This window comes from Leucoraja erinacea, chromosome 5 (assembly GCF_028641065.1).
Source record: "Leucoraja erinacea ecotype New England chromosome 5, Leri_hhj_1, whole genome shotgun sequence".
In the NCBI taxonomy this organism is placed as follows: domain Eukaryota; kingdom Metazoa; phylum Chordata; class Chondrichthyes; order Rajiformes; family Rajidae; genus Leucoraja; species Leucoraja erinaceus.
Window position 1 is genome coordinate 29695891 of NC_073381.1, and position 144179 is coordinate 29840069.

At 43.6% G+C, this 144179-nt stretch overlaps 2 protein-coding genes across 3 annotated transcripts; one reads left to right on the plus strand and one right to left on the minus strand.

The window, feature by feature from the left end:
- Positions 1-252: 252 nt before the first annotated feature.
- Positions 253-39394, minus strand: LOC129697089 (protein disulfide-isomerase A6-like). Of its 2 annotated transcripts, XM_055635309.1 has the most exons (13): positions 39220-39394; positions 24567-24705; positions 24430-24487; positions 24208-24334; positions 24016-24122; positions 17400-17524; positions 11673-11787; positions 7998-8135; positions 7443-7530; positions 7271-7343; positions 5400-5558; positions 4123-4213; positions 253-705 (listed from the first exon to the last, which is right to left on the minus strand). In XM_055635309.1, exons 1-13 carry the CDS (start codon positions 39236-39238, stop codon positions 640-642), a joined length of 1305 nt encoding a protein of 434 aa, XP_055491284.1. In that variant the 5' UTR covers positions 39239-39394; the 3' UTR covers positions 253-639. The 2 variants fall into 2 exon arrangements, with proteins under 2 accessions (XP_055491284.1, XP_055491285.1); XM_055635310.1 differs by lacking the exons at positions 24016-24122; positions 24208-24334.
- Positions 39395-41821: 2427 nt separating this feature from the next.
- Positions 41822-50782, plus strand: kcnf1b (potassium voltage-gated channel, subfamily F, member 1b). Its single transcript, XM_055635311.1, has one exon. The coding sequence runs from the start codon at positions 46669-46671 to the stop codon at positions 48112-48114; it is 1446 nt and encodes a 481-aa protein (XP_055491286.1). The 5' UTR covers positions 41822-46668; the 3' UTR covers positions 48115-50782.
- The last annotated feature ends 93397 nt before the right edge of the window (positions 50783-144179 follow it).

Consider the following 144179-nt stretch of genomic DNA (forward strand, 5'->3'; position numbering starts at 1 on the left):
ACCTAGATCTGACTGAGGCATTGACCAGTGCTCTATTTTTAAGCCTTCCATCCCACATTCCAAGCCCTCAGAGATATCCAATGTATCAGTTTAAGTATGGATGCCCAACAGCATAATGGAATTTCTGGAACCATGAAATTCCACCATTGATTACAAAAGCAGTTCATATGCTGGTCAGAAGTTGTATTCCACCAAGTATTTTGGATTTATAGGATCCATAATTCAATTTTTTCAATGAGTAGTTCAAAAATGTATGTTATCAAAAATATTTTTATTCTGTAACTGAAGTACAAGTATTTCCAAAGCATACAGAAAATGAAAAACATTTATTTTGTACACAGTGGAGAGCAATTTTGGATCTGAACAAGCTGACAAAGAATTTCTACTCTACTGAGATGTGCTTAACACACTACAAGTATTGTAAAAAAATAAGCAGGTTGAAGAATTTGAACTGATAGATGATATTAAGCTGTATACAAATATGATTGTTGGAAAACCTGCTGGGTGATATATATTGCTTAATTAAATAAAGGAAATATATTCCAGGCTCTAAAAGCACTTAAGGTAATGAAAGTACTTAAGCAATACAGCATTAATTTCCTCTGGAAATTGGAAGCCTTGAAGGAGTTAAGTGTTGACTCACAACTCATCATTTTCTAACTCTTGAATTGTTGGGCCACTTAGGATAATAGGATCTTCAGGAAACTTTAAAACAGAAATATGCATATATTAATTTCAAATATTTGAGTATAATGTATTAACATAGAAAATGGTAATCTGGATACCAAGTTTTAACCACTATGGCTGTCTCTATCTCTAGCAGTAACATAGGAAAGTAAGTTCAAGAGAAATTTTACCAATCTCTCACCAAAATTATAGTGGAAGATGTTACTCTTGTGAGCTCTAAATAAATAACGTAGATCCTAGGCTTATAATATGGAACAATTTGATTACATTTGTAACAGTGAATTTGGAAAAGTGAAAGGATAATGATCCAAAAAATACAAGATCCTAATGTACTAGGTAGGATATTGGATATAGGTAGGTAGGATCCTTGATGTATGATAGTTCCTCTGGAACTAGGGGTCACTGGGTCATAAGGGTCACTCATTTAAAACAGATGAGATAAACCTTTGCTCTCAGAATTGTAGGTTTTGGAACTTTACTGGGTTGAGGAAGCAGTCTTTGAATATTTTTAAGATAGAGGTGGATAGATTTGATATGCAAGGACATTAACCTTTTATACTGGTATGTGGGGTTGTGGAGTAGAAGTTACCATCAGATTAGCTATGTTTAAGAAAGAACTGCAGATGCTGGAAAAATCGAAGGTAGACAAAAATGCCGGGGAAACTCTGCAGGCAGCATCTGTCGTGGCCATTTGGCTTGTTTTGTGCATCATTAATGTTGGCATGTGTCTTTAAATTTTAGACTGCCCGTTATATTGTGGGTGGGATTTATGGTGTATTTTAGGGCGTGTTTGGAGCTGTTTCTTGCACAGAAGCTTAGTTTTCAGTTTAGTTTTGGACGAGCATGGGGAAGGTTTACCCTTTGACCATGCGAAGTGTAATGGAGACAAGAGGAGTTTTCTAACGTTTAATGCAATAAGCTGGAGTTCGATGAAGATTATAGTGTACGAGTTGGAGGAAGTTTGAATGTACCTTATAGTTTTTCATCAACAATAAAGAATTTATTAATCAAAACACTGTATTTTGAAGATTTATTTGTGAAGAAGCTCTGAAGGTCCCCGACGGAGAGCTTGCATGCGTACAAAGACATTCCCCTTAACTATGTAGCCCATTTAGCGGCTAGAGGGAGTAATCTCTTGAACGATATAAAAATCTGCCGCTACAGCATCTATGGAGGCTGAAGCAGGGTCTCGACCCGAAATGTCACCTATTCCTTCACCTGCTGAGTTTCTCCAGCATTTTTGTCTACATCAGATTATCTATGATCCTATTAAAGAGTGAAACGGGGTCAAGGCACCAACTAATTTACTTGTGCTTCTGATTCTTCAGTTCATGTCTTCACATGTTCATTAAACACATGTTCATATCGCACAACTTTCTCTAAGCTAAGGTTCCCATAAATATTTAAGTCCAAAGTGCAGAAAAAAAGTTGAGATCAAAATGTAATATAAACATACTACATAACTGGAGATCTCTCAGCTCTGCAAAGTTATTTACACTAAGTATTTATTTCCATTATCTAAGAAATCTGATATTTTTTAACATGGTGTAATACTGGTGTTTTCTTGCATCAACATTATAAAGGCCTTTTTGATACACTATGCGAGCCAGTTCCAAGTAATAGCACCTAGCGAAATTCATACCAAATCCTATCAATATAACCACAAAGAATTCCATTCTCTTTGTTTTTTGTGTAATGGTACTACATAGTGGTGTGAAATAAATTGCTAAATTAAACTTCACATAGTGCTAATTGAAACTTTGGGTTGCACATTTGTGTGTATAATGCACAAGCATAAATTATGCTGGGCATGCAGTGGTAATACATTGCAGATCTGACTCTACTTTTGCCTCACTGGACTCAATACTTACAGAAAATAAATTGTTTGGCACATACACAGGAAAGCATCTACGAGCAGAAGGTGCCACACCTGGTTGTGTGCTACTTAAAGGAGTACTTACAAAATTCTTAAGGGGTTGGACAGGCTAGATGCAGCAAGATTGTTCCCGATGTTGCGGAAGTCCAGAACAAGGGGTCACAGTTTAAGGATAAGGGGGAAATCTTAGATGAGGGAGTTAGATGTGGCCCTTGTGGCTAAAGGGATCAGGGGGTATGGAGAGAAGGCAGGTACGGGATACTGAGTTGGATGATCAGCCATGATCATATTGAATGGTGGTGCAGGTTCGAAGGGCCGAATGGCCTACTCCTGCACCTATTTTCTATGTTTCTATGTTTTTCTGACAATTTGTTACAGTAGATAAAGGAATCAGCTGAATTGCAATGATGGGTTGCATTTCAATTTGTTATTTAGTGAGGTCTTATATATTTTGTTGTCCGCCTGAGTGCTCCAATTCTTTTCTCTGGTGCCTAGCTCTGCCCCAATGATCCCCAAATCATTATTAGAGAAAGCAGCATGTTTGCTGCCATGTCCATCTCAGCATTCTTTCTAAACCATTGCACAATTTCCAATAGCAATTGCAGTTGAACACAGGTGCTTTAAAACCTACAGTCGAAACAACATTAGTGCAAGATCAGGCGCATAATTACATGCAATTAATGTACACAGCACACTGAACATCTAAACCATACTGCTTCCATGAACTAAGTCGTATGTAGTGTGTATTGGTGAAAATTGGTCGCTTGTGGCACCAGAGTAAACTGGCCCACGTCTTATGAGTAGCACCTTGTATAATTTCTTGCAAGTAAGAACTTTTATGGCATTAGTCATAAAGGTTTTTAGGACAGTGTCAAATACAGAGCTAATGGTCAGGACAGTTAATGAAGTGGTGTGTGTAAGGGGAAAATGGTAAAATCACATCCGAGGTGAGCAGTGATAGCAACCACAAGGCAATTTGCCTTTCTGTAAGTGTGTGCAACTCCATAAAGGAGATGTGGATTAGCAGGAGCAAGATTCACAGGCAGCCATAATTCAGAATTCGTACAATCAGTGCTTTGAACATTAATGTGTGACATCAAGTTATAACACATGACCAACTTCTTCAGGTGTGATTAGTATCAAGTAAATAGTGTATTGATATCAATCTGTAAAATGCAAGTACCAGTTTCTAATGTTATTGGTGATTGTCAAGAATTTGCAAGTATTTGTCCTCCGAGTATATCAATTTATACAGTTTTCTTTATAAATGTAATAAATGCCAATTTTTGAATAGATTGCATTGATTGTATTAAAATGTAATAAAAATGAACTGCAGATACTAGTTTGTACCAACGATAGTCACAAAATGCTGGAGCAACTCAGCAGGTCAGGCATCTCTGGATAAAATAGATAGGTGATGTATTGGGTCAGGACCCTTGTATTTTGGGGAATATAACTGAGATGTAATTTATAATTGTTTAAAAAAATTAATTATTTGTCATTTTTAAGTACAGTAATTTATCTTCTCATCAAGGGTTAATTAAATGCAAGAAACTTACTTCTTCTTTGCTATCCCAACGTTTCACAGTTTGGACTTCAGGAAAATTAGCGCTCAGTGGTATTCTGGCTACATGTCCCAAAGATAGTTTTCTATGATTAGCAATAATTAAAAAAACAAAAAGTTACTTCAGTAAATTACCGAGGAAACCTTTAACACAATGAGATTTACATCTTTATTTCATCATTCAAGTATGTGAATAGCTCACAACAATTTTACTGTTAAATCATTAGAAAATATTTAAGGTAAGGGACCTTGGCTGAACTAATTCTTGCATTTAACAAACTCTTTCAATTCCATTTATTTTCTCCAAGTCAGAGGCATAGCTATAGGACCTTGTATGGGCCCCAAGCTATGCCTGACTTTTCGTTTAATTCATGGAATAGTTCTTGATCCAGCTCTATTCAGAATCCCTCATTACACAGATGACTACATTGGTGTTACTTTTTACACATCTGTATAACCCACAAATGGTGTTATCTTTAGCTACCAATTTCCACTCTGCTCTCACTTTCACATTGTCCATCGCTGACTGTTCCCTTCAATGTTATTGGTTTTTTCCATATCAGGGGATTGATTAGGTACCGATACATTAAAAACCCACAGTCTTCCACAGCTATCTTGACTACACCTCATCCTACCCTAATTCCTAAACAGATTCCATTCAAATTTTCCAGTTTATCAAAAAAAAATGTGGGAACTCAGGAGAGACAGCATCTGTGGAGGGAATAAACAGACACTGCTTGGGGTTGGGACCCTTCTTCATACCTGCTGGTGTCTTAAGAAGGGTCCAAACCCCATACACCATCTGCCCATTCTCCACACAGTTGTTGCCTTGCCTACCGAGTTCCTCCAGCACTTTGATTTTTGCTCAAGATTCCAGCATCTGCAGTTATCTATTTTCAGTTTATCTCTGTACACTGACATGACGCTCCACCTTTAAGATCCTATTATTTTCCTTAATCTGTGGATTTGATTCCAATAGAATTGACAGGACCCTCAACCACACCACCTCTATTTCCCACACCTGTTTTCAACCCCCCTGTCCTTCCAGCCAGAACACCGATAGTTCCACGGCAGCAACCCCCATATTCAGCAGATCATCCTCCATATATTATTACTTCCAACAGGATTCCATCACCAGACATGTCTTCTCCTCTCCTTTCAAAGCATTCCAAAGTGATTCACTTTCTCATTCCAGTCATCTCAATAAACACATTCAAAGAAGGCACTCAAACTGTGATGAAAACAATTCAAAAACCTACTTGATATTATTACCTAAAGTATTCAATTATTATGCGTTCACTAAATGACCCCTTCAAGAGCATATATTTTTTCCTTCTTGCATCAATAGATATTATGTTAGGATATGCAAGGCCTCTAATACCCAATGTACATTCCAACTTTGGCTGAGCCCCGGATTCTGTCCACAGCCAGCTAAAATGAGAACAATAACATTGTCACATTAGAAACACATGGCAAAAATATATTGTTTTATCTTCATAAACAGTCACATGAACTTAGCTTCAAATTTAATTGAAAATTATAAAAGGTTTACAACACAAAAACTTAAGAATGCAAACAAATACAAGATTAGACCATTTTGTCTTTCAAGTCTGCTCTGCAATTCAGTTAAAATGGAGAAGTAGATTATTTGGCTTTTCATGCTTGTTTCACCATTTAAGATCATGGTTGATCTTTTACCTCACTGGCATTTTCCAGCACTCTCCCTGTATTTCTTGATTTCTTTAATATCCATTTCCCTGATCTACATTCTTATCCCTATCAATTTAATCAATTAATATACTCATTATCTGATCATCTGGGTCACTTTTAATAAAAGGTTGATCATAAATTAGATAATGATGGTACAGAAGACATTTGCTGGATCAAAGAACTGCCAATTGTACGAAGCCGTGCCACTATCATATTTACCTGTTTTTGCGCTGTTAGAAATGACCCTAAAATAGCTCATGTTTCACAAATAGTCAAAAAAATAGAACATAACCTTGAAATAAGATCAGTCACAGTTGGTGATATTTTCAAATTCCACCTCCCACAAATTGAACTACTAGTTTCACAAAGTGCTCAATGCACAATATCCCCATGACTCAACTATCAATGACATGGAAGATTTAAATCTACAGTGTCACTGACTTTAAGTTCCTGGGAATATACATCTTCCAGGACCTCAAATGGACAATGAACATCGTCACTCTCGTGAAGAAGTCACAGCAGCGGCTGTATTTCCTGAGGTCTCTGCGGAGAGCAAACGTTTCACAGCCGCTGCTGCTGTCCTTCTACCGGTGCGTCGTGGAAAGTATCCTCTCCTATGGCATCCTGGTGTGGTTTGCTAGCTGCACTGTGGCTGAGAGGAGGGTGCTGCAGAGAGTTATTAAAACTGCACAGAGCATCACAAACGCTCAACTGCCCTCCCTGGATTACATATACAGGGCCCGATGCTTGTGCCGGGCCACAAACATCAAGCAGGACACATCCCACCCTGCCAACCACCTTTTCACCCTGCTACCCTCTGGGAGGCGATACAGGTCTCTGAAGGCTAGACTAAAAAATAGTTTCTACCCATGTGCGAGAAAAGAACTTAACTCTAACAGAGAACACTGGGGGAAGCACAATATAATTCGGGGTGCAAGATAATGCGCAATATTCTTTTAAAATATTTTTAATACCTATTTATTATTTTCTTTACCGATCTTGTGTATATGTAAGTCAATGGCTGTTGTGTTTTGTTCTTTTTTAATTTTTTTATCCTGTGTCTTTTATGTACACACCGAAGGAGTTGCAATGGAATTTCATTGACAATAAACGTATTCTATTCTATTCTAAATCACCATGAATTTTTGATAACCATTGGTAAGGTCTATGATACCACTGACTTTAGTGTCATTGACAATCTTACTAGTCATACCTTATACCTCTCATCCAAATCATTGATATAAACTGCAAGCACCAATGGGTCCAGCACTGATCGCTGAGGCAGGCCACTAGTCACAGGCCTCCAGTCCGAAACAAAACCTTCCACCACCACACTCTGCTTCCTTCCACATCAATTATGTATCCATTTAGCTAGCATTATGATCCAATGAGAATTGAATTGTTGATTCAACAAAAAAGTGGAAATCACTTACCCCCATTTTTTCTTCTTGTACCTGTGTGCTATTTTCATCAGTAAGTTCAGATAATCACTTCTGCCACTGGTTCCTGGTAAAAGAGAAAGTTCATTTAAAAAAAAAGACAATTAAAAATGAATATAGGAAATCTTCAAAACACAATTGTGCATCATTCAATAGAATAAGATACCTGTGTCAGAAATGTGTGGCACCACAGCAATAATACATAATTCCCGGAGACCACAGACTGATTTTAAGATCTCTTCACTGACCATTTGCTGGAACATATTAAAAATATAAAGTATTGTTAGGTTATGATGTTATGACATCATTTTCAGAAGTCTGACAACAAAGCATATTACACTGCAAGTAAAATATCAGTGAGTGATAATGGTTGCGCTAATCAAATTATGTTGTTTAAAACAAAAGTCAGGCAAATATCAATAGTTTGGAACTTTTCTTGCTACAGGTGCACAACCTTTTATCCGACAGCCTTGGGACCAGACACTTTTCGTAATTCAGAATTTGTCGGTCTTCGGAATGGAAATTTTTTAGCGTAGAGTTTAATGGCTGGCTCAGTGGTAGAGTGCTCGGCTCATATCCGCAAGGTCGCGAGTTTGCGCCTTGATCCCGGCAGTTACTCGGTCGCGAGTTTGAGTCTTCAATGTCGTTTTTTCTGTCACAATTTGCATATTTACCCCAATCTTTTGTCATCCATATAACTCTTTCCAAGCCCAGTTCTTACCTCAAATGGCTTATATAGTGGCATCTTAGAATACAGCTCAAGTCCTGTGGCAATAAGGCTAGGTGCAGATATCTCACCACTATAGTCAATGACTTCTTTGTTTGTTTGAAATATCTTAATCATTGGCGCTTTTTGTATCTAGGAAGTAACAACAATTCCTGCAGGCTTAAGATGACATGATTAAATAATATGTTCTTCGTCACTAAAATTCCTAAGGATAAATACCAAAAACATGGTAAAAACTAGGATCAAAACAGACATTTCACTGTTCATCAATTGAATGAACCCAAAACAAGTACATTATCTCAGCAAAATTCTTATAATGAGACTGAATGTTCCAAGTTAAGTGATTACAAAAGGTCAGCTGAGAGCAAGGGAAGGACAAAATAAATGGATTATAGCCTTAAGCGGAATGAGTGGATACATCCATCCATTCATATTCATCCATATCTTATATACTTAAAACTCTGATCTTGTATGTGTCTGTGTGTGTGTGTGTGTGTGTGTGTGTAATCACATCTTCTCGAAAAAACGTAAAGGTTTCACACATTCCGATAGATTTATTCCCTGGAGTCCAAAATCACCTTATCTGAAAATGTTGTGCTTTATTTCTCAAGTTATTTATGAAAATTTGAAATAACTTTGAAAATACATCGGTTCTTTCACTGATGACGTCACAATGGTTCTGCTCGCTGCCGTCTTGCTCTCTCTGTGAGTGACGTCACCCCCCCACGTTATTCAAAAGACGCTCGGGCATTGTTGTCTCTCAGGGCTTTCTCTCGGCTCCTCAGTCACCTCCTCTCTCCCCCCGGGCTCTCCCCGCCCTGGGCTTTCTCCCCCCGGCTTTCTCTTCCCCCAAGGCTCTCTCTCCCTGGGCGCTCTTCCCCCCCGGGCACTCTCCCCCAGGGCTCTCTTCCCACCCAGGCAATCCCCCGGCCTCTCTTCCACCACCACTCTTCCCCCACCTATCCCCCCCCCCCTTCCTCCTCTCTCCCCCAGCCTCTCTCTTCCTCCCCCCTCCCTTCCCCCCACCTCTTTCCCCTGCATCTCTCTCCCCCCGTCTCCCCCCACTCTCCCCCTCCCTCCCTCCCCCCACTCTCTCTCTCTCTCCCCCCTCTCTCTCCACCCTCTCCGCCGCCCCCTTCTCCACACCTCTCTCTGCCCTCTCTCTTTCCACCCCTCTGCCCCCTCTCTCTCTCTGCCCTTGCTCTCTCTCTAACCCCCTACCTCTCCCTCTCTAGACGTGCCTGCGAGTTGGGAGCTACGTGTGAGTGGATAGGGCGGGGATGGGGGTAAAAGGAGCGAATGAATAATATTAATATAATATCAAGGGATGGTTAGTGTGTGGGGGTGGGTTTAGTATGTGTGTGATGCCCGCAGCCCCCCCCACCCCACCCCAATGCACATTGGTCCCGCTTGCTCCAGATAGAGATTTATCCTGTTGTCCAAAATCACCTTATCTCAAAATTTCCTGCATTATTTCACGAGTTATTAATCAAAATGGTCAAAAACCTCAAAAAACGTGGAAAAAAATAACTGCTTATTCCCTGTGCTTACAGCTGTGACGTCACAATGGGATTGTAGCCCTGCGCGCAACATTGTTGCTATCCAAGTACACTGAGACCTGCTAGCCCTAGCAAGTGCAAATGCATTTTTTTAAGTCACAGCACACTGACCTCTGCTAGCTAGCAAGTGCAATTGCATTTTTTTAAAGTTTAAAAATGAAGGAGGGTAAATAGGGCGAAATGAGCAGCCCCTGCGCAGTTGTCAGCTATAGGTGAGTGGTAGAATATTGCATTGGGGAACGGGTTGCGTTGGGGGACCAGGCCTCCCGTGGGGGCTATGGGTGAGTGGTGGAATATTGCACTGGGGAATAGGTTGCGTTGGGGGACCAGCCCTCCCATGTGACAGGGACCCAACGGGTCCCACTTGGTCTAGTACAACTATAAAACTCTGATCTTGGATGTGTGTAGGTGTGTGTAATCACATCTTCTCGAAAAAAACGACGTGCTAATGGTAAAATGTTGACATATTCCGATAGAGATTTATCCCGTGGAGTCCAAAATCATCTTATCTAAAATACTCATGCATTATTTCTCGAGTTATTAAACATGTTCAAAAATCTGAAGAAACTTTGAAAATAAAACTGGCTGGCTTTGGTTGATGACATCACAATGGGTATGTGTGTTGGGTTTCACGCGCTGTGAGTGACGTTGCCCAGCCGATCACTGCCCGCCCCGCTAGCTGCCCAGCCACTCGCTGCCCGCCCCTCACGCTGCGCGCCCTGCTCGCTGCCCGGCCGCTCGCTGCCCGCCACACTCCCCACCTCTCTCCCCCTCCTCTCTCTCTCCCCTTCTCTCTGCCCCTCTCTCTCTCTGTCTCTGCCCCTCTCTCTCTGTCTTTGCCACCTCTCTCTCTGCCTCTGCCCCCTCTCTCTGCCCTCTCTCTACCCCCCTCCCTCTCCCTCTCTAGATGTGCCTGCGAGTTGGGGGTTATGTGTGAGTGGATAGCGCAGGGATGGGGTAAAAGGAGCGAATGAATAATATTAATATATCAAGGGGGGCGGTTAGTGTGTGTGTGTGGGGGAGGTGGTTAGTGTAAGTGTGATGCCGCAGGCCGCACCCCCCCGTCCCCCGTCCCCTCCCCGCAACCTCACATTGAGGGGACGAGACCCAACGAGTCCCACTTGGTCTAGTTTTAAATAAACGTTGTCACACCAGCTATCTGCAAGCATTTTCTCTTCTGTTTGCATCACTTGGCATTTACAAATATAACGTTCATGCTTGAATTGACTGCATGTTATATTGAGAGGATTTAAATACACTGATGAAAGGCAAATCAAGCACACAAGATTATGGAATGCAAATTATAGAAACATATAAAATTCTTAAAGGATTGGACAGGCTAGATGCAGGAAAAATGTTCTTGATGTTGGAGGAGATCAGAACCAGGGGTCACAGTTTATGAATAAGGGGTAGGCCTTTTAGGACTAGGATGAGGAAAAACTTATTTACCCAGAGAGTTGCGAATCTGTGAAATTCTCTGCCACAGAAGGCAGTGGAGGCCAATTCACTCGATGTTTTCAAGAGAGAGTTAGATTTAGCTTAGGGCTAAAGGAATCAACGGATATGGGGAGAAAGCAGGAACGGGGTACTGATTTTGAATTAGCCATGATCATATTGAATGGCGGTGCTGGTTCGAAGGGCCGTATGGCCCACTCCTGGACCTAATTTACTATGTTTCTAAAGACAACTGAATGAATTGAGGTACAAGAAATGTATCCAGATAGTTAGTAAAACTGAGCCAGAGTTATAGAATGCTGCACTAACAGGAAAATTACCATAGGCATGCATTAGAGGAAGGGGATAGAGAAGTACAATGCTAAATATGGATTATGTAGCAAACTTCTTGAGGGTTGAAGTGTTCTGAAAGGGACCCACAGATAGTCATGATACAATAAAGATGAGAGAGATTAAGAAAAATTGAATCTTAAATAAATGTTGTCAAGGAATTTGAAGTGCAATAATATTTTGAGAGTGGCATGACTGGTTTGTTAGACTTCAATGAGTATGGTTGCATACTTTTAGATTCAAGTGATATTACCCATTTTGAGTTGTAAACAATAATAAATAAATCAAATAACCAAACAAACTAATAATAAATCCACACACTCACTTTAAATCGAGTGGCTAACATCACATTTATTGTAGAATCCACAGCTGCAAGATGGATCTTTCCCTTGGTCCGTTTTGCAAGTTCAACTACTGCATTAGTCCATTCAGGTTCTTGACTAAAAGACAATTGTGTTCTTAAAATATTAAATTATAAAATCATAGGAACAAAAATCATACATCAGTAGAATCTTGATACAAAAGTAATAACCAAAGACAAAAACAATTACTTTATTACATTGTAAACATGTCAACTTTTTGTTTTTTTGTCAATTTAACATGCATTTTCAATGTCTACTTTCAGTATTTATCCTTTCATTATAGCGCACAAAAACATTTAAAAGATTGAAAAGCCAAAAAATGCAGATTCTGGAAACCTGGAATAAAAAACGAAAATTATCGAAACAGTCAGCGGATCAAGCAGAATTTGTCAAGTACCCCACATCAGTACTGGGAGAGAAAACAAGTTAGGTTAAAGTTGAAGGGAGGATCTGCCCGCAGCGACTTACTTTCTGAGGATCCTCAGCGGCTGGTGTCCTTCTACCACTGCTCACATCGATAAGTGGGCGGCGTACTGTATAACCCCATGGTATGGCTGCTCTGCCAGGACAGTAAGGCCAATGGTCATCAACACTATACAAAAAATCAAGCTTGCCCTCCCCCTGTCGCTGCACAGGCAGCCAGCATTAAGGACACGTCCCCTGGGGACACCACAATTATGGTGGTCGTGCGACTCTGAGGAGTGGTTGGAAGGACAAAGTGCATATTTCTGATAGGACTGGCTAGGTTAATTGTGGTAACATAGAAACATAGAAAATAGGTGCAGGAGTATGCCATTAGGCCCTTCGAGCCTGCAGCGCCATTCAATATGATCATGGCTGATCATCCAACTCAAATAGATAGATTAATGGAACCATGAGAGAGAAAACAAACAAAAGCCAAAAGGCAGTTCAGAGCTGTTGGCACTCTCTAGCAGATCAGGTAGTATTGGGGGAGAAAAAATGAATAAATATTACAGGTAGATAACCAGCAGCATAACTAGCCACAACTGTTAGAGCAAGCAGGATACCTGAAATCACTGAATTCAAAGTCTGTGCATGTGCATTCACATCGCTGATATATAGGCCACATCAAGATCACCAAATGTATGAAGAGGTTGGAAGAAGTGCATGTAAACCTGTGTCTCACATGGAAGGGTAATATAGTCACAGAGGCCGATGACAGAGGATCCTTCAAGCACCTGGACCTGATGGTGCCCAGTCGAGTTCTCAAAACCTGTGCAGACCAATTGGCTGGAGTTTTTGCAGCCATTTTCAACCTCTCATTACTGAGGTCTGAGGCTCCCACCTGCTTTAAGATGCATCAATAATACCGGTGCCCTAGAAGAGCAAGGTGACGTGCCTCAATGACTATCAACCAGTGGCATTAATGTCCAAGGTGATGCAGTGCTTTGAGAGGTTGGTTATGGCGCATATCAACTACCTCAACAAGAACCTCGACCCCATTAAAGTTTGCCTACCCCCATAACAGGCCAATGGAGGATGCAATCTCACTGGTTCACCACTCTGCACTAGACCACTTGGACAATAAAAACACACACGTCTGGCTGTTGTTTATAGACTACAGCTCGGTGTTCAATATCATCATCCCCCCCAAGCTGGTTACCAATCATCATCTTCGGACACCCTGTGCGTAGGAGAGGATGTCCTGGTTGGCGTGCTCCTGGGCCTGGCCAAGCTGGCCACCCGCGAGTCATCGCACCAGGTGGAAGATAGCTTCCTGCATCTTTTCCGGGGTTACGTCCCTGCCCGGGTGGTGTTAGAGAGGGACTGCGCGCTGTCCACGGGCGCTCTGGGGGATTTCCAGGACAGCTGGACACCGCGGAAGGTTGAATGCACCCTTGACAAGGAGTGTAAGATAGTTGTATACTAGTTTATCATTTGTGGTGTATTATGGTGGTGGTTCTGTTTTGTTTTTTACTGTACTGTACATATTATTTTAATATTTGAATAAATATTTTTGATTTAAAAAAAAGTTGGTTATCGAGCTCACGGAACTAGGTCTCTGCACATCTCATAGAATCATAGAGTGATACAGTGTGGAAACAGGCCCTACGGCCCAACTTGCCCATTCCGGCCAACAATGTCCCAGCTACATTCGTCCCACTTGGCTGCGCTTGGTCCATATCCCTCCAAACCTGTCCTATCCATGTACCTGTCTGTTTCTTAAATGATGGGATAGTCCCAGCCTCAACTACCTCCTCCGCAGCTCGTTCCTTACACCCACCATCCTTTGTGTGAAAAAGTTATCCCTCGGATTCCCATTAAATCTTTTCCCCTTCAAATTGTACCTATGTCCTCTGGTCCTCGATTCCCCTACTCTGGGCAAGAACTCTGTGCATCTACCCCATCTATTCCTCTCATAATTTTGTACACCTCTATAAGATCACCCCTCATCCTCCTGCGTTCCAAGAAATAGAAACCCAGTAGACTCAACCTCTCCCTATAACTCACGCACTCTTGTCCTAGCAATATACTCGTAAATCTTTTCTGAACTATTTCAAGCTTGACAATATCTTTCCTATAATATGGTGCCCAGAACTGTACACAATATTCTAAATGCAGTCTCACCAACGTCTTATACAACTGCAACTTGATCTTTATTTTGAACTTGAACTTCTATACTCAATACTCTGACGGATGAAGGCCAATGTGCCAAAAGCCTTTTTGACCACCTTATCTACCTGCGACTCGACCTACAAGGAACCATACACCTGCACTCACAATCACAATAATACTTTATTAGCCAAGTATGTTTACCCTTCTATGCTCTCCCGTGGTCGGGGGCCTCGAGCCCTCCGTTGACGGGATGATCTTGACTCCCATGGCCGGCGGCTTTTGGGCCCTCCACATCGGGGCAATCAGCTCCAGTATCGGAGGGATGTCAGCTCCCCCGCGTCGACGATCGGACCCCGCGTCGGGGCTGGTCGAATTTCTGTGTTGTTGGAGCTTCCGTCTAGCCTCTCCGGAGACTGTGAGCACTTGATGGTAAGTCCGCAGGCCGTGGTTGGAGCAAACCTAGGGATCGGTTCCGATGTTGTCCACACCCCGCGGTGGGGCTCAAAGTCAGTCCGAGGAGGCCTCCAGCTCCATTGATGGTAGGCTGCAGATCGTCCGGAGATGCAACCCGAATACAATTGCATCTTCAGCAAGGTAAGAAACTGAAAATAAGTTTCCCCCTAGTCCCACATAAAACAAACCGGAGAACATTTACACAGCCTTTTAACACACTAAAAATAATAAAAGGACGAAAAAACAGAAGACTGTTGGCGGGGCTGCCAATCGTGCAGTGCCCCCTCCTCGATCCCTCTGCTCTACAACACTCCCCAGAGGCTTATCATTTACTGTGCAGGTCCTACTCTTGTTAGAGGTCCCAAAATGCACCACCTCACACTTCTCTGTATTAAATTCCATCAACCATATCTCAGCCCACCTGGCCAATCGATCCAGATTCTGCTGCAATCTTTCACAACCATCTTCACTATCTGCAAAACCACTCACTTTTGTATCATCAGCAAACTTGCTAATCTTGCCCTGTATATTTTCATCCAAATCAATGATGTAGATCACAAACAGTAACGGGCCCAGCACCAAACCACTAGTCACAGGCCTCCAGTTCGAGAAGCAACCTTCCACCATCATCCTCTGCTTCCTTCCATGGAGCTAATTTGCTATCCATTCAGCTATCTCTCCTTGGATCCTATGCGATCTAACCTTCCAAAGCAGCCTACCATGCGGAACCTTGTCATAACTGGACTCTCTGTAACTGGATCCTCAACTTCCTCATCAACAGACCACAGTCCGTTTGAATTGGCAAAAACACTTCTTCCTCAATGACAATCAGTACGGGTGCACTTCAAGGCTGTGTGCTCAGCCCCTGTTCTACACTCGATATTCATGACTGTAGATGGACAGTCCGAACTACATCCTCAAGTTCGCCGATGACACCACCGTGTTGGACGAATTACAGATAGTGATGAGTGAGAGTATAGAAGTGAGATCAATAGACTGACCAAATGGTGCCAGCACAACAACCTGACTCTCAATGTCAGTAACACCAAGGAACTGATTGTGGACTTTGGAAGAAGGATGAAGACCCATAAACCTGTCTATACCAACAGGAAGAAGATGGAGAAAGTCAAAAGCTTCAAATTCCAGGGCAGCATATTTCTGAAGATCTTTCCTGGATCCAGCACACTGATGCAATTATAAAGAATGCACATCAACACCTCTACTTATTGAGAAGATGACAGAGATTCGTTATGTCAGAGAGGATTATCTTAAACTTCTACAAGTGCACAGTAGAGAGCAAATTGACTGGTTACATCATGGCCTGGTCCGACAATTTGAATACCCAGGAGCAAAGAAGACTGCAAAAAGTTGTGAACACTGCCCAGTCTATCACAGGTTCTGGCCTCCCTACCATCAAAGGGATTTACCCAAGTTGCTGCCTCAAAAATGCAGCCAGCATCATCAGAGACCCACACCACCCTGGCCACACACTCATTTCACCCCTGCCATTGGGAAGAAGGTACAGGAGCCTAAAAAATGTAATGTCCAGGTTCAGGAACAGCTTCTTCCCTACAGCCATTAGGCTATTAAACACTGCAAACTCAAATAAGCTCTGAACTACATTGACTATCATTGTTATTATTGCACTATTATTGTTTGATTGTTTTTTATGTGTACGTATGCATGCGTGTATACACACAATGAACTTTTTTTCTCATTCATTATATTGTTTACAGTGTACTATGTTTACATATTCTGTTGTGCTGCTGCAGTAAGAATTTCATTGTTCAATCTGGGACATGGCAATAAAACACTCTTAACCCTTGACTCTTGAAGGGTTGCTGGACTCCCTGGCTGGAAGAGAGAAGTACAGGGACAGATGATACATATAGTTGCAGGGAAAAGCCCGGGAGAGGGGACGTATTAAGTGGGAAAGGCTGAGTGAATCAAGGAGTTGTGGAGAAAGTGGTCTCTATGAAAAGTGGAAAAGGGTGGGAATGGGAAGATGTGGCTGGTGGTGGGATTGTGTTGAAGATGGCAAAATGTTGGAAAATTATGCGTTGGATTGGAGGATGGCGGAGTGAAAGGCGATGATCTGGGGAGCTATCCTTGTTTGGTCTGCAGAGAGGGGGAGTGAGGGCAGAACTGCGGGAGTGGGTGGAGAAATGGGTGAGGGCTCTATCCACAACAACTGGGTAAAACCATGTTCACTGAAGAAAGGAGATCTGATATCTTGGGGTGAAAAGCCTCATCTTGGGAGCAGGTACAGCACAGAGAAATTAAGGATGGCTTCTTTGCAACAGGCAGGATGGGAGGAGAGGGTGCAGTCAAAGTAGCTGTGGGAATCGGTGGGCTGCAGTAGATTCCAGTCGATAATCTGTTGCTTGTGGTGGATTCAGAGAGAATGAGATGGGTGCTAGTATTAAAGTTGATGAAATCAACATATTGTGATTGGGTGCAGAAAGCAGTCACGTTGCAGTCATTAAAGCAGTGGAGAATGCATTGGGCAAATTATTCTGATTTGGAACATGGAGTGGTCAATATAACAAACAAAAAAACACGAGTATACTCTTAAGTAAAACACTGCATCATGAATGGAGCTTCTAACCTACCTCAAAGGCAAATCGGCATGAAAAATTGCAAGGAATTTTATAACCCACCTTAAACAGTGCTCACACCAAGGTGCATAAAACTCCACGATCCATATTTCATCATCTCCAGCCACTTGATTGTCAAAATTACTATCGGTCAGTTCAAAAGCATCTTTATCTGTTATGCGGTGACACTATATCAAAGAAAAGAAAAATGCTGCTGATATAGTTTTAGAAATAATTTCATAAATTAATGGGTGTCTGACACTTAAAATTTGTTTTCACTTATATTTAGCATTGAATTATTCAGAACATAGCATAAACATAAACCATGTTTAAATTCTCTTGGGCTTTTTAAATGAATTACAAGCAGTCCTCATTATCTGCTAATTTGCTATCAGCGGATCCCCACACTGGCAGTCATTCCTCAGCCTTGTTTCAATTGTTTTCAAATGTATCTAAATGCATGTACACACCGATAATCCTTATCTGTATGAATGCAGTTTTTTTACTAATAATATTAAGTGGATCCCTGCTGTGCACCATTTTAATAGAGTGGCTCTTGTTTGTGCAACTATACCTTGTGATTTCAAAACAAATCATTTCAAGTTTCAGTAGTAGTTTGTTGATTTATTAACATTTCCATTTTGATATTTAACATTTTTAATGTGCTTATTAATGTATGTTAATGCTTTGAGAACATTATAGGGATACTAGACGAAGGGCGAAGGGTTGGCTCCCCCAACGCAGCAGTCGTCTACCTGTAGCCCCCACGGGGAGCTTGGGGGCCAGAGAAGGAGCGGGAGGTGGGCAGAGAGGGAGCGGGGGGCAGAGAGGGAGAGGGTTAGAGTTTGAGGGGTGGGGGCGCGTCATCACAGTGGAGGCTGTGACGACGCTCGCGGCTTACGCCTGCCGGCTGGCGGCTCCCGGCTGGCGGCTCCCCTCAACGCACCCGTTCCCTACCCGTAGCCCCCAGGGGAGGCTGGCTCCAGGCTCCAGGGCCTGAGTACAGGGGGGTGTGGTCGTGGACTTGTGGTCGCAAGAGGGGTATGGGGGTGGTACAGGGAGGTGTGGTCGCAAGAAGACAGCGGGTTTTTTGTCAAAGTCTTTTCAGATTCTTGAACATTTTCATTAACAACTGGAGAAATAAAGCATACATTTTTCAGATAAGGCGATTTCGGACTCCAGGGGGAAAATCTCTAGCGGAATATGTAAAATTGGTAACGTTAGTGCGTCGTTTTTTCGAGAAGATGGGATCACACACACACACACAAGATCAGAGTTTTAATAGTTACTAGACTAAGTGGAACCCATTGTGTCCCAGGTTCACACGGGAGGGCTGGTCCCCCACCGCAATATTCCACCTCTCCACCAATTCCAATATTGGTGGCCAGTGGGGGAGGGGGGGGGGGGGGTTCCGGAGTGCTAGCATGGGTGTTGTGGGTCAAGTCAAGTCAAGTCAAGCACAGTGCGCGCAGGTTCAACAATCCATTTCAATCCATTTCATGTTAAGTCAATCCATTTCAAGTCAAGACAAGTCAATCTCAGGGCAGAAGGGACCAGCCAACAATACAATCCATTTGCTTTCATTTCAGGTGAGGTCAAGCAAAGCAAAGGCAAAACAAAAGCAAAAGCACAGGGCAAGCTAAACAACCAATTTCATTTCATTTCCATTTAGAAACATAGAAACATAGAAATTAGGTGCAGGAGTAGGTCATTCGGCCCTTCGAGCCTGCACCGCCATTCAATATGATCATGGCTGATCATGCAACTCAGTATCCCGTACCTGCCTTCTCTCCATACCCTCTGATCCCTTTAGCCACAAGGGCCACATCTAACTCCCTCTTAAATATAGCCAATGACCTGGCCTCAACTACCCTCTGTGGCAGAGAGTTCCAGAGATTCACCACTCTCTGTGTGAAAAAAGTTTTTCTCATCTCGGTTTTAAAGGATTTCCCCCTTATCCTTAAGCTGTGACCCCTTGTCTTGGACTTCCCCAACATCGGGAACAATCTTCCTGCATCTAGCCTGTCCAACCCCTTAAGAATTTTGTAAGTTTCTATAAGATCCCCTCTCAATCTCCTAAATTCTAGAGAGTAGATTCAGATTCAGATTCAACTTTAATTGTCATTGTCAGTGTACAATACAGAGACAATGAAATGCATTTAGCATCTTCCTGGAAGAGCGACATAGCATATGATTTGAATAAATATTTACATTAGCATATATACAGACAAAGTGTTTTTCCTGTGGGAGGAGTGTCCCGGGAGGGGGGGGGGGGGGGGGGGGGGGGGGGGGGGGGGGGGGGTGGGGGGGATTGGCAGTAACCGAGGTACGTTGTTGAGTAGAGTGACAGCCGCCGGGAAGAAGCTGTTCCTGGACCTGCTGGTCCGGCAACGGAGAGACCTGTAGCGCCTCCCGGATGGTAGGAGGGTAAACAGTCCATGGTTGGGGTGAGAGCAGTCCTTGGCGATGCTGAGCGCCCTCTGCAGACAGCGCTTGCTTTGGACCGACTCAATGGAGGGGAGCGAGTAACCGGTGATGCGTTGGGCAATTTTCACCTCCCTCTGCAAGGCCTTCCGGTCGGAGACAGAGCAGTTGCCATACCATACTGTGATACAGTTGGTAAGGATGCTCTCGATGGTGCAGCGGTAGAAGTTCACCAGGATCTGAGGAGACAGATGGACCTTCTTCAGTCTCCTCAGGAGGAAGAGACGCTGGTGAGCCTTCTTGATCAGAGTTGAGGTATTGTGGGTCCAAGAGAGGTCATCGGAGATGTTAACACCCAGGAACCTGAAGCTAGAAACACGTTCCACCTCCGTCCCGTTAATGTGGATGGGGGTGTGCGTGCCGCCCCTGGACTTCCTGAAGTCTACAATGAGCTCCTTGGTCTTCTTGGAGTTAAGGGCCAGGTTGTTGTCAGCGCACCATGCTGCTAAGTGCTGGACCTCCTCCCTGTAGGCCGACTCATCGTTGTTGCTGATGAGGCCAATCACCGTTGTATCATCTGCATACTTGATGATGATGTTAGTACCATGTACAGGTGTGCCGTCATAGTTGAAGAGGGAGTAGAGGAGGGGGCTCAGCACACAGCCCTGTGGAACGCCGGTGTTCAGGGTGAGGGTTGAAGAGATGTGCTTGTCTAACCTAACTACTGTGGTCTGTTGGTTTGAAAGTCCAGTATCCAGTTGCAGAGGGAGGGATCGATGCCCAGGTTACCGAGTTTGGTGATCAGTTTAGATGGTATAATGGTGTTGAATGCTGAGCTGTAATTGATGAACAGCATTCTTACGTAAGTGTCTCTGTTGTCGAGGTGGGAGAGGGCGGAGTGAAGTGCCGTTGAGATGGCATCCTCCGTACTCCTGTTCTTGCGGTAGGCAAACTGATAGGGATCCAGTGTGGGGGGTAGGCAGCTTTTGAGGTGTGCCAGGACCAGCCTCTCGAAGCACTTGGTGATGATGAGTATAAACCAAGTCTATCCAGTCTTTCTTCATAAGTCAGTCCTGACATCCCAGGAATCAGTCTGGTGAACCTTCTCTGCACTCCCTCTATGGCAATAATGTCCTTCCTCAGATTTGGAGACCAAAACTGTACGCAATACTCCAGCTGTGGTCTCACCAAGACCCTGTACAACTGCAGTAGAACCTCTCTGCTCCTATACTCAAATCCTTTTGCTATGAAAGCTAACATACCATTAGCTTTCTTCACTGCCTGCTGCACCTGCATGCCTACTTTCAATGACTGGTGTACCATGACACCCAGGTCTCGCTGCATCTCCCCTTTTCCTAATCGGCCACCATTTAGATAATAGTCTGCTTTCCTGTTTTTTTGCCACCAAAAAGGATAACCTCACATTTATCCACATTATACTGCATCTGCCAAACATTTGCCCACATTTCCATTTCAATTTTAAGCACAGGGCAGACCAAACAACTAATTTCATTTCATTAAGGGCTAACAAATCATTTATCGCAAGCACATTAAGGATTAACAAATCATCATTCATTGCAAGCACCTTGCTGGCTAACAAATCATTTACTGCAAGCCCTTTTAAGAGTTAACAGTTGATCATTCATTTCAAACACATTACTGGCTAACAAATCATTTATTGCAAGCACATTAAGGGTTAACAATTCATCATTCATTGCTGGCTAACAAATCATTTATTGCAAGCACATGAAGGACTAACCACATAAAAGCACATAACCACATAAACCATATAAAGCGCATAAAGGGTAGACTGACAGTTCAGTAGTCTCACAGTTCAGTAGACTCATAGCACAATCAGAATTGTGGCCTTTCCCTCGCGATCTTCCAGAGTGACTGACTCACATCCAGGCATCCGAGGTTTTATAGTCCTCCTCCCCCCCCCCCCCCCCCCCCCCCCCCCCCCCCCCCCGGAAGAGGCGTTATCTTCATCATGGTCATTGACAGGCGAGGGGACCAATTAGCTGATCTCAAATTTTTAAATTTTTTTTTATTTTTCATTGATGGGAAAAATCCTCGGGGCTGCCTCAGCGGAGGAGGACTGTGAGTAAGATGGCCAAAAATCATAGCGATATATGGTAGCATTTTTTTCTAAAATTAATATACAGCGCAGACAGGAAGTGGTCAAGATGACACTTTTAGTTATATAGAAATTGATTTTCTAGAGGCACCAACGTCATGAATAAACAGTTTCTTTATTCGGGATTTATAGGTTAGATATACATACACGTTTAGTCCTCTAACACAAAAGTAATTATTGCTGCTGTGAGGCTGCTGCCCCGTGGGCTCGAGCTGAACTTTTGCTGAGGTGGCAGGACACTCACGCGAAGAGAGAAGAGGAAGAGAGAGAGGTTTGACCTGGAATTCATTATATACTAGGACACACCCCTATACTCCGTGACAACTCCTCCCCGCCATTACCCAGTCACGTGACCCAACCCTCGAGGGTTCGCTTAACAAGTGGCCTAACCACCGGGTGCCGGTACAGGACCCCCCCAGAGGCAGGAAAATGAGCAGGCCGCCAAAACGCGGCAGCCTGAACTCGTAAACACACAGGCAGACCGTAAGGGCAGACGTCAAAAAGGGATAGAGTGCGCTCATCCTTCTACTGGAAGGTGCGCAAGCATGGTTGAGGGCGGGTCCTGCTGTGGGTCGGGACGGTGGGACCTGCAGGCGCAGTTGACGCTCCGGGTGTAAGCCATCCTGGCCGTAAGCCGAGGGGTGCAAGGAGACCAACACAAAAGTCGCAGGATGGGCGAGGTACAAGCCCGTCATGTCGACCAGCATGGGATCGTGTCCTGAGAAATACAGCGGCCAGCGACGGCTGGGAAACATCGGCAACAATGCAAATACAACAAAGAAATAACAAGAAACGAATAGCAATATTAAGCTAGTTCATTACAGTGTAAAATGAAATTAAAAACTACAGTGAATAAACATACAGCAAAGTCCAAAGTGGTCGGGTGCCGAAGGTTCTATGGTTAGAATTAAGCTGGGTAGGACAGGAAACCAAAGTTCGAATTGTCCAATGTACGATCAGAAGCTGTGCTTGAAACTGGAGGCTGTAGTGACACTTCGGCCTGAGGTGGCGCTGTTGATGGTGGTCAGGCTGCAGCGACACCATCCGACCTGAGGTGGTGATGTTGACGACGGTGGTCAGACTGCAGACACGGCATCCGGCCGGAAAGTGGTGCTGTTGACGGCGTCAGAGCAGGTCGAACGTCGCTTCTGGCTGTGGCGGCCATTTGGGCAGTCGACTGCAGCGGCCATGTGGTAGTAGACCGTGGCGGCCATTTTGGTAGCCGACCAGGGTGGCCTTTACTGGCTGCCAATCGAGGCGGCCCATCGACCCGGACGGCCTGCGATCCGCGAGACCAGGCACAGGCGGGAAGCGAGCGGCTGACCCCAGCAGCGGGGCCCAAAGTAACGTTACTGGCTGGAGTCGAGCTGCCCGATCGCGGCGGTTGGACCCAAGGCAGCGTCCGGGTGGGCTGGGCTGCCGCCTGCAGACATCAGGTCACCACGGTAGAGGTGGGTCGCCGGCTGCGTGCGTCGGGAAATCAAAAATTTCCGTTTTGGATCGTCGGGGTCACCAATGTAGAGGCACCAAACGTCATGAAGTAAGAGTTTTTTTTTACTAATAGACAATAGGTGCAGGAGTAGGTCATTCGGCCCTTCGAGCCAGCACCGCCGTTCAATGTGATCATGGCTGATCATCCCCAATCAGTACCCTGTTCCTGCAGTTTCTTTATTCAGGCATTATTGGTTAGATATGCATGCAAGTTTAGTCCTCTAACACAAAAGTAATTGGTGTTGCTGCAAGGCTACTGCCTCGTGAGCTCGAGCTGAGCTCTTGCTGAGGTGGCAGGACACTCACGCGAAGAGAGAAGAGGAAGAGAGCGAGGTTGATCCGGGGTTCGTTATATACTAGGACACACCCCTATACCCCGTGACAAGTCCTACCCGCCATTGCCCAGTCACGTGACACAACCCCCGACTGCCGAGGGTTCCCATAGCATGTGGCCTAACCACCGGATGCTGCCACAATTTATATTTAATGGAAGGTGTAATGGACACATACAAAAGGAGCACTGATCATATGTAGTTTTGGTTTTCTGCAGGTAGTTTGTGCCTTTATCCCATGTAGTGTAGAAACTGATTCTACTGATGGTGTGTAAATACAAAATATATAATTTACCTGTTCTTCAGATGCACATATGTTGCTTTTTTCAACCAGTCTCTCCCTTACAATGAACCGAATAGAATTGAGGACTCCATTAGTTATGGCCACACTTGACCTTCCACCTGAAACATTTTTTTTAAGGTATTTAAAGCCAAATGCCTTTATTTAAAAGTCAATGTGAACATTATGAAGCGATTAACTGCATACCATAATACTTCTCAGGCTTGTTCTTATTAACTCCAAAGAACTTGATGGTGGGAAATTCTTCAATTTCATATTGATGTCCTATAGACGCATATTTAGTCACATCTATTGCACCAACTTTAACAATACCCTGCCACAAAAATAAAGGTAGCCTCCATCTTAAAATCAGACGTATGGAAGTGAAATGACATATTCAAATTACTTTAAATGATATATTCAAATTACCTTCAGAGCACTAGCCACCTGAATCCATTCTGGAACAAACTCTTCACAATGTTCACACCTGAAATATACATTAAACATGTCACCAGGTCTACATCACAAATAAAGTGTACAATTAACTAAAAAAGCATTTCACTTACCAAAGGACATAAAATTCTACTAGCCACAGCTTGTCACACTGAATAACTTGAGAGTTGAAGTTAATTGAGGTTAACTTTATCACATCAGTTGATGAGTAGAATGCATTCACAGTCACAATGCATGTGAATGCTAAAATACCTGAAATGGAAAAAACATTTTTCCAATTATTACAATCTGTACTTATATTGTTCTAGTCATCTTGTCGCTGAAAACTTGTTTTAATATTGAGCCAGGGATGGATATGAAGTCTATTCAAATCATTAAATCAAAGAAAAATAGGGCGGCACGGTGGCAGAGCTGCTGCCTTACAGCGCCGGAGACCCAGGTTCGATCTCGACTACGAGTGCTGTCTGTACTGAGTTTGTACGTTCTCCCCGTGACCGCATGAGTTTTCTCCGAGATCTTTGGTTTCCTCCCAATCTCCAAAGATGTACAGGTTTGTAGGTTAATTGGCTTGGTATAAGTGTAAATTGTCCCTAGTGTGTGTCGGAAAGCGTTAATGTGCGGGATCGCTGGTCGGTGCAGACTCGGTGGGTCGCTGTATCTCTAAACTAAACTAAACAAGAGAATTATTTGCTGAACCTGTAGCTAACAATTAAATAATGGCTAACTGCAGAGCAATGACCACCCACATGAAACATAGAAAATAGGTGCAGGAGAAGGCCATTCGAGCCAGCACCGCCATTCATTGTGATCATCCCCTATCAATAACCCATGCCTGCCTTCCCCCCATCTCTGTGGCTATGATACCAAGAATAACCTTTATATTTTTTTATCTTTATTTATTCAATCGTCAATAGATCTTCTCAGTTTGTCTTTTGTTATTTCTGATGAGTGGCACAAGGACCCAATCTAAAGAATGTTGTTTTTTAAAAATAAAGTAACAAGATGTGATGAAATCATACAATTCAATTCCTGCACAGAACCAAACATTCTGCGATGAAGCTCCTCTTTCTGTTTTTTTTATGTAGATTCCCTCTAGTGAGTGATGCTTCAGTTATTTTAAGTGATTATATTCTATTTTAGTGAATATAACTTATTATATTCTGAGATGTTTAGGGTACCACGCAAGTCAGTGTGCAGATTTCCCTGTGGCAAACCTGCTACACCTGTTCACTGAGAACAGTGGGATTATGGATAGTGTGCAGCAGATGCGAGTTGGTCTTGGCATCATGTGTGGCAGACATTGTCGGCCGAAGGCTCTGTTCCTATGCTCTAGTGTTCTCTGATTATCACCTCACCAAACTCATACTAACATTTTCCCAAGACTCCCAATATGTGTTTAGATATGTCAGTGGTCCACACTTCAGTCCTGCAATTTGGGTTTACTTTATCTGCATGTCAACCCTAGAATTTTGGTCAAAGCCTTTGGTGGGTTTAAATCTATTTTTGAAGTTCTCCTAAACCATTCAGAATGTGGCCATTACATTAAACTGCCTGAATTTTAATCATATTTCCACATTCTGCCACTGGAGGTCTCTCTTTGCTCATTTGATATCGAGTTTATAATTGTTTTTATTGCTATTGGTTTATTATTGTCATGTGATTTTGGAAACTAGGCACCAGCTCTCTTTCTAAATTAGTGAATCATGTCGAGGGAAATTGAAGAATTACATTGCAAAATTTCAAGGACTCCATAAGCATTTCATAGTTATTTTATTCGTAGATTTTTCATTGTAAATAATTTGAAAATTTGAAGTCAATCATGGCAAGCTTTAAAATGTGCATCCTGGATTACTATGCAATATATAAAGACAATATTCTAGCTCGCCTTCTTAGGCATTCCTTTGGGGGTGAGGAGGATGACTTACTTTCATTACAGTTCAGTGGACTTGCAGGCTTTACCATGGGGGATGGCAGGAAGGGCAGAGATGTTGGACTTCTTCCACTGTTTTTGTTGGGTTCCACATGCTCAAAGAATGATTGAGATGCTTCTTCTCCATTTTGACTGATCTCAGAGCAGAGATTCTCAGGAGTCAATGGGGATATGTTATCCTACTTTTCAAGAAAGGAGCGAGAGAGAAAACGGGGAATTACAGACCAGTTAGCCTGACTTCGGTGGTGGGAAAGATGCTGGAGTCAATTATTAAAGAGGTAATAATGGGGCATTTGGATAGCAGTAAAAGGATTAGTCCAAGTCAACATGGATTTATGAAAGGGAAATCATGCTTGACTAATCTTCTGGAATTTTATGAGGATGTGACAAGTAAAATAAATTAAAGGGTGCCAGTGGATGTAGTGTATCTAGACTTTCAGAAAGCCTTTGATAGGATCCCACACTGGTGACTAAAATTAGAGCACTGGTATTGGGGGTAGGGTGTTGACATGGATAGAAATTTGGTTGGCAGACCGGAAGCAAAGAGTAGGGGTGAACGGGTCCATTTCATAATGGCAGGCAGTGGCGAGTGGTGCCGCAAGGCTCAGTGTCGGGGCCACAACTGTTTACCATATTTATTAATGATTTGGAAGAGGGAATTAGGAGCAACACTAGCAAGTTTGCGGATGACACAAAGCTGGGAGGCAGTGTGAACTGTGAAGAGGAGGTTAGGAGGTTGCAGGGTGACCTGGACAAGTTGAGTGAGTGGACAGATGCGTGGCAGATGCAGTATAATATAGATAAATGTGAGGTTATCCACTTTGGTGGCAAAAACAAGGGGGCAGATTATTATTTCAATGGGGTTAGGTTAGGTGCAGCGAGACCTGGGCGTCCTTGTACACCGGTCACTGAACGTTGGCTTACAGGTACAGCAGGCAGTGAAGAAAGCTAATGGAATGTTGGCCTTCATAACAAGAGGATTTCAGTATAGGAGTAAAGAGGTGGTTCTTCTGCAGTTGTATAGGGCTCTGGTGAGACCACATCTGGAGTATTGTGTACAGTTTTAGTTTCCTAATTTGAGGAAGGACATCCTTGTGATAGGCAGTGCAGCGTAGGTTCACGAGATTGATCCCTGGGATGGCAGGACTGTCATATCCGGCGGCGGGTGCAGCGTGGACTGTCAGCACGGAGCTGGGGCTCGCTGGAGGGGAGCGCTCCGTTCCGTTGGCCCGCAGCAGACGGCAGCCTGAAGCCGCGGTCTGCACAGCTCCAGCTGGCGCGGCGTCTACAGCCCGGGATCCCTCGTGGGGGACCTGGGGGGAAGAAGAAGCTTCCACCGCCGGCCCGCGGCCAACTTCTACCGCGGGTCCGGTATGGACTTAACATCACCCCTGGAGGGGAGCTTCGACCGCCGGCCCTGCAGTCTGCGGTGCTTACGGCTGCGACGTGGAGGGAACTTTAAATCTTCGGCCGCCGGCCTATACCAACTAAAAGCTGCGGTCTCCGGTGGGGATGAGCCGACTCTGGACTTACCTGGACTTGTACCTTGTCCTTACCATCTGGATGCCCGCAGCGACTGCTGCGGAGGGTTGAGGTCCCGACCACGGGGGAAAATGGAGGAGGACTGGCCAAATTGTGTGCCTTCCACCACAGGGATGAATGCTGTGGTGGATGTTTATGTTAAAATTTTATTGTGTTTTTGTGTGTGCCCTTTATCATTGTATCGCTGCTGACATATCATTTCACTTGCACTTTTTGTGCAATGTGACAAATAAACCGTTGTATTGTATTGTATTGTATTGTATTGTATATGAGGAAAGATTGAAAAGACTAGGCTTGTATTTACTGGAGTTTAGAAGGATGAGGGGGACCTTATAGAAGCATATAAAATTATAAAAGGACTGGACAAACTAGATGCAGGAAAAATGTTCCCAATGTTGGGCGAGTCCAGAACCAGGGGCCACAGTTTTAGACTAAAGGGCAGGTCATTTAAGACAGAGGTGAGATAAAAACGTTTTCACTCAGAGAGTTGTGAATTTATGGAATTCCCTGCCTCTGAGGGCAGTGGAGGCCAAGTCACTGGATGGATTTAAGAGAGATTAAGATAGAGCTCTTGGGGCTAGTGGAGTCAAGGGATACGGGGAGAAGGCAGGCAGGGGTTATTGATAGGCCATGATCACAATGAATGGCGGTGCTGGCTCAAAGGGCTGAATGGCCACCTCCTGCACCTATTTTCTATGTTTCTATGATATTACATTTTGCAAGGAAACTTTAAGGACATCCTTAATATCTTCTTCTGTCCACCTGGTAATTTTTTGCTGTGGCACTTGGGATAATGTTTTAGGAATCTGGTTGTAAATGATGTGGCCTGTCATAGAATCAAACAGCACAGAAATAAGGCATTTTATCCTACTTTATCCAGGATGCCTAGCAACTCTAATCCCATTTGCCTGCGTTAGGCCCTTATCCTTCTATACCTTTACTAACAAATTACCTGCCCGAATGCCTTTTAAACATTGAGATTGCATGTGCCTATACAATTTCCTCTCGCAGATCAGTACAGACAACCATTACCCTCTTTGTGAAAAACTTACACCTCAAACCTCTTAAATTAACTCCACCCCATTTTAAACCTATGCCCTCTAATTTGCCAGTTCAACAGAGCTAGTTCTGTGTATTTGATGCTGGGAATATTAACCTGGGAAAGGATGCTGACATTAATTCATTTGACATTCCGGTGAATCAAAATAATTTTAGTCATATAGTATGGAAACCTAAGCTTGTCCCATTTTCCCATATTACGGATATATCTCTCTAGACCTTTCCTATCCATGTAGGAAGTCACAGGCAGAGAACAAATGAGATGCACAATTAAAGTGACAAGGAACCGGAAAGTAACGGTTTCCTCTGTGGATTAAGCAAAGGTGCTCTACAAAAGTCACCCTATCTGCATTTGGTTTTTTAAACGTAGAGAAGACTACATTGTGGACGCAGAATGCAGCTCATTAGATTTCCAAAAGTGCAAGTGAATGCTGCCTTATTTGCAAAGACTTCTGTGTTCTTGCATGTTAGAGGTGAAAAACAGGTATTGCTCCTGATGTCCTTACATGGCCATGAAAGTGCTATGAGTGGAGATTGGGAATTAGACAAGCGAGTTATCGAGACAACTCGCCCTTGCCAATTTAGATGTCCGTCTACAATGGTCAGATTTGCCCGCATCTGACCTCTGTCTCTCCAAATCTTTGCAGAGGGAACAGGAGGAGAAGATGAGTTTGGAATTGGCATCTTATTGAAGGTAGAGGAAGTTGCTTCTCCAGTTATACAGTTTCAGTTGTACTTGTCATATGTAGGTTAACACAGGGTTAATGGTACAATGAAATGTGTTTGACAAGACAACGGGTCACCTCAGCAATAATATAACATGGATAAAATAAGATAAAAATGACATTGGTAAGGTAAAAAGACAATAATAAGATAATCAACATATATGATGTGAAATGTGTTTATGAGTTCAGAAGCCTGATGGTAAAAACTGTTCTTAAGTCTGGCGGTACGTGCAGCCATGCTCCTGTACCATCTGCCTGATGGTAACAAGAAGTCTGGGTGGCTGAGGTCTTTGATGATGCTGTGTGCCTTCCGCAGGCACCGCCGGTGGAAAATGGCCTGAATGGCCAGGAGACAGTTGCCAGTGATGTGCTGTGCCACCTTCACCACTCTCTGTAGTGATTTGCAGCTGTGGGCAGAACAGTTCCAGTACCAGACTGTGATTCAACCCGTCAGCAGGCTCTCGATGGTGCATCTGTAGAAGTTTCCTCAGTCTTCTCAGGAAAAAGAGCGGGCTTTCTTAGTTATTGTGTCCGTGTGCAGTGGCCAGGAGAGTCCTCAGTGATGTACACACCATGGAACTTGAAGCTGCTGGCCCTTTCAACCTCAGCATCACCGATGTGGATTTGGAGGTGTCCACTCCCCTGCTGTTTCCTGTAGTCCATGATCATCTCTTTAGTTTTGCTGACATCGCGAGAGAGGTTTTTTTTCCTGGCACCAGCTGTTTAGTGCCCTTACCTCCTCTCTGTGGGGCATCTCATTGTTGGCTGTGATGAGGCCCAGGATGGACGTGCCGTTAGCAAACTTTAGGATGATGTTTGAGCTGTGCAGTCGTGCATGAACTGGGAGTACAGGAGTTTGGCAGTACAGTCGTGTGTGAACTGGGAGTACAGGAGAGGGCTGAGCACACAGCCCTGTGGTGTGCCTGTGTTGAGGATCAGTGAGGAAGAGGTGTGGCTGCCAATTCTCGCCACCTGGGGCCTGCCCGTCAGGAAGTCGAATATCCAGCTGCAGATGGAGGTCTCCAGTTCAAGTTTTGAGGGAATGATGGAGTTGAATGCTGAGATGTAGTTAATGAAGAGCATTCTCACATATGTATTTCCTTTGTCCAGGTGGGTGAGCGCAGTGTGTGTTGCCATGGCGATGGCATCGTCCATGGCCCTGTTTGGTCTATACGAAGAGGATCCAAGGTGTCAGGGGGAGAGGAGCAGATGAGAGTTTTGACTATTCGCTCGAGGCACTTCATGATGACTGATGTCAGTGAGACATGACGGTAGTCATTTAAACAGGAGGTTATTGGTTGCTTTGGAACAGGAATGATGGTGGATGCTTTGAAGGGGGTGGGAACCACAGACTGACTCAGGGAGAGGTTTAAGATGTTGGTGAACACCTCTGCCAGTTGATCAGCGCACGCCCTGAGATCCCACCCTGGAATACCATCTGGCCTTGGAGCTTTGCGGTCGTTGACCTTTTTGAAGGACCGCCTCATGTCTGCCATTTGCTGTAAATTGTTATATGGTTATATAAATAAATTGGATAGTTATATGGACGGGAAGGGAATGGAAGGTTATGGTCTGAGCGCAGGTATATGGGACTAGGGGAGAATATGTGTTCGGCACGGACTAGAAGGGTCGAGATGGCCTGTTTCAGTGCTGTAAATTGTTATATGGTTATTTGTAGGGTCAGTGTGGTAGTCCCCCTGCACACCTGTGGACTCATGGTGGGTGCTGTGTTGTCTGCATCGAACCGGGTGTAAAAGGTGTTAAGCTCATCTGGGAACGATGCGGTAGGCTGAACAGTGCTCCTGTTTTTCTCTTTGTAGTCTGTGATGCAGCATAATCCACTCCACATGCGTCTGGGGTCAGAGCTGTAGTAGTTAGATTCCACTTTGTTTCTGTAATTTCTCTTGGCTTTCCTGATGGACTTCCGGAGGTCATATCTGGCTGTTTTGTAGGCGTCGGGGTCCCCCGAGTTGAAAGCAGTGTCCGTGCTTTGAGTTTAGCACAAATTTTCCGTACGACCCAGGGTTTCTGATTTGGGTAAGTGCAGATGGTGGCTTTTGGAACAACATCATTGATGCACTTACTTATGTAGCCTAAGACAGAGTCTGTGTATTCGTATATTGCTGGGTCCTCAAACATCTGCCAGTCAGTTGTGTCAAAGCAGTCCTGTAAGACCTCATCAGCCTCATTGTTCCATCTGTAAATGTCCCTGGAAACCGTTTTTTCCAGTTTTAGTTTCTGTCTGTATGCAGGCAGCAGTAGAATGGAACAGTGATCTGCCTTACCAAAAGCAGGGCGGGGGTATCAGTATCAGTATATCTTTATTGTCATTTCCTGAGTACTCACATACCCAGAGGAAACCAAAAATGTTGCTCAACCAGTGTCCATTCAGTGTGCAGTACAAATAACAACAAATAAATAGAAATAAAAATACATATATCATGAACAAATTAAATTAACACTCTACTCTCTACTAAACATCAACAGGCGTTCCGATCGACAGCTGCTGCAGTGTGTCCAGGTTGATGGTTGGTGCACGATACTTTGGCAGGGGGCTAAGTCCGTTTATCAGTCTTATAGCCTGCGGGAAGAAGCTGAGGAGCATCCTGCTGGTTTTGCAGCTAATGCTCCTGTACCTCTTCCCAGATGGCAGGATGGAGAATATGTGATGCGATGGGTGGTAGGGGTCTTTGATGATGGAGATGGCTCTGTTGATACATCTCTTCCTGTATATGTCCAGCAAGAAAGGGAGTGGAGCACCAATAATCCTGCTGGCGGTCTTCACAATCCTGTCAAGTTGGTGCCGTTCGTACGCCTTGCAGCTCCCGAACCAGGAAGTGATGCCATTGGTTAATGTGCTCTCGATTGTCCCCCTATAAAAAGTTCGTAGATGTGTAGTGGGGAGACCTGCTTTACGTAGTCTTCGGAGAGGGTGTAGTCGCTGCTGGGCTCTCTTGACCAGTGCTGTGGTGTTGGTTGTGGACATCAGGTCATCTGACAGGTGGAGTCCTAGGAACTTTACGCTGCTGACCCTTTCCACATCAGCTCCATCGATGTGCAGAGGTGTATAGTGTTGTTTTCCCGCCCTCCTGAAGTCAACCACCATCTCCTTAGTTTTTCCCACGTTGAGAATGAGGTTGTGGGATTTGCACCATCCTGTGAGCAGCTCCACCTCCATCCTGTACGCCGACTCATCATTGTCACTGATGAGACCCACCACTGTTGTGTCATCAGCGAACTTGTTGATGAAGTTGTTATTGAGTCTAGCAGTACAGTCGTGTGTAAGCAGACTAAACAGCAGGGGGCTTAGGACACAGCCTTGGGGCGAGCCAGTGCTCACGGCTATGGTTTTTGATGTCCTACTGCCCACCCTGACTGTCTGCTGCCGTTGTGATAGAAAGTTCAGGACCCAGTTACATGTGCCAGCATCAACCCCCAATAGCTCCAACTTCTCCACCAGCTGCTGCGGAATGATTGTGTTAAACGCAGAGCTGAAGTCTATGAAGAGGATCCTGGCATAAGTATTTTTCCGATCAAGGTGTGACAGTACGAGGTTCAGTGTTGTTGAGACTGCGTCCTCTGTGGATCGGTTGGCTCTGTAGGCGAACTGCAGTGGGTCTAGGTCGGCAGGTAGACTCTTTTTGATGTGCTGCATAACCAGTCGCTCAAAACACTTCATTGCTATGGGTGTTAGAGCCACTGGTCGAAAGTCATTATGGCAGGCTGGGTTTGGATTCTTCGGGACAGGGACGATGGTGGCACTCTTAAGACAGTTGGGCACTACTGCCTGGCTGAGTGAGATGTTAAAAATGTCTGTGAAGACATCTTTCAGTTGCTCGGCGCAGTCTCTTAAAACGCATCCAGGAATGTTGTCCAGCCCTGCAGCTTTGCGTGGATTGATGCTGGCAAAGGCCTTTTTAACTCCGGCTGCGGACAGCCTGAGCGACTGGTCACTGGGAGATGGCAGTAGTGCATGTGTCTGGGTGCTGTTTTTAACCTCAAACCGTGCGTAGAACTCGTTCAGTTCATCTGGTAGAGAGGGGTCGTTTTGGCATATCCGCAGCGGGGGGGGGGGGGGGCTTGTAGTCAGTGATGGTATGAAATCCCTGCCACAAGCGACGTGTGTCTGTCATTTTTGAAGTGGCTATTAAGTTTTTGCCCATACAGCCTCTTCGCTTCCCTGATCCCCCGGGATAGGTTACTCTTTGCCAGTTTGTATGTTGCGTTGTCCCCAGATTTGAATGCAGCATTCCGGATTCTCAGTAGGGAACACACTTCCCCAGTTAGCCAATGTTTCTGATTGGCACGCCTCCTGACGGTTTTGACCACCGTTACATCATCAATGCATTTATTGATGTATCCGATGTCGGATTCTGTGTATTCTTGGAGGTTGATGCCACTGTCATCTATTGCTGCCTCTCTGAAAATGGCCCACTGCATGGTTTCGAAACAGTCTTGTAGTGTTGCGGTAGCTCCCTGTGGCCATGTTCTGACTTCTTTGACCGTTGGCCTGTCCTATTTCACCCTGGGTCTGTATGCAGGTGTGAGCATAACCGCTAGGTGGTCAGAGTTGCAGATATGGAGGAGGGGGGCCGCTTTATATGCATCTTTAATGTTGGTGTACACAATACAATATACAATACAATACAATACCTTTATTTGTCATTTGAACCTCACATGAGGTTCAAACGAAATGTAGTTTCTGCAGCCATACAATACAATAAAAGAACCAAAACACACACCAACACTATTTCACATAAACATCCATCACAGTGGCTCTCCTCCTCACTGTGATGGAAGGCAAAGTTCTTGTCTCTCCCCTGCACTCCATTTCCCTCCAGAAGTCGATGTCAAAGCCCCCGGCGGGCGCTAGTCCACGGCAAATTAAGGCCGCGCCGGGCGTTGTAGGGCCCCCCTCCAGGTCACTCTCAACCCCGCAATTCGGGCGGGAGAAGTCGCCGCTGCCACTGCCGGTGCCCTGCAAAGCAGCCTCCCACCGGGGATCCGCGAGCTCCCGGTGTCACCATCCACCGGAGCCGGGTCGCAGCAACGCGCCACCGCCGCACTCCACGCCCCGAAGCCGGCCAGCTCCACGTAGGCGTGGAGATCTAGATCTAGTTTGTTCTTTCCCCTGGTTGCAATGTTCACATGCTGGTAGAATTTAGGCAGAACAGATGTAAGACTTGCCTGGTTGAAATCCCCAGCTGCCATGAAGAAAGCATCTGGATGTTCCCTCTGCTGCTCACTGATGTTGTTGTAGAGCTCTGTCATAGCATTCTTCACGTCCGTGCTCGGTGGTATATAGACGGCCGTTATGAAGACTGCCGTTAGCTCCCTGGGTAAGTAGAAGGGTCGGCATTTCACAGTTATTAGCTCTACATGGGGTGAGCAGTAAGTGGAATTCACCATAGCATCCTGGCACCATGATCTGTTCACATACACAGCCAGTCCCCCTCCTCTTGCCTTACCAGCTAGCGAAGCTATTCTATCAGCTCTGTATAGCATAAGTCCCTCCAACTGGATCGCAGCGTCTGTGATGTTCTGATTCAGCCAGGTCTCCGTTAGGACGTAGACACAGCAGTTCTCCACGCTTCGTTGGGAGGCTCTCCATGCTCTGAGGTAGTCCATCTTGTTGTCGAGGGAGCGGACATTTGCCAACATGACTGTAGGCACTGCCGGTTTGTGAGGGTTCGCGTTTAGCCTAGCGTAGGCTCCTGCACGCTTCCCCCGCTTCTGCCCCCTGCTACACCGCTTGCGTTGTTTTCCCACCAGCGTTGTTCCAGGTGCGGGTTCAGCCACGGCTCGCCATGGGCCTGAGCGCCTCCGTGGACCTGCGCACCTCCCCACCAGCGTTGTTCCAGGTGCGGGTGCAGCCGCGGCTCTCCATGGGCCTGAGCGCCTCCGTGGACCTGCGCACCTCCCCACCAGCGCTGTTCCAGGTGCGCGCGGCTCTCCATGGGCCTGAGCGCCTCCGTGGACCTGCGCACCTCCGTGGGCCTGCGCGACGCAGAAGTCTCAGCTCCACTGGGACGCTCCGCAAGGTAATGTTGCAACAAGAAGCCTTGTTGCCGATTTTTAAAAGGACCTGCCGCTCGTACTTACGCACATACACACTCTCCTCCGGCACACATTCTTCATACACACCACTCGTTCCAAAAAACCGCGAAAACACTGAACTTTCACTGGGAGAGGTCGCTGCAAACTCCAGTCGCGCCGCCATCTTGTCCCTTGGGTGGTGCTTATAGCAGTCTCTGAATGGGGTGTAACAATGGTCCAGGGTCTGCTCTCCCCTAGTGGGAAAAGTGATGTGTTGGAAGTATTTTGGGAGAACCTTCTTCATGTTGGCTCTGTTGAAGTCTCCCAGAACAATGAACGCAGCCTCAGGATGGGAGTTCTTCAGCTCATTTACAGTCCTATACAGTTCGTCCAGGCCTAGAGATTTATCAGCTTGTGAGGGGGATGTAAACACCTGTAAGGAGGACTGTGCTGAACTCTCTAGGGAGGTAGAAAGGTCTAGCTTTAATGGTCAACAGCAGTGTGTAGTTAAAATGCAGACATCCATGCCCCACGAAGAGTTAACCATAAAGCACACTCCCCCTCCTCTCGACTTGCCCGAGTCCTTCGTTCTGTCTTTTCGGTAGACGGAAAAACTCTCCAGAGTGACGGCACAGTCGGGTACGCTGGTCTCCAGCCACGTCTCTGTGAATGCCAGAACACAGCAGTTCTTAATGTCCCAATGGTGTTCGATCCGTGCGTGCAACTCGTCTAAATTATTGTCCAGGGATTGCACATTAGCTACCAGGATACTGAACAGAGGAGGTTTGTTGTTTCTTCGTCGGCTTCTGCAGAGCGCCAGCACGCTTCCCTCTTACCGTTCGTCCTCCGCCGTGCAGGAAAACAAAACACCCAGGGGAGGCCATCGTCCGTGACATCAATAGCCAGCTTAAAGTCTGCGTTGGCTGACGTTTGTACCTCCAAAAGTGTTTGTCAATCTGAACGTGTGATAGTACAGTATGTGAAAAAAGAGCAAGTAGTAAAAAGTAAATCCACACAAGTTTGCTGAGTTGACTCGGAGCTCTCATCAGTACCGACAGTTTCCCAGGGCACCTAAAATTTCCCAGGGCAGAAATTTTACAGGGTTGTCATAAAAGGCCGATCTCCCAATGGCCAGGACCCTACGGCCAGACAAGAGAGAGGCTGATCCTGAGTTTAGTTTCGAGATACAGCAGGCCCTTTGGCCCATTGAGTCAGCGTCGGCGAGCGATACCCACACACTTACACTATCTTACACACTTAGGACAATTTACACATATACCAACCCAATTAACATACAAACCTGTGTACGAAAGGACTGCAGATGCTGGTTTAAATCGAAGGTAGTCACAAAATGCTGGAGTAACTCAGCATCTCTGGAGAGAATGAATGGGTGACGTTTCGGGTCGATAAGAAAAGGGTCAGCATTTTTTGTCTACTTTTAACTAGCAATGTTACAAAATTTTGAGATTTAAAAAATCAAGTCTGCAATTTATCCCGTCAGATAAAGCATAACAATAAGTTTAATTTGACACCTAATTCACTTTCATATCTCAAGTAATAAAAAAGTTATGGCCATTTTCATACTCGGAAATTAGCATCTTGTTCTCTATTGATTTTCTATGGACATAACAAAAAAGCTGTGATCATGGACAGTCAAAAGCCCATAACCTTCTTAAAAATTAAGAGAACAGAATGAAATTTTCAGTTATCATAGATTGAACCATTCTGAAACAAATATAAAATAATCTTACTTGGATGACCTGAAATTAAAGCATATAATTAGTTAGTTACCCAATTGTAGCTAATTTCAAACTTCAATTACTAGATCTAAACATATATCCATTTCTTAATAAATGATTAACATTTTTAAATAGCCTAAGTGTCCAAATAATATTCACAAATAATTCACAATAAAACATGATTTTTAAATCTCATTTACATCAATTTATAGGCCAAATGGAAGGAATTTAGTGTCCAATTGCTGTAAATTAAAGTTCATTTAAATCAGCTTTCTAGTGGGTTCCTGTGAACGCGCTGGTTTAGAACGTTCACATTGCGCTGGATTTGTGCCCTCAAATGCCCAGAAAAATACTGCGGGATATAAAAGCCCAAAATGAGCTACTCGCTATAGTAAACTTTATATACAGGGTTCTTAAGAAGCCCCTTTTAATGTAGAAATAAGGTACATACCTTTAATTGTTTGCTTTATAAAACCCTGGGGCTGCGAGAGGTCGTGGGTTTAGAGAGTGATTTTTAAACTACTATAACTATTATACAAGGCCACAAAAACTAATAATACCTTTTGCGACGGGGTCTTTCAGCGATTTTCCGTTAATGATTTACTAGGCTGAACATTGTCGATTGCAACAGCCTAGTAAAAATCGCGTTTGAAACCCGCCCCCTCTAAACAGCGCCAAAATCACACACACGAGGCTGGGACAGATTCTCAACGACGATTCAGGTAGGTTTTGTAACATACCTATTTTAACCTGCAAGTCTTTGGAGTGTGGGAGGAAACCAGGGGAAAACCCACGCAGGTCATGAGGAGAACGTACAAACTCCGTACAGACAGCACCCGTAGTCATGGTTGAACCCGGGTCTCTGGTGCTGTAAGACATCAACTCTACCGCTGTGCCACCGTGCTGCCCCAATGGTCAGCTGTTGACTCCTCGCACAGCGCCGTTAACACAAGGGCAGAATCGAGGCCATTCTCCGAGGACCACTCACCCGCAGCCGCGGCGCTTATGCCTGACTGGCGATACTCATGCCCGACCAGTGGAGTTCATGCCCGGCTGGTACCACTCACCCACAGCTAGGGTTGCCAACTTTCTCAATCCCAAATAAGGCACAAAAGGTCAAAATAAGGGACAAATTTCCGACAGCAATTCGTTGACCGACTCGGCCGTGGCTGGGTGAATGATGTGTTTACCCGGGTGCTGGACTGCACATAAAGCCCGGCCGACGGGCCAGCTGAGGAGTTTTGGCCTCTTTAATACTCCTCAGCTGGCGCGCCAGCTGGGCTTTGTGTTCTGCTGCATGCAAAGTCCAGCACCCCATCCAACTCATGAACCGATGATCGGCCATGAGAAGGAGAAGTGGTGGTGTCAGCGGTAAATTAAGGTTGGACAGCTGGCCGGGCTGCCCACCGACGGGGCCACTGGCGAGGCGCTGCTGCTGCACTCCATGGGCTGCACTACGTCGGGACAGGGGAGGCGGGGCCGGACGCGGCGATCCGACCCGACAGTCCCCTCCACCCGAGTAGTAGCAGTCAAATACGGGACAAGGGAATAGGGCCAAGGTCGGTACCGTAAGGGACAAACCAATATACGGGATGTCCTGGCTAATACGGGACAGTTTGCAACCCTACCCGCAGCCCCGGCTCCGGCGGTGACACTCCCCCGCTCCTCATGTTCGGTCGCTGACACCCACCCGCAGCCCGGCCGGCGACACTCATTCCCTGCCGGCGACACTCACCCGCAACCCCGGCCCTCATGCCCGCCGGTGAGAAACGCCTCCGCCCCCCGCAGTCTCCTCGGCCCGACCCGGCCCGGCCGCGACCCGCTCGAGGAGTTGATCCGCACCAACGGCTCTCATTAGCATAAACGGTTGTTGACGACCGGTAAAAAGGCGGGAACAATGGGGCGAGCGCGCCGGGTGGGCGGGCGGCGGGCTGACGCATGCGCGCCGGGCGGGGGGGGCGGCGGGCTGACGCATGCGCGCCGGGCGGGTGGGCGGCGGGCTGACGCATGCGCCTTCCAGTTGAAGTTCGTGGATTGCCATATGTGGAAGTCTGGTTACAACATACTCCATGAAATTCATCTTTGTTTACAAGGTAGCTGAATTTCTGCAACTGTGAGGAGAAATGCCAAAGTCACAGAGAGGAGGTAAAGGGAACAGGGAGGGGGGTGTGAGTTTGAAAGGAGCAAGGAGTGTGGGAAAGAAGGGGAAGGTCAGGTGGGAAAATGGTGAGGAGAATTGAGTGATCAAGAGCCTGATTTCAATCAGAGGAGCTCAGGATCGACCTCTGGGAGAACGAGAGCTGTGCAATTCTCCATTATCCACTCTCACGGACTCTCTGTCTTCACTTTCCCTCTCCTTGCCTCTGTCTTCAGTATATTCCTCCTCCCTTTCCCATCTCTCTCTTCCTTTCTCCTCCATTCCTTGTCTCACCTGCCCAGAACATAAGAAATGTAAACAGAAGTTGGTAATTTGTCCCTTTTTTGCTTACTCAATCATTCACTAATATAATGGCTGATCTCTTACCTCAATGTTACTTCCTACATTAAACCTTGATATCCTCTTTTGACTTAATTTCTAAAAAATCTACCAATAGACTCACTACTTGAGCAATTGCAACTCTCTAGGTCCGAGAATTCTGTTTTTTCGGTGTGGAGGCGCCTTGTGGCAGCGGCTTGACTGCAGTCCGTCCGTCTATTCTTTCTTTTCGTCCCGTTAGTTGTATTTGGTTTTATTTTTTAGATGTGTATATGTGCGAGGGGGGGGGGGGGGGGGGGGGGGGCCGGCGGGGGGAAACTTTTAAAACTTTTAAAACTTTTTAATCTCTTCCCTGTACGGGGACCCAACCTTTTCCCTGTCGGGTCTCCGTTGTCGTTGGGCCTAACATCATAGAGCCGGCGGCCTCCAACCGGAATCGACCTGAGGGCTCCAGTCGTGGAGCCTGCGGACTCACCATCGGGGAGCTGGCCAACTTCGGAGCGTGGAGAGCTGTGGTGGCGCGCGACTGTGACCCAACTTTGGAGCTTTGGAGGCTCTGGCTGCAGGCCCGGTGGACGGTAACATCGGGAGCTCGCAGGTCCCTGGTGGGAGACTGCTTTTCGGAGCTCCCGCAAAGGTAACTTCTCCCGCCCGAATCGCGGGGTCCGAAACGACCCCGGAGCAGGGCTTTACATCGCCCCGCGCGGCTTTAACAGCGGCAGGACATACCATCGCCCTCCGGGAGCCCTAACATCAAGCCCCGGAGCAGGGCCTTACATCGCCTGGCGCGGCCTTAGGGGCTGCGGGACTTACCATCGCCCGCCAGGGGCTTTAACATCGGGTGCCCCAGTCGCCTCGGGAGAAGAATAAAGAACAGGGAAGAGACAAGACTTTTGCCTTCCATCACAGTGAGGAGGTGTTTGGAGACTCACTGCGATGAATGTTTATGTAAATTGTGTGTCTTGGTTTTTTTTGATGTTATGACTGCAGAATCAAAATTTCATACGAACCATGTCTGTATGACAATAAATGCTATTCTAGTCTATTCTATCTACTCTATTCTATTTCTGGACTGTCCGTAGTAAAAATGTACACAGAAAATTAGAAGAAATATTAGCAACCAAAACATAATTAGCAAGCTTCCAAACTCAAAATTAAGAGTGCCACAACCAAAATTTGAACCTCTGCTTGTCTAATACTATTCCAATGTCCAATATGCTTGTTCAGTCTCGCCATATCGAACAAATAGCCACTGGGCAATCAGACAATAAGGAGGGGAACAAGTTAGCTAGATATTAAATCTTCTTAATTTCAAACAATTTAATCAATAACTCAACTGTGACAGAAATCTTAGTGCTCGGATCCACATGGGCATCAGGGTGATTGAACAGCTTTGTATAGAGAAAGACTATCTGAACGTCACTAAACTGCCTTCACTTCTATCGCCTACATATCCGGTAGGCGGCACGACTCTCGTCAGCAGTGGCCTCTGCAGCCCGTCCGCGTTTTTATTATTTTTTGTCTATGTTTCTATGTAGTTTTTGTTATTTTTTGTTGGGGTGTGTGTGTGGGGGGGTGGGGGTGGGGTGGGAGGGAGGGGGTAACTTTTAAATCTCTCCCTGCACGGGAGACCCGACCTTTTCTGTCGGGTCTCCGTTGTTGTTGGGGCTGCAACGAGGTGCAGCCTCCAGCAGGAGAAGACCGGGGACTCTGGTGCTGACGACTCACCTCACCGTCGCAGAGCTGGCCGAGTCCGGAGCGGGTGGAGCGGTGGTGGAGCGCTGCTGCTGCTGCGGCCCCGACCTCCGGAGATTCGGAGGCTGCAACTGCGGGTCTGGCGGACGGCGGCACCGGGAGCCCGCGGGTCCCTGGAGGGAGACCGCTTTTCAGGGCTCCCGCAACGGCGACTTCTCCCGCCCGAGTTGCGGGGTTGAAGAGCTCCTGGAGCGCGGCCTGACATCACCGCCCCGCGCGGCTTGGAATGGCCGCGGGACTCTGCGAGCGCCTGCCGGGGGCTCCAACATCAAGAACCCGGTGTGCGACCTTGCACCACCCGGCGTGGCTTTAATGGCCGCGGGACAATCGCCATCGCCAGCCGGGGGCTTTGACTTTGACTCTGACATGGGGGGGGGGGGGGGAGAGTGCAGTGGAGAGATAAGTTTTTTTGGCCTTCCATCACAGCGATGTGATGGATGTTTATGTAAATTATGTTGTGTCTTGGGTCTATTTGTTTGTAATTTATGGCTGCAGAAACGGCATTTCGTTTGGACCTCAAGGGGTCCAAATGACAATTAAATTGAATCTTGAATCTTCTAAGTCAGCCAACATAGGAAAATGGGAACACTCAATGGGAGTAAGAAGAGGAGATATAGCCAAAGACAGACCACATAATTACTTTCTGGTTTGCTTCCTGATTAAGAACCGTACCTGCACGATGAAAGATCTTGCCATTGCCAATTTTTGAGTATTGAACTTGCTCATGATAGGAAAGAAATATGACTTTAGTATATGGCAAGAGAAAAAGACCATCTCCCTATCTCTCTCTCTTTCACTCTCCTTTAAGATGATTCTTTAAACTTACTCCTGACCAACTCTATTGATCTGATCTCTGTTGGTTAGTACTCTCCATCTATGACTAGGTTGTATTTTGTCTTTTTTTTGTTGTTTGACAGTTAAGTGCTTTGGGACATTTAATTATATTCAAGATACTAGACAAATTCAATTTGGTATTATTGAAAATTCCCGCACATAGATTAAACAATAATTATGGACTGTAACTATGTTGTAACCAGATTTCCACATATGACAATCCATGAACTTTAATTGGATTGACACCATGGTGGCATAAACATTGTGTATTATTCTGTATTTTATAAAAAGGTAGAACAAGGCAGATTAGTATATCAAGCCTATGCTATAACCTAGCCTATGCCTATGTAATCTCACCAATCACATTCCTCCATTTATTTTACAGTCACCTCTGATTCTCCAACCAACTGCCTACACTAAGGACAATTTACAATAGCCAATCAACCTACCAATAACAAATCTCTCGGTGCACAAGAGCGAAATCCACACAGCCACAGCGAGTACGTGCAATCTCCACAAAACAGGACCAAGGTCATGGTTGAACCTAAATTGTTGGAGCTGTCAGATCAATTGCCGTTCCACTGACATGAACATGGGCGACAGTAGTTTTGTAATCACAGTTCCAGTTATATGATTCACTTATATCGTTATTTTTTTAGCTTACATTAAACTTTTAGTTCCATTAGAAAGTCAGGATTACACATCAGAAACAAGAAGAAAAATAATGGAGCCGCTTCAGTTCTAATTCATTTCTGGCCAAGTATTCCAGCAGTGCTGTTAAAGGAGTCATTTACAACAATATGAAGTTGTTTTCTCCGGTAATATTTCACATACAGTATTTACTGTCAATCTGGGTTGGAAGTGGAACGGTTCTGATTACAACTCTTGCTTGAAGCAATACTATGGTATTATTTTGTAATCATAGTCCAAATTAAAGGATGTAATTATATCTATTTGTTTAGGTTATATTAACCTTTCATTTCTATTGGAAAGTCAGGATTACACATTAGAAACAAGAAAAAAAATAATCTCTCTATTCCTCATTCAAAGTTTAGTCACCCAACCTAAGATGTGTAAGCAATTCAATAAATTGTTTCCGACTCATTGGGGAATATCTTTTGCATAGATACGTCCAGTATCATGAGATTATGGCACAGAAACCTCATGCCTATCACGTTCATGCTAACATTGTTTTGCCCTACACTAATCTCTATTGCTGGTATTAATACTATATCCTTCTAGGTCTACCTTATTTAACCATCTGTCTAAACGGTACTTAAACACTGTAATTTCACCAATTTTCCTAGTTGGGATTACCAGATATCAACCACTCTCTGTTTAAGAAACTTACTCCTCTGTTCCCTTTTAAAACTCTTTCCACAAAGATCAGAGCACCAAACCCAGATCTTTGGCACTGTAAGGCAGCAACTCTACCACTGCAGCATTTATTTCATTTCTTAAATAATAAAGATAAATAAATAAAGGACTCTTCCTTTAAGTTAAGTATTGACCTAACATTGTAGTGAACTGATATCTGATGAAAAAAAGTTGTATTTAATGTTCAAAAGTGAGAAATTTATTGTAATGTCACAATATTCATTCAGCAATATTTAATCGTTGACATGTAATTTAGATAACAGGAATGTTATTATCAAATACAATGTGCAGAAAAGTAAGCTGAATAGCCAAGTCTGTTCAGAACTTTGAAATATTTTTCAAAGTGCTCTCCCATGCATTTGAAATCGGTTTGAGATCCGTATCTGCAGAGTTTATTTGAACGAGCAGTTTTAACACTCACAGCTCATGGTTCAGGTCAGCAAGAAATTCGGTGCATGTGCATAAATCTGCTCTTTTGGTTCCCCTTTGTTGCTTCCTGGAGGGAGAAGTTAGCAGTGGTTGAGCTCTTTATTTGTTTTAATAATATAAAGTACTTGGCTAATGCAAATCCTAAAAAGTGAAAGTGTTTGAAGAAGGATCCCGAACCGAGCTGCCTGACCCATGGAGTTACCCTAGCATTTTGCGTCCTTTTTTGTAAATCAGCATCTGTAGTTCCTTGTTTCCATCTAAGAAATTGTGTTAGGTTGGCTACTACAGCAGAACATACAATGAAGGTAAAATCATTAATGAAGCAATTAGTTCATCTGAAATCACTGCCCTGAAAAACAGCAGCAACAATTGCCCGAGGGTTCCAATATCTCTGACAATCAAGGCGATTAATCTGTGCAGTAGGAGACGTGGAGAAACTAAGCGAAGCATGAGAAATCAGACAGGAGAATGGAAGTCCAAATAAATTATGAAAACATTAAAAGCAATAATGGGGATAGATGACATGCTATGGTGAGTGTATTGAGCAGACTGTAAAATTGAAAGACATAGGGGATAGGATAAAGAAGAAAATGTTGGAGAAATAATTTCAGGAATGGTTACCATAATTTTCTTTTCCTTCCTACAAACATTATTCATTTGCCACCCAAAGACTTTACATATTTTAAAATTAGGATATTCACAATTGACAATTATAACATTATTAAACTGATGCCAGGAGGCCAATTTGTTTCTAAAGATGAAGACTGCAACACAACTGCACCCTTTCTGTTTATTGCTTTGGTAGAAAATGTATATGTGATTGTCGATTAGAAAATATTGATGTACAGAGCGAACTGGGTGTTGTACACAAGTTAGTGAAAACAAACACACAGATGAGTGTTAAGAAATATGAAGTAGTTAGGAAGCAAATGATAGTTAACATAAATGTTTCTTAAAAATTGCAGAATAAAAAGTAAACTACTGGAGAAACTCAGAAGGTCAGGCTGTATTTGTCGTGGAACCGATTAGCATAGTCTTCATTTCGAGAGCTTTTGAGTAGAGGTGCAAGGATATTTTACTACAACCGTAGGGGGGACTTTGATGAAACATTACCTCGAGTCTCGTTTGCAGTTTGTAAATGGCAAAATAAGTCTGAAGGGCCAAATGGCCTTCTCGTGCTCTTATTCTTTGTTTCTGCGTCTACTGTGGCTATTTTACTTCTTTAGATTGCTTCTGCTGTTCGTGTCTCTTCGTCGATGCTAATTTAAATCTGACCGACACGGTCAATTATCATGCGATTTTCCGCTACTTTGAGGAAGCCAACAACAGGTTCCGGTCTCGATACCAATAGGAAAATGCTTTACAGTTGCACATGGTCATGCACCAAATTCACAAAAGCAAGATTTTGCGTTACAAACGAAAGATTGACATAAACAGAACTAAAGGCGATTAACTAGCTTGTATATTACACTCGGCAAACGAATTAAAATAATCAATAAATGTTATTGCATTGGTTCAGCAAAGCGTAAGTGCGTTTTCCGTGGTTTGCAGCTATGCATGTTATCGCCGTGTTATAACGTTTAGTAAATCGCTATGGTTCCCATGTGTTTGTTTTGTGAAACATCTAAAAGCGTGATAGAGCTTTCTATATTTTCCTTGACTATTTTCAGACGCGATGTAGCTGTTTCACCAACAGGGTGCGAGGCTGGCTGCGAGCTGCCTGCAACGTATTGGATGTGAGGAGTTTAAGCACGCGTCCAAGAGGCAGATTATGTTACCTTTTGTGATCCGAACTGTTGACATTCTCTGGGGCTATGGGTTGCAGTGATAAAATGTGCCTTACTCACTGTGTAACAGTGCACAAACCCAGCAGACAAATTATCATCCCGTCTGCTTATCAAACTGCCTGCAGGAGAAACAGTCTTTGTCAAACTCCACGTTTGTGTGGTACAGTTTTGTTCTGGTTTCATGAGATTAGCGACCTGTCAGAAAGCTTCGCGTTTGGTTAATTTAAATATATTCCATTAATCGACTGTCAGACGCTGACGTGCGACTGTATTTGGATGGTTCTCCAGGGGGAGGTTTAGAAGTAGGCGATTCCAACTTTCAGCGCGACACATTAGCGCTGTTCTCGCTGTATCCTACGAAGAAGCATTTCCCTCCAACTGCAATTCCGAGGGTTATTGCAATGATTTGTTTAACATGTTCTGCTATTTTACGATATAGCGAGGTAGTCGATGCAAGTCGTTGAATCCGGACATTAACAAAAAGAGCGAGGAGTGTTGAACTTGTGTGGAATAAGGTATTGAAACCATGGGGACGGAGCCCAGAAGCCCAGATTCGAGTGAAACAGATTCTTCGGATGATCAGGAGCTGGTTGTGAACATCGGCGGGGTCCGCCACGTACTGTATGGGTATGCGGTGAACCGTTACCCGGAGAGTCGGCTGGCAGAACTGATGGACTGCACTGACAACGAAGCCATTTCCTCTCTCTGCGACGACTACGACAAAAGCAAGAGAGAGTTCTACTTCGACCGAGACCCAGACTCCTTCAAGTGTGTGATGGAACTGTACTATTTCGGAGAAATCCACATTAAGAAAGGGATTTGCCCCATTTGTTTCAAAAATGAACTAGACTTCTGGAAGATCGACGTGGACTTTCTGGATGAGTGTTGCAAATGTCACCTGGGCGAGAAGAACGACGAGCTGGAGGAAATTGCCCAACAAGTGAAGCTGATCCTGGCCGACAGGGGGGAATCGGCTGATACCTGTTGGGGCAAAACTGAAAAATTCCTCTGGAAACTGATGGAAAAGCCGGATTCGTCTTGTCCGGCCAGAGTGATTGCCGTCTTATCCTTCCTGTTTATCCTGATCTCCTCCGTGGTGATGTGCATGAGCACCATACCCGAGCTCCAGGTGATGGACGAGGATGGGGACTTGGTGGAGCACCCAGCCATGGACTCAATCGAGACGGCGTGCATCGGTTGGTTCACGGCCGAGTACATCCTCCGGCTGCTCTCGGCGCCCCACAAGCTGAAGTTTGCGCTCGCTTTCATGAACATAATCGACGTGCTGGCCATTCTGCCTTTCTACGTCAGCCTGATCCTCACCACGATCGGGGCAACCCTGATGGAGTTGACGAATGTGCAGCAAGCCATCCAGGCTCTCCGAATCATGCGGATAGCACGAATCTTTAAACTGGCGAGGCACTCCAGCGGTCTCCAGACCCTCACCTACGCGCTGAAAAGGAGCTTTAAGGAACTGGGCTTGTTGCTCATGTACTTGGCAATTGGCATTTTCGTGTTTGCGGCTTTAGGTTACACGATGGAACAAAGCCACCCCGAAACGCTCTTTAAAAGTATACCGCAGTCCTTCTGGTGGGCTATCATCACCATGACCACCGTTGGATATGGGGATATCTACCCAAAGACAACTCTGGGGAAGATCAATGCGGCCATCAGCTTTCTCTGTGGCATCATAGCCATCGCCTTGCCTATCCACCCTATTATTAATAACTTTGTCAGATATTATAACAAACAGAAAGTATTGGAAACAGCTGCAAAACACGAACTTGAATTAATGGAATTGAATGCCAAAGCCAGAGAGGCCGAAGATTCCAGACGTCAACATATAGATATTGTGATCACCAAAACAAGTAACCTCTCGCTCAATAAGAGTATTAACACTTACAGCGACGCTTTTACTCCACTTTTAGCAGAGGAAAAATTGCATCGAAATAGGCTTCAGAGCTGCAAATGAACTGATAGTTCACTATCGGTACAGACTGGGAAATGTGCAATTTTATTAGGTGTACGGAATGCCAAACGTATCGTCTTATCTCTCGTCAAACACTGAAAAAGCAGACGTTTATGACTGCATGCATGATACAAAAATATAAGATACTGTCATTGTTATTTTTAGTTACAATAAACCACACTTACCATAATGTTCATTTGGCATAGATAATGACATTTCTTTTTTTACATTTTAGAAAAGAGTTGGTCAGTACAAAAGAGAGTTGGGTATATTTTATGGGGTATTTGTAACTTGAATTGTTACATGGAGCCAGGTAAAATAATATTCCCCAGTTGAAGCCTAAGGACAAAACTATTAGAAGTGGTTTAACACTGTGACTTACATTTACAGGTTTTCATAATAAATGATACTGTGCCACAACCTCTTGTATACATGCCACATGTATTATTTCTCATAATTGCGACATGTGAATTGTGGCATTAGTTGATCCTAAACATTTTCATGAGTAATTTGTAATTTCATAATAACATGTCCTTAATACTTTACCAAACAGGACACAAGCTGCTACAAGAATGAAAAAAGAATCAAAATAATGGAAACTAAATTAGACCTGAAAAAACCCCAGAACATATGAATGAATGAATAAGTTTATTGGCCAAGTATTCACATACAAGGAATTTGCCTTGTATACAATGTTAATCAAGATTTGAGAAGATAAAGTTGTTATTGATATGTTCTGTCTGTGGCAATGGATCAAAAGTCAAGTGTTTTATTGTCATATATCACTGACATTCTTACTTGCTGCTCAGAAGAAAACCCCAAACAATAACAGTGCAATAATAATAATAATAATAATAATAATAATAATAATAATAATAATAATAATAATAATAATAATAGTCTATTGTAGTTCATAGCTTATGAGGTTACCTCATTTTAGAAGAAGGCCAACATAGGCATACACATTTTGGTTTAGACATTTGTAATATTATTTAAATACTCAGAATTACAAAACAAATGCAAAATAATCAATTTTTATTTGAGTCCATTTTAATACTAGTCAGTAAATAACTATCAAATGGGATCTCAATTTAGCTAGGATAGGAAGCACAATACCGAGTGGCAACAAGAGAACACTCATTTCAGTATTACTATATTAATCATACCATAAAAATGTGTGTCCATCAATCTCAGTGGTACAGTTATAGTTTTTATATGAATGCAATGTTACCATTTTTAGTAATTTTAAGAGCAGTTTAAAATTTATTACTCATTTGTAACGGAAATAATGTCCCAAAGCCCGACATTATTATTTTCCGAAGGTACACAAAAATTGCTGGAGAAACTCAGCGGGTGCAGCAGCATCTATGGAGCGAAGAAAATAGGCAACGTTTCGGGCCAAAACCCTTCTTTCTATTTCCGAACTGCTATTTCCCATGTTAACTATCTTTGATTAATTACATCTGCTGCACAGTGATTATATTATTTGTATTTGAACTACTTTTGTCACAGTACAGTTATTATTAACTATATCTGTTTTAATACTTCTTGTTTGATTTTGTTAATTGTACAATTTTTGTATTTTCAATTATTGAAAAGTATCAAAAATATAATAGCTTCAAAATCATGCTTTATATTTATAATGCTGGTATTAAGTGGAGAATATAACAGATGTATCCAACATGCTGGTTTCATTTATCTATATTGCAATAAATCTTTAAGCTATGCATATCACACATAAAATAAATGTCTTATGTGATCTGTAACACTGCACTGCCATCACAGGGATAGGAATGTGTAATTAAAATATGGAACATTTACTTAGACAGTGTCCTATTTAAATATAAACATAAGAATATATAATGATAACATGTGAAAATGGACAGAAAGTTTAATTATAAAGGAGGACACATTTGTGTGCCCTTGTCAAGTTATATGCTATCCTTCAATCCAGTTTTACCCGTATCCCATAATTTGTTGTAACTGTGCCATGAGAAACCATGAGAAATCAACTGGTTGATGTTACCAAAAAAAATGAAATTAATAAGAAAAGCAAGCAAATTTTAACAAACAATGTACCATTGCATTATTGGCCAAATTTAACCTTCCAGTTCATTGCAGTAATGTGCAATTTAATAAATAGTGGCATATATATATTTGTTGTAAAGCATTACTCATTATTCAAGGTGTGTGATTTTACCCCAATTTGGTAGTAATTTTGCCATCGATAAATGTTACAATGCTAACATATTTTGGCAATGGAATGAATATCAGAGGCATAATAGAATGTGCTAATGCAACTAAATACCATGTTTCATGTTACTGACTAGAAATTATTTTGGGGGCAATATTGAAACAGCTTATGGCAAAGTTTATATTTCCTTTAATTAAATTGCATACATCAATGCAAAATAGAACTAAGCGTGATGCATGCCTGATAAAAGTTTGTATTATTGTGTCCTATTTTTGGTGATTCAGATAATCAAGTTGGATTTGGGGTCTGTTTTCATATGTATATATCATGGGCTCATCTTGTTCACTGGAGTATTACTTCAGACATCTACATAAGAAAACCATTTTCACTGCAGTTATCATAAGACAAACAATAAATGCTATTCCTACTGTGCTTATTTTTAGATTTTGATCTTCAAACTCTTTTCCTGAAATGATCCATGTTTGTGCTAGGCACTGAAGGCAATGAGGAGTTTCATTATTGATTGCCTTCATTGAGTGGTGGCACCCATGACTTGAGGACAGCACAGTGACACAGCTGGTAGCGCTACTGCCTCACTGTGCCAGAGACCCTGGTCTGATCCTGGCAATGGGTGTTGTCTGTGTGGAGTTTGCATGCTCTCCCAGTGACCGGGTAGGTTTCTACCAGGTGCTCCTGTTTTCTCCCACATCCCAAAGACATGCGGGTTTGTAGGTTAATTGGCCTCTTAATATTGTCCCTGGAATGTTGGGAGTGGATGAGAAAGCGGGATAACAGAGAACTAATGTGAAAGGGTGATCAATGGTCAGTTTGGACTCGGTGGGCCAAAGGGCCTGTTTCCATGCTGTATCTTTCATTACTGAAACATGGGAAACAATCCCATATTTTCTAGGGTCTCCATTGGTCCTATGGTCAGAGGCAGTGTTGTTGACTGGAGATAGATAAGCAGATAACTTTGTTTTGTGAATGTGGAGTGTGAGGTTCATTAGCTCTTGATTTAGTGAAGGAGTTGATGATGACTTGCCTGTGGTAGGCCGTCTATGGTATTGCAACAGGAAAGAAGGCACAGCCCTGCTCAATAGCAGTCAGTATTGAAATTGAGTTTGCTGAATGTGCATATTACTAAACAGTTGTAAGATGGAGACATGTTCCTGCGGGAAGCCAAATTTGAGAGTGATACGTCATTGCCCCTCTTCTTATATGGAATCAGAGGCTTTATCAAGTCTAAAAATTGCCACATACAACGAGATATAGTGAAGGTCATGTTCAAAGAAATATTGTGCAGGCAATTTCCACCCCATATGGAGCTTGGTATTTGGAACCACAGGGCCTTCATGGACTGTTCTAACAGAGAAAGACCTGAACCATCTTGGGAATCATCTTGGGAATCAAAAGCTTTGACAGCAACATCTCCACCCTGAAGGAGGTACGCAGGGCAGAAGTTGTCCATCTTAATGAGGACAATGCAGTGGTATACATCCTCTAGAAGGGCAAACCAGAAGAGGTGAGCTTTCCCACCACGAATGAGTTAATCTGGTGACCCAATGACCCTTTCTGTGGGATAAACAACCATTTTGTAGCCAAGGATTTAGAAAAAAGTAGCTATAGTTGAGTACTTAGTTTCAAAACTCATTGAATCCTAGGAAGGTAACAGCCAATTGGAAAACCATGACTGTGATTCTATTGTTCAAGAGGAATACAAAAAATCAGTAACATTCGGCCTGTTAGTTTAACATCTGTTAATGGCAAGATTGCTGGAGTCTACAATCAAGGAAAAAATAGCCAGCCATTGAGATACTGTAAGCTTAATGTAACCAAGCAATTCAATAGAATTTTTTGCAAGATTAATCATGTTTTACAAATTTGCTAAATTTCTTTGAGGATGTAACAAGCAGAATTGATAGAGTGAAGCATGTAGGTATAGTGTATTTGGATTGTCTGCAGATAGTTAACAAGATGTTAGACAAAAGGCTGATGCATAAAATAAGAAATGGGGAGAAGCATGTTAACATTGACTGATGATTTGTTATTCTGTAGAAGACTGCTCATAAGGAATGGATCTTTTTCAGGCAGAAAGGATTACCTAGTGGAGTACCATATGACCAGTCAGTGACTTTCAATGAGTTACTATTTATATTAATAAAAAGCAGAAGGTAAGGCATCCTAATTTTACTGATGACATGAACATAGATGGGGGGGACGTAAGGATATTAAATCTATGCATATGGATATAGATAGGTTGAATGTCGAAAACAGGCAAACTTAGGCAAATGGTGTTTAATGTGGGAAAAAATGCAGTCTGCATTTCGTTGAAGATAATCCAATTGCAGATTATGATTTAAATGGAGAAATATTTTAGCTGAAGGAAATGCAGAGAGACCCAGTTGTTCCTGTGCCCTGTGCTGGCTTTGAGTTCTTGATCTTCAAAGGCACTTTCTTTGGACTGCCAACAGTTGTGTTAGTTCATTTAAGATATTGGTGAATTATGTGGTCAATTTTTGCCTTCATTGAGTGCTGCGTCTAAGAACTGAAGCCTTGAAGCTATAGATGTGGCCAAAGAAGAATTATATGCCCTTGAAAAAAATCCTGGCCCTCATCCTAGAGAGAGAAAACAATTCCATTGGACAGCTCAATGCCAGAGTCAGAAGAGACAGAATCCTATGACAGGGTACAATTGGCAAGGAGGGAATAGGGTAGGCTAACTCCAACAGAGCTCTCCTGACAAAATGTGTAGGAAGGGAATGCAGATGCTGGTATATGAAGATAAACACAAAAAGCTGGAGTAGCTCAGCGGGACAGGCAGCATCTCTGGAGAGAAGGAATGGGTGACGTTACGGGTCTGAAGAAGGGTCTCGTCCCGAAACGTCACCCATTCCTTCTCTCCAGAGATGTTGCCTGGCCCACTGAGTTACTCCAGTTTTTTGTGTCTATCTCCTGACAAAATGCTTGGATAAGTCTTGTCACAACCAACATCCTGTTTACTCAGAGAGACCACCACAAGACCTCATGACAACATGCCCAATTTATGCACTGGCATCGGTTAGACTATGAGCGAGAGATTGGGTGGATAACTGTTTTGCCTAAACAGTCATTGATGACTGTTGGATCAATCACCACTTAATCAGCTCCATCAGCCTGGACCACAAAATAATACAGGAATGGAAAATATTGCAAAACAACTCATCGGTAACGCCAGAAACTCCCAGACAATACTTGATCAACAAACTGTCAACAGAAACATTAAAGGGCCTGTCCCACTTGGGCGTCATTTGCACGTCATTTACGCAACATCATTTACGCGTCACGATGCACGACGCGCGCATGGAGTGCATTACGCGAGCGTGGCGTGCAGTGACGCGCAGCGCCCCTGGATTTTGGGATTATCAAAATCCTCGCTCACCACCTGCGTGCCGCGCAAATGACGCCCAAGTGGGACAGGCCCTTGACATATTTTTCTGCTGGGGATAACCTTCCCTCTGGAAATTAGTTCAAGATCTCACTGATTCAAAAGCAGTTGCCATTAGTTTGCACAATTAATCAATCCCAATGGTAAAATGATTAGCAGGTAGCAGTTTGACAAACTTGTTTCTATTGCGAAGAACTGCAGATAGTGGTTTACAAACTCCCACTTCCCATTCCATCCTTTCTGTCCTGAGCCTCCTCTGTTGCTAGAAAGAGGCCAGATGCAAACAGGAGAAACAACACCTCATATTTCACTTGGGTAGCTTACAACCCAATGGTATAACATTGAATTCTCCAATTTTAGGTAAACCTCCCCACTTTCCCCTATATCGTGGCGTGCACCCATTTCTTTATTGCTGCTATTACATCTTTCGTCTTTGGAGACATAATCTTAACTCCATTAAATCTATTTTTTTTTAATGTAGTTGAATGGAATTAAAATTACCTCTTGGGACTACCTTGCAAAACAAAGAAATTAAGATGTCATGCATGGATGGAATAATTTAAAAGATTTTGCTGGTAAAATGGAAATTTAATAGTTTCTATAAAATAGTCAAATGAAATGTTTTTACATAGCACTGATGAAACGTGGAATATGTAACAGAAAAAGCAGTGAGAACAGAAACCAAAAAAATGAAAAGGTGTTGAATGGAGAAAATTAAATGTATTTTTCAAGCTTTGGCATAAATATCCAAAAGCAGCTGCAAAATTCTATTATACAGGGAGAATCAGGAAGTGGCAGTTGAGTTAAATCTTAACATCAATTTTTAACAGATAAGGTTGCTTCTACTAATTTGGCACAGAAGTAGCCAGAAGCAGCTAATCTGGCATCTGAGTAATGATCTCAAAATACATTTGTTTAAGGATCTTGTTATTATTGTGCATCTGATACAAAAAACATCCGATGGTCTGCCAATGCACCACTTTTATTTTCAATTCTACAGTGTCATAATTTTCTGGTACCATAGACGTTTGTTTATGTTACTTTTTCCCTTCTTATGGTACTCATTTAATTTTGGAACACCATTCCTTGGAAATATGTAGATTTTCAATACTTTCCCATCCTACATATGTGCCCAGACTTTTGGCAAGACAATCACCACATCATTGTCATAACCAAACTTGTTTCTGACCCCACCTGTACACACCGTTCTGATTAGCAGAAATACAGGGGATTTTGTTTACCCTTCCAATGCCAGATGCCCAAAGTTCAATTTAATGTTTCATAATTATTATCCTTTTTAACATGAACAGTTCGACATGACCCAGGAGTTTAATTTGGAATATTTCTAGATTATGTGTTAGCATCACAACAGATGTTCATATGTAGCCGCTAAAGGCACCAGAGGGAGAGGCTCTTAGTGCTTGTAATTTAGTTAAGAAAACCTGACTGGAATGATTACCTTCCAGAAGTAGATATTCTACAATGCAAATTGTAACATGTCTCAATTTGTAGGAAAAGCAGAAAGTGGAAGAACCATACTTTTATTTGTCCAAACTAGCAGATTTAATAGTAAGCTGAGGAACATTTTTCACACAGAGGGTGCTGGGCATGTGGAACAAACTGCCAGAAGAAATAGTTGAGACAGGTTCAATAACAACATTTATCAGACATTTGGACAGGTACATGGATAGGAAAGGTTTAGAGGTACATGGGGGAAAATGGGGATAAATGAGGCATCTTGGTGGTCATGGCTTAGTTGGGCAAAACAGCCTGTGCCTGTGCGGTATGACTGATTCTATAACAGTACTTCATTTGAGAGCAGTCATAAAAAATGAAATATAATGCAGTTCTATTCAAATTGGAGTAACCAATTAAATATCAATGCTATGCGTGTTATCATGCCTGCTAATAGTTGGACAGGAATCTGAAAAGAAAACATATGGTACAGGTGCACAACCTTTTATCCGGTGTTCCAGAAACCGAAAAGCTCCGAAAACCGGCCATTTTTTCCAATGTCGTCTGCGCACCAAAGCTAGCGTTTGGCGCCAAACTTGACCCAAAACGACCCACGGTCAACCCAGGTCTGTACTACTGTAGCGGCTGCCTCCTCCCTGGAGACCGGGAGACGCTTAAACATCTGTAAATCATTGCTTAAATGTTAGTCAGTTAGTTTGGAGGGCTTTTATGTGAAGGGGGGTGAAGGGGTAAACTTTAATTCTTAGTCCCCTACCTGGTCGGAGAGGCGGGGAGCGGTCAATGCCTTACCGGGTCGCTGTGCAGTAAGCTCCGCAGCGCTGTGGCCGTTGGGGCTGCGGGCGGCGCCAGTTGTAGCTCCGACCCCGGCAACTCTACCCCTGGCTGCGAGGCGCTCCAAATCCAGCGCGGCCCGCGGCCGGACGCCCCAGCTCCGCAAATGTCGGGAGTCGGCAGCGTCGCAGCGCTGGGAAACCAGCGGGGAGCGGGCAATGCCTTACCGGGTCGCCGTGCGGCAAGCTCCGGAGCGCTGTGGCCGCCGACACACAACATCGCGGAGCGTCGCTGGATTTGGAGCCGCGCGCAGGGGGGGTAGAGTTGCCGGGGTCTAGCTCCAACCGCGCCGCCCGCGGCAGGACGGAGCCCCCAGCTCCGCGAGGTTGGGAGTCGCCGACCAGGTAGGGGACTAAGAATTAAAGTTTCCCCCTTCACCCCGACTCCACCACCACCACATAAAATCCCTCCAAACTAACTGACTAACATTTATGCAATGAGTCTCCCGGTCACCCGGGAGGAGGCAGCAGCTCCAGACTTTTCAAGCCGCCCGCGCTACCTACCTAATCTACGCTAAAAATCTTCCATTCTGAAATCCGAAAATGTCCGAAATCCGACAAGTGTCTGGTCCCAAGGCTTTCGGATAAAAGGTTGTGCACCTGTAATACAATAGTTGTGTTAAAAAGGTCATTGTATTGAATTCCCTGGCTTTTAGTTTAGATTAGTCTAGATTAGTTTAGTTTAGTTTAGAGATACAATGTGAAAACAGGTCCTTCAGCCCACTGAGTTCGCACCGCCCAGTGATCCCCGCACATTAACTCTATCCTACACACACTAGGGACAATTTATACTTATACCAAGCCAATTAACCTACAAACCTGTACATCTTTGAAATGTGGGAGGAATCTGAAGTTCTCAGAGAAGCGCCAAGCAGTCAGGGGGAGAACGTACAAACTCTATACAGACAGCACCCGTAGTCAGGAGCCTGGAGTGCTGCAAGTGCTGTAAGGCAGCAACTCTACTGTTGCGACACCATTCTGCCCTTTCTGCCATAATAATTTAAATATAACACCATTTCTGCAAATGGGTAGATGAGAACATCTCACTAAGAAACTAAATATCAATAATTAAAGGTTTATAGTATACTAGATCAAGTGCAGACCCGTTTAGCTAATACTAGTAATACTCATAAAATGAAGCAGCGATATAACAATGAAATAGTAATTGCATCTAAATTAGATCCTCAACTTCTTACAGTTACTCAAAGAAGTTGATAGAAGCGCTGATTTGAAATGCAGTATGAAATGAACCTAACCATTCAACTATTAGAAACAAAAGCCAGTGAAAAATTGCACTTTGTGATTTAAATAATTCATTAATTCATCTTCATATTTTCAAATGTGATGCATTTTTTCAGACTCTGCTCTATGAAATGTGTTAACATAATATCCTGCAACTCACTGCAGCACCATCAGGTAAGTTAGATCATTAGTTTATTGGTGTTTGCTGAGGAGTTGAGACATTTGGTCTAAATTAACTGGATGAATCTCACATAATGCAAATATTTCAAAAAACAAATCTTTATTTAATCAGAACTTTGTAATTTTATTTTGATGTGATGGATAAATTATTAATTTCATCAGAAGATAGAGACCCTATAATTTTGCGATATGGTAATAAGGTTGGGAATAATTAGCAGGGGGTGATGCAGTACATTCATTTTTCAAATATTCTGGGCAATTATGAAAATATGAAGAACGTCATTTAACTCCAGTGTTTAAATTGTGGCTGGAGTGCAGGTAAGGATTGGCAGTTGTGGCGGCAGCACAGCCTGGAAGGGGCCAAAGAAGCAGTGTGGTCCGGGGCTGGCGGCAGTAAGTTCGGCCTTTAAGCAGCCGGGGTGTCGGTGTTGGCCGTCATTGGCAACCCAGCCTGGAAACGCCCAGACTCGGAGTGGGCCAGGCATGGCGTAGGTTGCCTGGCCTGGCGGTGAAGGTTGGTGGGTCCATTTGCAATCACCAAAATACGTTATAAAGAGGTCTGTAAAAAGTATGTCTTGATTTTCTCATTAGAAACAATATAGAAACATAGAAACATAGAAATTAGGTGCAGGAGTAGGCCATTCGGCCCTTCGAGCCTGCACCGCCATTCAATATGATCATGGCTGAATATAATCTACTGGCATCAGTTTTCAAAGTTTGCCATTAACAATAGCCATTTCACCGAGGTATATGAGGGGAATGGGCTCTCGTTGAACCATACCCACTCAAGTCTTAGATTACACTATTATCGTAAATACCTAATCACCGGATGCACTTATTACCGGAGAGACGACATTTACATTACATACAACCCCTTTACATTACGGACTAAGAGCCTCGTCATCTTGTACACTGCGGCCTCAGGAAAAATTCCATTGAAAAAGAAAAATAATGAATGAGAGGAAACCTTTACAATACAATACAATACGGGTTTATTCGTCACATTGCACATAAAGTGCAAATTAAATGAATTTGTCAGCAGCGGTACAATGAGAAAGAACACGAAATACACAATAAAAATGTAACACAAACATCCACCACAGCATTCATCACTTTGGTGGAAGGCACAAAATTTGGCCAGTCCTCCTCCATTTCCCCCCCTGGTCGGGACCAGAGTCCAGAGCCAGTCCATAGTCGGCTCTTCCCCACCGGAGACCGCGGTTTCAAGATGGTATAGGCCGCAGGCCGGCGGTCGAAGATTTAAAGCCCCCGCCGCGCCGCAGCCAGAAGCACCGCAGACCACAGGGCCGGCAGTCGAGTGATGGTAAGTCCGCGCCGGGCCCGCGATAGAAGTAGGCCGTGGGACGGCGGTGGAAGCTTCTTCCCCCACGAGGGATCCCGGGCTGCGGACGCCGTGCCAGCTGGAGCTCTGCAGACCGCGGCTTCAGGCTGCCGACAACCGCGGGCCAATGAAACGGAACGCTCCCCTCCGGAGAGTCCACGCTGCGCCCACCGCTGGTGCCCCGGGCGTGTCTCCGGGAAAGTCCGCGCCGATCCTTGGTGTTAGGCCACGGGGGAGACGACCTGGAAAAAGTCGTCTCTCCATGGAGTAGGCAACCAAAACGGTTTCCCCCTCACCCCCCCACACCACCCCCCACACAAAACACATAAAGGAACATTAAAAACATACTTTAAAACCTACTAAAAAAACAAAGAAATTTGAAAAAAACGGACACGCTGCTGACAGTGCGCCGGCTTGCGTATATAGTTGCACAGGATTTGTCAGCCTGAATATGGTTTGAGAGGTAGGAAGTACAGTGTGATGGTAGAGAATTGTCAAGCAATGTCGGCTTCTTGATAAACGCCTGCTGACATTCTCATCCTTCTATAGCTCAATCAGCTCATAACATAGCAGGTAACCTTTAGGGCCTGTCCCACTTTCACGAGGTAATTCACAAATTCTCCCCAGTTTTCCCCCTGATTGAAACTCGCAGAATGTTCGTAATGAGTCCGTAGGAGGCCGTAGGAGTTCGTAGACATATTGTAGCGGCTCGTTATGCTAGCTGTAGGTACTCGGGGCATCAGGTAAGTCGGGACGTATATTCCAGTCCGATGAAAAATGTCCACGAGTAAAAAAATAGCGGGGATGAAAAAAATTGCAACTTTTTACTTGTAGTTAGGCCGTGAGTGTAGTCGTGGTTACTCGTAGATATTCGTGGGTACTCGTAGCTTGGCAGCTGGACAGAGAAAAAAAGGTGAGTGAAACAAAAGCTTAAGTCAACATCAGCACGTGACCTCTGTCACTCCAGTTCGTGAGCATATTCGTGGAAGGTCATAGGAGTTCGTAGATTACCAAAATCTTGATTTTTTTTTTAGGTCCTTTAAACTCGGCAGAGGTTTTGGATTAAGTCGTGAAAGTGGGACAGGCCCTTTCGGATGTGTGAGAGATCCTGACTTTGTGGGCATGAGGAATGCTGCATGAAGAGTTTGTGGTCCAGAAAGGTATTTGGACACTGGCATCGGAATGTTTGATTGAAAAATAGAAGGAAGTAACAAAGCATTTCAATTCTGACAGGAATACCCACAGAGCACTCAGATATCCAACGTTTCAATACTTTGCTTTTGAACGAATAGGAAAAAGATTTTAAGCCACCTTCAGAATTGCTTTAATGGACCCAAAGATAATGATACTTTCTTCAAGACAATTATACTACATATGGGACTATATGTGACTCAATTTAATGTATGCTGTAACAATAAAAACAACAGCATGTCAGGCTTTTAAAACATCTTCAGTATGCTGCACAGGAGGTTACCAGAGAGCTAAATGTTACAGAATGTCTTAAAGGAGAAGGAGGTGGGGTGATGAAAAGAGTTAGGGGTGAAATTCCAGAACTAATAGCCAGGGAGCTAAAGGTATTGCCGTGGATCAATTAAAGTCAGCGGCAGGTTTGAAGAAGGGCAAAGATTTTGGATGCTTGCAAATAATACAAGAGATATGAATGGTGACGGCATGGCAGGATTGAAAATCTGTAACTATCCACAATAACATTGTGGTGAAGTTACTGGATTAGAGTCCAGAGGCCTGAACTATTGATATGGAAACATAAGTATGACCATGGAGCTGGGTAATTTAACTTCAGCTAGACTAAGTGGGACCCGTTGGGTCCCTGTCACACGGGCCTGGTCCCCCAACGCAACCCGTTCCCCAATACAATATTCCACCACTCAAGCATAGCCCCCAACTGCACAGGCATGGTTCATTTCCCCTCATCCCCTAGCACTCCCTCCCACTCTTCAAACACCCTCTTCTTTCCCCTCTCCCCTCCCCCAATCCCTCCCTCACCTCTCCCTCCCTTTCCTTTCCCATACCTTCTGTCACTCCATCCCTCCCTACCCCCCTCCTATCCCTCTACACCCCACTCCTCACCTCCCCCTATTCCCCCCCATTATCCCTCCTGACCTCCCCACAGCCCTCCTCTCCCTCTGTTCCCCACTCCCAAGCAACCCACACCCCTATTCCCCCTCCTCCCCCCACTCTCCTCAGCACCCCCACTTTTCCCCTCTCCCTCTCCCTCAACCCCCTCCCCCACTCTCCCTCCTCACCCCCCAGGATCTTTCCCCTCTCATCCTCCCCTCCCAAATCCCTCCTTCACCTCTCCCTCCCTCCCTCCCTCCCTCACCTTTCCCCTACCCTCAGTCACTCCCTCCATCCATAAAAAGCAGCATCTGCAGTTCCTTCCTCCACAGGTCATTCATTGTTAGCTGTGGTTTAGTTCCAGTCGACTTGATGATTGGACCAGCTTGCATTGTGTGTGTGTGTGTGTGTGTGTGTGTGTGTGTGCGTGTGCGTGTGCGTGTGTCGTGTGTGTGTGTGTGTGTGTGTGTGTGTGTGTGTGTGTTACTCAAACTCCACGCACTGCTCGGCCACACTGCAACCCAACTCTCACGCCCTCCCTCTGCCCACTCCGGCTCAGCCACCACTCGGCCCGTCTCCATCCTGTCTGACCGCCTGCTGCTGCCGCTCGGTCTGTCCCTGCCCTGCCCACCCACCTACCTACCTGCCCACTCTTGCTGCCGGGCCAGGCTGTGGGGGGGCATGTACGGTGGGCACCACGAGTTTCGATGTGCTTGTGGAGAAGATCTGAGAAGGCCGTGAGGGTGAGTTACCGCAACGGCGGCGGCGGAGAAGGACCCGGGGGGACAGGTAGATGGGCCCTCCATTGCCGATGAGGATGGGTGGGTGGGTGGGAGGGGTGAGTGATAAGGGAGAGAGAGAGATGGGTCCAGGGCCTCCACTGGGCCTCCACCCCCCCCAGCGGCCGCCGCCGGTGGTGGGGGAGACGATGGACAAGTTACTGTGCGGAGGGGAGAGAGGAGGTTGCGAATGGGGCAGGAGAGTCCGCCGCCAGTGGGGCAGGAAGGGGCATCGCCATCCTGGCCGTGGCATTGACTGACAGGAGAGGAGACCAATCTGCGTGGCGTTGTCTGAAGGAATCTGTGCACGAGCGGTTTTAAAGATTTTTAAACCTCGATAACTTTTACAATATACCACCAATCGGAACATAACTTGTTACACTTGCAGCACAGGAGAACGGTGAGTAGCCTGGCGAAAATCGTAGCGCTATCTCGTACCATTTTCGCGCAAATTGAAATACCGCCTAAACCAGAAGAGCACAAGATCAGAGTTTTAGATAGATAGATAAGACAGACAGACAGACAGACAGACAGACAGACAGACAGACAGACAGACAGACAGACAGACAGAAGATGATAGATGACAGATTAATCAAAATGGATCCACTTCAATGTGCCGATCAACGCAACAGGTCAACAGCAGATACTAACTCACTGGCTCTCCACCCTACTCTGGACCATTTGGATATCAGACACACACACACACGTCAGCTTGCTGTTCATTGACCATAGCTCGGTGTTCAATGCCATCACCCCCACCAAACTAATCCCATGTCCAAGACCTGGGCCTCTGTACCTCTCTTTATAACTGGATCCTTGACCTTCTCATCAACAGACCTCAAGCTGATCAATAACATATCCTTCTTATTTATCTTCAACAAAGGTGCATCTCAAGTCTGCATGCTAAGACCCCTGCACACTCATGACTGTGTGGCTACACATAACTCCAATAGCATTTATATATTTGCTGCTGACACAACTGTGGGTGACTGAATCAACGATAATGATGAGTGACCATACTGGAGATGGATAAAACACATGGCTGAGTGGCGCTGCAACAACCTCTCACTCAATGCCAACTAGATCAAGGAAGTGATCATTGACATCAGAAAGGAGAAGTTGGGAGACCACGCACCTATTTTTATTGGTTGGTCAATGCTGGCGAGAATTAGCAGCTTCACATTGCTAAGTGCTAACATCTGGCCTGACCTACTCTGGGAATACCCATGTGAAACACTCAGTGACAGAGAGACTACACAAATCGAATTTTACCATCAACTTTCCCACTGATTCTCCTGCTATCTCTTACACCTGGGGCAATTCACAGTAGCTAATTCACTTACCAACTAGCATGTCTTTGACATATGGGGGAAACCAGAGCACGTTGGAGAAAACCATACAGAGAAAATGCAAGTTCCATATAGGCAGCACCAGAGGTGCTAATCGTTGAAACAATAGTTTGGTTGGATAGCTTTCAAATTTTGGGCATGTTGGCTGAAAATGGGGTGATTGGAAGTCTCCCCTAAACTGATGGTTCCTATCATTTCATAGTCCATTCACTCAATTTCACTAAATGATCTACTCAACCAGAAGGTGCTACTAATTTTACAAATTCTAATGTGCACACGATTGAACAATTGTCATCTATATTTTGTTTCTATATGCACAGCTGGAATAGCTACAGCATATAGTAAATACTTCAACATTTCACAGTACAGCAAACAGCTGAGACATATCCAACGGGTTCTGTAGGGTGATACTAACAAAAGTTCCCAAGGGAACTTACCAGTGAGTAGGAGCATATGGTGAAGATAATAAATGGGGAAAAGAATGTCCCATTAGTAAATATTGGCTTGTGTGTAGTTGGGACTGAATACTGATTCACTACTCAAGACATGATCATCCTAATATTCACAGGCACAATATCGGATTCATGAAACAGACATTCTCTTTGAAGTTCCTTCACAACAAAAGACTACCTGTTGGTCAGGCTAAAGAAATAAGTGGTCATGGGGTTGTGAAACTCATGGCCATTAACCAATGGTGTTTAAGAGCCCTATCTAGCTCTCTCTTGAAGGCATCCGGAGAACCTGCCTCCACCGCCCTCTGAGGCAGAGACTCACCACTCTCTGTGAGAAAAAGTTCTAAATCTTCGTTCTAAATGGCTTACCCCTTATTCTAAAACTGTGGCCCTTGGTTCTGGACTCCCCCAACATCGGGAACATGTTTCCTGCCTCTAGTGCGTCCAAGCCTTTAACAATCATATGTGTTTCAATGAGATCCCTTCTTATCCTTCTAAACTCCAGAGTGTATAAGCCCAACCTCTCCATTCTCTCAGCATATGACAGTCCTGCCATCCCAGGAATTAACCTTGTAAACCTACGCTGCACTCCCTCAATAGCAAGAATGTCCTTCCTCAAATTAGGGGACCAAAACCGCACACAATACTCCAGGTGTGGTCTCACTAGGGCTCTGTACAACTGCAGAATGATCTATTTGCACCTATATTCGATTCCTCTTGTTATAAAGGACAACATGCCATTCGCTTTCTTCACTGCCTGCTGTACCGGCATGCTTACTTTCATAGACTGATGTACAAGGACCCCCAGATCCTGGTGTACTTCCCCTTTTCCCAACGACGCAATTTAGATAGTAATTTGCCTTCCTGTTTTTGCTACAAAAGTGGATAACCTCCCATTTATCCGCATTAAACTTCATCTGCCATGCATCTGCGCACTCCCCCAACCTGTCCAAGGAACCTGTCCTTATGGCAGCCTTGCATAAACAAAATAAGGCTTATACCAAGTTTCCTGCCTACCTGCCCTCTCAGGTACCTGCTACTTCACCATTGGCAGTGCCCTATGGGCCCAACTTGACCTCATCAGTCACCTCAGAATCTTTTAGGTATCCACGCCAACCTTGCCATCTGGAAATTAAAATAAACTTCAGTTTTAACATTTACGAACAGTCCTGGATGTCTGATCAAGTTCTGTACATTTGTGAGCCTTGGAAAGTCAGTGATCCTGCTTCCACCACATGCTCTTGTGCAGTCCAGGTACTCAGTCCACATACTCCGCGTAATAAAGATACCCCTCATGTCTCCTCTACATCATTTACCCATTTCTTTAAACTACGTCCTCTAATTTTATTCAACTCTGATAAGAGGAAAGTTTCTGACAGTCAGCCCTATCTATAACCACTCATAATTTTACATAGTTCATGCATTTCCCCTTTAACCTCTTCTCCTGGGAAAGCAGACCTAGCCTTTTCAAGCTCTCCTCACTACTAAAACCTTAATCTCTTGATCGCAGGCTATATCCTCGCCAGAATCTTCTCTGCACTTTCGCCAGCATTATGACATTTTTCCAATCATGTGATGACCAGAAATGCATGCAACACTCAAGCTGAGGTCCAACCAATTTTTTGTAAAGTTGAAGCATATCCTCCATGCCCTTATATTCATTGCCCCAACTGACAAGGACTAGTATCCTATATGCCTTCTTAACCTTTTTATCAGCCTGCGCTGCCACCTTCAAGGATCTTTGGATTTGCACACTAAGATCCCTCTGTACCTTAGTACTCCATCAGACTTTATATGAGTATCTCTCTAATGTATGTGGGGAAGTTGAGTTTGAATGCTTCCCCAAGATTGATGGTTCTTTTTCACTCTCCTTGACTTAAGGTACCTGTAGGAACATAGAATTGTTGCAGCACAGTAGGAGGCCATTGACCTGCACAATTTTTGCAGAAGCAATCCAGTTAGTCCTAACTTATTATTGTCCAGTTTTGGTCAAAGCACGGTTTCTGGACCCATAGAAAGTCTCTGCATTATAAACTGGGTGGTGAATGATTCACTCCACAATATTCTGGACGGCTAAGAATGCGTCACAGCAGGCAAAATCTGCTCTCCACCAAGGTGACATGGTAGGGCAAATCCAACACGGAAGAAGTGGCTTGGGGCTTGGCGGAAAGCGACCTTGCTGGAACAAGGCATCATCACTGGAGCGCCGGAAGTTGGTCGCGGCCAAAGTCCGCTGACAGGAGGAGTTGAGTAGGTGTACCAAGGCTGTGTCGCAAGCTAAACAGGGCCAGTGGATGAGATGGGAAACAAAGGCAATGGAAAATTCCACCAAGGACCAGGTTTGGACAGCTGGAGGCAGTCCAGGATTGGCAGATGCTGGTGGATGTGGACCAACGGCTCCGAGGTCGGGTCGCCTCTGCCGGAACGCCGCCCCAGCTCCAAGGTCGGGTAGCCACTGCCGCTACCCCAGCTTCGAGGCCGGATCTTGTGTTCTGGTCGAACTCTCTGCACATGGTGTATTTTGTGGAGCTCACAGTCCCTTGGGAGGATGCTGTGCAGGAAGCCTTCGAAAGAAAGAAACTGCGACATACAGAGCTTGCAGCGGAGGCAGAACAGAGGGGCTGGAGAGCTAAGATCTGCCTGGTAGAAGTTGGATGTCGAGGATTTGTGGCAACATCTACCTTAAGACTGATGAAGGACCTGGGGATCAGCGGACAAGCCCTACGCCAGGCCATCACAGAAACATCACGGGTGGCAGAGTAGAGTAGCCAGTGGCTCTGGCTGAAGAGGAAAGACCCCATTTGGTCTCCTAAATAATCGACTAGACAGATGCTGAGGGGGGTTGGTTCTGGGCCGCCAGAATGCACCGCTGAGCCTACTGGAGACATCGTGGGTTCAATCAGCGAAACGTCGATGAAAGTAGGTGCCCACTTGATAACCTCAATAACGTGTCTGCCTGGCCTTTCTCAACATCGGAGAAGCATAGGGTGTGTGCAGAAGGCTCCCATCACCATCAGGAGTAATTTGATATTTGGCACTTTGGACTTTTAACATCTAGCCCTGTGTATTTGTAAACATGGAAAACATGGAAAATATGGGTTATTATATTTCCTAATCATATTCAATATAATATGCAAGGAGTCAATTTATTCTCACAGTACTACTGTGCAATGTGTATCCCTGTTATTTCCTGTTAGTAGATTTAGAGATAGAACATTTCATTCGTCTGCTCCTTGTCCACCCACGTGCATAAATTTAACCTCCATATGTAGGATTATAATAACATCCTTAATAATTGCTGTCACTAGACAACAGTAACATAATGTACAATGTATTATACTTGACAGGTCTAATGCATACACTAAAGACAAAGTACTTTCATGGGAATACTAGGTAGAGATAAACGTATATTATAACAAAGGTAGCCCATATTTTCATTCTATCTGCATCCAAAGCTTAAAGAACTATGGAATAAATTGTTTTGAACTTTTAAACTTCACCCACACAACTAGTTTTGAACTTAATCGTGCTGATTCAAGTAATATTGAGAACATGCAACTAGTGGTTTCTCATTGTTTACCTGTGGGTTTACACAGTGATGTTATTAAATTACATAGCTCTCTACGCCTTACGCAACATACAATTAGGGTTTAACAGGGTATCATTATTTTCTGATTGGAAAGTTGATAATTTTTACTTCTTTATTTTGTTCATTTAGAGGTTTAGGATATTGTTTCCCTGTCCAATATTTATCGAACATCACTCATAGCCCATGAGAAGACTGTGATTAAACAACTTCTTGAGCTACTGGTCCTCCCGGTGAAGATACTCCTGCAGGTGGTTGCCGGAGGTTGCAGGTGGTTTTCCGGCAGCCACCTTCAACTAGCATCGAAACTGGCTTCGACTAAAAAATTTCCGATTTTTAAAACGGCAACCTATTTTTAGTTGCGGCCGGTTTTGAATTTTTTAAAATAATCGCCAGAACATAGAAGAAGCGGAAACCACTTTCGACCATTAGGGAGACTGACAAAAACCTCCGGGAACCTCCGGGAACCGCATGGAAACCTTGGGTGGGTGCAAATTCTCCAGAGGTTTCCGTTCAGGTTTTCTAAGTGGGACAGGGGCATTAGTGGGACGGGGGCATTAAAGTATTAAAAAAATAGAGAATAGCAAAATTCAACATGGGTCCATTAGACAGAGAGATGGAAATTATGATGGGGAAAAAGGAAATGGCTGAGGTACTGAACATTTTTTAATAATCAAAGTCAAAAGTCAAAGTCAAAGTAGCCTTTATTGTCATTTCAAATTACGTTGCCTTGCAGTCGTACATATAATAAAAATGACAAAAACACACAATAAACACAAATTTAACATCCACCACAGTGAGTTCACCAGGCACCTCCTCACTGTGATGGAAGGCAAAAAAGTCCTTGTCTCTTCCCTCCTTGTTCTCCCTCTGCTCCGAGGTGACCTGTGAGCTCCCGACATTGTCATCCTCCGAGGTCGGGTCACCGCTGCCACCGGAACACCACCACAGCTCCAATGTTAGGTTGCCGCTGCTGCTGCCGCCGGAACGCCACAGCTCCGATGTTGCCGCTGCCCCAGCTCCGAGGCCGCCAGCTCTGCCATTAGGCCTCGACACAGATGGAGATGGACATGGGGAATACGACAAGAGAAGTTGCATCCCCCCCCTGAGGGAAGAGGGACCAAAAACCATTTGCACCCCTCCGGAGCCCCCCGTCAGCTCCATTAGGCCTCAGCCAGACACCCATAGAACACAAAAAGCATATTCCCCAATAAAAGACCAAAAATTAACTAAAAACACAAGCTAAAACAAAAAACTAGAACCAAACAAAATAAACAAAAAAACAAAAAGACAACGGGACCGGACTGCAGCCAGAGCCGCGCCGCCACTCCATGTTGGGTCGCTGCTGCTGCTGCCGCCGGAACGCCACAGCTCTGTTGTCGGGTCGCCACTGCCGCCGGAACGCCACAACTCTGTTGTCGGGTCGCCACTGCCGCCGGAACGCCACAACTCTGTTGTCGGGTCGCCACTGCCGCCGGAACGCCACAGCTCCGATGCCGGGTTGCCGCTGCTGCCGCCGGAACGCCACAGCTCCGATTTGCGCACAGAAGACCATACTCTGTTGTCCGAGCCAGTCAGCCGATTTGCCGCCAAAGAGCAGCTCAGCTGATCAGCTCCGTTAGGATCCAAGGATCGAATGAGATGAAGGAATTTCTGAAGCCAGAAGGTGGTGAAACTGTGGAATTCAATGCCACAGACAACTGTGGAGGCCTAGACATTGGGTATTCTTAAGGCAGAGATTGATAGATTCTTGATTAGGAAGGGCATCAAAGGTTGAAATAAGAAGGCAGGAGAATAGGGTTGAGAAGGAGAAATAGATCAGCCATAATTGAATGTAATTGTACTGAATGTCAATTCTCACTTATGTCATTATCTAACAACAATGAAAATCACTGTTAATTGTGAGGCAATTGCCCATGGAGGGCGAGCATCTCAGAGGAACTTCAAACCTAGCACTAAAATGTGTCAATGATGTTCATGCAGGTGCAGCAGGCAGTGAAGAAAGTGAATGGTATGTTAGCATTCATAGCAAAAGGATTTGAGTATAGGAGCAGGGAGGTTCTACGGCAGTTGTACAGGGTCTTGGTGAGACCACACCTGGAGTATTGCGTACAGTTTTGGTCTCCTAATCTGAGGAAGGACATTCTTGCCATAGAGGGAGTACAGAGAAGGTTCACCAGACTGATTCCTGGGATGTCAGGACTTTCATATGAAGAATGACTGGATAGACTCAGCTTGTTCTCGCTAGAATTTAGAAGATTGAGGGGGGATCTTATAGAAACTTACAAAATTCTTAAGGGGTTGGACAGGCTAAATGCAGGAAGGTTGTTCCCGGTGTTGGAGAAGTCCAGAACAAGGGGTCACAGTTTAAGGATAAAGGGGAAATCTTTTAAGACTGAGATGAGAAAAACATTTGTTACACAGAGAGTGGTGAATCTCTGGAATTCTCTGCCACAGAATGTAGTTGAGGCCAGTTCATTGGCTGTATTTAAGAGGGATTTAGATGTGGCCCTTGTGGTTAAAGGGATCAGGGGGTATGGAGAGAAGGCAGGTACAGGATACTGAGTTGGATGATCAGCCATGATCATATTGAATGGTGGTGCAGGCTCGAAGGGCCGAATGGCCTACTCCTGCACCTAATTTCTATGTTTCTATGTCTACACTCATGATGAATTCTTTCTCAAACACAATGACAAAAAGTTATGATTGGCCATCCAAAGCATTGTTGATATTCACTGTTTCTTCTCAGTAGAGTGCTTAGAGTGACTGGCTGCAGAAGAGAGATCCCGGCCAAAGGATATTCAGAGGAAGATGTTACTCCTTTTTCCTTTATTCCACCATGACACTCGTCAACTCCATCATCCAGGGTGGCACAGTGGTGCAGTGGTAGAGGTTCTGCCTTACAGAGCCGGAGACTGGATTAGATCCTGGTTACGGGTGCTATCTGTACGGAGTTTGTACGTTCTACCTGTGACAGCGTGGGTTTTCCCCGGGTGCTCCAGTTCCTCCTACACTCCACGGTTGTGGGTTAATTGGCATTTGTAGAATTGTAAATTGTCCCTAGTATGTAGGAAAGAACTAATGGACAAGGTGATCACTGGTCGGTGTGGACTTGGTGGGCCGAAGGGCTTGTTTGCACATTGTACATCTAAAATCTAAAGTCAAGCCAATATCTGGTATGCTTTCTTGTCTCCCAACGGCAGTAAGTACATTCACATTGGATAACAGCCTTTGATTGGGGACTTAAAAAATAGATCATAGAAAATTCCAGCACAGGAACAGGCCATTCAAAATGTCTGTGCCGAACTTAATTCCAAACTAAACTACCTGCACATGATCCAGACCCCTCCGTACCCTGCATGTCCCTGCACAGGCAGCCTCAGGCTTGTCCTGGCCGCTCAGTCTTGGCCTTAAAGGAAGCACTGGATGGCTTGGGCTTGTCCTGGCGGCTCAGGTTTTGCTTTCCATGTGGGGCACAGTCCCTCATTGTCTCTGGGCATGTGAGGAGGTTATAGCGGTCCCAGGTTTGTTCTAGTATCTCAGCCTTCCTCCAGGCTTGCAAAAGGGAAGAACAGCTAATAGGGAGGCACCTCACTCTCTCTCCCTTTCTATCTCTCATTCTTTCCTTCCTCCCACCCTTTATTTTTTTTCCCTCTCCATCTCTGGCTGGAATTGCCTTGGTTTGTAAGGAGGAGGGTGACGAGGTGCAGGTGAGCCAATCCAGCTAGATATGTACAGCTAAATGTACACAGCTGTTGCTCCTCTGGCTGTGGGCTCAGCTCAGTCTAGAGCTCTGTTCAGGTTGCTGGTGTTCTCCGGCAGTCAAGCACTGTTTGTAATGCTGATTGTTGGCTTCTCCTGGCCTGTCTGCATGTGACGGGGATCAGAGTGGCACACACAGCTTAGGATGCACTGTCTTGTACGGATCATCTACAAGATCCCGCAGTACATTATTTCTGTTCAGGATCTTGCCATTGACTATACTTTGCCCTTACATTCAACCTCCCAAAGTGCAACAACTCACACTTGCTCGCTTTAAACTCAGATTAAACTCCATGTGCCATTTCTCTGCTAATTTCTAAAGCTGATTTATATCCCACTGTATATTTTGATAGCCTTCCTCGCAGTACGCAATGCTAGCAATCTTGTCATCCGCAAACTTATTAAACAGCCCATCTACATTTACAAACTACAATATAATCTATAATTACAATCTGCATTTCCTGATTGTTATTGTTGACTGTGGCTGATAAATGTCAGTGAATATTTGAACCACAAACCATATAACCATATAACAATTACAGCACGGAAACAGGCCATCTCGGCCCTACAAGTCCATGCCGAACAATTATTTTCCCTTAGCCCCACCTGCCTGCACTCATACCATAACCCTCAATTCCCTTCTCATACATATGCCTATCCAATTTATTTTTAAATGATACCAACAAACCTGCCTCCACCACTTCCACTGGAAGCTCATTCCACACCGCTACCACTCTCTGAGTAAAGAAGTTCCCCCTCATGTTACCCATAAACTTCTGTCCCTTAATTCTGAAGTCATATCCTCTTGTTTGAATCTTCCCTATTCTCAAAGGGAAAAGCTTGTCCACATCAACTCTGTCTATCCCTCTCATCATTTTAAAGACCTCTATCAAGTCCCCCCTTAACCTTCTGCGCTCCAGAGAATAAAGACCTAACTTATTCAACCTTTCTCTGTAACTTAGTTGTTGAAACCCAGGCAACATTCTAGTAAATCTCCTCTGTACTCTCTCTATTTTGTTGACATCCTTCCTATAATTGGGCGACCAAAATTGTACACCATACTCCAGATTTGGTCTCACCAATGCCTTGTACAATTTTAACATTACATCCCAGTTTCTATACTCAATGCTCTGATTTATAAAGGCTAGCATACCAAAAGCTTTCTTTACCACCCTGTCTATATGAGATTCCACCAAGGAACTATGCACGGTTATTCCCAGATCCCTCTGTTCAACTGCATTCTTCAACTGCATTCTTCAATGCCTTGGTTTGTAAGGAGGAGGGTGACGAGGTGCAGGTGAGCCAATCCAGCTAAATATGTGCAGCTAAATGTACACAGCTGTTGCTCCTCTGGCTGTGGGCTCAGCTCAGTTTAGAGCTCTGTTCAGGTTGCTGGTGTTCTCCGGCAGTCAGGCAGTGGTCATCTCTAACAAGTGAGACCTGTACATTTCCTTCCTCCTGTTCCTCTTATTTCAATTGTAATTCGTGGCTAAATCTTTTTGGCCAGTCTCCAGATAATAGGAAGGCACACCAACTTTCTCTCCTTTTCTCTCTCTTCTTTCTTCCTTTCTCTCTTTCTACCTTTCTCTCCAGCTTCCACCTTTTCTTCTGCTTAGAGTTTGCAAGGTTATGCATGATGCAGCAGAGGATAGACTCTCCACATCATTTGGCTTGTACTTCAAAGCAACCAGACTGATATAGCAAATCTCTGGTTGTTTCCACTTCCATTAGTATTTGGTGGTTCTCATAGTATCAGCCGGTATAGTTGGAGAGCTCATTCTCAATTATAAATTTCAGAGATATTCTGAATGCACGAGTGCTTTTGTATATTAGAATGCTTTTGTAAATATTATCAATACTGTGATCGACAAGGAGCGTATAGGGAAGTCGTTGTCCTCTGTGATCCGCCTCTCTAGCTAATGGTGACCCCACGACACCTGCTGTAACTGCTTGTGATGATCCTTTGGTGAGTAAGTTTAGATTTGAAATGAGCTTGAGCTCCATGTAGAGAGCTGACCAGAGCTGAGAGTGTGGCAGGAGGACTTATTGCACCATTCCATGGAAACCTAAGCATGTAAATGCATTGCTTGTCAGAGAACTTCAGGCATGATGTGGTGTCTTTGATGACAGGAAACGGTTGTTCACTAATTGTTCACCTGTAATTATTTGTTCACCGCTTGTTTCCCTGTAATTCCTGCCATAACATCGCTAACCCATCCTGACTGGCCAACCATGGTCACATCGATACATGCAGCTATACTGCTGCAGTCCCACTGCTGAGGCACAATTGGGTGGGTATATCAGCAGCTAAGTGCTGGAGCAAATATTCATCATTCCTGAAGCAGATTCCATGGACTTTGAAAGGTATTTGTGTTTCCTGCGCTCAGTTCTGATGGTGCCTGGTCAGGTGGTCCGTTAATCTATCTCAACAGATGCTGAGAAAAGCAACCAGTATAATTATGACCGGTTGTAAGTTGTACCTTTGACCTCCATTTTTAATTAGGAAGGACGGTGATGACAAACTCATTCAGTATGCGACATGAACAGGAAAAAGTTGTTTTGGAGATACTTTATCCCATATACCACCGGGGGCGCTTCGATAGCAGCCTCACCTACAGTCTGACTGTCCTTTTTATCTTTTTTCATGGGCGTGGACTTACCATCGGAGCCGATTCCTTGCCTGCAGACTTTAACATCAAGGAACTCGCAGTCTCGGGAGAGACCGAGTCGGGAAGCTCCAAAACTTCATGACATTCAACTAGCCCCCACCCGGGATAGATCACCCGGCGTGGGGAGTTAAAGTTCCCCCCCGATGCAGGAGCTTGATCGCCTCGACGAGGTGGCCTGCTCCCGGCTACGGGAGTAAGAATATCCCGTCAACGGAAGGTTAGAGGCCCCCAACCACTGGAGGACAAAGAAGGGAAGAGATTTTCGCCTTCCATCACAATGAGGAATGTGGCGGAATCACTGTGGTGCATGTTTATGTTAAAATGTTTTCTGTTGCTTTTTATTAGTATGACTGTATGGCAAATCAAATTCCTTGTATGTTGCAAAACATACTTGGCTAATAAAGTATGATTATGATGATGATTTACCAATGAGCACCATTTCACCTGCAGTTCCAGATGAAACGTGTTTTTTTTCTTGACTAGTGCCTCAAAAAGAACACAAATTGAACCATTATTTCTGTTGTAGTTTTGTTTTGCTTTTGCACACTTCCAGCCGACATCACATGCTTATTTATCACGATACATTTGCTCCAAATGCAATAACATCATAAATTCTTTATGCGTGGGGAGGAACAAAAATTCCTTATGTTTAGCTAAAGGTTTCTCATGAATATCCTGTAAAATGCAGCACTCTCCAAAATGATCTCTGAAGCATTTGGTGGATATTATGTCCTATGCCTGTAAATTCCAGTAATTAATAGAATTACAATACCATGTGACCATCACCGACTCCTTTTCACTGGGAGACGCTGAACAACATAATGTTGTCAAGTAACTAGAACTGGTTTAAAATAGAAAAGAAAATCAATCAAAATAAAAACATCTATTCGTGATTATACCTTCAGTTATAGTTCAATAGCATTTTCAAAAGATACTGTATGAATAGTATGTGTTTTGGTATATTAGAGTGCCTTTGTGAGTACCCATCAACATTGTGGCTCATTTACTTGATGTTAATTTAAGTATTTGCAATAACAATACCCAGAATGTTCATTTAAAAGGTGACAATAAAAGGTAAATAGTTTTCAAATATCATACGTCATTTTTCACATGATATTATCAGGTTATAACCATCCTATCCAATAATTACAGGTTGTTTTACTCAAATAATCAGTAACTGTATGTTCGTTCCCCATGAAATGGCAGACCAAGAAACATTAATACGCAAATTCTACTCTAAGTGACATTAAAAATATTTCTCAGGCACTGCTCATGCCAGTTTCAATAAACTAACGATGTGCCAAAAGAATAGGGAAGATTTAGCATGCAGTTGAAAGAATGATTTGGTATTTGAAGGTAAACTAATAAAAACCAGGAATCATTAAATTTCCTGCTGTGGATTCCAGCTTATTTTTTTGTAATTTTGAATGAGCTAAATGAAATTGAAGCTTCAGTAGTAATGTAACAGAAGCGTAGGAAATGCATATTAAAGATAATTTCTAATTTAGATTTTGTGGTGTAGCAGCTTGTGATGGTTTATCAGGTGGTTTAATGAGGTGAGAAAAAACGTTTTCACCCAGAGAGTTGTGCATTTATGGAATTCCCTGCCACAGAGGGCAGTGGAGGCCAAGTCACTGGATGGATTTAAGAGAGAGTTAGATAGAGCTCTAGGGGCTAGAGTCAAGGGATATGGGGAGAAAGCAGGCACGGGTTATTGATAGGGGGCGATCAGCCATGATCACAATGAATGGCGGGGCTGGCTTGAAGGGCCGAATGGCCTCCTCCTGCACCTATTTTCTATGTTTCTATGTTTCTATCAAAATGGATTTGGAGCCACAAGGACACAGATAATCGATGATCCATGATAGATTGTACTTCAACAAATTTTGTACCCATCGAAGATGTTGTTGACTTTTCCACACTCCAACTTGCTCTATGATGACACTAAAATGTTGGCTAATGTACCTGATTAATATGGTAGCTGGGAAATCAAAATATGTTAGCATAAATTTACAGTATACACTCAACACAAAGGTGAAGAATTACCTTTGTCGTGCATATTCAGAGGTAGAAATGCACCACAGTTTCCTGAACATGCATTTCAAGAAGTGTGCTTCACTGACAAGGCCAGACGTTATCTCCATCTGCAGTAACCCTTTGAGATTTTATATATTTTCATAATTGTTCTCAACACAAATCCTCTCAAGACAAGTATATCATTGCTTTACTATGAGCTGGCATTTCACAAAATGGATTTTAAAATCCATGAAAAAGCCCTTTTGTGAAAAAGGATAGTTGACCTATCACAGCTGTGCTAACTCTTTGGTAGAACTTTCAAATCAGGTCTCTGTGGAACATTGGAGCTGAGCCTGCTTCAAGAATCCTTTAAAACATTAAACATATGTCATGCAAAAAAGCTGCAATAAATTGGTGCTGTGTGGTTCCCAACCCTTGAGTTAAATGAAAAAAATATCCTTGGTTGCCTTTTCCTCCTCGTGTCCGGCCATCTTCTATATCACGTCTTTCTGGTTGGCCAGTGACGGTTGATGGGTCGGTGGTTGCAGAATTGGCTACTTCAGTCAGTCACTGTGATACAGTTTCTGTCTTCAGCATTGCCCGGGATGCGCCACGTGGAGGCTTCTGCTTGCATCCCTGGTTACCTATCAATGTCGTTTATGCTTTGGGCAAAGAGTGTTTGGAATGTATATATTTTTAAAGACTAAAGCTGAGTTAATTCAATCAGAAACATGCAGAAAGTTTGACAGAATCTGTGTAAAAAGAAACAGATAATATTTTAGATCCAAGGACTGGGAAAAAAATAGTGAGAATAACCTTCATGTAGCAGCGAATGTGGCAGATGGGAACATCTGGATGAAGGGATTATCTCTCAAAAGTTAAGATGACCTAACTTTATGTATGATAGCGATGTTACAAAACCTATCTTCAGCGGCGCTGCAGTTCTGCCACTGGCCGTGCGCGCGACTTCGGCGCCTTTGAGGGGGGGGGGGGGGGGGGGATTAAAATCTAGTTTTCTACTGCCTGTCCGAGGCAGATTTCCTCGGGCTGCTGCTGATGCATAAAAATCGTTCCGACTTCCATTCCCAATTTTTTTTTTAATCGCGAGACAATTTCATAATTATATTAAAATATAAAAGCGACTTCTAATGCCGTCAGCACCTACAACGTGACATCTCAAATACGGGACAAAACACGGTGTAAGTCGTATATTTTACATTTCAACTTGCTTCTTGGGATGACTTTAATCAATCTTCTATAAGCAAGAATGTGATTTGGGCCCCATATGAACCGGCAGTGTTTTTCCTGCAGATATGGGGTTCAAATTCACCGCAAATGCAACGTTCCAAGAAAGATGATTAAAATGCCCATTTTTTTTGGAGATAAGCCGTCTAAATTGTCTATATTTTGTCATTCTCTCTCTCCATGATCATTATTTTTTAACTAGATATTCACAACAGTTTGAGTCACATGTATTGTGCAAAAAAAAATAATTTGATTAAATTTTTTGGGTGGATGTTTCTAGATTAATTTATGGGAATTAGACATTATATCCCAGATGGAAGAAATTTAATGTACAGGGCCCTGGTGAGGCCACACCTGGAGTATTGCGTGCAATTTTGGTCTTCTAATTTGAGGAAGGACATTATTGCTATTGAGGGAGTGCAGCGTAGGTTCACGAAGTTAATTCCCGGAATGGCGGCCTGTCATATGATGAAAGAATGAGCAACTAGGCTTGTATTCGCTAGAATTTAGAAGGATGAGTGGGATTCTTATAGAAACATATAAAATTGTTAAGGGATTAGACACGTTAGATGCAGGAAACATGTTCCTGATGTTGGGGGTGTCCAGAACCAGGGGCCACAGTTTATGAATAAGGGGTAGGCCATTTAGAACTGAGATGAAGAAAAACTTTTTCACACAGAGAGTTGTGAATTTGTGGAATTCTCTGCCTCAGAAGGCAGTGGAGGCCAATTCACTGGATGCATTTAAAAGAGAGTTAGATAGAGATCTTAGGGCTAGCGGAATCAAGGGAAATGGGGAGAAGGCAGGAACGGGGTACTGATTGTAGCAATGTTACAAAATTTTGAGAATTAAAAAATCAAGTCTGCAATTTATCCCATCAGATAAAGCATAACAATAAGTTTAATTTGACACCTAATTCACTTTCATATCTCAAGTAATAAAAAAGTTATGGCCATTTTCATACTCAGAAATTGGCATCTTGTTCCCTATTGATTTTCTATGGACATAACAAAAAAGCTGTGATCGTGGACAGTCAAAAGCCCATAACCTTCTTAAAAATTAAGAGAACTGAATGAAATTTTCAGTTATCATAGATTGAAGCATTCTGAAACAAATATAAAATAATCTTACTTGGATGACCTGAAATTAAAGCATATAATTAGTTATTTACCCAATTGTAGCCAATTTCAAACTTCAATTACTATATCTAAACATCTATCCATTTCTTAATAAATGATTAACATTTTTAAATAGCCCAAGTGTCCAAATAATATTCACAAATAATTCACAATAAAACATGATTTTTAAATCTAATTTACATCAATTTATAGGCCAAATGGAAGGAATTTAGTGTTCATTTGCTGTAAATTAAAGTCAATTTAAATCGGCTTTCTAGTGGGTTCCTGTGAACGCGCTGGTTTAGAATGTTCACATTGTGCCCTCAAGTGCCCAGAAAAATACTGCGGGATATTAAGAGCCCAAAATGAACTACTCGCTATAGAAAACTTTAATTACAGGGTTAGATACAAGCCCCATTTAATGTAAAAATAAGGTACATACCTTTAATTGTTTGCTTTATAAAACCCTGGGGCTGCGAGAGGTTGCGGAGTGAGAGAGTGATTTTTAAACTACTATAAATATTATACAAGGCCATAAAAACTAATAATACCTTTTGCGACGGGGTCTTTCAGCGATTTTCCGTTAATGATTTACTAGGCTGAACATTTTCGATTTGAACAGCCTAGTAAAAATCGCGTTTTAAACCCGCCCCCTCTAAACAGCGCCAAAATCGCACACACGGGGTAGGGCAGATGCTCAGCCACGATTCAGGTAGGTTTTGTAACATACCTACTGATTGTGGATGATCAGCCATGATCACATTGAATGGCGGTGCTGGTTCGAAGGGCTGAATGGCCTACTGCACCTATTGTCTATGTATCTATGTATCTCTGTAGCACAGGAGAATAACCTTGGAAGGGAATTACGAATTGGAATTCCTGTTGCCCACATGCCACAGGATGCAGTGTGAAAAAAAAGTTATAAATGTCCAATTAAAACTTTGATGGTTAATCTATACAGCAACTTCCTGTAGTGGTCCAACAGGAAGCCCAAATGCAGCACTAAAAAGCTACAGTATATCATCATCACTGCGGACTTGCACTTAACTCATCAACCTGAATGGGAGCTTTGACATGCAAAGTAATTGTACCTTAATTTCTATTATTATAAACAACAAGACTGTTGAGGGATTATTGAGGCTTCAAAGCCTCAAAGCTTAATTGAAATGAATCTGAAGCACTCCTGGGAACTTAACCTGCTTCCCAAAATTAGTTTAAAAAAAATGTAATTTATGGGTTTATTTCTTCAAGGATCTCACATTACACAAGAGCCAATATTTTATCTTGGATATGGATTTTCAATTTTAATTCTTGGCAGGAGAGCACAGAGCAACATCTGATGGGGATGATCATGTAGAGCTGATATAATCCTTGAATTGATTTAAATGCATAGAAAGTCATAACCATTTTGTTCATGATGTGTAAAGTTCTCTGCAAGAGTTTCCTTCTTGCACTCCATCCTGGGTGATTTTTATTAGTAAACATAAACCAATTATTTTCTACCACATGAGATTCATTCTTCTGCAACAATATGTCCCAGAACGAACAAAAGAGCAGGCCATATCAGATTTAAGGAAAGAGTAAGTAGCCGCTTTCAGTTAACAGCCTAGTGTTCTAGTGTTCTGTGTTATCTAACACAGTTCATAAGTTGATCACATTCAGAGTGGTGTGTGATTCAAGTTCAAGTTCAAGTGAGTTTATTGTCATGTGTCCTTGTATAGGACAATGAAATTCTTGCTTTGCTTCAGCACACAGAACATAGTAGGCATTTACTACAAAACAGATAAGTGTGTCCATATACCATGATATAAATACATACACACATGAATAAATAAACTGATAAAGTACAAATAACAGAAAATGGTTATTAATAATCAGAGTTTTGTCCGAGCCAGGTTTAATAGCCTGATGGCTGTGGGGAAGTAGCTATTCCTGAACCTGGTTGTTGCGGTCTTCAGGCTCCTGTACCTCCTACCTGAAGGTAGCAGGGAGGAGTGTGAGGCCAGGATGGTATGGGTCTTTGATGATACTGCCAGCCTTTTTGAGGCAGCGACTGCGATAAATCCCCTCGATGGAAGGAAGGTCAGAGCCGATGATGGACTGGGCAGTGTTTACTATTTTTTGTAGTCTTTTCCACTCCAGGGCACTCAAATTGCCGAACCAAGCCACGATGCAACCGGTCAGCATGCTCTCTACTGTGCACCTGTAGAAGTTAGAGAGAGTCTTCTAGGGAGAGGGGGAGGGAAGTAGAGAGGGAGGGGTAGGGAGGTAGAGAGGGGGAGGGAGGGGGGTAGATATTGAGGGGTGAGGGGGCGCGCAGCAACACAAGGGAAGGCTGGTTCCCGAACGCAATACTCCACCATTCACCAATAAGTCCCAATAATCACCACTCCTGAGAGGGAGGGGGGGGTAGAGAGGGGAGTGATGGTAGAGAAGGAGGGGGGGGGGGTGGGGTTGAGAGCGAGGGAGGGCAGAGAGAGGGGGGGGGAACAGAGGGGGCAGGGTCAGAGAGAGAGGGTGGGGGCAGAGTGGGGGGGGTGGGTTGAGAGCGAGGGAGGGCTGAGAGAGGGGGAGGGCAGAGAGAGGGGGGGCGATCAGGGAGGATGGGGGAGGAGAGGGGGGGGGCAGAGAGAGGGGGGCAGAGGGGGGGCAGAGAGGGAGGGGGGGAGAGAGAGGCAGGGAGGAGGGAGAGAGGGGGGCAGAGAGGGGGGGTGCAGAGAGGGAGGGGGTAGAGAGGGAGGGGGTGGGCAAGCGGATAGAGAGGGAGAGGGAGAGGGAGAGGGGCAGAGAGGGAGGGAGGTAGAGACCCCACCCCATCTCCCTCCTCATTTCCCTCATCCTCTACTCACTCCTATTCCCTGCCGCAGCACCTACCCAGGTAGTAGGCCCAGGCTCTATACTTCAGCCATCAGCTCTGCCGCCGCATGGTCTCCAGTCCAGACCCCGACCATCTCCGGGCTCCTCCCTGATCCCAGCTCGTCTTTGGTTCCACCAGTGGCTTTTTTTCGGTGCCGGTCCCAAGCCCCAAGCTCGGCCCTCATTCCAGCTCCAGGCTCTGGTCCAGCCCAGGCCCAGCCTCCGGGCTCGGCCTACAGCAGCAGCCCCCCCACCAGGCAGCGGGCGGGCGTCGACCCGAGTGAGGCTGCGGCGGGCGTTGACCCGAGGACCCGACTTACGAGTGGATTGATTTTTTTGTGGTTTGAGAATTGAGCACTTGAGTGCCCCTCCCGTGTGGAGTGTCCAGTTCTGACGTCAGTCGGATTTTTTTTTGTTGGTTTGTGCTTGAGTGCCCCTCCTGTGTGGAGTGTCCCGTCGTGCCTTGCGAGTCGATGGTGACGACAGTCGGATTTTTTTTCTTCGAAATTAAAACTTTGAAAACTTTAATATTTTGAAGCTGTTTTTAAAAGGTTTTAGAACTTCAGAAATATAGGTTGAAATGCGACGGGAAGATATTTATCCGGTCGGCTGAAAAAATGTGAGAGGCATGTGTGAAAATGGGAATGCTGTGGCCTAGCGTTTGGAAGAAGTTACAAAATAAGGAGATTAAAAGAAAGCCAACACAACCCTGCAAACACACAGACATTTAGAATGTGAAGAACAAAGTCCGCCTCCAAACCTATTGAAGCTCAGCCACCAAACATATGCAAATCAAGTACTGCAGCTTGATCAGTCAGGTGGGGGTGAAGCTGGTGCTGGGCTGAAGGCAGGTGAAATAGGCAGTTTTGTAGGTCAGGATAATGACTTGCATGCATCGTGAAACAAACAAAGGGCAGAAAATAAATGTCAAATTGAAACAGATTCTTTACCCATAGTGCCAAAAGGTTAAGAGTTTAAGAAGGAACTGCAGATGCTGGAAAATCGAAGGTACACAAAAATGCTGGAGAAACTCAGCGGGTGCAGCAGCATCTATGGAGCGAAGGAAGCGTCTGAAGAAGGGTTTCGGATCTAAACGTTGCCTATTTCCTTCGCTAAAAGGTGTGCCAAAGGGTTAGTTTTTCATTATAGGTCAGCCAACTAAAACAATGGGCTTAGGCACAAAATGTTGTAATGACTCAGCATTGAGCAGTTTAAAGAAGGGTCTCAACCCGAAACGTCACCTATTCCTTTTCTCCAGAGATGCTGCCTGATCGGCTGAGTTACTCCAGCATTTTGTGTCTATCTTCGGTGTAAACCAGCATCTGCATTCCTTCCTAAAACAATGTGTTTGTTCGTCCTGCACAGACATTGTCTGTTTGGCTGAATGTTGACAGCATTACCTGCTTTTATAGGAGCAGAATGGGCCAAGATGGCCGACTGGGCCCAGGTCATATCTCCCCTCATGGATCTGGCTCTCACTACACTCGTGTGGCCCGTCACATCACAGATGCTAGCTCCATGCAGATGACCAACCACAACCATTGAATGGCTTTGACAGTGAGTGAGGTCCTGCCTCCAGTTTATTCTCCCAAAATTCTCATCAACTCCTCCTTGATTATGCAATTCACTAGTGACAATTTAGTGGCCAACTAACCTTCCAGCCAGCAAGTCCTTTGGCTATTGGGAAACCGGAGCACCCAGAGGAAAGTCAAACTATCACAGGCAGAGCGTGCAAACTCCACACAGTCAGGTCTCTGGGTCTGAGGCTCCACTAGTTACTAGCTGTGTCACTGTGCTGTCGTGCCATATGTAGTGGTTATTGAATTATTCAGGAATATTAAAAACCACCTGGAACTTGTTAAAAGACAAAATAATATTAAAAAATTAAATTATTAATAGAAACATAGAAACATAGACAATAGGTGCAGGAGGAGGCCATTCGGCAGTTCGAGCCAGAACCGCCATTCATTGTGATCATGGCTGAATCCCTAATCAATAACCCGTGCCTGCCTTCTCCCCATATCCCTTGATTCTATTAGCCTCTAGAGCTCGATCTAACTCCTTAGAGCTCTATCTACAATGGAAGATAAATATCAAAAAACATAGAAACATATAAAAACAAGTGAACATTGAAATTAAAAGTCAGATCTTAAATAAATAAAAAAGATAATTCTGAACTTATCTTTCACCCTGCAGCAAACCTCTCCCCCATTCATCTGAATTGGGGAGTATGGCGCATGTGTCAGGTTTCGCAAGTTGGTTGGCACGGTGGTGCAGTGATAGAGTTGCTGCCTTACAGTGCCAGAGACTTGGGTTTGATCCTGACTGGGTGTTTGTCTGTACGGAGTTTGTATGTTCTCCCCGTGACCTGCGTGGGTTTTCTCAGAGATCTTCAATTTCCTGCCACACTCCAAAGACTTATTGGTTTGTAGATTGATTGGCTTGGTATAATTGTAAATTGCCCCTAGTGTGTGTGTACGATAGTGTTAATGTGTGGGGATCGCTGGTCGGCATGGACTCAGTGGACTGAAGGGCCTGTTTCTGCACTGTATCCCTAAACTAATCTAAACTAAACTGCAAACAGGGAAGCCTGAATTGTTTGGCTGCTCCACGTGCCAGGGTGGACAATGCTGTTGGCAGCTTAGAGACATGCCAACATTGGACATTGGGACTTGTGTAAAGAGATATGGATAAGTCCCAGTTGTAACACTAGCATTGGATTGGAATTTTCTGCTCAGTAACTATTTCAACTGGTTTGGGAGTCTGGACGAGAAGTCATTATCCAGAATTAGACCTGTTCTTTCCTCTCATGGAGTGATACAGTGTGAAAACAGGACCTTCGGAGCAACTTGCCCACACCGGCCAACATGTCCCAGCTACACTAGTCACAACCTGCCTGCATTTGGTCCATATCCCTCCAAACTGTCCTATCCATCCTCATAAACAGCAATTGATACTGAGTCAGTTGTTGGGTTTAAATCTAAAGCGAGTGGACCTTTTGTTAACCAAGACAGACACAAAAAGCTGGGATAACTCAGCGGAACAGGCAGCATCTCTGGAGAGAAGGAATGGGTGACACAAAATACAATACAATACAATACAGTTGGCGGCGCGACTCACCCGTTGCAGCGGCCCCTACCTGTTTGTTTTTTTACCAAGACAGTACACAAAAATGTGGGGGGGGGGGGGGGGGGGGGGATAAACTGTTTTAAATCTCTCAGACGGAACAGGTCAGCATCTCACCGTGGAGAGCCTGAAGGAATGGGGGAGACTGCGGACACACTCACCATCGTCGGGGGTTCCCGTGGGGAGCGGCGGCGGTGACTCGCTGCTGCGACTCACTCCTGGGGCTCGGAGGCTCCAGCAACAAGGTGTATTGTGACATGGGGCTCGCAAGAGAGTTCCCGCATCCAAAACAACCCGGACCGGGACCGTACATCACCTGGCGCGGCTGCAGGCCGTGGGACTCGCCATCGCCCGTTTCAACCTTGGACTGACAAATCGCCCCGCGCGGCCTAAAATGGCCGTGGGACTCATCATCGCCCACCTGGGGCTTGGACAGGCACGGAGAACTAAAGAAAGACTTCCTTTCACAGTGGCTTCACTGTGAGATGCAATCTTACTGCTGTCTTCTGTGGAAATTTCGTTTGACTGGGGCTCAAAATAATAAATGTGCTTTGTAACATAGAGTGTTATGGAGCAATCTGTAATAAATTTGCACAGTGTGACACAATGCTACATTACCAGAGGTCCCCAGTTTAATCTTGACCCCTGGTTCTGTCTGAGTGAAGTTTTCAACTTCTCCCTGAACTCTGGTTTCAGTCACAAGCTTGATTGTTTACATTTTTAGAGATACAGCGTGGAAACAGGCCCTTCGGCCCACCGGGTCCGCACCGACCAGCGATCCCTGCAAATTAACACTATCCTACACCCACACTAGGGACAATTTACACATACACCAAGCCAATTAACCTACATACCTGTATGTCTTTGGAGTGTGGGAGGAAACCGAAGATCTCGGAGAAAACGTACACGGCCACGGGGAGAACATACAAACTCCGTACATACAGCACCTGTAGTCGGGATCGAACCTGGGTCTCAAGCGCTGTAAGGCAGCAATTCCACCGCTGCATCACCATGACAGCCCGTGAAATGGAACTCTGTTTCCTCTGATGTAGGCAGGTAACAGGAGAATGGAGGGAGGAGTTCATGTGACTGTAAGAGGAAAATTGGTATTGGTTTAGGCAGGTGTTTGATGGTTGGCACAGACATGATGGATGATTGATGTCGACAAGGGCATTGTGAATGTGTCATACATGGCATGGACATGGTAAATGTTTGACGGTTGGCTCAGACACGCTGGGGAGCTAACAATTGGCACAGACAAGGCAGGTGATTTATGGTTGGCACATGCATGGTGGGTGATGGATGGTTGGCACAGGCCTCGGCACTGTGCGATGGTTGTTTCCATGCTTTACGTCGCAATATAATTGTCCACTGGAGTCAATAAAGGTTCTAAAGAACCCTTACAATGAAAAAGGGGTAGGCCATTTAGAACAAAGATGAGGAAAAACTTTTTCACCCAGAGAGTTGCGTATCTGTAGAATTCTCTGCCTCAGAAGGCAGTGTAGGCCGATTCCCTGGATGCTTTCAGGAGAGAGTTAGATAGACCTCTTAAAGATAGCAGTCAAGGGATATGGGGAGATGGCAGGAACTGGGTACTGATTGTGGATGATCTGCCATGATCACAGTGAATGGCGTTGCTGGCTCGAAGGGCCGAATGGCCTACTCCTGCGTCTATTGCCTATTGTCTATTGATCTGACCCAAAACATCATCTATCTGTTTCCTTTCAAAGATACTGCCTAACCTGCTGATTGTTTTTGGATCACGATTCCAGCATCTGCAGTTACTTGTGTCTCCATATATAATTTTTCACTTTGGAACTATTTCCCTCATCCAATAGCAGTGCAAATCACAGTCATTGAGACGTCAAATTTAAAAATAACCGCAAAAATATAATACTGGAGAATGTTATCTTAATTCTTGAAATTCTTGAGATACAAGGAACTGTGAACACTAGTTTTCAATAATTGCTCCAGCACTTTGTTTAAAAAAAATCTTAATTCTTGATAGTTTTTATAAACTATGATTGGAATATTTAACAAAACAGCGTTTCATATAATTACAGAGCTGACCATCTATACCCATGTTCAGCTCAGTCAATGTTCCGACCTTAAATCTAGGCACAGTTTTTTTCCGCACTGCCATCAGACTCCTGAACTAATCAATATAGAAAAAGGGTCTTGACCTGAAACATCACCTATTCTTTTTCAGCAGAGATGCTCCCTGACCCGCTGAAATACTCCAGCTTTTGGTGTCTGTCTCCTCAAATAGTGCTTTGCACAATCACCTCTTTCACACCCCATTCCCAGAGTTGCTACCACGTACTCTTACTCCAAAAGGGGCTGCCCCACTGTACGAGATAATTCAAGAGCTCGCCCGAGTTTAAAAAAAAATCAAATCTCGTGGTAAGCACGTAGAATATACGTAGCGGGTACGTCGGTGCTCGGGACGTCTCTTAGCGGCTCGTAACACTAACGGCAGGTACTCGGGAAACGTGGTAAGCTCGTGAAGACTCGTGAAGATTTTTCAACATGTTGAAAAATGTCCACGAGAGCCCCAAGTATCTACGAGCGGCTATTACCGTAATTCTCCGTTCGAATCAGGGGGACAGTCCCTTCACTCTACCTTGTTCAGTTATTCCATTATTGTAATTTAATGTTTATTTTACATTGCATCAGATTGGACTACAATCTTGCTCTATGCTGCTGTTTTGCAGTTGCATTTATTGTTGCATTTTATCTTTACTGTATGTCTACTGTTTTATTCCATGAGCAATTAAGGAACTTAATTGAACCCGGGTGTAAATGACAATAAGTAAATCTGAATCCTGAATCCACACCATTGTAGCTGTGCTCTTTTTGTTACTTCCGTTGACATTTGCGGCAATTCTGGTATCAAAGTCTGATTCCAGTTTTAGTTTTGAGATGCTAGATCTTTGGACATATTCCGTGTTACGTTTATCATTTAACCCTTTCTAATCAATTTTTACAAAAATGATCCAGAAACTTAAGAAATTAGTAATACAATTTTTTTGCTGAAATGGCATTAAGGATAATTTTCCAACACATTTGTCACAGAAGCTTAACATTAGTTCTCTGAAGACAATATGAATTTGAATTCTAAAATACTACATAAATGGAACAGGGACTTGTCATATTAAGGTGTCAAAAGGTATAGAAGTATGAAAACACACACCTCCAGATTCAGGGACAGTTTCTTCCCAGCTGTTATCAGGCAACTGAATCATCCTACCACAACTAGAGAGCAGTACTGAACAACTATTTACCTCATTGCTGATCCTCCGACTATCCTTGAACGGACTTTGCTGGCATTACTTTGCACTAAACTTTATCTCCTTATCTGTAAATGGATCAATTGGAATCATGTATTGTCTTTCTGCTGACTGGATAGCACGCAACAAAAGATTTTCACTGTACCTCGCTACACGTTTTGGGGATCATGACAGAAGCCTCCTCGTGGAGATCCCTGGAAGCGGCGACGCGATTCACTCTGTGATGCATCGGGCGACAATTCTGTCAACATGTTGTACGACGACAGAGGCCAACAACAAGCTACATCATCTGACACACTAGCGAACGAACGAACGACGGTACATGTGACAATAAACTAAACTGGACAATGCAGCTTCATGTCGTTAAAAGTTTCAAACAATGAAAGTTGTTGGTACTATAGCATCAGCTAAGTAGAAAGATTGATGATAGTTAGTAATTCCGTTGTCCCTTAAAAAAATAATTTGTGAAGAATTATATAAATACTTTTCTATGTGAAGCCAAATGTAGGTCCCTTGCAGTCAGAAACAGGTGAATTGATCATGGGGAACAAGGACATGGCGGATCAATTGAATAACTACTTTGGTTCCGTCTTCACCAAGGAAGACATAAATAATACGCCGGAAATAGCAGGGGACCGCGGGTCAAATGAGATGGAGGAACTGAGTGAAATCCAGGTTAGCCGGGAAGTGGTGTTAGTGATGAATAGAAATTCTGAATCAATGTTATAAGATTGTTCTGAAAGACAAAATGGTTGGCCAGGTAGACTGAAACAAAGGACATAAGATGGCTGCTGACCAGACTTGCTGGAACAGCAGCCTAGGAGCGAATACACAATCTCTTGCAGTTACTGTGTAGTCATGAATAAAGGATCACAGGCCCAGTCTGACAAGATTGAGGAATACACAACCCCCCCCTAGCCAGAAAGACTAAGGAATGTACTGGTCTGAGATTATGCGTGGTTCCTCTAACATCCCCTTATATGGACATACTTGGTTTCCTGTTTCTCCCAACGTGTTGGTCCTTTGATCGGGGGGGGAATGTGGGAGGTGCTAAACGGTGGCATTAACATATAAAGAGCCTTGCAATTAAGGGCAGGCAGCTTGACTCTTTGCCAGGTTGTAACCTGTGTGGAGATTCCTGCTCAATAAAACGTACGTTTAAAGCAACCCTGGTGCCTGGTCGATTATTGTCGAAACAACCGATGTGAGAGAGAAACGTGAATCAACATTTTGGTGTCAGAAGTGGGATGTCAACCAGCGACTGATCGAGCCGGCGAGTGAATCCACTGGGCGACGGGATCGATGTGAAGGGTGCGCAGCCAAGTGAGTAGATTTAGTTAAATCTCCTCTTGGTCCTTCCTCGTATCCCGGCGTAGCAGGGTAATTCGCTGACTTGCGTCAGTTGGTGGGACGACATCCGAACATTCCGGTTGTGGGCACGGGGATAGGGCCGTCTCGAGGATTATCCTAGTCTGATCGAGCGGATAAAACACCCCGTAGAGGGGGACCGTAGACGGTATATAAGAGGAGTGCACTGTGTATAGGAAGTTAACTAGTTGAAAGAGTTAACAAGTGGTGAGTGTTAACCGAGACCAAGGTACCCCCGTATCTCACAGAAAGTCCGCTTTAAAGTGGCCGAGTGAGATACGACGGAACCAAGGACTCACGGTTAACCCTGAAATTTTGTTGTGATAACTGTGTATAGGAAGTTAACTAGTTGAAAGAGTTAACAAGTATTGAGTGTTAGCCGAGACCAAAGTACCCTCATATCTCACAGAAAGTCCACTTTAAAGTGGCCGAGTGAGATACGACGGAACCAAGGACTCACGGTTAACCCTGAAATTTTGTTGTGATATTTGTGTAATAAAGTTAACTAGTATTGAGACGTTAACTGAGACCAAGGTACCCCCATATCTCACAGAAAGTCCACTTTAAAGTGGCCGAGTGAGATACGGAGGAACCAAGGGCTCTAGGTTAACCCTGAAAGAGTTAGCAAGTATTGAGTGTTAGCCGAGACCAAAGTACCCCCATATCTCACAGAAAGTCCACTTTAAAGTGGCCGAGTGAGATACGACGGAACCAAGGACTCACGGTTAACCCTGAAATTTTGTTGTGATATTTGTGTAATAAAGTTAACTAGTATTGAGACGTTAACTGAGACCAAGGTACCCCCATATCTCACAGAAAGTCCACTTTAAAGTGGCCGAGTGAGATACGGAGGAACCAAGGGCTCTAGGTTAACCCTGAAAGAGTTAGCAAGTATTGAGTGTTAGCCGAGACCAAAGTACCCCCATATCTCACAGAAAGTCCACTTTAAAGTGGCCGAGTGAGATACGACGGAACCAAGGACTCACGGTTAACCCTGAAATTTTGTTGTGATATTTGTGTAATAAAGTTAACTAGTATTGAGACGTTAACTGAGACCAAGGTACCCCCATATCTCACAGAAAGTCCACTTTAAAGTGGCCGAGTGAGATACGGAGGAACCAAGGGCTCTAGGTTAACCCTGAAAGAGTTAGCAAGTATTGAGTGTTAGCCGAGACCAAAGTACCTCCGTATCTCACAGAAAGTCCGCCTTAGACTGGTTGTTAAGAGAGGAAATCCTCCACGCGAAGGTCAGGAATTGAAGTGACCGAGTGAGATACGGTGGAACCAAGGACTCGCGGTTAACCCTGAAATATTGTGTGTAATAGTATAAGTTTAAAAATGGGTAATGGTATGGACACCAGTTGTCACCCAGACCGGCCATTACATCAGCTATGTTTCTTGCATCCAGAAATGGAGGAGACCTTTAGGCGTATGTCGGGAGGACTCATTCATAAACTGGGGAAGGATGAATGGCCTGAAGGGGGTTATGAGTGTGTTATCCAGAGCCCAAAGTGTAATATGGAGAACGGATAAAAAAAAAATATATAAAAAGGCCATTCAGTTGTGGATCGATCATTATAACAAAGAAAAGGCACGGTCTTTAACGGCCAGTTGGCAGAGTAATGCCTTGAAACTAGGAATACCCCTGACCGAGGGGGGTCAGGAGAAGTCAATGACAGTATTAAAACAGGAATGCAGGCATGCTAAAGAAAGTAAGGATCGTCAGGAGAGAGAGACAAAATATGGCCAAGGTAGATAAAGACTTACGTAAGTCGGTGGCTGGCATAGATTTGGGAGGTGACGACGAGGAGGAGGTAGAGGATTATCCTTGGGGAGTCTGTGGAGCACCCCCGTTGAACCAGCCTGCCCCCGTTGCCAGTCCTGTTCGGTAACAGGTTGGCTGACGATGCGGCTAAGTGTGCTTCACGCGGTAGATTTAAAGTGGTGGGTAGTATGATGAGGCAGGTGAAAAGCCTTTATATGGGCTCGTCTGAATCTGAGAAACCTATGCCAACCATAAATGATGTATAGCTCTTACAGGGGGACGCCTCTGCTAATGTTATAATGGAATGGGAGCAGCTGGGCTGTCGGAAGGCTGACTCTGGATTGTGGCTCACGCCGGCCGGACAGACCTGTATGACAGACCAGTTAGCGACCTGGGTTGTTGATTGCCTACATTTAGCCACTCACTGTGGGGCCACCTTGCTAGTAGGCGCTCTCTTACAGGCATGGTGGCATCCTCGACTTAAGGTTTTGGCAGCCCAAACTAGTGCACGGTGCCTCACCTGTGCTACACACAACCCTGGTAAAGGAGTTGTCTGCCAGACGGGTCGTACTCCATTACCTACTGCTAATTTGAAACCTTGCAGATGTATTTTATTGATTTGCCTAAGTGTCAGTGTTATAAACATGTACTTGTTATTGTTGATGTGTTTTCTAGATGGATTGAAGCCTTTCCAACCACTGATTGCACTGCTTCTACGGTGGTGTCTATTTTATTACGGCAGGTTGTTCCTCGTTTCGGGGTTCCAAACACCATCAGTTCGGATAACGGCCCTCACTTCATTGCCGCTATCAATAAAGAATTGTACCGACAGCTGGGCGTAACCCAGCGGCTGCATTGTGCTTATCGCCCACAGGCTGCAGGAATGGTGGAACGCTTGAACCAGACCCTGAAGACCAAGCTTGCCAAGCTGGTGGACCAATCAGGCTCCACCTGGGTTAAAATGTTGCCTGTTGCTTTGTTCCAGATCAGAGTCCTTCCAGCAGGGAAGACAAGGTTGTCTCCTGCAGAGATCATCTATGGCCGACCTCTGCGCACCCCTTGGACAGACATTATCCCGGCCACAATGACGTTGCATCACATGACGGAGGAGATGGTCTCTTACGTCCTTGCCCTTACAAGGGCCCTGCGTGAGATTCATGGGGAGGTCAAGGCCGCTTATGTGGGCGACATAGAATTTCCCGTTAATGGACGGATCACCCCGGGTTCTTATGTGTTGATTAAGAATTGGGTTCATAAGGACACCCTTTCTCCTCGATGGTTGGGCCCCTTCCAGGTTCTCCTCACCACCCCCACCGCGGTAAAGGTAGAAGGACGATCGGCGTGGGTGCATTTGCACCATTGCAAAGTGGTTGGTGACACCAAGCAAAGGGGGGAGGTCGAGGTCAGGGAGGGGGATCCAGTCCACGGAAAGCAGGGCACGAATTAATTTTGCTATGAGATTGCACGTTCTTTTTTTTCCCTCCCTTGTCTTCACAGATACGAAATAAATCACTGAGATCAGGGTCTTTGTGGCATTAATATGTGTGGCGACCACTGCCAGGTTAATCGGTTTCGGCTGGAAATGGACAAAGACTGAACACGGACGGAACTAACAGGAGACTCCTAACTAACTCCAATTTATTCATCCAGGCACACAACGAGCTATTCGGGAAGGGGCAGGTGCTTTGTTATCCACAAATGAAATCAGTTACCTCCCTGTTTACCCCATCCCCTGCATGGGGTTGAACTGAACGACTGGTGAAGTGCTAGGAAAAAAAACCGGTCCCCGTCAAGCCCGATTAATGGTGGCCTTATTGGGTTTGGGGACCACCCCCGAGGAAGCTAAAAGTTCTGTACGAATGATGGTCTTACAACGTGAGCAGCAGAGACTGTTACCATTCCCCAACGACAGCGAAAACGATGAAGTGCGTGAGGAAGGAGAATTGGGGATAAAGGTTGGACGGTCCAAGAAGCCTTGGCCAGGGAACTAAAAGGTTACGAGTTTTGGCGAATGGGACTTTTAAATGGACTATGAGTGTTGCCATAAGAATGGCAAAAGGGGGGAATGATGAATAGAAATTCTGAATCAATGTTATAAGATTGTTCTGAAAGACAAAATGGTTGGCCAGGTAGACTGAAACAAAGGACATAAGATGGCTGCTGACCAGACTTGCTGGAACAGCAGCCTAGGAGCGAATACACAATCTCTTGCAGTTACTGTGTAGTCATGAATAAAGGATCACAGGCCCAGTCTGACAAGATTGAGGAATACACAACCCCCCCCTAGCCAGAAAGACTAAGGAATGTACTGGTCTGAGATTATGCGTGGTTCCTCTAACATCCCCTTATATGGACATACTTGGTTTCCTGTTTCTCCCAACGTGTTGGTCCTTTGATCGGGGGGGAATGTGGGAGGTGCTAAACGGTGGCATTAACATATAAAGAGCCTTGCAATTAAGGGCAGGCAGCTTGACTCTTTGCCAGGTTGTAACCTGTGTGGAGATTCCTGCTCAATAAAACGTACGTTTAAAGCAACCCTGGTGCCTGGTCGATTATTGTCGAAACAACCGATGTGAGAGAGAAACGTGAATCAAATCAGCTAAGTAGAAAGATTGATGATAGTTAGTAATTCCGTTGTCCCTTAAAAAAATAATTTGTGAAGAATTATATAAATACTTTTCTATGTGAAGCCAAATGTAGGTCCCTTGCAGTCAGAAACAGGTGAATTGATCATGGGGAACAAGGACATGGCGGATCAATTGAATAACTACTTTGGTTCCGTCTTCACCAAGGAAGACATAAATGATACGCCGGAAATAGCAGGGGACCGCGGGTCAAATGAGATGGAGGAACTGAGTGAAATCCAGGTTAGCCGGGAAGTGGTGTTAGGTAAATTAATGGATTAAAGGCCGATAAATCCCCAGGGCCAGATAGGCTGCATCTCAGAGTACTTAAGGAAGTAGCTCCAGAAATAGTGGATGCATTAGTGATAATATTTCAAAACTCTTTAGTTTCTGGAGTAGTTCCTGAGGATTGGAGGGTAGCTAATGTAACCCCACTTTTTAAAAATGGAGGGAGAGAGAAAACGGGGAATTACAGACCAGTTTGTCTAACATCGGTAGTGGGGAAACTGCTAGAGTCAGTTATTAAAGATGGGATAGCAGCACATTTGGAAAGTGGTGAAATCATTGGACAAAGTCAGCATGGATTTACGAAAGGTAAATCATGTCTGACGAATCTTATAGAATTTTTCGAGGATGTAACTAGTAGCGTGGATAGGGGAGAACCAGTGGATGTGTTATATCTGGACTTTCAAAAGGCTTTCGACAAGGTCCCACATAAGAGATTAGTATACAAACTTAAAGCACACGGTATTGGGGGTTCAGTATTGATGTGGATAGAGAACTGGCTGGCAAACAGGAAGCAAAGAGTAGGAGTAAACGGGTCCTTTTCAGAATGGCAGGCAGTGACTAGTGGGGTACCGCAAGGCTCAGTGCTGGGACCCCAGCTTTTTGCAATATATATTAAAGATTTGGACGAGGGAATTGAATGCAACATCTCCAAGTTTGCAGATGACATGAAGTTGTGGGGCAGTGTTAGCTGTGAGGAGGATGCTAGGAGGCTGCAAGGTGACTTGGATAGGTTGGGTGAGTGGGCAAATGCATGGCAGATGCAGTATAATGTGGATACATGTGAGATTATCCACTTTGGTGGCAAAAACAGGAATGCTGACTATTATCTAAATGGTGGCTGATTAGGAAAAGAGGCGATGCAACGAGACATGGGTGTCATGGTACACCAGTCATTGAAAGTAGGCATGTAGGTGCAGCAGGCAGTAAAGAAAGCGATTGGTATGTTAGCATTCATAGCAAAAGGATTTGAGTATATGAGCAGGGAGGTTCTACTGCAGTTGCACAGGGTCTTGGTGAGACCACACCTGGAGTATTGCGCACAGTTTTGGTCTCCAAATCTGAGGAGGGACATTATTGCCATAGAGGGAGTGCAGAGAAGGTTCACCAGACTGATTCCTGGGATGTCAGGACTATCTTATGAAGGAAGACTGGATAGACTTGGATTGTACTCGCTAGAATTTAGGAGATTGAGGGGGGATATTATAGAAACTTACAAAATTCTTAAGGGATTGGACAGGCTAGATGCAGGAAGATGTTGGGGGAGTCCAGGACAAGGGGTCACAGTTTAAGGATAAAGGAGAAATCCTTTAGGACCGAGATGAGAAAAACATTTTTCACGCAGAGAGTGGTGAATCTCTGGAACTCTCTGCCACAGAAGGTAGTTGAGGCCAGTTCATTGGCTATATTTAAGAGGGAGTTAGATGTGGCGCTTGTGGGCTAGAGGGATCAGGGGGTATGGAGAGAAGGCAGGTATGGGATACTGAGTTGGATGATCAGCCATGATCATATTGAATGGTGATGCTGGCTCGAAGGGCCAAATGGCTTACTCCTGCACCTATTTTCTATGTTTCTAAGTTCCATCAATAAATCTTTACCACCAGGACAGAACCACCACCTGCAGATTCCCCTCCAATTTGCATTCCATCCTGACTTACAAATACTTTGCTGTTCCTTCACTGTTGCTGGGTCTAAATCCTGAAACTCCCTTCCAGGTATGCAGGTACCTTCAGCAGTAGGATCGTGGCATTTCAGGTCTGAGGAAGGGTCTCGACCTGAAACGTCACCCATTCCTTCTCTCCAGAAAGGCTGCCTGTTCCGCTGGCTTACTCCAGCTTTTTGTGTCTATCTTTGGTTAAAACCAGCATCTGCAGTTCCTTCCTACACAGTTCAGCTATTGCAAATACACAGATTGGGATTATTCTAACACAACCAGTCCATTTTTACAGTGCATTGATTTAAAATTGAGCTGAGTGTAAATTGGAATGGGATTTGTATTATTTTTATGAGCAGGTTAGGTTAAAATCAAACCATTTTTAATATACTTGCAGTACATCAAATATACCAATAAATGTTACACCATCTATTCTCACACTTATTAATTTCATATAATTATTAGTCATACTTTTTCATCATATTTCCTTACTTGAGTATTCTCTCCAACTCAGCTGTAAATTGCAAATGATAATGAGATTCATTATCTAAACTATATTGTCAGTTGCATATAAAGTTTGCAGGAGGAGCAATTTATTAAACTAAAAATCATCAACATCAGATTATAGGATGTCAGAATAATAATGTTGGAATAATAAGATGGAGCTTACTAGCATTCAATTGAAGGAATAATGTGTGCAAAGACTGTCATGTAATTTAAAAAACTTGTCTTTTGATCCATATTCAGTGTCCTAGAAATAAATGACAGTTTTAGGAATTGACATGAAATGTCTGCATATGATGTGACTAAGGTGCAGGAGGTTCGTATAATAGACTGATCAGATCATTCAATCCTCTTCGTGTCACTATCACACTTAAGGCCTCCATGAGGGAGCACTCTGCTGCCAGCCTATGACCTACATCACAGCACACACATCCATCTCTTCACTACTGCGCTTCACCACATTATCACCAGATGATCCCGTTGATATTTCCTGCCTGTGCACAGTGTAAGGATGTTTTGGGAAATGCTTCACCTATCATTCAGCACACATGACCAATCCATTTCCACTTCTTCCACTTCACGGTTTGGTCTGTTAGATTTTAAGTTCATAGAGGATGAAGCCTCCACAGATGTTATATCAATAGCTGTTATGGAAGGGCCCTGGCTTTTGAGCAATCCTTGTGGTTACTTTCCAGCACTCTGACACATTACACATTACAACTCAGGTTCATAAATCTTAGGATTAGAATTAGGGTATTTGGCCCATCGAGGTCAACCCTCATCCTTCTGAACTTCAGTGAGTAAAGGTCCGGTGCCGTCAAATGCTCATCATTTGTTAATCCTAATCATCCCTGGGATCACTCTCTTAAACCCTTTCTGGACCCTCTCCAACACCTGCACGTCATTTGTCAGATGTGAGGCCCTAACCTGCTCACAATACTTTAAATGCGCTCTGACCAGTGCCTTATAAAGTCTCAGCATTACATCCCTGTTTTTATATTGTAGTCCTCGCAAAATAAATGCTAACATTGCATTTGCTTTCCTTACCATCCAATCCACACTTTGTAACTAAATCTCTCCATTCCAAATCTCTTCGGCATTTCTCTCTCTTCTTTTGCTACCACATCCTTCCTGTCACATCAATCAGAATTGTACATAACATCCTGAGCATGTTTTGTACAACCATGACATGGCACCCCAACTCTTATACTCAATGCTTAGGCCTATGAAAGCAAACATATCAAATGTCCTTTGCACTCTCTTATCCATCTATATCAGCACTTTCAGGGGGCTATGGACTTGCCCCCAAAGCTTTATTTGCACATCAACAATCTCTGCCAATTACTCTACATCTCCGACCTGAATTTGACTTCTGAAAGTGCATTACCTCACACTTATCTGGATTAAATTCCATATCCCAGTGTTTTTCCCAACTTTCCAGCTGATACACATCCTGCTGTATTCTTAGACAACTTTATTCGCTATCTAGAATCCACTAATTGCAGTTTGTGTCATCAGCAAATGTAATAATCATACCATCTACATTCTCATCTAAGGCATTCATACATATTAATACAAAGGGAAGGGCCTAACAATAAACATTGATCTTTGTGGTATATCACTTGTTGCAGATTTGCAGTCAGGTGAACGCCCATGCACCACTACCCTCTGCCTCCTATCACCGAGCCAAACTCAATTACAAACACAATCACAATCTCAATAATACTTTATTAGCCAGGTATGTTTTGCAACATCAGAGGAATTTAATTTGCCAAGTCAGTCATACAAATAAAAAGCAACGGAACACACAAAACACATTTTAACATAAACACAAATCACAGAGACTCCTCCACATTCCTCTCTGTGATGGAAGGCAAAAAAAAGTTCAATCTCTTCCCTTTGCTCTTCCGCGGTCGGGGGCCTCAAGCCTTCCGTTGACGGGATGATATTGACTCCCCTAGCTGGCGGCGAGCCCTCTGCATCAAGGCGATCTACTCCTGCATCGAGGGATGTCAGCTCCCCCGGCCAGACGATTGAACCTCGCGTCGGGGCTGGTCGAACCTTCCACGACGTTCCGTCAGCTCCTGACATCAACATTGCAGTAGAACTGGGTTTCTAAACTTGAAAATCACTCAAGGTCGACTATCAGCAAGCCTATTGACTATACGGCATTCGTTAATTGTAATTGTAATTGTAATTAATTTATTAGCCAAGTATGTAATACATACAAGGAATTTGAAAGTCATACCTTTAGAGAGCAAAAACAATTAAACATCCATGGTCAGATTAACAGGAGTATTCATTGTGACATCAACGTGACTGTTTGCAACCCTCAAACTCCAGGTGCTTCCAGTGGCCTTGTTTAAGGGTTGAAGTTTAAAGCCACAATTCAGCAAATGAAGTTCATTAACTGCTTTGTTCTGTTCTGAAGACATTTTCTTTGCATTCATTATATTGGAAGGCCCTCCAGAAATCCTCACAGTTATTCTTTCCATTAGAGTGCCACTTAAGAGTTTACATAAAGGAAATTTAACATCAGTGCATAAAAGATAAGGATGAGAACACATTAAATGCACGGAAATACATGCGCACAGTGCTAAAATTCCCAATGGCACTGGGTAATGTAGGATTAATCAGTCATGTGTGGGAGGATGCACTTTCGTGTGATGCCTTTTGACAGCAAAATCCTTTCCTACACATGGCCCAATGATACATCTGCATACTTAGTGCATGTATATTGCTATCTACCACCAGCTCTGCAGCAGTGAGCTTAATGGATGAAGTGCTGATTTGCTGATACCTCTATTAGGGAATTTATTCACCCCTCAGCAGCAATGCTGCACCATGTAACTAGCAAGATATTGTGATTATTGTGCAAACTCAACCTGGATGATGTCACAGGGGTGACATTTAGTTTCAGCAAATTCAAAATGTCACTTGCATCTGGGCACTATTCTCTACTAAAGTGTAATCAGCCACAGTTAGAGTATAACTCATGTCTCCTAGCCAGGGATCCATTAATTACTTCAGTGTGTGCATTGGGAGCACTGAATATAAAACAAGCCTTAACTTCAATAATTAACTGCTAATGCTCAAATACCAGCTGCTCAGAAAGCTGCAGCTTTTTCTTTTGATTTACATTGGATATAATTTGTAGAGTCTTGCACTACATCCCCCTAAATGTCGCCGCCATTTTCTGTTGGTATTGCTTACACGAGATGGTACCAGTGACAGACGACCAGTTCAGCTGCTGGGAACGATGTCGCTTACTTCATTATTTCATGGCACCCTTAGTTATGAAAAGCATAAATTTACTCTCTCCACTTTACATTCTCCAAAAATGGATGATGCTAATTTTACATAATGAGGCACATCTTGAACAGAATTAGTCTTAATTTGTTTCCAGTAATGACAATAAAACTAACGATTGCCTGTTGCAAAAAGTATCCGTTCACAGTACTTTCCAAAGACCATATTGTTAATGATCCAAGAATGTGTTCAAATAAAGGCGTTTAACTCAAAGGCAACTTCATCACTTACATGGAGCATTGGACTGTGTTCCCAAAGCAAGACTCTTACTGCAGTTGGGCTTTTAGTTCTTGCTTCATTATCTAAAAAGCCTTTTTTTTTTTCCTCGTGTAATGTGCCCAGCAATCCTCAAGTGGAAGCATACTCAGGGTAATATCTGGAAAGCTTATGCATTGAATTCCCTTTATATTTAAGTCTTTCTGCACTAATACATTTGATTAGAATTTTCCAGTTGCAATTTAGTTAATGTGAGAAAATTCTTAATGGCTGAGCTACAGAAATACCTCGCTACTGAACTACATGTTTAGCTAATCGATTTGATCAAGAAATTTAAGTTATGCATCCCATTTTTAATTAAAATGCTGAGTTTTTGTATTTTTTTGTTAGGGATGGATGTGAAAGACAATTCAGCACATATTTACCTATTCAAATAAAGATCCCCTTAATTTCCTCCAATTGTGGCACCATTTATTTTTTCAGAGTTTATACCTCTTCTATACCTGGAAATACAGTTCATGCACTGATCATTCTTTGCAGAAGAATTTGCCAAAATGGTTTGGTCTGGGTATGCTTCATCAGTTTAAACCAAAGTTCTACTTCTGCAAATTAAAGTCATACTGTATTCCAGATATGCCATTAGCTGCCATGAGGCCCTGAAGTTTTAATGCATCTGAAAAGATTTGACAAATGAGTGCAGAAACAGGGTGCCAACAATTAGTCTGAATGATGGATCACGCACTCCACTGCAAACTTCTGCATTCGTTGAGGCCCAACACCTCAGGCATAATTGACCAGCCTTTGCACATTTCAACCTGCTATTGCTGTGTTGGTAAAGGCTAGTGCCAGTGCTTTAGTGTGACGGTACGTGTCGATATTGTGTATGGGTCCCTCAAAAAAACTGAACATTATTATTTTGTTTTCCAGCCAAGTAACATATATGTTTATTATCAAACATACAGCCACCTTTTTGTCTACAAAATAGCACTGACTTGTAGTCGTAAGTCTGATTGTGCTTGTGCTTTGGCTGGAAGGGCAAGCGAGCTACCAAAGTCCTGCACAGGATTGCCAGATGGAGGCAAAGGGGAGAGGATGCTCGGCCAGAATGACGGATGGTGGGTGTGGTGAGGAGATGTCAGATCAGGATGGCAAATATAGATGTGATGTAGAGTGGCGGGAGATTGGAGGAAACAGGGTCAGTGCAGTGGAGGAGAGAGGGCTGAGGCATAAACAGCTAAGTGATTGACCTACCCAACAAATGACACAGAAGATAGACACAAAATGCTGGCAGCATCTCTGGAGAGAAGGAATGGGTGACGTTTCAGGTTGCGACCCTTCTTCAGACTGTCAAGGCCTGGTGCTGCATTGGGAAGACTAGGTTGTGTTGAGGATACCTGACACCAGTTGCTTTCATGACAATATGGTCCTCCAGTACTGCTCATAAATGCTTGCTGTATGCGGGGGAATTATTGAATTTTGTGTTCCCTTTACATTGTATTCTTGCAATATTGCATTTCTTTGGAATTTTCTTATTACCATCTAGCTGTGATTTCTGTAGTGACAAGGATTTCTTACTGTCTGAGCCATGTGGAAGCCAAATAGACATAAAAAAAAAGGTTGCTACTATCCTTAACACGTAGCTGGTGCACAAAGAAAGTGCCAAAAGCATAAGGGTGACGACTTACATTCAAAGAATCCTGGTCAAATGTGCTGATGAATGCGATTGATCTTCAACATGGATACACTGGCCTACGGGCTTGTTTCTGTGCTGGATGACTCCACGATTCCATGAAATCTCTGGAATGACAGTAAACAACCAGACAATATCACAATCACATTTCACTCAAGGTGGCACAAAACAAAAATAAACTATTTCCAATTTCACCAAAATGCCAAAGAATATGTAATTACATTTCCAGATGTGTAGAAAGGAACTGCAGATGCTGGTTTAAATCGAAGATAGACACAAAATGTTGGAGTAACTCAGTGGGACAGGCAGCATTTCTGGAGAGAAGAATTAGGTGACTTTTCCGAAACGTCACCCATTCCATCTCAACCAAGATGCTGCCTGTCCCGCTGAGTCACTCCAGCATTTTGTGTCTAACTATTGAATTTCCAGATAAAGGTTTCGATAAGGCCAGGTCCTTTTCTATTCTTACCTTATAATTCACGCTCCTGCCATGAATATGCCAATGTACTGAGCTGTTCAAACATCAGTCTATTGTTCCAGCAATAAGGTACACCAGTTTTCACGTGCTTTTGCCAGGATCATTTACACCGGAGTCAGATTTTATTCTAAGGATTTTGTAAACTTGCAATTGGATAAGGTTTAGCATTGAATTTACGAGTATCTGGTATACGAGTACCTTGTTTATGAGTTTTAAAATATTAGAAACTTCATTTTTTTTATTGATGGCCAGAACTTCGAGTTTACTTTTCTATTCTCTTGCTTTGTTCAGAAATACTTGGTACTTTTATCAACCACATTTCTTCCATCATCACAAATTTTCCAACTCTTCTTCTGCTCTTGTCATCAACTTATAACCCTCTTGGTCTTATCCCAATGATCATCAACTTCTTGTTATTTGCATTGGCTTTCTCTGGTGGGACATTGGAATTAACTTCAGAGAAATGTCAATGGCTAAAAATATTCATTCAGCCTGTACCCTCAAGGTAATTGGGATCAGGGTTATCAGAGATGAGAAGTAGTCCACAGCTATTTATTGGAATGCTGCATTATTTTATAGAAGAAATAAAATAGGCTATCATCATAGTCCCTGAAACTTTGGATCTTTCACTGCAGATGCAATCACGCACTGATGCAAAGTGCAGGTGGAACATGGACAGCATTCTAATGTAGCCAGGAGCCAGGCAGGCAATGACAGACACAAAGCTAAACAGTGCAGAATCTGAAGACTTTTATAGAATAGAAACGTAGAAAAATAGATGCAGGAGTAGGCCTTTTTGGCCCTTCGAGCCAGCACCGCCATTCAATGTGACCATGACTGATCATCTAAAATCAGTACCCTGTTCCTGCTTTTCCCCCATATCCCTTGATTCCTTTAGCCCTAAGAGCTAAAACTAACTCAATTCAATTCAGTTTCAATTTCAAAACTTTATTGGCATGATAAAAAATACATTGTTATATTGTCAAAGTATAAAACATGACATAAATATTTAAAATGCATAAGTATAAATACAAGTATACAGTGCATTGGTAGATATGTCCCTGTACATAAACTCACAATAGGCCTATAGCCCTTTATTGATTGCTACACGTTCTTGCAGCTGTAAGTAGTACAACATAATAGCAAGTTTAGCAATTCAATATTAATTTCCTAGTGTCAGTTAATGTCAATTAGTGTGTGCGTACATATGTGCATGTTGGTCATTCACCGTCTCTCAGGTTATGGCATGCTGTTACGTATTGTGCACCAAGATGTGCCGTATTTAATTCGCCAAGGATTATTCTTAGTTTTGATGTATCATCTAGTTCTTTAAAATCAGGGATTGCCACACTGAGTTTCTCAAAGTATGTTTTCCTTGTTTTGTCAATTTATTTGCATTTTAGGAGGAAGTGCACCTCTGTTTCAACCTCATCTGTCAAACAGTGGCCACACATTATATATAACCTGCCAGCAAACATTTGAATTCCAGGTTACTGCCATTATCCACAATTCTGTACATTTCTTGATCAACCAACCATCTTGATAGATGTTATTTGCCTTCTACAATTCACAATTTATTAAAAAGAACAAAAATCTATGCAGGAAATCTGAAAGATAAGATTGAAACTAATGCAACGGGAAGCATCTGTTTTAAGACAAGCACATTAGATTTTAACCTTCAAAAATGGGGGGGTGGTGAGAGGTAGGAGACTTGTTAGTTTAGTTTAGCTTGCGAACAGGTTCTTCCACCCACCAAGTCCACATTGATCACCCGTTCACGTCAACAGGTGGAGAGATGTTAAATTTAAATACAGGTGCACAACCTTTTATCCGAAAGCCTTGGGACCAGACACCTTTCGTAATTCAGAATTTGTCGGTCTTCAGAATGGAAATTTTTTTGTGTAGATTTTAATGGCTGGCTCAGTGGTAGAGTGCTCGGCTCATATCCGCAAGGTCGCGAGTTTGCGCCTTCATCCCGGCAGAAGAAGTTGGAGCGGGGCTGGGCTGGGCAGCTGCTGGCTGTGGGTCTCTGGGATCTCCGTGCTTGCAGTGGGCCTGGTGGTCGACGTCCAATTGGTCCTGACGTCTCCGGTGACTGCACTGACCTGCAGCCATCGCCGTCGTGAAGACAGTACAAAGCCCCCACGCCGGTGCAATGAGCGGGGAGCTGGAGAGGGGAGGGAAGGGGTCACACACATGGCCGGGAAGCAGAGGGGTGTAGGTGGGGTGAAATTGAAGGGAGCGACAATCTGCTGCTGCCTGCACGCTGAGTTTAAAAGTTCCAACGCAAGACTCACGATACACTGTGTATCGTGTCTACCGTGGGAACTTTTTAACTCAGCGGGCAGGTAGCAGCAGATTGTCAATTATTAACCCTCCCGCGCAATATACTCTCACCTTCTCTTTTATGAATGGGGATTTAGTTCCCCTTTCTTCGAGGACCGACCGGAGGTTCCGCTGTCACCTCTGCGCGCCGCCCTCGGTGAACGTCCTGTCTCCCTGTCCCTGGGATAGTAGGGGGCGATCAAACAGCACAATACCCCCCTCCCCCTCCAACTCCAGAGGAATCCGCTCCCCGATGGGCCGCTACGGCGACAAGTGGCAGTTTGCACCACAGCCTGAGCTGCGCGACCCCAAGAACAGGAAGTACCTTCAACACTATCAGCTTCTGCCCATACACTGCGTGTTCCTCTGGAGTTGGAACGGGGCTGGGCTGGAGTTGCTGATCTGGGATCTCCGTGCTTGCAGTGGGCCTGGGGGTCGGTGTCCCGATGAGAGGGCGCAGCTCGGGCTGTGGGCGAACTGCCACTTGTCACCGTAGCGGCCCATCGGGGAGCGGCTTCTGGTGGTCCTGACATCTCCGGCCAGTTTGCAGTTTTCCTCTGGAGTTGGAACGGGGCTGAGCTGCTGCTGGCTGTGGGTCTCTGGGTTCTCCGTGCTTGCGGTGGGCCTGGGTGTCGGTGTCCCGTTGGTCCTGACGTCTCCGGTGACTGCACTGCGCTGCAAGAATCGCCGACGCGAAGACAGTGCAAAGCCCCCACGCCGGTGCAATGGGCGGGGAGCTGGAGAGGGGAGGGAAGGGGTCACACACATGGCCGGGAAGCAGAGGGGTGTAGGTGGGGTGAAACTGAAGGGAGCGACAATTTGCTGCTGCCTGCACGCTGAGTTAAAAAGTTCCCACGCAAGGCTCACGATACACTGCTTATCGTTAGTCTACCGTGGGAACTTTTTAACCCAGCGGGCAGGCAGCAGCATATTGTCAATTATTAACCCTCCCGCGCAATATACCCTCACCTATTTTATGAATGGGGATTTAGTTCCCCTTTCTTCGAGGACCGACCGGAGGTTCCGCTGTCACCTCTGCGGGTCGCCCTCGGTGAACGTTTTCAAGGACCGAAAAAATGTCGCTATGCGGAGCTTTTCGTTATTTGGATCTTCGGATAAAAGGTTGTGCACCTGTACTGTAAATCTCAGGCTGGCATCAATCTAACTCAAACTGTTCACATCTGTATTTACAGGAATTGAATAAAACTGTAGATAACCATTCAGCAGATGGGTCCTCAGTTAAATATTATCACAAAGGTCTGTGCCTCCTCATCATTCTCTATTTGAAATTAAATCTACTGGGCCTGGAAAGTAAACTAAGCCCTTCTTCGTTCTTACGGATCTAGTCTAGTTGCATCCCTCACCGACCATTTTCAGCATGCGGCCCCTCATGCATGCACAAAATCGCAGATGTGGGGGATCTGAGTAAAATCAAAACATTCTTAAATACTCAGTAGGTCAGGCAGTGTCAGTGGAGAGAGAAGCATGGTTGACGCTTCATGCTGGAGAAACTCAGCGGGTGAGGCAGCATCTATGGAGCAAAGGAATAGGTGACGTTTCAGGTCGACCCTTCTTCAGACTGGTTCTTCAGTCTGACAAAGGGTCTCGACCTGAAACTTCACCTTGTAGTGGCCTGGATGAGGTCAGGAAAAGACCAGATGCCAGGCAGGTTCAGAAGTCGTTTTTGAAACAAGGCAAAAAACCAGAACGCCTGTGAGCAGGACCCGGGAAACCCCGTGGGCAGACAATCGTCCCTGTCCCTCAAGAGCGGAGGGGGGGTGACCCAAGGAGTGGCCTAGCCCCCAGGAACCGCCACAACCTTTTCCTTTGCTCCATAGATGTTGCCTCACCCGCTGAGTTACTCCAGCATTTTTATCTACCTTCGATTTTTCCAGCATGTGCAGTTCTTTCTTAACACTGCAATAATTATGGAGACATATCTTTATGGGGTTAATAAAGGTTCAGAAGTTAGCCTTAAGAATAAATATTGTATGGTGAATTCAGAATAGTTTCCCTGGGGAATGCAATGTTAACCCAACCATTATCAGACCTAATAATGGAGAATGAAGGATATCTAATAAATTATCCAAGTAAAAGATTCCCAAAGGAGTAGTGATCATAATATAGGCGAATTTTGTGCTCGGTTTCAGAGGTGAACAATTTGGATCAGAAACAACTGTGTTTAACTTAAATGAAAGTAATTATAATAGAAAGATTAATCGAGAACTTACCGTTTGAAGTTTGGTCTTTATTTTATGTGAAGTTGAAGTAAGCGAATACATGAAGAGCCCGCCAGCCCGCATGCGCTTCAATCTTCAGAGCAACTGTATGAAACCACAGACCAGTTGCAGAACTTAAACTATAGAAAGAATAACGAGCCTAGAGTTACCGGATGATCTTTTATGAGAATCAGGGTTGGGAGTGGAGGGCACTCCCTCCTCTCACTCACTTCAACTTCTCATAAAATAAAGTTCAAACTTCAAATGGTAAGTTCTCGTTTAATCTTTCTATTTTATTTCGAAGTCACGTGAGTGACTACGTGAAGCCTGCAAAGCTATGTGGTTTCATGCAGTAACCCAATCTGTGTGTGAAACACTTAAACAGATAAAACCATAATTGGCAGAAAGACGTGGGTTATTAACAACATGATGCTAACTTACATCCATAGCCATTGCTCTTAATTGGACCATAGTCCCAATTGGCTTTGAGTTAGACAATAACTCATGCCATACTGTACAGAATTATTTCTGCAATCATTCAGACATATTCAACCAAAATTTTATAACTTCCGAAAGTGCACTGTGTAAACCTCCTGCTGTTGCAAGAAGATGGACAAATGGGAATATCCATTCTATTGGCTGCTAATGAGCCACCAACAATCTCTTGAAAACTATTAATTAACAATGAAGAAAGTATCCTTCATTGCATAGATACCCGCAAGCTCAGTGTACCTGTATACATAATAACACCCCCAATCTCCGATCTGGTGGATATGCTGGCAACTCCAACTTGTACCCAACCCTGCCCATTTAGCTTTATGAGATCATTCCTATAACAAGCTACCCCCATGTCAGTTATGACCCAGAGTCCGAGCCAGAGATTGAGTAAAGGGTATGTTCTTTGTGCTGAATCAGCCGCTAATGCACAATCAACTTAAAAGATTCTGCTCCCATGAGGAAAACAGTAGATGAATATCTGCATAATAATTTACTGATATACATTCTACACTACTATAGGATTTAGAGCAGTCATATAAAATACACTTTGCATTATGTTAGTCAACAATGGGAGAATAACCAATCATTAATTGTCCCACATGGCACTATAGAGAATGACAAAGCAGCTCAAACAGTGTCAATTGTGTTATAACATAATTGCTTCTCTGAGCGCAAACTGAGAGAAACACAAAGCTCTGCTACTTCTGTTTAAAAGTAGCTCACATGTCTTCTCCACAAAGTCCTATGCAATCGTGCAGAGCCAGCTGCAAGAGAAATAGGCTGAGCTAGCCATCACTCGTGACTTTGAGTAAAAAGGAGCTTCTTTCAGCCGCCTTACCATGGGACACACGTGACTTCGAAATAAAATTAAGTGAGGATAGTGTTGGATGAAGTGGACAGCAGATTAACTGGAAAGATGTTGAATATCAGTTTAGTTTATTATTACATGTACTGAGGTACACAGTCACTTGTGTCACCCAGCCCCACTTGGCTTCTATCTAACCTTAAATATTCCCGCCCTTCTCCACCCCTCCTTCACAATTTGTGTTGAGTTGGCATCAGGCTTGAGTTTTTTTAATTTTAACATTATTTCCTCTCCTAATCGCTCCCTCTCTGCTGGCATCAACATGAATGCTTCTCTCTCCACTGACGCTGCCTGACCTACTGAGTATTTAAGAATGTTTTGATTTTACTCAGATCCCCCACATCTGCGATTTTGTGCATGCATGAGGGGCCGCATGCTGAAAATGGTCGGTGAGGGATGCAACTAGACTAGATCCTTAAGAACGAAGAAGGGCTTAGTTTACTTTCCAGGCCCAGTAGATTAAATTTCAAATAGAGAATGATGAGGCGGCACAGACCTTTGTGATAATATTTAACTGAGGACCCATCTGCTGAATGGTTATCTACAGTTTTATTCAATTCCTGTAAATACAGATGTGAACAGTTTGAGTTAGATTGATGCCAGCCTGAGATTTACAGTATTTAAATTTAACATCTCTCCACCTGTTGACGTGAACGGGTGATCAATGTGGACTTGGTGGGTGGAAGAACCTGTTCGCAAGCTAAACTAAACTAACAAGTCTCCTACCTCTCACCACCCCCCCATTTTTGAAGGTTAAAATCTAATGTGCTTGTCTTAAAACAGATGCTTTCCTTTCATTAGTTTCAATCATATCTTTCAGATTTCCTGCATACATTTGTGTTCTTTTTAATAAATTGTGAATTGTAGAAGGCAAACATTTTTGTCTACCTATAATTATTGCAGTTCTTTTTTTACGTCACTATTAGTTTTTGATGTGTACTTTTTCTACAAAATGATTACTGCTTGGGGTTCTCTACACTAGTCCACCACAATAGTAACCCTTCATCCCTACTTGTGTTTTTAGTCTCCACCCAAATAGTCAATATTTTCTGAGCTAGAATGTCTTTTATCTCACTAGAATGTATTTCATCACATTCACACCTAATGCCACCATCCTTTCCTCGCCACCTGTCCTCCCTAAACATTGTACTCAGTTTTGATTCTGTGCAGCCATGTCTCTGCAATGGCTTATAGGATTTTACCTGTTCACCTCTATTTATGCCAATGGTTCATTAACCACATTACAATCCTTCATCAATTAACATCCAATCCCCTTTTTTTTCAAGGTGGTTCCACTTGGCTCTCACCTTTGACATCCCTGTCTTCTGCTGTTGTAACTACTGTTCTTTCTTTCATGTCAGGCCGTGTTTCATTCTTTTTCAAACTGATACAGTCCTGAAACGTCACCTATGCATGTCCGGTGGGTCAGGCAGCATCTCTGGAGAGAAAGGAATAGGTGATGTTTTGGGTCAAGACCCTTCCTGAATGTGGGATCTTCAGGTCAGAAATAGCGTCTTAACCCAAAATGTCACCCAATTCCTTTTCTCCAGAGATGCTGCAAGATTAGTGGAGTTACTCCAGCTTTTTGTGTCCACCTTCCCCAAAATTGGTTCTAGTGTCCCAAGAATCCAAATCCCTCACTCCTGCACCATGTCTTTAGCCCCACCCTTTTCATTTGGTCTATTCTCCTGTTCCGACACTAACTAGCATGTGGTAGTTCTGAGAGTATTACTTTTGAAGTCCTGCTTTTTAATTTATTTCTTAATTTCTTGTATTCATTTTGCAGGACTTTATGCATTTTGTAATCTACGTTGTTGAAATTGATATATACTACCACCGTTGGTTGCATACACTCCCCTTTCAAAGAGTTATAACGTTATACAGCAGAGAAACAGACTTCTCGGCCTACCCTGACTATTCCCCGTCCATCTATACTCATCGCACATACCAGCACCTCTAAAACTTGGCAATACAAGTGTTCTTCTAGATACTTATAAAATATTTGCCTCCACCAACCTCTCTGCCAAATGCATTCCAAATTCCAATCATCCTGTGGGGGAAAATAATTCTTCCTTATCTCCTCTAACCTTTCACTCCTTACCTTAAACATGGTTGTAGATACCTCTGTTGTGTGGAATAATTTACCACAGACTATCTATGCCCCTCTTCATTTTATACACCTCTATTAGATTTCTTTTCAACCTTTTCTGCTCCAAGAAAATCAAACCTAGCCTTTCTAGTCTCTCTTTAGACACTCCATCCCAACAACATCCTGGTGAATCTCCTCTGCACACTCTCCTGAGCAATCACATTGAATTCATTCTATGGTGACCAAAACGGCAAGCAAATTTTTAGATGTGGCCTCACAATGCTTTATAAAGCTGTACCATATCTTACCTACTCTTATATTCTCTGCCCCAGACAATGAAGGTTACCAACCCCATGCTTTCAATACCACTCTATCTCCCTGGGGTGCCACCTTCAGAGGTCTTTCAGGATGCTCTGCAGCCTTTCTGTGACACCCTTCACCCCAGCACCAGACCATCCTGGAGTCACCTGTGCAGCTCTTCTCTGAGCCAATGTTTGAGGTCAATAAACCTCTGACAAAAAGGTATCGACCTGAATGATTAACACTATGGATGGCTTGATTGTAATCATATATAGTCTTTCCACTGACTGGACAGCAATGAACAACAAAAAAATCATTTTCACTGTACCTCGGTCCACGTGATTATAAACTAAACTAAATCAACTCTTTTCATAGTTGCTGCCTGACTTGCTGAGTATATTCAATATTTAAGCTCTCTTTTCATAATCCCTGTTGAGGTGTGATCCAAATCTTGCTTTAGTAAAAAAAAATTAATGGAAAATCATTTGTTTTATACAGCCAAGGAAAAAGCTTTAAGGATCAGGGGATGAATTATTAATTGTACGCCTGCATGTAAGGTGTCACATATCAAATAGTCAGTAAATCTGAAATGTCACTTTTGGTTAACTACTTTGATATCAAGAAATCTTGAGAAGTCGCTTAAATGAACCTGCGTGCTTCTTTAAACTTACCTTGCCAAGGGAAGTAATGTTGCAATTGCAGGACTGAAATACTGAACAATTGCAATGTTTTTTAAAGAACATCCATATTGCATACTGGAAACAAGTCATTATGCAAAGAAATAGGCATTATTTTAAATGAATTAGTTCACAATTCCACCTAAAATTGCAATTTTCTGTCACAACTGTGTTGGAATTGTACCACTCTTATCTTTTAAATAGTGTGTTTGAACCTCCATAACAGTTGGTATTGGTTTATTATTATCACCTGTATTGAGATATAATGAGAGGTTTGTTTGGGCGCTGTCCAGTTAAATCATATTATTAATGAGTACAATCAAGCTATATATAAATACAACAGTTAGTGCAAAGAGAAAAAAACTGGAGTGCAGAATGTAATGTTACAGCTTTATACCATTACAGTTACATGTAGAATAGCTTCGAGGTATTTCCCAAAGAAAGGATTTCTTTATGCAAAGTAAATGGCCAAATTATACATTTCACGTAATTTCCTTCCTACTTAAATAAACAGAAGCATCATTCTGACACGTTGGGAAAAAGATCTCTCCTGGTTTACTTGTCAAGAACATATTTAATTATTATTATTTAAAGGTGGAATTATTATAGTAGGAATGCTGGCGTAAAACAACCTTACGACACAATATATCTGCAGAATAGCCAGTCATTTAAACAGGCACAAGCCTGGATCTAAGATGGATAATTTACCTCCTTTACAATCTCCCAACATTTCAACATTATTTATCCATGCAATTCAGCACTGGGGGAGAACACATGAATGGAGGAAGGGGCTCCTGTTTTAAGACATGCTGTTTTGCCTCAATTGTTCTCAGTGTTCTGTGAGAGTATAGATCACTAGAAAGGCAAAGGCCAACTTGTAGCTCAGGGTAATTGCCACTATTCTTTCTTCCATTTTTTCTCTGCTCAGTAGTTTTGTTCCAAACTAATCAATGCCCTCAATTTGTTCACTTACCTGTTCAGCCTCTAGCATTTAAATAAATACAGATCAAACCATTGTTTTATCCTCTCTCTTTAATGTGCATGGCTTGCCCTGTTTGCTAATCTTCCTCTCTTTGTCCACAGTACTTGCCCACAGCCTCTCCTCTGCCTCCTTTCTGTTCTGGGACCCTCTCCCCTGCCAATCTAGTTTGAAGACTCATGTGTAGCACTAGCAAATCTCCCTCCCAGGATATTGATCCCCCTCCAGTTCATGTGTAAACACTCCCATTTGCACAGGTTATCATTGCCACAGAATAGACACCTATGATCCAAAAACCTTATCCCCAATTCCAGTCCCTCAGCTACTTAGTCATCCAGCATATCCTTCTATCCAGAGATTACTACCTTGAGGACTTGCTTTTTAACTTTTTTCCTGCACTCCCTTCACTCACTCCGCAGGACCCCATCCTCTTTCCTAGCTATGTTGTGGTATTAATGTGCACAATCACCTTTGGCTGCACCCCCTTCCCCTTGAGAATGTTCTACAGTTGCTGCAAGCCATCCTGCTCCCCGGCACCAGGGAGGCAACACACCATCCTGGAGTCCCATTTGTGGTAACAGAATCTCCTATCTGTCCCCCTAATTATAGAATCTCCTGTTGCAATAGCCCAGTCTACCTTCACTCTACCCCCACCCCCCAGTTCTCCCCGCTCATGCCGCAGACATGGTTGCTGCTGCTTTCTCCTGCACTGTCAAAGCACCCCACCCCCCCCCCCTTCGCCCCCCCCCCCCGCCCCCACACTGCCCACAGCAAAATCCAAAAGGATATATTTGTCTTTAAGAGGAATGGCCCCAGAAGATTGCGGCATTCTCTGTCCACTCTCTTTATCGTTCCTGGTGGTCACCCATCTACTTACTGCCTGCATCTTAAGTCTGATCACCTCACTATAACTCATATCCATGAAGCTCTTATAACCATATAACCATATAACAATTACAGCACGGAAACAGGCCATCTCGACCCTTCTAGTCCGTGCCGAACACATAATCTCCCCTAGACTCTTATTCTCATGGACAATCCTGAAGTGATCCAGCAGCAACTCCAGTTTCCTCACATGGTCAGTCGGGAGCTACAGTTGACGTACTTCCCACAGGTGTAGTCCGCAGGGACACTGGAAATCTCCCTGACCTTCCACATCCTGCAGAAGCAGCACATCACAGCCCTACCTGCAGCAAATTGTGGATGCAGCCCAGACCATCACACTAACTAACCTTCTTTCCATTGACTCCATGTACACCTCATGCTGCCTTGGCAATGCCAGCAGCATAATCAAGGTCGAGACCTCTCCCATTGGTCAAAAGGAATAGATTACAGTTGTTACATCGACTACAAAACATGTATAGTTTGGAAAGGTACACAAGTTCCAAATGACAAAAGCCAATATTAAAAGGGCCTTGAATTTCTGAATAGAGCTCCACAAAAAACATCAAATCTATCTAATTCTTCTATTAAATATATAATCAGGATTATCATCAATTCCCAATTTCAATGCCTTGCCTCCATTTATATTGCACAGGTTTCACTGAAAGCACTTTTGTCCAATATCATCTCCATTTTGGACTTTTCCACTGAATTCTCACAGGACTCCAACTCAGTCAAATCTGCAGCATCCCATTGCCTGCACAAAGTCCCACTCACTCATTACATAGAAACATAGAAAATAGGTGCAGGAGTAGGCCATTCGGCCCTTCGAGCCATTCAATATGATCATGGCTGATCATTCAACTCAGTATCCTGTACCTGCCTTCTCTCCATAACCCCTGATCCCTTTCTCCACAAGGGCCACATCTAACTCCCTCTTAAATATAGCCAATGAACTGGCCTCAACCACCTTCTGTGGCAGAGAATTCCAGAGACTCACCACACTCTGTGTGAAAAATGTTTCCCTCATCCCGGTCCTAAAGGAATTCCCCCTTATCCGTAAACTGTGACACCTTGTTCTGGACTTCCCCAACATCGGGAACAATCTTCCTGCATCTAGCCTGTCCAACCCCTTAAGAATTTTGTAAGTTTACCCTGCTGCAGCTCCTTGACAAGCTTTCCGTCACTCAGTGTGACAATTTGAAATTTTCAATTCTGGTCTATAGTTTAATCCTGCAACTTGTTCCTCCCTAGTTCAGGAATTTACCCTTTCCAGCATCCCTATACCTCTGATTTCCTCTACCTCTCTGATTTTGTTTTCCCTTCTTCTGCCCACTATCAATGGCAAAGTTTCCGCCAGGGTTTCAGGACATGACCCATTCATTCTTGCCTCATTACTCCCACTTTCTGATAGTGGAGAAGGGTAACCAAGCAACCAAGCTTGCAGGATTGGCATCAGCTCCATTGAGATATAAAGTCATAGAGTGATACAGTGTGGAAACAGGCCCTTCGGCCCAAATTTCCCACACCGGCCAACATGTGCCACCTGCCCATGTTTGGTCCAAATCCCTCCAAACCTGTCATATCCATGTATCGAACTGGTTTTTTAAATGTTGAGTCCCTGTCTCAACTACCTCCTCTGGAAACATGTTCCATACATCCACCAACCTATGTGTGAAAAAGTTACCCCTCAGATTCCTATTAAATTGTTTCCCCTTCACCTTAAACCTATGTTCTCTGGTTCTTGATTCACCTTATCTGGGAAAGAGACTGTGCATCTACCCGATCTTTTCCTCTCATGATCCTATACACCTCTATAAGATCACCCCTCATCCTCCTGCGCTCCATGGAATAGAGACCCAGCCTACTGAACCTCTCCTTATAGCTCACATCCTCTAGTCCTTGCAACATCCTCATAAATCCTCTTTGCACCCTTCCCAACTTGGTAACATCTTGCCTATAACACAGTGCCCAGAACTAAACACAATATTCTAAATGCGGTTTCACCAACGTCTCATACAACTGCAACACGATCTCCTCACATCTATACTCAATACTCTGGCTGATGAAGGCCAATGTACCAAAAGCCTTTTTGACCACCTGATCTACCTGCGACCTTCAAGGAACTATGCACCTGCACTCCTAGATCTCTCTGCTGTACAATACTTTTGTAGTTCAGATCAACTCGCGGGCGGCGGGAGTGTCCCGGGAAGCCGTGCATGCCCAATCCATCCGCCGAACAACTGTGCCACCGACAACCAGAGCGACGACCGAAATGTGCCCCGAGAGGCCTGACTCGCACCACAGGCCTCCCAGGGAATTGTGAGGATGCCGGGCGGCGAGGCCTGTCTGGGCCGCAGGAGCCTCAGGGCGTCGGCGATGGGAGTCTTGGCGGCAATGGGGGCCTTCGGTGGCAACAGAGCATCGGCGGCGACAGTGGGAACCTCAGTGGCGGTGGTGCAGCATGAGGAGGGGGGGAAGACTATGGGGACCTGGCGTGGGGGGGACGGCCGTAAGGGACAGTGGGAGAACAAAGGGGGACCCGGTGTGGGGGAGTGGGAGGGCACTCTATTTTACAATCCTTTGCCCTGGGGATGTCTGTGTTTGTTTGTTTGTTCATTTGTTCCGATGAAGGCGCTGTGCACACGACAGCCAGACAACAGTCGCTTGTCCTTTTTTTTTCACTTTCAGGTTTATGTGTACCTTGTTGTGTGGTTGTGACTATTGCAAACCAATTTCCCTCCTGGGGATGAATAAAGTTTATCGTATCGTATCGCATCGTTTTGTTACACTTTCCAGTTCCTTGTGCCACTACCATCAACTGATTGATCCCAACGATAACATTACAGACCCACACTACAAAGGCCACCAGAATAAAACAGCAGGGTTTATTTTTGCTTTGGATTTCAGCTGACAGCAAAGTCTCCATCCATCAGCTGCTGAGATTTATAACGGATTAAAATGCCTACTTGTGAAATTATCACATCTTAATGCTGCTTTACATTATTCATTTCAGCATCTAATCATCACAACTTCAACTTCAGTGTATTCATCATTAAAATTGAAAAGCCCCAGAACCGCTGAGCATTTGTATGAAGTGACTTCACCACGAGGCACACTTTTAGCTGATAACGAGCAACGCATTTCTCAAAGAAAAAATACCTAGGAAAACAATTTGCAATAAGAAGAAAGATTTCTTTGAAGCTGAAATAATTTTGCACTCAGAAGATAAGTCTATCTGCATTGCTTTGATGTTCATTTGATGTTTCATTTGATCCATCACTTGATCCATCCTTATCTTTTTTTTGTGCAGACTTTCTATGATTTCATAAATTGCAGACAATTTTGCCTGTCATTTAATTTCTAGACACAGGCTATACAAAGGCCACGAAGCTGGCAGAGAAAAACATTTGTGCAACATCTGTGAATCTGTGGCAACAGGTACTATATAAATTATGCCCACAGGCTTCCTTTTGGAAAATCTTATCTACCATGTGACATCACATCGGAAGTCTCGATGTGTAGCAATCCTTCTGATTAAACATATTTTTGCAATTCGAAATTACATTGGGAGAAGCTGCATCTATTTTAAAACTTGACAGGATATTTCAGATGGAGTTTATACTTTAGGTGGGGCTTATGAGTTTTATGTCACAACAAGGTATTTCAGATTTACTGTATGCAAAGCAATCTAAATAAAATTGCAGTGTGGCAAAGGGTCATGAACCTTTTGCATAGTTGCATATATTAATCATGAACAATTTTGCAGGTTACGGTGGCATAGCGATAGAGCGACTGCCTTACATCGCCATGACTACGAGTTTGTACTTTCTCCCAGTGACATGCGTGGGTTTTCTCCAAGACCTTCGGTTTCCACCCACACTTCTAAGACGTACAGGTTTGTAGGTTAATTGGCTTGCCATAAATGTAAAATTGTCCCTTGTGTGTGTAGGATAAGTGTTAATGTGCAGGGATCGCTGGTTGGTGTGGACTCGGTGGGCCGAGAGGCCTCTTTCCGCGATGTATCTCTAAACTAAGCAAAGGCAGCAAACTAACTTGCCTGATGCACTATTCCGGTTGATTGTTAACCGCAAATAATGGGATGAATGCTGGGGTATTGTGGTATATTTACCCCAGTTTGGGGTAAATTTACTGATTTATTCACAGGATTTGGGCATCACTGTAAAAAAACAGTATTTAATGTCTATCTTTAATTGCCGTTCAACTGAGTAGCTCGATCAGTTGGTTTGGAGGGAATAAATAATCAAACCACTGGGGAATACGAAGCGAATCAAGGCCAAAACCAGGAGGAATAAGAGTTTTCCTTCCATGAAGGACATAAGCGAATGAGGAATTTTACAACAATTGGTTTCTTGGTAACCTCTCCTGATCCTGGCTTTTTAATCTCTGAATGTAATTAACTAACCAAATGTATATTCTTCATTATCTCTGGTGGGAGTGGGACCAATGTCACTCGTTTAGAGTAAAATCCGGTTTGCAGATCCAGTGAGTTAACTGCAGTATCATTGTTCCCTCTATTATAAGAAATGCCAGGATAAACATGGAGAGAGCATGGTGATTGTTAGATGCTGGAGACTGTGCTGGTAAAGATAGGCGCTTCTTACAAAGAATATTCAACCTCACCTTCATAATGGTCCATGATCTATTATTACATTGGAGTTCCATGCATCGATGTCTTAAACAAATTGTGGGAAAGGTCTCTTCTTTAACTGACACAAACAAGTCTGTATTCTTGCCTGTCAAGTGTGCTGTCTGTTCATGTTAAAGGTAACCTACAAAGAATAGTTCTGTTACAAGCAGAAAAAAACATGTTACTCAGAATTCAATTTTGAGTGTTCAAAAGATAACACACAAAAATAGAACCAGATCACCTGCAGCAGCAAAGAAGATGGGAGAAAATTGTCATTTTGTGGCCAAACTGTTATCAACTTCCTTTACAAAGTTCTGGGCAAGTGACATATTCTTTCAAAAGGAGAACACAGGTCAACAGCTAACCTTGACTTAGCTACCATTGCAAGGAAAGTCACACATTTCAAATAAAATATAATTTGTAAAATACTACTTTCAGAGAGTTGTACATTGCAGAAAGTGGCAGTGTGTCCCATCTCTGAAAGAGCCATTGCATTAATCCCATTCCACTGCTCGTTCCAAAACTTTACAAACCTATTTTCTTTTCAGTGTGATCAATTCCTTTTTAGTTAGTGATTCTGTTATTTGTTAGTGATTCTGTTATTTCAGATAGTGCATTCGAGCTTATAACAAGTTGCGGCATAAATATTATTCTTGCTTCCCTTCTAGAGTTTGGTGCCCAGAACCTGGTATACTAGCAATCAATGATTTTCAAATCCGCACTAAACTTCCAGAATGTTAACACCTAAACTTTCCTTCTAATCTGGCTGGGAGCCATTGAGCTGCAAACTCAATTAATTAATCAATTAATTAATTAATTAATGCATGCATGCATGCCATTGGTTCCACGAGGTGTACGATTATGGCATTAACAGCTTGTAAATCAGAGGGAATGAGGGTCATAGAGTTATAGAGTTGTACAGCACTGAAACAAGCCCTTCAGCCCAACTTGCTCATGCCGACCAAAATGCCGCATTCACGCTAGTGATGGTAGCACAGTCACTTTTGTCTTTGTAACGACGACAAGAAGATACACCTGAAATGTCACTAATTAACTGCAATCACATCCAATTTCCCACCAACTTGTCCTACAAAGTTTGTGTTGGTAAGGAACCTGTAAATTTCTTTCGATGGCTATGAGTTGTGGGTGTATAAATTACAAGAGTGGTGTACATGTGAAGGCAAGGAGGACATTACCCACCATGGCTAGTACAGATTGATGCCTGGGCCATCCCAATTTTAAAATTTATGACTCACCAATAATGTAAATAAAATGAAGTATTGGCAAATTAACCTTTACTTCCATCATACTTGCATCACAACTAACCGTAGATAAGGATACCATTTGGCTCTATATTTTCTGCACCCAGAGAAGCCCAGAGATTTCTCATAACATCCAACTAGTCCACATCCCAAATGATTTGCCTCCATAACTTGAGCCAGGAGGCTGTTGGTGGCAATAAAGAACCAAGGGGAGGTTGAACAACCACTAGTTCAGCTCCTTGTTAAATAGTGGATGAAATGCACCTTAGCTCCTTTCACCAATTTTGTTGTGCTGCCTAAAGTAAAATACTTATGATTCCTGACAAAACTTCAATTGATCCAGTTTCCAAAATGTTTAGCTTGAAATGTTCTATTATTTCCACTTGCCATCCTAATTTAAGCAGGCCAGACTGTGACTGTAATGAGAGCCATGTTATCTGGCTTGCCAATTACATGCTTTTCTCTATACTCAATTTAAATTAAATCTTTTGATCTAAGTATCAAGCAGATGATGCAACACTGTCAATTTGGCACAGCTATCCAAATGAATATCTGTCTTCTCCTCTCGGTCCTAACAATCCCAAAACCAACATCCTGCAGGGGAGATTTGTAATTGTGGTGTGTTTCAGCCGAGTTGGTAGAGTAATGGTATTTAGTGTAGACATGCAGATGGAGAGGATCAGTCATCTAGAGGGGAAAATGTTAGTAAGTCCAATAAGCAGGGTAGTGGGGTGAAATGGTATATTTTCAAATATATATATTTGAAAACATAATGACATTCAAAGTTAAATAAAGTTTATGATACCACAGCTTCAAGCCCAACCTTATGTACAGGAAGGAACTGTTTAAACCAAAGAGGCACAAAAAGCTGGAGTAGCTCTGAGAGCATCTCTGGAGAGAAATAATTAGTTGCCAAACACTTTAATTCCCATTCCCACACTGACCTTTCTGTCCTGGGCCTCCTCCACGGTCAGTGAGGCCAAATGCAAATTGTAGGAACAACACCTCATATTTCACTTGGGCAGCTTACACCTCAGCGGTATGACTATTGATTTCTCTAAGTTTAGGTAACCCTTGCATCCCCTCTCTCTCCATCCCTCCCCCATCCAAGTCATTGTACTAGTTTCAAAGTCGACTTGTTGAGTCTCATTGTCTGTAATTCGTTTTCACCTAGCCCACTGCTAACAATAGCTTGTTTCCTTTATCATCGTTACTTTTTTGCATATACTTCATTCATTTGTTCTATATCTCTCCATATCACCATCTATCTCATTTCCCTTTCCCCTGACTCTCAGTCTAAAGAAGCGTCTCGACCCGAAACGTCACCTATCACTTATCTCCAGAGATGCTATCTGACCCACTGAGTTACTCCAGCTTTTTGTGTCTATCTTCAATCTTATGTATCTTTGTTAGTTAGCATGGTGCATTACATTTCAGAAGTTAATTTTTTTAATGTGATTTTCCTTCCTGATTTGCAGTTTGGGTGAACTCTTTAATGTAAATGGATTGATAGCGAACTTGGTGACATCAAAGTTGAATTGGGCGTTAGAGCAATTGCCATCAATCAGTAAGAGAAAATCCATACTTCAAAAACCGTACGATATTTGTGGACAGCCTTTTGAGGTCATTGATGAATGCTGAATGATTGGGTCTGACCACACAAAAAATAATCAGCAGCATTATTTGAGATGAATCACTAGGTTTTGTTAAGACAAAAGCATAAATATATGGATTTGGAAATTTGCAGTAAAACATCTAAATATAATAATGCAGAAAGATGTTTCTAAATATTTCATGGTCACATTCTGAAATCACTATCCATTTACAACAAGCAACTTCCCAAACATATGTTACTGAAGTAATTTATGGTCAAATCTGTGTGTTTGTCACATTGGCATTAAAACATTGGCCTCTGTTTTGTTCAGATTGTATTAGTTGAGGAGCAATCTCATAGCACAGTAATCAAGATCCTCATGGTAGTCAGAACATTTCTGAAAGCAAGATATTTAATAATTGATTTCATGGCATGAATGAGGGTGGTATTAAAATTAATAAAATTATCATATGAGCTGCTGTGTAAAGCAATTTGTCAAAGTGTCATTCCCAATCACTGTGATTGATTGCTTCGAATATAATATATCTCTCATTTTTGGCTTTAAGAAGTTAAATTGCTGAAAAAATAATTGGAGCCAACTTGTTTCACTACGTAAATGTCAGTGCATAACTGAGCAAGGAAAGACATCATTTTAAAACAAAAAAGACACAAAGTGCTGGAGTAACTCAGTGGGCCAGGCAGCATCTCTGGAGAACATGGACAGTCAACATTTCTGGTTGGGACCCTTGTCCATTTTGTTTTGCAGCTCTCAATTCCATTATTTATAATGACATGATGTTGTCACCTGGTCCAAATAAGACGTATATAATGGCATTTCAGTGCATTTTCAATCAACAATCACATCCAAGAAATGTTTAATTTTAGTTTGGAGATACAGCATGGTAACAGGCCCTTTGGATCACCCGTTCACACTAATTCTATGTTATTCCACTTTCTCATCCACTCCCTACACACTGGGGGTAATTTGCAGAGGCCAGTTATCCTACAAACCTGCATATCTTTGGGATGTGGGAGGAAACCAGAGGAAACCCACATGGAAACTACATCACCCTAAATGTTGGAAATGTATGGCCAAGGAGAGCAAGGTGCAATCAGATACATTACAAATTTTATTGATGAAAAATTAAAACGTCATTATTTGCAATGTCCCGGACACCTTGGAAACAATATCCATATTAAAGAGCACATCCAACATTTATGTTAATTCATTCGGGCTAATTTTAATCCTGTGTTGTTTGGTGGTTAAAATGGTGACTGGCTGCTGCAGGGTATTTTCATGACCTATTATAATAATTGTATGGTATTTCATTGTATTGAAACGGCTTGCAAAATGTTCAGAGCCTATTAAGCTGTAGATAAAAGATCAGTGGATCAAAGCTTCTTTTACTATTCAGTTTTCTGAGCAGGTTTCCAATTTAGAAATCACTTCATTCCCATATTTCACACTCTTATGCACACAATGCTTTTGATGTTGATACTGTTAAATTGCTAAATTTTTCTTGAAGGAGGAAGGGACTGTAACAATCCCAATAACTCACACCAGTAGCTCTAACTGCTTCACAGAGATCATACTCTGTGCATAAGCTTTAAAATGCCGGCTGTTGCACCCAGCTCCATTAAGCAGATCAGTACATCATCTTTAACTATCAACAAGTGATAGCTTTCTGTGAATTTGCAGCCACGGCTGGTTTTCTTGATCGCAGACTTCATTGGTTGCTGGTCTATAGTTACATTGAAAGAAAAAAAGTGAAAATAGAAAAGGCTATCTTTCTATTAATTGCAGCTTGGCGGCCATCAATGGGACAGTATGTTCTTTAAGGCCTTGATAAGACTCTACATTTTTAAGAACTTTGAAACTTGAAGGATAGACATTGGCGCCAACAGTATTGGTGTGCTGCCCTAGTATAATCTACTATTCTTACACTCTTGTACTTGGGTATGATCGTGATTATATATAAGATTTTACTGAATTATATGCAAGACCAAAATACAATTATATGTATACCTGGGTACACGTGACAACACAGTGCCATCAACCATTGAACATTGATGCTCACAAGTGTAGGTCCACTCATCTGCCTTTCAGGGCAAATGTGTTTTGGGATATTCTGCTAAGAGAGGGTAACAGATAAGTTTCGCCAGAAGGGTCAGAAGGAATGAGGCTGGGAGGAAGACAGAAGATCAGCAGGGACAAGGAATGGGAGTGTGGCTGGGAGTGGTCCCATTAGAGTGAGTGGGAGGACGTGGAGCAGAGCAGCTGGGAATGGTCGCAGGAGTGACAAAATGGGTGAAACACTGGGAATTACACAACCTCATCAACACAATGCACATACACGTAAACTTACCTTAATTGCCCGAATAGTTCATCCTATCAGATAAATTGTCTTTGTTACACCCTCTCTCTCCTACCCTAATATTTGGACCAATCTGTCTTTTGCCTTCGCAGTTCTAAAAGGTCCCAGATGTGAAACATTGACTGACTTTCATTCCATAGATACTGTCTGACCTGCAGAGCTTTGCAAGCACTCTCCGTTTTTTTTGCCCAATGCATCGTCTTGCTGTCCTTTTTGCTGCAAAAGTCACGCTGGCCATGTTGACGTCTGAGAAATGGCAGTAATAGGTGAAATAGGATCATAGAGCGTGAAACAGGCCCTTCGGTCCAACTTGCTCACACCAACCAACAGGTCCCATCTACACTAGTCATATCTGCCTGCGTCTGGCCAATATCCCCCAAAACCTGTCCTATCCATGTACCTAATTGTTTCTTAAATGTTGCAATAGTCACTGCCTCAACGACCTCCTCTGGCAGCTCATTCCATACACCCACCACCCTTTGTGTGAAAAAGTTACCTCTCAGATTTGTATTAAATCTTTCCCCCCTCACCTTAAACCTATGCGCTCTGGTTCTTGATTCCCCTACGCTGGGCAAGAGGCTCTGTGCATCCACCCGATCTATTCCTCTCATGATTTTATACACCTCTATAAGTTCACCCCTCATCCTAGAACATAGAAATTAGGTGCAGGAGTAGGCCATTCGGCCCTTCGAGCCTGCACCGCCATTCAATATGATCATGGCTGATCATCCAACTCAGTATCCCGTACCTGCCTTCTCTCCATACCCCCAGATCCCCTTAGCCACCCCACATCTAACTCCCTCTTAAATATAGCCAATGAAGGCCTCAACTACCCTCTGTGGCAGAGAGTTCCAGAGATTCTGGAAGCTCTGCGTGAAAAAAGTTCTTCTCATCTCGGTTTTAAAGGATTTCCCCTTTATCCTTAAGCTGTGACCCCCTGTCCTGGACTTCCCTAACATCGGGAACAATCTTCCTGCATCTAGCCTGTCCAACCCCTTAAGAATTTTGTAAGTTTCTATAAGATCCCCTCTCAATCTTCTAAATTCTAGAGAGTATAAACCAAGTCTATCCAGTCTTTCTTCATAAGACAGTCCTGACATCCCAGGAATCAGTCTGGTGAACCGTCTCTGCACTCCCTCTATGGCAATAATGTCCTTCCTCAGATTTGGAGACCAAAACTGTACGCAATACTCCAGGTGTGGTCTCACCAAGACCCTGTACAACTGCAGTAGAACCTCTCTGCTCCTATACTCAAATCCTTTTGCAATGAAAGCTAACATACCATTTGCTTTCTTTACTGCCTGCTGCACCTGCATGCCTACCTTCAATGACTGGTGTACCATGACACCCAGGTCTTGCTGCATCTCCCCCTTTCCCAATCGGCCACCATTTAGATAATAGTCTGCTTTCCTGTTTTTGCCACCAAAATGGATAACCTCACATTTATCCACATTATACTGCATCTGCCAAACATTTGCCCACTCACCCAGCCTATCCAAGTCACCCTGCAGTTTCCTAGCAGCCTCCTCACAGCTAACACTGCCCCCCAGTTTAGTGTCATCCGCAAACTTGGAGATATTGCCTTCAATTCCCTCATCCAGATCATTAATATATATTGTAAATAGCTGGGGTCCCAGTACTGAGCCTTGGGGTACCCCACTAGTCACTGCCTGCCATTGTGAAAAGGACCTGTTTACTCCTACTCTTTGCTTCCTGTTTGCCAGCCAGTTCTCTATCCACATCAATACTGAGCCCCCAATGCCTTGTGCTTTAAGTTTGTATACTAATTTCTTATGTGGGACCTTGTCGAAAGCCTTCTGGAAGTCCAGATACACCACATCCACTGGTTCTCCCCTATCCACGCTACTAGTTACATCCTCGAAAAATTCTATAAGATTCGTCAGACATGATTTACCTTTCGTAAATCCATGCTGACTTTGTCCAATGATTTCACCACTTTCCAAATGTGCTGCTATCCCATCTTTAATAACTGACTCTAGCAGTTTCCCCACTACTGATGTTAGACTAACTGGTCTGTAATTCCCCATTTTCTCTCTCCCTCCCTTCTTAAAAAGTGGGGTTACGTTTGCTACCCGCCAATCTTCAGGAACTACTCCAGAATCTAAAGAGTTTTGAAAGATTATTACTAATGCATCCACTATTTCTGGAGCTACTTCCTTAAGTACTCTGGGATGCAGCCTATCTGGCCCTGGGGATTTATCGGCCTTTAATCCATTCAATTTACCCAACACCACTTCCCGGCTAACCTGGATTTCACTCAATTCCTCCAACTCCTTTGACCCGCGGTCCCCTGCTATTTCCGGCAAATTATTTATCTTCCTTAGTGAAGACGGAACCAAAGTAGTTATTCAATTGGTCCGCCATATCCTTGTTCCCCATGATCAACTCCCCTGTTTCTGACTGCAAGGGACCTACATTTGTTTTAACTAATCTCTTTCTTTTCACATATCTATAAAAACTTTAGCAGTCAGTTTTTATGTTCCCTGCCAGTTTTCTTTCATAATCTATTTTTCCTTTCCTAATTAAGCCCCTTGTCCTCCTCTATTGGTCTCTGAATTTCTCCCAGTCCTCCGGTATGCTGCTTTTTCTGGCTAATTTGTACGCATCATCCTTCGCTTTGATACTATCCCTGATTTCCCTTGTTATCCATGGATGTACTACCTTCCCTGATTTATTCTTTTGCCAAACTGGGATGAACAATTTTTGTAGTTCATCCATGCAGTCTTTAAATGTCTTCCATTGCATATCTACCGTCAAACCTTTTAGAATTAATTGCCAGTCAATCTTGGCCAATTCACGTCTCATACCCTCAAAGTTACCTTTCTTTAAGTTCAGAACCATTGTTTCTGAATTAACAATGTCACTCTCCATCCTAATGAAGAACTCAACCATATTATGGTCACTCTTGCCCAAGGGGGCACGTACAACCAGATTGCTAACTAACCCTTCCTCATTACTCAATACCCAGTCTAAAATAGCCTGCTCTCTCGTTGGTTCCTCTACATGTTGATTTAGATAACTATCCCGCATACATTCCAAGAAATCCTCTTCCTCAGCACCCCTGCCAATTTGATTCACCCAATCTATATGTAGATTGAAGTCACCCATTATAACCGTTTTGCCTTTGTCGCACGCATTTCTAATTTCCTGTTTGATACCATCTCCAACTTCACTACTACTGTTAGGTGGCCTGTACACAACACCCACCAGCGTTTTCTGCCCCTTAGTGTTTTACATCCTCCTACGCTCCAAGGAATAGAGTCTCAGCCTGCTCAACCTTTTCCTGTAGCTCAGACCCTCGAGTCCCAGCTACATCCTCGTAATGTCGTGAAGTCCTCACTGGCCAAGGAATATCGCGGAAAAGGGCTGGAAGCAGATGGGAAGGAGAGCACCTCATCAGGAATGTTTGCATCAGCGGCTACCTCTTCCCTTGTCTCACCGTCCTGCTGATCCATTCTACCTCCTCTGGAAACATTCAACCCATTCTGACATATTTTATACAAATGACATTCTGACAATGCAGAATGAAAAGCTACTATTAAACTACACTGCAGACCAATGAGCCAAATGTGATAAAGGTAATTAATGGGTACACACATTAAATGTATTCCATTCATTTCTCACCCGTTGTGCTTTTAATGAGAGAATGGTTGTTAACTCTACTACTGCTGTGATGCTTTCCTCTCAAATTCTAGTAAAATCATAAGTCAGTGCATCACATAGAGAGGCCACTAAAACTCCCTTTGAACAAACAATCCCATTCCTGTTCCTCATACACTTCCATTATTTTTCCCCTTCAAGTGTTTTGCCAATTCCCTTGTGAAGGCTGCTGTTGAATCTGTATGTGGCAACCTATCATGGAATGAATATTAAATCCAAGCCATTCATTTCAAAAAAAGAGATTCTTCTTTTTTATCAGCTCTGGCTCTTTTGCCAACTATTTTAATTCTGCAACTACAAGGCCGAGTAGCCTTTGGTTAATCAAAGAAAAGGTGCCACTTGTAATGCTGCTAAGGAAGATGAAAGCCCACGGTATCAAAGGGCAGATACTAGCTTGGATATCAGGTTGGCTGGATGGCAGGAGGCAAAGAGTGACAATAAAGGGGTCTTTTTCTGGTTGGCTGCCAGTGACCAGCGGAATTCTGTAGGGGTCGCTGCTAGGGCCTTCACTGTTGTATATTAATGATTTGGATGAGGGGATTGATGGCCAAGTTTGCAGATGATAAGAAAATAGGTGATGGGGCAGGTAGTGTGGAGAAAGCAGGGACTCTGCAGAAGGACTTGGACAGTTTGGGAGAGTGGGCAGAAAAGTGGCAGATGGAATATAGTGTAGCAGAGTGTGGAGTCATGCATTTTGGTAGTAGGAATAAAGGCAGATATGGGGAGAAAGTAGGATAATTAGGTTAGGAGGGAGAGATAGATCAGCCATGATTGAATAGCGGAGTAGAATTGATGGGCCAAATGGCCTAATTGTGCTTATGGACCTATCGAGATCCACACTATCCGTGGCTGACCTGTTGCTAAAGCAGAAATAACCACACATCTGAAATGCTTGTACAATTGCAACATGGAAGAATACCCATAGTAAATTGTATTACTTACAAAGACAAAAGATCTGTGATAGAATCACAAATGATGGCTTCATAAACGGATACATGCTTTGCATCAAATTGAACTTGAGATCTGGTAGATTGTGTAAGTAGTGCTCCAAGCTCTCTTGTCAAATTATGAATGAGTGAAGAAATTATGATTTTGAATTTCTCTGCTGCTCGAAGATATGTAAAATTAAACTGGAATGTTGAGCAAACTCTGGGAAACTATTATTCTTTCGAAAAATCGCTGGTCATAATTGAACCAGCATCTAGAATACTTCCTTGTGAAATCTGTTTTTCTTCTTAGCATCTCTAACAATACTCTGATCTTCATCCAGAACATAATTAAGCTCCCTGTAGGTACATTTCTTCCAGGTTCTTACATAAACAATACATATACCATCTTAACAATACTATTCGACATGATAATCATTCCATTATTAATCAATCTTTGTCAGAAATATTCCAAATGCTCTCACTCTCTCTCTTCGAGTTATACCCTTCGTCACTGAGTATGTCTCAGCGTAGGATGATAATAAAAAGAGTGATAATTAAAGAAACACTTCAAGTCCCAGAATAATACATTTCTGCTCTAATTATCAGCCAAAAGTTGGCTACAGTGTGATGTCGTCAGTCTCAGAATGTGCTGCAGGAGGAAGCAATGGTGTTTATCTAGTGGTGGCAAAATGTTATGTAACAGACTGGAGTTCTTGCCAATGTAGAATCATATGTTTGGGATAGTTGACAGAGGGTTCTGCAGTTGAGCAGGTTATTTAAATGTTCTATTTTCTGAGTGAAAAAAAAAAACACATTTGAATGTTCTGTGGTATATTAATGACTCTTCTGGAACTGTGCTGTATTCTAAATTTAATCACCTGTGTGCAATGATAACTATCTTTCATAACATACAAGGCAATTTAGTTAAAACTGGGTTTAATCATTGAGGTATCTTCATCGGCAGTGCTCAGAGCTACAGGTATTGGATGACTCACTTCCACTCCAGTTCTGTGGGCTCTGTGGTGACTAATGAGGTCAATGAGGGGCCAACACATCTTCCACAGAAGGAGCAGAAGGTCCCTCACATGACAGGTGAGTGGGTAGTTTGCAAAGTGGTGCACCCTTTTTAATAACTTGACCTGGGTTTCTGTCTTCCCAGAGAATGGTTTCAATGCCATCCCAAATGCTCACTCTCCATTTTGATTGATCGTGGGTGTGAGATGCTCCAGAACTGATGGGAATGATACAAGGAAGCTCCATAAATCATTATCTTTGTTCTGCTTGTAATCTCTTGCCATGACAGATCTCAGAACTGAATTCTATTTTGGGAGACTGGAGTCACAAATGCAAGTTCCATGGTCCATCAGAGCCAAATAAGTGTAATTAGGGAACACTATTAGTGCTGGGGTGTTGATCTGGGAGAAGGCATGGCATTAGTTTATTTTGCAGTGGATTTTGCAGAAAGATTATCATTCTAGCTTGTTTGTGCTTTAAGATGCCTGCTGTAAATGGTCAAATATGCAGAATTTCACATACCATGAATATTATGGAATTCTCTGCCACAGAGGGCAGTGGAGGCCAAGTCACTGGATGGACTTAAGAGAGAGTTAGATAGAGCTCTAGGGGCTAGTGGAGTCAAGGGATATGGAGAGAAGGCAGGCATGGGTTATTGATAGGGGACGATCAGCCATGATCACAATGAATGGTGGTGCTGGCTCGAAGGGCCGAATGGCCTCCTCCTGCACCTATTTTCTATGTTTCTATATTATGCCACTTGTTCAAGCAGATGTTCAAGTACTCTTTTCCTCTATTGGTCAAACCAATAGATCTATAGTTAAGTTAATGTAAGTCAAATCCTTTCACATTATAATTAGGCTTTAGAATTTGGAGATAGAGAATGGAAATGGACCTTTTGGCCCACCGAGTCTTTGCCAACCAGCAATCGCCCTGTGCACTAGCTGCACACTATGGATAATTTTTTTACCAAAGCCAATTAACCTACAAACTTGTATGTCTTTGGTGTGTGGGAGGAAACTGGAGCACCCAGAGAAAACTCACGTGGCCATAAGGAGAACTTACAAACTGTGTACAGATAGCACCCATAGTTATGATTGAATCCGGGTCCCTGGTGCTGTAAGACAGCAACTCCACCCCTGTGCCAACCTTTAATTATTTAATAATGATTAATAGTGATGTCTTGGGGAGACACCACATTACAGAACATGAAGTGTTGGAGGCCTTAAAATGTATAAAAGTAGGTAAATCCCCAGGACCTAATCAAGTGTATCCTATGATGTTGTGGGGAGATAGGGAAGAAATTGCAGGGCCCCTGGCAGAGATATTTGTATCATTCATAGCCATGGGTTAGGTGCCAGAAGACTAGAGGGTGGCTAATGTTCCTCTTTTTAAGAGAGGCTGCAAGGAAAAGACTGGGAACTATAAACCAGTGATCCTAACACCTGTGGAGTGCAAGTTATTGAAGCAGATTCAGAGAGACAGGATCTGCATGCATTTGGAAAGGCAAGGCGAGGTGTTGCAGTTTGGTAAGACAAACCAGAGAAGGACTTACACCACAAATCATAGGGCACTGGGAAGTGTTGTGGAACAGGGAGCCATGGGAATGCAAGCATATAGTTCGAAGAAGGTGGCAACATGGCTGAACAGGATGGTGAAGAAGCTAGTTGGCACGGTTGCCTTCATTACTTAGAATATTGAGTACAGAAGTTGCAGCATCATTTTACAGCTGGACAAGATGCTGGTATGGCCACATTTGAAACATTGTGAATAGCTCTAGTTGCCGTGCAGTTGGAAGGATGTCATTCAACTAGAAATTATGCAAAGAAGATTTACGAGGACGTTATCAGATCTAGAAGGTTTGCGTGATAAGGAGAGGTCTTTTTTCCCTAGAATGAAGGAAGCTGAGGGGGTCACATTATGGTCCATAAAATTACAAGGGACTTCAATATAAGGTGAATAACTGCAGACTTGTATTGTATATCTTTATTGTCATTTCCTGAGTATTCGCATACCCAGAGGAAACAAAAAAACGTTGCTCAACCAGTGTCCATTCAGTGTGCATGAAAAATAAATAGAAATAAAAAAAATACATGTATCATGAACAAATTTAACACTCTACTAAACATTCAACAGCCGTTCCGACCGGCAGCGGCACAACAGTGGCTCTGCTGCAGTGTGGGGGTTTGTGCGCGATACTTGGCAGGGGGCAAAGTCCATTTAACAGTCTTATAGCCTGTGGGAAGAAGCTGAGGAGCATCCTGCTGGTTTTGCAGCTAATGCTCCTGTACCTCTTCCCAGATGGCAGGATGGAGAAAATGTCATGCGATGGGTGGTAAGGGTCTTTGATGATGGAGATGGCTCTGCTGATACATCTCTTCCTGTATATGTCCAGCAGGAAAGGGAATGGAGCACCAATAATCCTGCTGGCGGTCTTCACTATCCTGTCTAGTTGGTGCCGTTCGTACGCCTTGCAGCTCCTGAACCAGGAAGTGATGCCGTAGGTCAATGTGCTCTCGACAGTCCCCCTATAAAAAGTCCGTAGGTGTGTAGTGGGGAGACCTGCTTTACGTAGTCTTCGGAGAGGGTGAAGTCGCTGCTGGGCTCTGTTGACCAGAGCTGTGGTGTTGGCCGTGGACGTCAGGTCATCAGACAGATGTAGTCCTAGGAACTTCATGCTGCTGACCCTTTCCACATCAGCTCCGTCGATGTGCAGAGGTGTATGGTGTTGTTTCCCCGCCCTCCTGAAGTCAACCACCATCTCCTTAGTTTTTCCCACGTTAAGAATGAGGTTGTGGGATTTGCACCATCCTGTGAGCAGCTCCATCTCCATCCTGTACGCCGATTCATCATTGTCACTGATGAGACCCACCACTGTTGTGTCATCAGCGAACTTGTTGATGAAGTTGTTATTGAGTCTGGCAGTACAGTCGTGTGTCAGCAGACTAAACAGAAGGGGGCTTAGGACACAGCCTTGGGGTGAGCCAGTGCTCACGGCTATGGTTTTTGATGTCCTACTGCCCACCCTGACTGTCTGCTGCCGTTGCGACAGAAAGTTCAGGACCCAGTTACATGTGCCAGCATCAACCCCCAATAGCTCCAACTTCTCCACCAGCTGCTGCGGAATGATTGTATTGAAAGCAGAGCTGAAGTCTATGAAGAGGATCCTGGCATAGGTATTTTTCCGATCGAGATGTGACAATACGAGGTTCAGTGTTGTTGAGACTGCGTCCTCTGTGGATCGGTTGGCTCTGTAGGCGAACTGCAGTGGGTCTAGGTCGGCAGATAGACTCTTTTTGATGTGCTGCATAACTAGTCGCTCAAAACACTTCATTACAATGGGTGTTAGGGCCACTGGTCGAAAGTCATTATGGCAGGCTGGGTTTGGTTTCTTCGGGACAGGGACAATGGTGGCACTCTTAAGACAGTTGGGCACTTTTCCCCGAGGGAGGAGAGCCTAAAACTAGAGGGCCAAGGTTTAAGGTGAGTGTGGAATTATTAAAAGGGAACCGAGTCAATCGTGATGGGTGTATGGAATAAGCTGACAGGGAAGGTGATGAAGGCAGTGATAAAGACCATTACACCGTTTAAAATCATTTGGACAAGTGCATAACAAGGGAATGTGTGAAGGATTATCAGCTGGGGGACCAGCTCGATTAGACAAATTGGTTATGGTTGATGGGTTGGGCAGAAAGGCTTGTTTCCATGCTATATAGCTCTATCTATACTATTACTAAATCTAGACTAAATCTCTAATCTAGACCACTTCCGGTCTGCGTTATTTTTAAATCTGTGCAAAAATGGTCCCCTATATCGCTAGGACTTTTTCGCCACCTTACTCGCCGTTCTCTTCTGCTCCAAGGCACCAAGTTTTGTTCCGATCGGCGAAAGATTACAAAAGTTATGAAGGTTTAAAAAATCGTGAGATCAGCAGATTGGAGCAGCTGAGTGAGTCCGGAGCCAGGTCCTGGAGCCAGGAGTGCGGTCGGAGCCTGGGCCGAGAATCGGTGAGCCCACACACCCCCCCCTCCCCTACAGCCCCCCCCCTCCCCTAGACCCTCGTCCTCTGCACACACATCCTCCCCAACAACCCCCTCCCCCTGTCGTAGTTTAGAGACTTAAAGTTGGATAAGATGACACAGACACAGAGAATTCTTCAAGAAGACGAAAGCCTTTATTTGCAAACATCAGCTGGAACATTCAGAGATGACAGATCACTTGTCTGTTCTCTAACTGCTCTCCGATTCACAGAAACGAGTAGCTTTTATTTCAGTTCTTTAGCCCTATCCCTGCTTCTTTATCTTGCTTGCTGTACTGCTTTCACATCAATCTATCTTCAGTTCTAATATTCACAGTCTCGCCACCATTTCGTCCCGACCTTGATTCAGCCTTATTAAACTTTACATTTCCCGTCCATATCTCGTCCCTCACTCGCCACCCTTAAATTAACTTCTAATATCCCAGCTTGTCCTGCCACCATTACGTTTCAGTTACAGCCAAGGCTACACAAACCAAGGCTACCCACACCATATTACATTGTTACATATTGATTTATATGTTTACACACAAAGATACAAATGTATTTATTAAGAATACAGATACACTACACAAAAGTAAAAATAAGTAACTTGTTTAGTACCTTGATTACTAGATAAATGCAGAGTGCTGCAAAACTAACAATCACGTGAGTCTGAGTACAGTAAGCTGATTACGTAAAATAGCTGACATCTGCTGTGTATGATAGATGTCTTAATTAAGTATTCTATAACTTCCATACCCCACACCCCCCCTCCCCACACAGCCCCACACACACTGCCCCCTCCCCCCACCACCCCCCCCCCCCCACCACCACCCCATCCCCCCTCCCTCACATCCCCCTCCCCCTCCTTTCCCACCCCCCGTCCCTCCCTCCCCCCCCCCACCACCCCTCCCCCCTCCCTCCCCCCTCCCCCCCCTCCCACCCCCCCCCCACCCCCCCCCCCCCCCCACACCCCCCCCCCCCACACCTAGTGATTCTCTAAGCTTGTACCAGGTGAAGTGCAACATGGCTGCAAGCATAAATTGAAAACGGCAGTGCCTGTCACCAGTCTGTTGTAGCTTCATTGGTTAAAATTGTGGCGTCCATGCTATTACAAAGCAGATACAAGATGGAGACAAACTTCTGCGGACAGGCACATTTGAGAAGGATGCTTCACATTCTAACTGAATGATGGAGCCAAGTGCTTTTGTGAGGCCACAAAAAGGGGCTGCATATTGTATCCTGGTACTGGATCCTGCATTTCTCCTGGAGTTGTTGCAAGGTTAGGTCATGCCCACCAAGCCTCAGCATGCACAGAATGCACTCGGCTATTCGGGGATGAGACAGTTGACCCTGGTGATAACCTTACCCAGAGAGTAGAGGGACTCTCCTCTAATGACTGCAACTTGTTTTGTCCTCAACATGCCAACAAGATCAGCTTTAATTGTTGACCTTGTTTGGCAAGATTCTTCTGATCTAAATTTATGTGACACTGGTTTGAACCTCTCCCCCCCCCCTCCCCCATGCTACAATTCTGTTGCACATTACATGTCATCTTCTAAACCAACCCCACACAATAATGATATAGACCCACTTCAGACTCAACACCTTCCATTTACACGGCATCATTAACTTAGCAAACCTTATCCCAGGTCCTCTGATAGAGTGTTATCAAACAAAATTGGACACTCAGCCACGTAAGAATGTACGTGGATGACCAAAGTTTGATCTAATAGAGACGTATTAAGGAGAAACATGATCGGAACCCCAACTCCATAGTCCGACAGTAATAGTCCCTGACGAGAACTAGAATAATGAGGATCTTGTTCCATTTCTAGGTGGCACCCTGTGTCTCTGTAAAGGCAGGAAAACATTGATGATGAAATTCAGCATCGTCTTCAGTGTGTCAGCACAAGCTCACGAGTGTCTGTAGATCAAGGCCTCAAACCCGGCACGATGTTTGTGGGTTAGTACCAAGCCACTGTGACCTCTGCCATCCAGTTATGGCTCCTAGCCACTCACTATCTAAAGCAGGCATCTCAAACCACAGGAGAAGACCTGGATTCAATTCTGACTATGGCTGCTTGTCTGTACGGAGTTTGTACATTTCCACCATGACCTGCGGGTGCTCCGGTTTCCTCCTACACTCCAAAGACATACTGATTTGTAGGTTAATAGGCTTAGTATAATTGTAAATTGTCCGTAGTGTGTGTAGGTTTGTGTTAGTGCGCGGGGATCGCTGGTTGGCACGGACTCGGTGGGCTGAAGGGCCTGTTTTCGCGCTATGTCTACAAACTAAACTAAGTGGCTTGTGCAGAGTTCTGTGAGTTGGTGGACCAGGTCACTGCCAGAAGATATATGTGGGAACTATCTTCATGAGGTTCCAGTATGGCGTTGCACCATGGCAACCTCTGAGCTCAGGATAATCACTCAGCAGCCAGGCAGAGTTGCCTGACTACAGTGCCACAGGATAAACAACACCATAGATCATGATAAATGAACCCTGAGTCACCGATAGTTTGCAGCGCAATAACGAATCAAGGATGAATGAAATGTCAACAGTGATTGTTATAAACGTTATTTTGGTATTTAAGCAGAAGTAGAAATCTGAATAGAGGAACTAAATTGTGGAGTTCCTGGAAAACACAAATTTGAGATATTAAATATGAAATATTTAGTGTTGGCATTAGGAGAGAGGAGAGGCAATAGTTTATAAAAAAAATAAGGTTCATGGATGAGCATGGAAAGGGAATAAAGTATTTTAATGAAAAACATAGATATTGTTATACAGGGAGAGATGTTCAGAACAGTGGCGGAGGCGTAGAGCTGTTGCTTCACAACGTCAGAGACCAAGGTTCAATCCTGACTATGAATGCTCTCTGGGCAAAGTTTGTACGTGATCCCTGTGACCGCATGGATTTTCTCTGGGTGCTCCGGTTTTCTCCCACATCCGAAAGATATGCAGGTTTGTAGGTTAATTGGCTTCTGTAAATTACCCCCAGTGTGTAGGACATAGAACTAGTGTAAGGGTGAACAATGGCCAGCGTGCACTCGAGGGGCCAAAGGTCCCATTTTCATGCTGTATCTCTAAAATAAAACAGTGGGCAGGCAATGAGTTACAGCTAAACATGATGGGAATTACAAAACGCACAATGTCCACAAGGGATTGCTCAGAAAAACACAGGGAAAAGGGCAAGGAACAGCAGTTTTCATGGTTTATGTCTGGATCATCGACACGCAAAGTGATTTTTTCTGTTCCCATTCAACAATTTTCCCCAATATCATAAAAAATCCAATTAATTCTCCAAATTCCAGGTCATATCACCTTGCCTTGAATAAATTATCAGAATTTAGGCCCTGGAGCCAGCCATCATAACTCTACATTAGGTTCCCTTCTAGGCCAATACAAAATTCTGATGAACATAATAAACTAGCTGAGTTGTAGTGACAATCGCCTCGCCAACAGTCTGTGTGTCCTGTCTACTGATTTTATTATTTTAAGTATGTTCTAAAAGCTTGTTTCAATGTTTCTTGTTTAGTTTATGTGGATGGTGGGGGGGGAGGGGATACTTTTTTACACCTCGACGGAGATGCGATTTTCTCCGTGTCGCCATGTTGTTAGGCCGCAGCACGCCCCCCCCCCTTTGCGGCCTAACAACGTGGAGTGGTGCGGCCTTTCCTGATGCGGCCCGGAGCTTCAGCCGCGGGCGCGGCGCGGACTTACCATCGCGGAGCTGGGGATCCTTTGCCAAGGATCACCAGAAGAAGCGCTTCGACCGCGGGGCCTGTGGACTTTAACGCCATGGAGCCCACGGTCTCTGGTAAGAAGTGGCCGACTCAGGAGCTCCATGTCGCGGAGTGTTCCAATCCATCCCGACGCCAGAGTTTCGACCATCCCGACGAGAGGGCCTGTACATCGGACCGTCGTCAACGGCAAGTGCAGAGGGTTCAAGGCGCCGACCACGGGCGAACAAAGAGGCTGATGACTGAACTTTATTGCCTTCCATCACAGTGAGGAATGTGGATTCCACTGTGGTGGATGTTTATGTTAAATTTATTTTATGTGTGTATTGTGTTCTTTTCACTTAGTATAGCTGTATGGTAACTCAAATTTCACTGTACCTTAGTTGGTTAATGACAATAAACGCAAACCTGAACTTGAACTAGTACTGACGTCAGATTTTCTTTCTGTATGTACCTGGATATTTTCATATAAATGAATCAGCTACAAGCCATGTAATGTAGCCAGGAAGCTACTATATGATAGTCCAACAAACTTCTTCGATCTTAAGAATGGTCCCAACTTGAAACATCACCTATCCATGTCCTCTAGAGATGCTGCCAGACCATCTGAGTTTCTCCGGTACTGGGTTCTATGCAACATTTCAGCATCTGTCGTTCCTTGTGTCCATGTCAAACAACCCAACATTCCTTGAACCTTTTTGATGATTTTCTGCATACACTTTTAGCTGAGTAATTGAAAGCATTTCAATACTTTGCCTTCCATCACAGTGAGGAGGTGTTGGAGATTCACTGTGATGGATGTTTATGTCAACTGTGTTAAGTGTGGGTCTTGGGTTTTTTTGTAATGTAAAAAAACTGTAGAAATGAAATGTTGTTCAAACATAGGTTTGAATGACAATAAATAGCATTCCATTCTAAATTAATATTATCTGTGATTCATTTGCCCATGATGATTCAATAATCAATATCCTTGTGTCACCTCACCTGATTCCTTTGGTCCTTCAACCTTTGCCCATTTTGATGATTCAAAGTAATCCCCAGTTTTGATATCCTTGTGTTTACCTCATCTCCCACAGCAGTCCCAATCCCCCCAACAATTTGATTTTTAAGGGGGGCAATTCCTTTGGGTCCTTCAACCTTTTCAACCCTTTCACCTTTTGGAAAATATTCCTCTCTGCCCTTTTAAAGTACAAAACCCCAGTTTTGACTATTCACTTAGAATAGTACTTCATATTACACTATTAAAATTGTATCTTTATATCATCTACAGGTACATAGCTGGAGATGTGGGCTTCCTTCCATTTGCCAATAAGAACCATGAAAAGTCAAGGACTGAATATAACTCCCTGTGGGACATCACTTGCCATGTCCCATGATGTAGATGGCTTATCCATCATCCCTGTTTTCTGTTTTTGCTGCGCAACTAATATCCTTGGCAATTCAAATGTTTGCCTTCAGCTGTACGAATGTCATCTTTCATTAACAGCCTCATATGAAGAACTTTATCAGCTGCTTCTACCAGCTCATATAAGTAATATCCACATTTATTCTGCTATCTGTGACCAAAGCCGCCTCACCAAATAAAATTAAAATTGCATTCACCATCCATGAACTATCTTTACAAACCCATGCTGGCACAGTCTGGATCAACAAAAAAACAAACACAAATACATTAAAAGAATGGTTGCTTTTCCAAGCTTTGGATTGTAAATCAGGTCAGCAAAGTATGTTGTACTTTGGACCTGGAGTGGGGAGTATGAAGATGTTAAATGAATGCAATCTACTGCCTTGCCTGGTGTATATTTGTTGCTTTGAATAAATCTGTTCCATAGTTTACAGCTTAAAACCACTATCTGAAGGCATGTTTAATCTTCTGCTATCTGAGGTCTAGAAGGTCACAAGAGAGCTTGTGTCAAATCTCATAAAGTAAGTACAGTAACAAGCATTTGTTGCTATCCCCCTGAGCTGCAGCCTGCGAGACATTGTACATGTAAGGTCACACTTCATTTCATGGGGAGCAGGGCTTGCAAATGGGAATTATACTTATTGCTGTGCACGAGGGAAATAATCTGGTTAAGTTCTAGATCATAACAGCAGTTTTAAAATGTTTAGAAAGTTTGAGGAGAGATGGATCAGATAACTGGAGCTACTGATCACAAGAATGCAGAACACGCAAAAATGGTTCAGCCTCATAAGGGAAAGTAAACTATAAATGGTAAACTCTTAGTGAACCATAATTGTTTTTTTTTTTAAACTGATTTTAATTTCAGCAAGTAAAATTAGCAGAGAAATAAGTTGATCAGAATGCTGCTAATTATAAATAAGAATTATGGACTGACGATTTGACCTTCCAAAAGGGGAAAGTAAACACACACAGTTAACGTCATTTCTTTTGGACCCACCATGCAAAGTAAAAAAGGATTTGTAAAAAAGTCAGGCTGAGGCGAGATTGTGAGCAAATTGAATACCGAAGAGTACTTGGTGCCTGATGATAAAATGAAATTGAACTTGAGTCATGGTCTGATGGAAGAGATAATAAAACAAATATGGCAGACTACAGAAAAGCCAGCTTCTAGGAAAAAATAAGTGGGAAATGAAACTTCGGAATGAACACCAAAAAAAAAAGAGATTGAATTTTCTCTCCCATTTTCCAGTATTGAGTTTCTAAAATTGACTTGCACTTTTCTGTTTGGGGTGTATCCACATTGTGCAGCTGGGGAAGCTGAATATTTGATCAATTGAAAGATACAGCGTGGAAACAAGCTCTTCAGCCCACCGATCCCATGCCAATTGTTAATCTCTCATTCAACTTGTTCTATGTTATTCCATTTCAGCATCCACTCCCTACACACTAGGGGCAATTTACAGAGGCCAATTCACCTACAAACCCTTATGTTTTGGGGATGTGGGAGGAAAATGGAGAACCCGGAGGAATTCTACCCAGTCACAGGGAGAACGTGCACACTCCACACAGGCTGCACTCGAGATCAGGATCAAACGCAAGTCACTGGTGCTGTGAGGCTGCAACTTTACCAGCTGTGCCTTGATGCTGCCCTAATAAAGAATTACATATTCAACCAGTGGCTACAACTTTGGAATTTGAAGGGCAATGCTGCTGCTCACAACATTGCGGCAAGATAACTTAGTGAGGGTGTGTTTGGACTGGTGATTGCAGTGATTGGAGTAGGTCGAATCTTTGGATGAAATTAACATCAAATGATGGTGCTAGAACTAGACTCAAATGTTTTCAGTGTAGACAGCTGTATCGTGCCAATGTGGAGATTGTTGGGTGTTGGGAGGGGGTCAGTATGGGGAGAGGGGAAGGCATGTCAGGACCATCAACTTTTTAATGGAAAGTGAATTTGAGCTTTAGCTGTATCTCTAAAACGAAATCTAAAACTGAAGAGAACAGACAAAATTGCAACATTTTCTTCTGTCAGCAGAAGATAACAAACTTGTCTGTCTATCTGAAATATATTTACCTCCAATCAATAGTGAATTTTCAAACGGGGTTCCACTGTCAGAATAATAAAACTAAATTCTATAAGGTCCAGAATTATCCACTACATTCTTGGTTTCAATTACATCAATTTGCACATGTTTAATTGCAGAGAGAATGTCCATGGATCCTTGGGTCACTGAAGACCAGCAGGAACGGAAATTCATTATATTCATCAATTTTGCATCATTGTAAAATCTGTAATTCTTAAATCCTGGTGTTAAATTTATTAAACCCTCATCTCTACCCGCAATTAACATTCTGATATTACTAGATATTGACTTTAACTTCTTTCCAGGTTCATATGAATGGAAATGTCTCTGTTCCATATCAAATTTCATTCAGTGTTATGAGTCCTAAGTTGATTAGTTGCTCAGAATTGTAGCATACATTGGCCTATATTTCAATGAACTGAAATTGTATTTAATGCTTTGATGATATATAATTCTAACTGTAATTTATTTTTTCCAATATGTTATGAATACAACACATTGAACCAGTTTTCTTCTGTGGTTTTAATAGACCTGCTAACCTATTCAACTTTCCTTCTTGGAATAAACAGATAAAGGAATTTGTCATGAACAAATTAAGCACTGGTATGAATAATGTATTCAACATATCTTCCAAGACACAGTCTGTGAAATATCAAAAAGAATGCTGAACGTGTTGTAGATTCTCCTCTCAAGGCATTGAACTTAACCATCAATTTACAGGCAATACAATAGGTGGAAAAGGAAGTGTTTTCATGGGCAATCATAAATAAACTTGGACAAACACAGAAGGTTAATAATCAATATGTTCATAAATGTTCCTTTAAGCACAAAAAAAAGGAATAGGATTAAATGCATCATCAATTCCTGCTACAACATCGTTCCTCAGTACATTCATTAGAGATGTGTATTCAAAATCCATTTTATCTGTTGGAAATACTTTGAATCGGTGAAAGACAATTGCCTGTGATTTGTATTCAGAAGCACCTGCCACAGTTTTTTATCTGAGTAAAAGCTTACAAAAAATAATTGTTTTTGTCACTCCTATGAAATAACATCTTCAGCAAAAAGCCACAAACACTTGAATGGGGATTATTCTATCAAATTATCCATTTTATTTAAATATTTAATATGAATTGAGTTAACAATAGTAGATGCAGAGATGTGAACCCATTTCCCATGGTGGTGGCAACCAGCTTCTGTGGTGATGGTGGCACATTTGCAATTCCTATTAAATACTAGACTAAGTGGGACCCATCGGGTCCCAGCTTCACATGGGAGGGCTGATCCCCCAATGCAATATTCCACCTCAGTCACTCTGGCCGGGCAGCTCAGTCACTCTGGCCGGGCAGCTCAGTCACTCTGGCCGGGCAGCTCAGTCACTCAGGCTGTTGTGCACTGAAGGGACTGGTTTCCAGAGGGCTAGTATGGACATTGTGGACTGAATGGATTTTTGGACTTGCAGTTCAGTAAGTCATGGGTGGTGGGCTGGCACTTCAGTCACTTACAGCTGGTGGGCTGGCATTTCACTTACTCATGGCTGGTGGGCTGGCATTTCACTTACTCATGGCTGGTGGGCTGGCAGCCCAGTCACTCACCGCTGGTGGTGGCAGTTCACTCAGTCACCCCTCTTCCCTTCTCCCCCCACTCTGCTCCATGCCATTCCCCTCCCCCACACACATTCAGTCTATCTCCCCTCAATCTCCCCCCATGCACCCTTAGTGGCTCTCCGACAGCGCAACCATTCCTGCTTATTAGGTTACTATTGTGATGAAGAGCACGCAGTCATGGCAAGTGGAAAAAGGATTTATTAAAGTTTAAAATGTGAACGGCTTAAAATACAACAACAATTTAAACGTTAAATATGAGATTTATTAAGTTATTTTTTGTTGTGTCTCTTGCTGTGTTCTACTGCTCACTGCCTCTTGATATTAAAAAAAGACAATTTTAATATAGAGAGATTAAGCGGTCAAATTTTAACAAAGAAAATCTGAGAATTTACCTCAAGTCATCATGGAGTGCAGGCCGCAAGTCCAACCTCACAGCACTCCAAGCCAATTTCACAGCATTTCAAGCAGAGCACACACGCACACACGCACACACGCATACACGCACACACACACACACACACACACACACACACACACACACACACACACACACACACACACACACACACACACACACACAATCACACACATGCAGCCAGACACACACAAAGCCAATCACACACATGCAGCCAGACACACACACACAAAGACACACTCACACAGAAATACACACAAACACAAAGACACACACACATAGTCACAAACACGTACACACATTCACACACACACACACACACACACAGATACTCAGACACTCACGCAGACACACACTCAGACACACACTCAGGCACACAGACAGACAGACACTCATACACAGAGACACAGTCAAACACTCACACATACAGACACTCACACATACACACACTCATTCATACATACATACACACACAGCAACTCATACATACGCACGCGCAGACAGACGACGTGCACACACACTTTAGAAGCAATAAAGATACTATCTGCAAGCATTTTAGAACCAGAAGAGACACTTTTTGCAAACATTTTAGAACCAATAGACACTTTTTGCAAACATTTTAGAACCACTAAGGGCACTCACATTTGAGTAGACATGTGTTCAGTGTTATTCACAGCTCAGAGAAACGTGACCCTCTGCCTTTCTCCATCTTGAAGAGACTGTGAGGCACATCACTTCCTGGTTTTATAGTCCCTCCCCCCTGCCGCCAGCGGGGGCAGCAGAGAGAATGGGGAACTTTGTAAAAACATTAATATCTCTGTCATTTTTCATCGACGGGAAACATTCTCTGCACACATGTGGCGAATGGGGGCTCTGAGAAGGTGGCCAAAAATGACGGCCGTAGGTATATAGAGATACCTGATAGCTCCCACAAAAGAGGAAAACGTAAAAAGCTGATGGTTTGAAAGGGGCACAAGAATCATCATTGAGCAACCCATCCTTGGTTGGTATTCATTCAATGCTGTAACAGAAGCTAATCAAAATATTGATAAAGCAGTTTTCTTCTCCACAAAAGAGAATTTGGGATGTCAGTGAGGGCAATGAATCCTCCTCCTGTACCAATATTGACGTCAAGGAAACTTCCAGTTTCCCCCGCACTACACCTGTGAGACGTGCGTCCACCGACAGCTCTTGGCTGACGATGTGAGACGACGTGAGCTGCCAGGAGATAGGGAACGTTATTGAGAGGAGTTATAGTGAGTTGCTAAGGTGCTGGCAGAAAGGGATGGGTGACTCCCAGGAAGGGTAATGGAAGTAGGCAGAGGATGCAGCAATTTCCTTGTGCCCATTCCCCTTGAAAGCCAGTATACCCTTTTGGATACTGTTGGGTAGGGGGTTAGGAGAGGGTGGGGAGGGTGACTGTTCAGAGGAGCGGAGCAAAGGCAATCAGGTCTGTGTCATTTGGGTCACAGGGTCACCTTTTAGTCAGAGGTTGGTGAATCTGTGGAATTCATTGCTACAGAATGCTGTGGAGGCCAAATCAATTAATATTTTTAAGGCAGAAATAGATAGATTCTAGATTGGTACAGGTGTCAGGGGTTATGGGGGAAAAGGCAGGAGAATGGGGTAGAGAGGGGAAGACAGATCAGCCATGATTGAATGGCAGAGTGAGCATGATGGGCCAAATGGCCTAATTCTGTCCCTATCACTAATGACCTATGGCACAGTGGGGAAGGGTAAAGGCAGACAGGGCTATAGGGTGATTTCACCAAATGTCAAATGAGCGTAGATCCCCCCTCACGTGACCGAAAATTTTAACTGGAGGACATATGTCACTTCGGTACATGTTAGTGAACGGGGAAACACACACTTTCCCACCCGTTAAAAATAATAAGGCATTATTAACTTACTTTTGATGAAATTCAGCGAGCAAACGCAATAATTCCCAATATTTTGGATCTTTAAATCTCCACGGCAAATGTCGGCTGTTCACTTCCGCTGTTTTCCACCTTCAGTTCCCTCTTGTAATTACCTTACTTTCTATATTTTTCTTTGCCTGAAAATTTAGGTCGCTGTGCTTCACAGTCACCCCGACTAGCACAGAAAATTTCAGCTCAAAAATCTGCCGTTTTCCATGTTTTTAACGGGTGGTAAAGTGCGTGTTTCCCCATTCACTAACATGTACCGAAGTGAGATATGTCCTCCAGTTAAAATTTTCGGTCACATGAGGGGGGATCTACGCTCATTTGACATTTGGTGATATCACCCTATAGTGATAAGAGAACCGATAGTTAGGAGGGGGCAGGTAGGCATTTCTGCGGCCATAATGAGACTCCAGAATGATGTATTGCCTCCCTGGTGCCAATGTACAAGATTTCTGTGAGCGGCTGTAGAACATTCTCCAAGAGGAGGAGCAGTCAGTGAACGGGAGCATATTAGCACAAATTGGTAGGAAATGAGATGAGGTCCTGCAGAGAGAAAGTAGGAAGTTAAGTAAAGTGTTCAAGGCCAGAAGACCTCAAGGATGGAGATCTCCAGGTTTTTCCTGGTGCTCCAGGGATTGAGGAGCATACTTGAGAAGAAAACCTCAGGGTGACACAGTGGTGCAGCTGGTAGAGCTGCTGCCTCACAGCATCAGAAACCCTGGTTCAATCCTGATCTTGGGTGTCGTCTGTGTGTCGTTCGCACATTCTCCATGTGACCACGTGGGTTTCACCCGGGTGTACTTCATCCTGATAGGTCTCGTCCTCACCTTATCCAAGGTCTTGTCACCTTTCCTAAAATATGACGCCCAGAAAATGTTTGCAGCACATTAGCTGAGATTTAATTTGTAATATGTGCTTTAATTTCTGTCCATTTGATGCTCCCATTTACAGGTGGCCTCCTCAATTAACCTGCCACCATCAAAGATTTCAGATTATGCATCCAAAGGTCTCTGTTCTTGCAAAACCGCTTCCTCGGAAATGTACCAATTAGCAAGAAAGACAAATTGTGAAGAACCACAAACAATGATAAAGCAATAAAATATTCATTTTTATTGAAGTGTGCAGTTATGTTTTCTGACGTTTGACTAGTTTGAGTATTAATACAAAATCTTATGAATGCTAATTTAAATTAAAAAGGCAGGAGCCAATGCTAATGTATTTTATTGTATCTTGGCAATTTTTTGAAATGATGGATTTGCAATGGAAATATTCCTACACACTAAAACAGAATTTCTTAGTTGGCGTCTGCTGCTGCACATCTTTATGGCATTTGTGTTCTGATTTTTTAAAATTCTATCTCTGCTGAGCAGGTGTTAAATGCATTTGTTATTTTTCCAATAGCAGGAGCAAACAATATGCAAATGATTCAAATTTGTTATGGAATGGTCTTAGAATTCATAAAATCGAACAGAAAAGAAATCAATGGGGAAACAGATTATCATACCATTTTTGTAACTAATTAACTAGGCACTGGCTCAAAAACAGGCTAAATAACCAAGTTTCAATGTTGGGCAATCAGCAAAGCAAATTAAAGTTGTACTTAATTTCCATTAAATTAACCA

What these genes read in the sequence shown, in the direction of transcription:
- LOC129697089 (XM_055635309.1), bottom strand. An exon ending in CACTATATAAGCCATTTGAG is followed by an intron (nt 7,531 to 7,997) that starts GTAAGAACTGGG and finishes AATATGTTCCAG; the next exon opens with CAAATGGTCAGTGAAGAGAT. An exon ending in ATAATAATTGAATACTTTAG is followed by an intron (nt 4,214 to 5,399) that starts GTAATAATATCA and finishes TGCTAATCATAG; the next exon opens with AAAACTATCTTTGGGACATG.
- kcnf1b (XM_055635311.1), top strand. Translation starts at nt 46,669, where the DNA reads ATGGGGACGGAGCCCAGAAGCCCAGATTCGAGTGAAACAGATTCTTCG.